The sequence below is a fragment of the Petromyzon marinus genome, chromosome 25 (assembly GCF_048934315.1).
Source record: "Petromyzon marinus isolate PM22_M1 ecotype Great Lakes invasive population chromosome 25, UKy_Petmar_22M1.pri1.0, whole genome shotgun sequence".
Lineage (NCBI taxonomy): Eukaryota > Metazoa > Chordata > Hyperoartia > Petromyzontiformes > Petromyzontidae > Petromyzon > Petromyzon marinus.
Window position 1 is genome coordinate 12,299,999 of NC_133691.1, and position 144,179 is coordinate 12,444,177.

Sequence of the window (144,179 nt, forward strand, 5' to 3'; positions counted from 1 at the left end):
CACGGAGGGAATTTCTAACTCATGGCGGTAAAAGTCGCCCTCGGGTTGGAGTCTGCTTCTGAAACTGCAGAGAGCACGGGGCCTCCACCACGGCACACCACGTCAGGGTCGTCCTCCTCCTAGAGACGTTAGCGCTCTCATGTGCGTGGCCGTGACAAAGCAACATCGTGACGATGATCATCATCGTCGTTGTGACACATTTTGGCTTAGGTGACCCCCCCCCACCCCCTCTTATGTTCGCAGCGAAGTATACCAGTAACGTCTGTAATACAGTGCGCTATTATCCACGGTGCGTGTTCGCAGCATTCGTCGTTAACTATTAAAGGCCAATTATAAGCGACACGTGCACGTGTGCGTGTTGTACAATGGTGGGTGGCCGCCCGAGGCACGTGTCTCCCCCCCCCCCCCGCCTCCCCCGTCCGTGTTGCTATTGTCTCGCGTGCTGGGACTGCCGCTTCCCGCTGCGTCTCCGACGGCGCTAAAAAGCCGCCGCTCAGCTCTGGATCGCCGTCCCAGCGCGGGAGGAGCTCTCCCACCGAGGTCGCGCACAGCAAAGCCGCGGCCGGCGGCTACGCAGCGCCCTCCGGCACGCGCACCCAGCCAGTGGCGCGGGTTCGCGCACCCTGGGCGGTGGCTACGGGCTTGGGGGGGGGGGGGGGGGGAGGGCAGCTGTGGTGGGCGCGCGGGTGCCTCGTGGAGCAGCTGGCACTGTCCGTTTAGCCACGCTGTCGGGAGCCTAGAAATACTTCTAATAATACCCTCGTCCATCCCTCCCCTTCACACGAGCAGAGAGCCGCGCGCTCCGCGAGCCGCGTGCCCCCCCCCCCCCACTCCTCCTTCCCGCAGGCTCTCGTCCCTCTCACTCCCCCCAGCCAGCGCAGTGCCAGCTCCGGTGCCGTCTCGATCACTCGCTCGCTCGCTCCTCCTGCTCCTCCTCCTCCTGCTCCTGCTCCTCGTCATTGTCGCCGCCGCCGCCGCCGCTGCCACCCTTCCAGCCTCGCTTCGCAAGGAGGCGCGCGGCTTCGAGCGCTTCGCAACTCTGCCGAGTGCGCGGCTGCTGCTGCTGCGTGGCGCAGGAGGCGACCACCGCCACCACCACCGCCACCACCGCCACCACCGCCACCACCGCCACCGCCACCACCACCGCCACCACCATCGCCATGCTGCCCAGCGTTTGTGTCCTTCTCGCCGTCGTGGCGGGGCAGGTAACCCCGGAGCGCGCCATCGCCTCGGTCATTCCGCAGCCGTGGATATAAAGCAACGTCAAAGTGTATTATATTATATGTGTGTATGTATATAAACAGTTTGCAGAATACACCGCTGAGTTCCGCTGGGCCCCTCTGGGTTCTTCCGGGTTCCACTGGGTTACGTTGGGTTCCACTGGGTTACGGTGGGTTCCACTGGGTTACGTTGGGTTCCACTGGGTTACGTTGGGTTCCACTGGGTTACGTTGGGTTCCACTGGGTTACGTTGGGTTCCACTGGGTTACGTTGGGTTCCACTGGGTTACGTTGGGTTCCACTGGGTTACGTTGGGTTCCACTGGGTTACGTTGGGTTCCACTGGGTTACGTTGGGTTCCACTGGGTTACGTTGGGTTCCACTGGGTTACGTTGGGTTCCACTGGGTTACGTTGGGTTCCACTGGGTTACGTTGGGTTCCACTGGGTTACGTTGGGTTCCACTGGGTTACGTTGGGTTCCACTGGGTTACGTTGGGTTCCACTGGGTTACGTTGGGTTCCACTGAGTTCCACTGGGTTACGTTGGGTTCCACTGGGTTACGTTGGGTTCCACTGGGTTACGTTGGGTTCCACTGGGTATTATGGGTTCCACTAGGTTACGTTTTGTTCCGCTGGGTTCTACTGGGTTTATTCTGGGTTTCACTTGGTTCTACTGTGTTACGTCGGGTTCCGCTGGGTTCACCTGGGTTCCGCCGGTAATGCCGCTCGTTTCAATCGCAGAGTTCCCCTCCGCTAAGTCGAGTCACCTCAGCCGTGCTCCAACACCGAATCGGTTTCCATGCAGCGGCCACTACTCGCGTCGCGCTGCATGTCTCACGCGCTGTGGTTCCCGTGGCGTGTCGAAGAATAGCCGCCTGTGATTGGGTGCGATCCGTCACGTGATAGCTGTCGACCCCCAACGTAATCGCCGCGTCACAATCGCGGTTACTCGACGCAAGATGAAGGGCGCGCGCTCACGCGTGCCTCTGTTGTGCGACTAAGCACTCCGTGAGGAGTAAACATTTGTTTGCCTGCTATTATCATCATAATCAGCTACGATCGATCCACTGCTGGATGAAACCCTTTTCAAACCACCGCCAATTTTTCTCATAATCTCTCGATGCAACGATCCACTTAGCACCTGCACGTGAGCCGATTTCATCGCTCCGTCTCCTCGGTGGGCGATCGTCTCTCGGACGCGTTCCACTCCTCATTACTCTTTTAATCATGCAGCGCCCCTTAGACTGACGCATCTTCACAAGCGCCTCGCTCGCTTTGCCTGACAGTCTAGAATGACGTCGTTAACGTGCGTACGTTCTCTAATCCACGTGCTCCTCTTTCTGACTCCCAATGCCGTTCCCAGCGAGCATCGCTCCCCTCCCCCCTCCCCCGTGCCTCTTTGCGCTCCTGTCAGTTTGTGGTCCGTATCTCTCGTCATCGACCACGTGTTTTCTGCACGGTAAGGTAAAACACGTGGGTTCCGTTCGCGATGAATGAAAAAAAAAACGACACATTGTAAAAATAAAAGAATAGCACAACAAAACGTCGACTTGACCACGCAGCGTTTTGTGTCCCGCAGCGCGCCGTGACCCCCGTGTGTCGCGTCACGCGTGGTCACTGCGCCTTAAGGGGTGGGTGGACAGCGAAGTTCCCGGTGTCTCTGAGTCACCCCACAAGGGCCGCTCCACGCTGGGTTGAGAGCGGCTCAACTGCCCCCGTCGCTTTGGTCCCGTGAGCAGCCGCGTGGCCCCAAGGTTAAGGCCGCTCAGCGGTTCCCGGAGGCCCCGGGCAGAACGAATCCCATGTGGAGGGGGGGGGGGTGCTCATTCATGCTGGAATCTCGCTGTGAGGCCCTCTGCGAGACTCTCCCCCACCCACCCCCAGCCATTCAGTGCCAATGCTCTGGCCAGTCGCTTGTGGTTGGTTATCGAAATGCGCCTCTGCTTTTGCGTTTTACTTCAGAGGCGCTGCGTGGCGATAAGTTAACTGCCTCACCTCGTACGCAGGAAGTCGTGGGTTTGATTCCGACCCTGACGCCTGCTGTATATTTGGAGTTTGCGTGTCTCTCTCTCTCTCTCTCCGTGGGTTCGCGTGGATTTTTCTCCGGGTCCTCCGATTTTTTCCCCTCAACATTTACAATGAACGTCACGCTATATTAGAGTATTTGGATGCATTAAATATCCACGTGATGATGCCCCGACTTCGTTGAGCTATCATTTGTGATGGCCAGGTCGCTTCTGAAAAAAAAAAAATCTGCGTAGCTCAGTGGGGCCTCACCTGGTAACATTAAAAAAATTGCTTTAATTCCACTCTGTAATTTTTTTAAAAAATCGTCGCCGCATCACGCGATGTGTCACGGTGACAATCCCATGCGGAGTCCACCTCTGTGTCAGATGACGACCCTGGGGGAGATGACCTGGCACCGTTGCGCAGCGCCGTGGATCAGGTTTCAGACTTGCACTCCGCGGTGGCTCAACCTGCTCGGCGCAGAGCGAACACTCTGAGCGAGGCGACGCAGCTGATTATTCGCTACTGACGATAAACGCTTTCGCACGGCAAACATCGCTGAGACGCGTAAATAATTATCGGCGATGGCGGGGGGGGGGGGGGGGGTAGACCAGAGCGGTGAAGTATCGACGCATCCTTCAGCACCGCAGAGGCTCTGCGTGCGTTACACCCCTTGCGCGCGATGGTTACAGCAGCAGCAGCAAAGAGTTCTTCGGGAGGTAGAAGCCAATGTCGAGGTCGGGCTGCTGGCTACGACGAGCGGGCTTCACGTGAGAAAGAGGGAGGGAGTTGGTGTAGTTTTCCATAATTAAGGGTTTTTTTGGGTAAAAATCGCGTAAATATAAATGTGCCATCAACCCACTAGCACCACCACCACACGACACAGCCAATTAGTAAGGTTTGTCACGTACAACAAAACGTGTCAATTAGTGTTGGGGAGTAAACCCACAACATTAAACAATGTGAGTAGTTTTGCTATTCCTCGTCCTCCTCTGTCGCAAGGGCACAGAACTAGACAGACAGAATACTACCGTGGTCGCCCCTACCGAGCATCCGTGAACAAGAGCTTCGAAGCTCATCGGATTTGTCCGGATCAAATGAAGATTCCGATTTTGATTCTGGACGCCGCACCCTTTAGTCGCGCGTGCACGCGCTGAGCGAGCACGCGCACGCGCTCAGCGAGCACGCGCTTACAACCGAGTGGCACTCAAGCCACGGTTTTACCTCGAGATTTTTAAGCGCTGATATTGTGTGTGAGTCAATCCAAAAACAAGCGTTCACATCTGCTCCTGTTGATTTTCTTGTCTTGGGCCATTTGCCAAAACGTTTATATTTAAAAGGGGCATTAAACATTTTAATGAAGCGCCCTACGGTTTAATGGCCCGTGACAGACGAATGCCTTGGCCGCGAACGATGCCGGCGTGCCGCGCGTCGGCCTGCTGCTCACGACGAAGGACTGTCTCGCCGTACGAATGCGGCAACGCTCCCCGTATCCGAATACGCAGCGCCGATCGACGGCTCCTCGCCAGACAACTGTCCCGCTTCGCAAATCACGCCGAGTGAATGTGCCGAAAAAAAAAACAACAACCAAAACCTCACCACGCCCGTCCGTCCCTTTCGCTTCGCCGGTGGCGATGCTTCAACGACCGCGCCGGGGATTCTCGTTTAGAGGTGCGAGTCGACTCACGGGGATGCTCAGGACCGGTTTCAAGTAAATCGTCACCGATGTTCGGTGGCCGTGGGCGGGAATCGAACTCGGGGCCGCCGGGTTCGTAGCGCAGCGCGCGCAACCCCCGCCGGTCCACGCACTCGCACAGCCATCGCCCTGCACCCACTTCGACGTTGCCGATTCGTAGTGAGTTTCCCGTGGGTTGCATCGTCATGTGGGTACAATAAGAAATGCAATAACAACAACAATACGACAATAATAATAATGCCAATTGTTCTACCGCTCCCCCACTTTCTCAATCATCCACCACACGCGCGCGTTCCCGATATTTTGATTCTGATGAAGACGAAATCATTTGATGAGCCGCTGTGCCCCGACCTGGACTGAGGAGGCACGCGACGCAGTGGGATTCGATTCAGTCATTCAAGCGCTCCAAAATCGAAGGCCTAATTAAAACAACAACATACGAGTCACAATAAAAAAACCATTGCCAAACATGGAACGGCGACACCGACACAAGTCGTGACGGAGCCAAACGGAGCGGTCGCCCACGGGGTTGAGTCACTGAGCGGCAGCCGCGGGGCGCGGCGCGTCGGAGGGGGCGACCGAGCAGGAGACAAAACGACCAATGTAGTTTGCATGCACAGCTGCCACGTGGATTATCACATCGCTCCGCCGTGAAGGAAGGCGACAGCTGAGAGAGGCGCTTCATCCAGCAGTGGATTCACCATGGCTGCGGCTGATGATGATGATGATGACGGGAATGGAAATGACGATTACGATTTTTTTTTATCGTACCCGCCAAACATTCGTGAATGGGAATGGCCGAACATCGCCACGCAGAGCACCCCCCCCCCCTCCCACCCCTTTCTGAATCAGAGTCGTGAGACTCAGGAGGCCTTTCGTGAAGGGGTGGATGAAGGGCTGACTCGTCATGATTGTGCACAGCACTAAACATTCATGAGCGTCCGAGTGTAAAACAAACGCATATCCCTGTACGTAAGTGAAAACAATAATAATTTCCACATACCATCAGCCACACGATCCCTTCTGGGAGGGATGATTTATTCCAGCGACTTTGGTCGAAGCAGCAAGGCTGCCAGTTTGATGTGGAGGGGACTGCACCCACCACATCGAACCGGTCAGGCGCCTCGCGCGGTATAGCGAGCGGCTCATACTCGAAAGGTTGAAAGTAAAACAAAAATCCTGGTTAGGGGTTCACTCGGCCCATCGTTCCTCCTGGGTCTATAAAAATTAGCACCACTTTGTGGGGAAAGTCATCAGCAGTTGTCCCGTAGAACAGATTGTAACCCTCCCCATATGTCCACCACAAGCTGAGATCTGTGGACGGGATATTAGAACCGCTGCACTGATCATCTGAGCAGCAGGAGACAACTTTGACCACGACGTCCTCGTGTGAGCAGAAGTTCAGGAGAAGTTTACTTCCCAAGTAAAGTCCATTGAGCTTAGAAGCTCATTCTTAAGTGCCACTCGGCCGCCAGACGCGCCCTGCCCCAAGGACACAGCGCCCCCCCCCCCTACCCCCGAGGGGTGCCACCGCTCCAGAGGTGTTGCTCTGCCCTGGGGACGTACGGACGTGGGACCCCGCTCAGGGTCAAACGGGTGCCACCAGTGGGACTCACGGTTCCACGACGTTGTATTGCACACGTGCGTGCGCGCACTTTGGCTCGCAGCTGCGCCCCCCCAAGGTATAACAAACAAATAAATAAATAAACGAGCGGGTTGGTGAATAAATAACTAAGTAAATAAATAAATAGCTCGATCCAACGGCTCCGGAGCCGCATGCGGCTCTTGAAGGACTGCTTCGTGACCGTTATTCACGTGGCACTGCGGCTCTTTAAACATTGAGTTATTTGACGGAATTCGAACCAAAAAAATTCGCTTCTTGTTATTTGCTTGCCTATCCCCTGGGGGGGGGGGGGTGGGGGGGGTGCCTCTCTCTCTCCTCGCTCGCTCCGCCTCTCGTCGCCCTGTGTCCACCACCGGGCCCGCCGTGTGGACAACCAGAAGCGCCGCCGTTGTTTGACAAGGCCAGGCCGCGTGGTGTCCGGAAAGGTGTCGGTGATGTTGTTGAGCCTTGAGCTGTTGCTTGAAGGTGGACGGTGCTTGGTGGCTGCTGTGTGCGCAGTGAGAGCGAGCGAGCGAGCGAGAGAGAGAGGTGCAGACGACTGCTGCTGATGCAGCTACAGAGAACACCCCGCTCAGCCAGGACGGCGCTCGTCTTGCGTGCAATGAGCAGGCCTGCCAGACGCGCTCTGTAGGACGGCTCTGGCGAGCTCAGTCGTCGTGATGCTCTCTGCCCCCGTCAAACGTCGACGCGTTTCAGCCGCGAGGCTTTTGGTCGACGTCATCGCACGTCAAGCCGCGGCTATTGTAGCAGCAGCAACAGCAGCAGCAGCACGAGACAAGGAGGAGCAGCCGCGGATGACGGAGGCGCGCGGGGGAGCGGGGGGGGGGGGGGTGGCGCGCCGCTGTTTGGCGGCGCATTCCATCACCGCCTCCCCCTCCTCCGCGCGCGGGTAGCACGCGGGGCACGCGCGGGGCAGCGACCGTGGGCAGCTGAATTGCCCTCCCCCTCCTGTTCCCACATTCAATTCCGAGCGCACAAGTGCCGCAATCAATCCTGGAGCTCCTCGCTCAACGTGTGCCGGTGGCAATTCGCCAGCTGGCCAAAGCCGCTTGCACTGGGATCAGCCTCCTTCGCGGTGGCCCTCGTCGGCGGTTTTATTTTGTGAAGAGAAGCAGCGCGCTGTTGTCTCGTTATAGCCGCCACGGTGGCGATAGGCGCTCGAGCGAGCGACTCGCAGTCGGCAGGGTTGCGAGTTCAAATCCTTCGTTGCGGTGGGGTTTGGTGGGGGGGGGGGTGACTCAGCCCATCAACTCTCCGCGGTCGCTAAAATTGATAGCACTTTTTGGGGAAGACAACAGTGGGTGTGCTATGGACAGAGATTCGTCCCCCTCCCCCCACCCGCCACCTTGTTGTTGCGTAAGGACATGCAAGAGCAATGGACGACACCGCGGTCATAGGAAATGTGGAATTCCCACGACTTTTAGGTCAGGGTTGCTAAACCAAAAATAAGACGAGAAAGCAATCGATGAGTATATGGATTGAGGCGAGCGAGAAAGAGGAATGAATGAAATGTCTAAACCATTGTTTATGCGAAACAGCTGATACCCAGGAGCAGCCGGGCTGGGCCGGGGTCGAATTCTCACAGCGCTCGCTGGGAAGAGGAGTGGGGGGGGGCGGAGGAATCCAACCCATAGCGGCCGTCGCCGTACCCCCGAGTAGTTTCCGCTCGACACGTGATCTCCCATGACTGGGGGTGGCAGCAGGGTCCGCCGAGATGATGGCCGTGGTGGATTTTGTATTCGTGCCGTACCCTTGTCGGGAGCGGTGGTGCAGCGGTGAGCGCCCCGCACTACGATCCAAGAGAAATGAGTTCGATTGAGGCTGTACGGGCGATCTTTTTTCTTTGGATGAGGCGTGATTCAGGCGTCCCGTCCACGCAAACGAAATCCTCGTCCGCGTTACCCGTGGCTCGCCATCGCCGCCATGAGCACGGGAAGAGCGAGAGACGGAGTGATTTGCCACTCAAATGAACACTGCAGCATTGGTGCTCACAGACCTGAGTCGGTGGTGGAAATTCCACATTGATATGGGCGGGACCACCCACCGGTGACTCTTCCACAAAGTGATGTGGTATTTTAATGTGTATTGCTGCTGCTGTTGACTCCGGAGGGTCGCTGGGCTGAGTCAAGTCCCGACCAGGATTATTAACTCGCACGACTCCGATCGCGAGCGGCTCGCCCTACCGCCGAGCCACTGGGGCTGCTGACACTCATTCAGTCAGCCAGATATACCGGCTGGCGTGCCGTGGGACTGGATATCTATAAACAAAAAAAGAGCTTCATAGCTCATCAGATTCCTCCAGGATTAAAAGACCCCTCCGAAAGATTCAGATCCTGGCTCGGTGCAAATCCCGTACTAATGTAGAGGCCACTTCTCGATGGCTCGCGTGGCGTTCGCAGTTCGCCCCGCTCATCAGCAGCGCAGCCTCAACGCCCGTGCCCGTATAACGAGCGAGCGAAGGAGTGGCAGCTACCGCAGCCGTGCGGACGTAACGAAATAATGCAAGTATTTTTTTTGGTATGTGACCAGGTATGGCCCACTGAGCTATGTGGCTCTCTCTAAGAAGCCACCTGGCCACAAATGATAGCTCAACGAAGTGGCTTATCACGTGGGAATGTATAGCAGTCAAATATACTCTGAACGACCTCCTGCGTGTCGGGCGAGAGCGTTAACATCTCCTAGCCACCTAAGACGGAACGGTTCCCGGCTCAGCTGTAGGCGATGAGACAAGAGCAGCAGAGGACGTGCGGCTCAGTGGCACGAGCAGCAACTTCTCCCTCCGGGCGTAGGGACTCACAAAGCCATTCGTGGCGGCGGCGGGGGGCGGGGGGCACGCCGTGGCTTTATTATTCGAGGCGTCGTTGGGAATAATTGTGAGCGCTCATAATGAGAATGTGATTGCCTCTCGCTGCTGTGCCCTATTAGCTCACCCATCAGAGGCAATGATTGTTGGCTTCCTTCTTTCACCACTCACACGGTCGTGGATTCCCACACTCGCACCCGACACAATACTCACTCACACCCCACACAATACACACCACACACAGCACCACCACCCCACACAATACACACCAGACACAGCACCACCACCCCACATAATACACCCCCACACAATACACACCACACACAATACACACCACACACAATACACACCACACACAGCACCACCACCCCACACAATACACACCAGACACAGCACCACCACCCCACACAATACACCCCCACACAATACACACCACACACAATACACACCACACACAATACACACCACACACAATACTCACCACACACAATACACACCACACACAATACACACCACACACAATACACACCACACACAATACACACCACACACAATACTCACCACACACAATACACACCACACACAGCACCATCACCCCACACAAGACACACCCCACACAATACACATCCCACACAATACACCCCACACACAGCACCACAACCCCAAACAATACACCCCACACAATACACACCACACACAGCACCACCACCCCACACAATACACACCCCACACATTACACACCCCACAAAATACACATCCCACACAATACACCCCAGACAATACACACCCCACACAATACACACCACACAGAGCATGCTATATTCTTTACACAGCGCCCAATTTAAACTGAAAAGTGATTTTTTTTCAGAGGCGAATAGCACACGCATTTCACACAATACACACGCATATCACACAATACACACGCATATCACACAATACACACGCATATCACACAATACACACGCATATCACACAATACACACACATCACACAATACACACGCATATCACACAATACACACACATATCACACAATACACACGTTGCATAGCACAGACCACACACAATATAACGCACACCCCACAGCCTGCATAATATTTCACACAATAGACTCACACACCACACAACCCACACCACACTCACCACACACACCACACAACCCACACCACACTCACCACACACACCAAACAACCCACACCACACTCACCACACACACCACACAACCCACACCACACTCACCACACACACCACACAACCCACACCACACTCACCACACACACCACACAACCCACACCACACTCTCCACACACACCACACAACCCACACCACACTCACCACACACACACCACACAACCCACACCACACTCACCACACACACCACACACACCACACAACTCACACCACACTCACCACACACACTACACAACCCACACCACACTCACCACACACACCACACAACCCACACCACACTCACCACACAACCCACACCACACTCACCACACACACCACACAACCCACACCACACTCACCACACACACCACACAACCCACACCACACTCACCACACACACCACACAACCCACACCACACTCACCACACACACTACACAACCCACACCACACTCACCACACACACCACACAACCCACACCACACTCACCACACACACCACACTCACCACACTCACCACACACACCACACAACCCACACCACACTCACCACACACACCACACAACCCACACCACACTCACCACACACACCACACAACCCACACCACACTCACCACACACACCACACAACCCACACCACACTCACCACACACACCAAACAACCCACACCACACTCACCACACAACCCACACCACACTCACCACACACACCACACAACCCACACCACACTCACCACACACACCACACACACCACACTCCGCTCGCACCTCATTCCCCGGTTCTCTGTGAGCCCTGCTGGGTCCCGGCCGGCCTAGACACGCGCCACGGTTGTGATTTGTGGCAACATTTATAGACGCGTCTGCTGCCGTTTAACGTTACACTGTTTCCCCTTCTCGTCTCAGTATTTACAATGCGATTATAAACATAACGAACGCGATGGGAGCGACAGCGAGATCGCTCGGTGAGAGAGGCCGATCGGTGTTTGAGACTGAGATCAGTGGGGTGAGCGTCGCTGTGTAAGATCAGTGGGGTGAGCGTCGCTGTGGAACAGTGCACTCAAAGTGGGATATCACGAACGGCTGATTTTTTTATAAGCCAGACCCAGGGTCGTCCATAGAGGGGGGGTGCAGGGCACCCCCCACCCCGACGCCGTGACGTCTACGCGCGGGATCCCCCAAAGCGCGGGGCCTGGGGCCGGTCACCCCGACTCGCTGTACCCCCAAAGGGACGGCTCTGGCCCAGGAGTCTCATACGTCCGGACCCCCAAATTCAATCGTGCTCCCACCACCATCCAACGCCACGAACCCTTCAACTCGCCAGATTTACACAGGTAAACCCTGCCCAGGCTAGTCCTCAACAGGAGCAGCGCCCCAGCCCTTCACTCGGCCCGGTGACTAACGCTGCCTGGCACTGCCTCCTGCAGTTCTGTTAAAACAGACGAAGCAGCGGCGACCCCGCTCACCCCTCCAGCTCCCCATGAAATCGGAGGCATTCGGTTTTAAAATAGTGTCCATCTTGAGTTTCAGCGGTCCGCACGCTCCCTCCACCACTCAGACGCACCGAGCTGGATGATGACCCCCAAGTCTCCGGGGGAGAAGGGGGGTGGAGAGGACACGGCTCTCGGAAGGTTCCTCTGCTGATTTACCGAATTACCGACCCTTTGTTTTCCGTCGCATTCACGCGGAGGCGGGTATAAGCGGGCTCCGCACCTGGTGCGGGGCTGCTCGTGTCCGGGATGAAGACGCCTCGTAAAGACGCCTCGTGAAGAAGTCTCGTGAAGACGCCTCGTCAAGACGAAGAAGAGTCAAGCCTTAAGTCAGCGTGGCCAACCAGAAGCCCTCCTGGCTTGGCCACGCCAGTCGTATGAGAGCGTCAGTGTTAGCGAGGATAGGTCGGTGGTCACCACGCTATGTTAAGAGTTGCCCGTTGTGTTAATAATAAATAGTGTTGCCTCCCAAAGTTCCACTGTGCGCCTGAATTGAACCCACAACTACAACACCACGAGAATTAAACCCCCTACTACAATAGCACGAGAATTGAACCCACTACTACACCACGAGAATTGAACCCACCACTACAACACCACGAGAATTGAACCCACTACTACAACACCACGAGAATTGAACCCACAACTACAATAGCACGAAAATTAAACCCACTACTACAACACCACGAGAATTGAACCCACCACTACAACACCACGAGAATTGAACCCACTACTACAACACCACGAGAATTGAACCCACCACTACAACACCACGAGAATTGAACCCACCACTACAACACCACGAGAATTGAACCCACCACTACAACACCACGAGAATTGAACCCACCACTACAACACCACGAGAATTGAACCCACTACTACAACACCACGAGAATTGAACCCACCACTACAACACCACGAGAATTGAACCCACAACTACAATAGCACGAAAATTGAACCCACTACTACAACACCACGAGAATTGAACCCACCACTACAACACCACGAGAATTGAACCCACTACTACAACACCACGAGAATTGAACCCACCACTACAACACCACGAGAATTGAACCCACCACTACAACACCACGAGAATTGAACCCACCACTACAACACCACGAGAATTGAACCCACCACTACAACACCACGAGAATTGAACCCACTACTACAACACCACGAGAATTGAACCCACCACTACAACACCACGAGAATTGAACCCACAACTACAATAGCACGAGAATTGAACCCACTACAACACCACGAAAATTAAACCCACCACTACAACACCACGAGAATTGAACCCATCACTACAACACCACGATTATTTAACCCACCACTACAACACCACGAGAATTGAACCCACTACAACACCACGAGAATTGAACCCACTACTACAATAGCACGACAATTGAACCCACTACTGCAACGCCACGAGAATTGAACCCACTACAACACCACGAGATTTGAACCCACTACAATAGCACGAGAATTGAACCCACCACTACAACACCACGACAATTGAACCCACTACATCACCACGGGATTTGAACCCACTACAATACCACGATAATTGAACCCACCACTACAACACCACGACAATTGAACCCACTACATCACCACGAGATTTGAACCCACTACAATATCACGAGAATTGAACCCACTACTACATCACCACGAGAAACGTGCAGCCTCCGGGCTCTGGAGACCGCCCGAAGAAGATTCCAGGCACGCGTTGATAATGATGGCGCACAAGTGGAGACTTTTTGATTTTTGTAAGCTATTAACATACATTTGTTATCATGTTACAGTGTATTATCCGTTCTCTTTCTATTAAAAACGATAATCTCATATAATTGCGTTAGAATTTTTTTAAGCACCCTGTATTTTAAAACATTTTTTCTTATTTGACCAGGTAAGGCCCCATTGAGATATATAGCACTTTTTCAAAAGCGACCTGGCCACAAATGATAGCCCCACTAAGTGCCGAATCATCACGTGGAAATGTATAACCGCAGCCAAATATTGCAAACGTATGTTAATTCTGAACGTGCAAGGGGAAAACCGGAAGACTGGGAAAAAAATCCACGCGACCACGGGGATAGTCACGCAAACTCCAAATATACAGCAGGCGTCAGGGTCGGGATCGAACCCACGACCTCCTGTATACCAGGCGAGGGAGTTAACATCTCCTAGCCACCGTGATGATTATGAGAGAGACACGCAAACTCCAAATATACAGCAGGCGTCAGGGTCGGGATCGAACCCACGACCTCCTGTATACCAGGCGAGGGAGTTAACATCTCCTAGCCACCGTGATGATTATGAGAGATACACGCAAACTCCAAATATACAGCAGGCGCCAAGGTCAGGATCTAACCCACGATTTCCTGTAGACCAGGCGAGGGAGTTAACATCTCCTAGCCACCGCGGCGTCCGACTGTGACTCCAGACGAAATGTACTCTGCCCTGCATTCACTCCCTTAGGCTCGGTGATTCTCAACATTGTTGGTACCCTCCCGCCCCCCACCGTGAAAAGCACTGTGTCCCGTGCCCCCCCCCCCCCCACAATTAAGGTTACTAACGCCACAATACACAGATCGGGACAGGTGAGAGCCTGGACAGGTGATAGCCTAAACAGAAGAATGCCTGGACAGATGAGAGCATGAATAGATGAAATCCTGGACAGGTGAGATTCTGAACAGGTGAGAGCCTTGAGCTGTTGCTTGAAGGTGGATGGTGCTTGGTCACTTCTACGTGTGCAGTGGGAGAGAGAAAGAGATGCAGACGACTTTCTCTGGTATCTCCAGTTTTTCCTTCCACATTTAGAATCAACGTCACGCGTTTAGAGTGTTTGCCTGCTATACATTTCCACGCGATAAGCCGCCATTTCATTGAGCTATCATTTGTGATCAGGTCACTTCTGAAAAATAATCTAAGAGCTCAGTGGGTTTTACCTGGTAAAACAAAAACAAATAGTTAATTATTATTTGTATATTTTTTAAGTTATTTGTTTACCTTTCCTATACTTTGCACTCCTATCGTGTTTGTGTACTGTTTGTTGTTGTAAAGTTCTGACCCCGTGCCCCTACTGGACATCTGAGAAAAATATCTTCTTAGCTCATCGGATGTTTCCAGGATAAATGCATATTAATATTCTCAGAATGTGGAGCCCGAGGTGATGCCGAGGATTTTCAAGCGACATGCAAATGGGTAATTCAAAAATAATTCCAATCATAAGAAGAACAATCCATTGCCTGTCACAACAGCACCTCGTTTAGGGGGGCTGCGCACGCTGCTCATGATAACGGCAACATTCATCTCTCGCGTTCCTAACGGTTCGTCTGACCGTAATAAAAAAAAAATCTGATAAAACATTTCATATATTAGGGAGGAAAAGTCGCGCAGATAGACCCGCCACCACCCCCCGACCCCACCATAGTAAAGTGGAATTGCCACCCACTGGCTCAGGGCGGGGATTGGGGGTGGTGGAGGAGGAGGGGGTTGCGGGGTGTGAGGTGGCTGTGGGTTATTGCCCGCGGCGCGCTTTTACAACCTGGAAAGCGCGCGGGTTCAGCAGAAAAAGAGTTACTCCGCCCCTCTACGTGGACGCCCACCTCTCGTGGCGAACAGAGGCCGTTACATTCTGGACGCCCTGTCGCGTTTTGCGGGCGGGCGGGCGGGCGCGTGTTCCGTGTGTGGAACGCAACGCGCAAATGAGCACAGCGTGATCACCACTGGCGGCGGGATCGGAAGCACCCCAAGCGGGGGTCTTTAGCGCTCCGGCGCTTTAGCCCGCATGCGCTTCCTGCCGGAGTTATGGGAAGCGGCGGAATCACGATACCGACAGCAGCTAATGGCTCGTGAGATGGCCGTTAAAGGCGGACGAGTATTGTGCGAGGGAGGGTGGTCGCGGCGGGCGACTGCTGCCACACTCGTGGTTTGTCTCGGAAGTTGCTGACTGATGGGAAGGAGAGATTCGCGGGAGGGTTGGAGATTGCAGGAAAACCGAGGGTAGGGCATAAATATTCTACCGAGTGCGTCTGAAACACAAAAAAAAATGCGCCGCTTTTCTCACGCATTTCCTTTTCTGACAATAAACACACGGAAACGCATAGTCGCCTTAAAATATTAAACGAGATTACATGCATTTTCATGCAACCTAAACTGAACTCGCGACGAAGGCTGGTCGTGGACGTGCGTGCTCTCGGCCCTCCGAGTTCATGCATAGTGGATCGGCGCACAGAGCGAGCTACGGCGTGCTGTGCGCAGCAGCTGGCGAGGTGTCGCCGGAGGGGATCCGGAGGAGGTGACACAAGGCCAGGTAGTGATGGTTGCACCATCGAGAATCTAGAAACATTGCAGCGCGTTCACTCATGCCTTGCTACAGCATCTAAATATAGCAGCACGCGTTCCCTCCAGCTCATGTACCACAGCAGCAGCATCAGCTCAAAGCGAGGTGCAGAGATCTCGCGGACGCCGTGGGATTGCGTCCCCACGGCGCAGGGAGGGTCAGGATGAGAACGCGCGGGCCGTGAAAGTGCGGGGCTGGGTCTGGGGGCTTTAATCTCTGGCAGGGCAATGAGGTTTTTAAAAAAAAATCTTATTGCTATCAGCAAACTAACAACATACCTCACCCCTCTGGTCACTGTCCTTAATCACGTTGGACAAGGTGGGTGCCATGCCACGCACGGTAACCCACACCGAGGAGTGGGTTCCGTACCACGCACGGACACCCACACCCCGCACCACACCGCAGCCGTACGCTGCCAAACGTGCGCCTGTCTCAAATCTGTTCGCTGGGACCGCGCCGAGACCCCAACCCCTGCAGCCCCCCGCCCGCCTGGTGATTCTGCACGCACAGCTGGCCTCCCAGGCCATCGCGACAACAGCTCTCGGCGCAGGCAGTCGCCACGGCTCTTGCAAAGAAGGACACTGGGTCACATCAGCGATAATAATGTTCATAGTAATAATAATAACAACGTGTTAATAACAAGGTGGTGGTGGTGGTGGTGATAACCTAATCTTTATCTTCGTTCAGGATCTCGACATCGGTCGCGAGGAGTCTCTCGCTTACCGATTACGGCTCACTCAGTGGTGAGGACCCTGCGTGAATGTCTCTGCTGAAGGAAAACGCAATCCGTTGCTTGCGCTATTGATCCTCAGAGCATCAGTCGCGGTGCGATTGGTCGTGGTCACTGCAGACAGAACCCAGCGCAGGGCCCCAGTCCAGATGAGGGCGACGCAGAGCGCACTCGAAGCCGGTGCCTCGCCTCTCTCCACATCCCCGTGTGTAGGGGCAGCAGTCAATAGGGCAGCAGTCAATAGGGCAGCAGTCAATAGGGCAGCAGTCAATAGGGCAGCAGTCAATAGGGCAGCAGTCAATAGGGCAGCAGTCAATAGGGCAAATGCCCGGAGGGCCGGTCTGTGGTGGGGAAATTGCAAATGTGATCAGAGTAAAACAAATATATTAATGTTACGTAAAAACATATATTATAATATCTAATATCATATATATATTTCTTTACAAATATTTCCAATATTTTTTTAGCATTTATATGTTTATTGTATAGTATTTTTTGTAATAAAAATAAGTTATTACACCTCCAACGTGTACGCTTCATTGCTTATATAAAAGCTCACAGTTGGCGTGAAGTCCCATATATTCGGCAGCCCCAAAGATTATTCCTCACCGGCCCCTTTGATCTCTGTCGGACCCGGCCCCCCAAAATGAGGATGATCGCACTGCAATTTGGGGGCCGCGTGCTAACAAACGTCTCGGCCGATGTTGTGTTTACTCCCAGTCCGTCACTCAATGGGGAGTTACACAAACAACTTCTCCCTCTCGCGTGTCTCCCCACCTCCCTCCCCTCCCGCCAGGGCTTCGCGCTGAAGGCCGGAGCCTCCGATGAGTGGCTGCAGTCCGGTGTAGATGGGTGGTGGCTGCGCTACTCCCAAGATGTTGTGGTGGCGGCCACGTCGGTGAACGGCGGGGGTCGCGTGAAGAGAGCCTGGGTCATCCCGCCCATCAGCGTCGGCGAGAACCTGCCCCAGCGCAGCCTCCCCAAGTTCCTGGTGCAGGTAGGGGGGTGGAGGGGAAAGGGGCCGGGGGTTCGCTCACGGTTGGCTACGTACGGTGCGAAAGAAGTCCAATGTACACACACACGGACAGGACGCTCACACAGAGACGCCCCTCGCTCAGGGTCCCTTCTGTAGCGCGCTGGCATCACGGCACTGGGCATCACCGTGATACCCCCACGCGAGAGGCGACCTCCCCGTAGCACCACACAGCGCGTATAGCCTGAACAGACTGTTGGGGCAAGTGCTGTTAGCGAGCACCTGTGAAGACCAGCACGGCACACGAGGTGGTAGATGGCCAGCACCACGCCCTTTGCCTCCCTAGTAGCGATCATTTTACACACCGCACCAAGTACTCATTTAAGTTCTGAGTCTATCTAGAGGAGGGCCAGTACCGGTTAAAATAATCGTCACCGGTGGTGGCCGTGAGCGAGAATCGAACCCGGGCGGCCGTGTTCGTAGCGCTCCGACCGCCACACCACCGCTCCCCTACAGCAGCGCACCGAGCACACTGACAAACAGAGGCACGCGTGCTGCTCGTGGAACGCTGAGGTGTCCCAGGGCACCCACAGGGCCGCCGAACGTCACACACACAGAGGCCGGCCGCGAGAAGTCGTCGCTGGGACGGCGAGAAAGCGTTCAGCTCCTGACGCGAGGGCGAGTCCGTAGACTGAGCGCGCTCCGGCTATCCGATCGCGCCGCTCAACCCCGCAACCCCGTTGCGAACGCGGTCTGCAGTGGCGTCGACTCACCCACAGAGTCTGAGCAGCGGCTCCAGCGGCGGCTACAGCAGCAGGCTGTGCGCAGAAGCTTCGCGCGGCTCTCAATTGTGCGAGTCCCTTCCTCACCGCGCTCGCGTCCGCGGCGTGGTGCACGCAGATCAAGTCGGACAAACAGGCGAACACCACCATCATCTACAGCGTCAAGGGCGTGGGCGTCGACCTGCCGCCCACGGGCGTGTTCCGCATCGACAAGGTGTCTGGCAACATCTACCTGGAGAAGCCGCTGGACCGGGAGGAGAGGCCCCAATTCCGCGTAAGTGCAGGGCAGTGCCTCCGGTCCGCACCGGCAGTGTTCCAGCGCACTTCGCACAATCGACGTCACCATCGTCAATCACGGTCATCACACCGTCATCATCACTCGGACCACGCGGCTCTAAACTAAATTATTAAACTAAACAATGTTTATTTTTTTAGTTTTTCCAGGTAAGGCCCCACTGAGCTATGTAGCTCTTTTTTTTTTCAGAAGCAACCTGGCCACAAATGACAGCTCAACCAAGTGGAATATCGCGTGGAAATTTAAAGCAGCCAAATGCCGTAAACGCGTGTTTATAAATGTCGAGGGGAAACCCAGAGGATCCACGGGGAGATAAGACGTACAAACTACAAATATATACAGGTGTCAGGATCGGGATCCAACCGAGAACCTCCTGCATACCAGGCGAGGTCGATCTCCCCACCGTGGCTCAGCAGTAGGGCGAGCGCCTCGCACTGTTAAGAGTTCCATCCTGGTTGGGGGGCTGACTCAGCCCATCATCCGTCCCGGTGGTTTAAAATTAGTACCATCGTGTGGGGAAGGCTGACAGTGGTTGGCTTTTGCATAGACAGATCACCGCGATGGGAATGTGAAATTTCCACGATTGGCTCTCTGCACATTTGAGCAATAAATCACGTTGACATAATCAACAACATGATCAACATAATCATCATCATCATCATCCATGAGAGGGGGTGATGGCGCATGATGCACAGCTAAAGTCCTTGGGGCCTTCGGAGTGTTCGGAGGAGTTTGGACATCGCGCTGCGTTCTCATAGAACAGCAGCAGCAGCTGGGACAGCAGCAGCTGGGACAGCAGCAGCAGCGGCTGGGACAGCAACAGCAGCAGCTGGGACAGCAGCAGCAGCTGGGACAGCAGTAGCTGGGACAGCAGCAGCAGCAGCAGCTGGGACAGCAGCAGCAGCTGGGACAGCAGCAGCAGCTGGGACAGCAGCAGCAGCTGGGACAGCAGCAGCAGCTGGGACAGCAGTAGCTGGGACTGCAGCAGCAGCAGCTGGGACAGCAGAGAGCGCCCCTCCGTGATGAGCGGCTGTGCGTGACGGTGCCGCCCAACGTGACGGCACCGGCCAGTGGCCGTGACTGAATCGGTGCGCCAGGCGCTCGCGGTCATCGGGGGGAGGGGGGGGGTAAATGGGGGGGGGGGCGGTTGGCTTAGAGAGGGTGGAGAGTGTCGCGCCAGACGTGCGGTGATCACCTTCGTGGCAAGGGGGGGGGGGGTGTGGGGGGGGGGCAACCTCCCGTTTTGGTACCTCTATAAACGGGCACCGGCAGAGCCTGTTGCTACGCGGTGCTCCCGAGGGCCCGAATTAGCTGGCGCGTTGATCTCCGTGACTTCGCGCCAGCCCCCACCAAAACACACGCGGCGCGCACCCTTGCAGGGAGACCACCACCACCACAAAACAAGACATAGGTCCTCCGTGTAGCCTTAATCGACTGTCGGGCCAAGTGCTGTGAGCGAGCAGCGCCTGGGAAGGCCGGCACTGTGGCGCACGAGGGGGGTGGGTGGCCAGCACCACGTCCCCGGTGCCGATGTTTACGCATCGCACCGAGTACTCATTTGAGGCTGAGTCGACCTAGGGGAGGAGGCCCAGGACTGGGTGAGATATTCATCAATCGTGTTGGTGGCCGTGAGCGGGAAACGAACGTGGGTCCGCTGGGTTCGTAGCGCAGCGCGCTAACCGCTGCACTACCACTCCCCACACACATATATGTGCTATACAACGGCAAAGATCCCCTGTATAGCCTGAACAGACTGTTGGGGCAAGTGCTGTAATTGAGCAGCACCTATGAAGGCCCGAACGGCACACGAGGGGGGTGGGTGGCCAGCACCACGCCCGGCCGTCTTTGTCTCCCCAGTGGCGATGTTTGCATACCGCACCAGGTACTCATTTAAGGCTGAATCGACCTAGGGGAATCCCAGAACCAGTGCAGATAATCATCAGTGGTGTTGACCCTGAACGAAAATTGAACTCGGGTCACCGGTTTCGTAGTGCAGATCGCTAAAAATATATTAATCGGGCGACGTTTCGGGTAACGGTACCTCCTTCATAGCCCATACACAGAGAGGCAGAGTGGATGAGACACAGTTGGAGACGACCACGTGTTTACACCATGAGGCCCTGATGGAAATTGATATTTTTTTAATCCTGATTACACGGTTTTATTTAAATTGGTATATGAATAGTCATACTATCAACAGCGATTGAGTAACAGACAGACCCTTCAATAATCACAAAGTATCACTGACTCAATAAACTCATTTATATTCACAGGCAAATTATGCAATGTCCCTGGCACTTTGCATTGTGGGAATATTTGTTCTAGTGGGCACAAGTGACGATGATTCACATTCTTGGGCCTAATTACCATTTCAGTAAAAGGCATTTGCCGTAACGTCACCAGTTATATATATAAATGTGTTGTGTGTGTATATTTAATGGCACGCAGTGTTGCTATTGACGAAAGTGTTTTCTTTTATTTTGTTAACTATGCTTGTGCACCACGACCAATGCAGAAGCAGGGGCATCACCAGTTAATGTCGGGGCGCCGCGGTGGCTAGGAGATGTTAACTACCTCGCCTGGTATACAGGAGGCCGTGGGTTCGATCCCGACCTTGACGCCTGCTGCTGTATAATTGGAGTTTGCGTCTCTCTCTCCCCGTGGTCGCGTGGATTTTTCTCCGGGTCCTCCGGTTTTACCCCTCCACATTTATAATCAACGTGAGTTTAGAGTATTTGGCTCATATAAATGTCCACTTTGTTGAGCTATCATTTGTGGCAAGGTCGCTTCTGAAAAAGAGCTATAGAGCTCAGCAGGCCTTAGCTGGTCAAATGAAAACTATCTGGCCTATGAAGAAGGTCGATTGCCCGAAACGTCATCTGTGGAGTGGGCGGCGCGCGGCAGTGATTTACCGAAACTACTGCCGCGGTATTAACCAGGGCCGCCTTTCAGCATTCCAACCGCCCCGTCCTCTGCCAACATTACAGACAGCGCGTTGAGTGTAAGGTCGGGAGGGCTCCAGGTATCTAGCGATGTGCAGCTGCATGTGCAGCAGCAGCAGGTGACGATGATATGGGGACCGGCTCGGTGGGAAGCGGTCTCGTCTAACAGCTCCATCTGTGTCTGCTTCTGCCACCCCCTCGTCTCCCCCTCCTCCACCTCGTCCTTTCCCCCTCGTCTCGTCTCCCTCTCCTCCCTCTCGTCTCCCCCCCCCCTCCTCGTCCTACCCCCCTCGTCTCGCATCGCCTCTCACCTCCCTCTGATGCTCCTCTCGCCACGATGCCCCATTCCCGCGTAGAGAATAACGAAGACAAACACAGTTCGTGTGTGGGTGCAGGCTGTGTGTAGTGCAGTGATAGTGTGTGGGTGCAGGCTGTGTGTAGTGCAGTAACAGTGTGTGGGTGCAGGCTGTGTGTAGTGCTGTGGCAGTGTGTGGGTGCAGGCTGTGTGTAGTGCAGTAACAGTGTATGGGTGCAGGCTGTGTGTAGTGCAGTAACAGTGTGCGTGTGCAGGCTGTGTGTAGTGCAGTAACAGTGTGTGGGTGCAGGCTGTGTGTAGTGCAGTAACAGTGTATGGGTGCAGGCTGTGTGTAGTGCAGCGTGTGCATGCGAGCTGTGTGCGTGTGTGTATAGTGCGCTCATGGTGCGCGTGCGTGTGTCCCCAGATCAAAGCGTACGCGCTGGACGCGGCCGGCAAGTCCGTGGAGGAAGCCGTGGACCTGGACATCATCGTGGTGGACATGAACGACAACCGTCCCGTCTTCAACAGCAGCGTCTTCGTGGGGCACGTCAAGGAGAACTCGGAACCCGGTGACTCCCGCACTCCCACCTCGCCCGTTCCCAACTCGCCCTCTCTCAACTCGCCCGCTCACTCCCATTGCGCTCACTCCCATCGCGCAAACGTACGTGGCACTTAAATGCAAAAGCAGTACAGCAACTAGGACGTCAGCGAGGCGTCTTAAAAATAAAACCCAGAACCAAAGCAATGCAGATGACGAGACGGAGATACGAGCGCTTGGCGTGTGACTCGGGGAGGAGGAATATCCACGAAAGACTTAATTAAACATAAATTAATCCGGAACATTTCGGAATGTTTGCAATAGTTCTATTCCACGCATGGATTTGTGCGCGCGTGGGTGTTCATTCGTCGAGTCGAGCTCGGTCTCGCCTGGTACGGTGGCGAGATGTTAACTACCTCGCCTGGTATGCAAGAGGTTGGAGGTTCGACCCCTCCTCTCACGCCAGCATGTTTGGAGTTTACATTTTCTCCTCGTGGCCGCGTGGATATTTCTCTGGGTCCTCCCGGTGTTTCCACGTGACGATAAGCCACTTCGTCGAGATATCGTTTGTGGCCAGGTCACTTCTGGGAAAAGGATGTACAGCTCAGTGGGCTTTACCTGGTAAAATAAAAATAGTCGTTTAGGTTTAATCGTTTTTTCGGGAACGGAGCGTTACCGCCGCGGCATCTCCGCGATGCGCGAACCCCTCGCGATGTGGCCCAACACGAACCTCCTGGGGTCACGCGATGACGAGTCTCTGGAATGCGCCTGGTTGGTGCGCGAAGCACGTGCGATGCGCGCACCATTCGCCACGCAGCAGCGGCGGCCCGCCGACCCACACACACACAAACACACACACAGACTCATCACGAGTTAAACATAGCAGGGAAGGCCACTGACAGCGCCGTGGGGGGGGGGGGGGCGGGGGGAGGTGAAGGGCTGGCAGGGTGCACGCATCAAGAACAGCAGCCGCGTGGCCAACTGTTCACGAGGCATTTCAATTATCTGTCCGCCGTGAAAGCGCGCAGTCTAACGAGATGCTGCGGGGGTCAAAGACGCAGCTCCCGTTTTAATTTTTGTTCTTTCAAATGAACACATTTCACCGAGATTATCTCTCGGGCCGTTCCATCTCACCAGGGATGTCGACGCAGGTTGAAATATGTTCGAGTCGATTGATTAAGAATGGAAACGGGTGACATTTTGGTGGCCTACCGAGGTGGAGGTGGCTGGGGTTTGGGCCGCGAGGAGCGGGGGGGGGGGTGCCACGTTGGGTCTGCCCACTTGGGATTAGCACCCCCAATTAGCACCCCCAATTAGCACGGTTAGCTACGTACGGTCCGAAATTGATTCAACATGCATACAGTAAAATAGTGGGGAGACAAAGGCGGCCGGGCGCAGCAACGGATGCGTCGCTGCGCCCGTGACGGTGCTCCCCCCCCCCCTCCCTCCGCTGTCCGGCTCGCCGGGCCCGCAGGGGCTCTCGTGATGCGCGTCGGCGCGTTGGACGCGGACGACCCCAACACGGACAACGGCGACCTGCGCTTCTCCATCTTGGACCAGTCCCCGGAGCAGCCCGAAGCCTCCATGTTCAGCATCGACCCCCACACGGGCGACATCCGCACCGTGACCGTCGGCCTCGACCGAGAGGTGAGAGGTCACCGCTCGCGCGAGACCGCGTGGCGATGCGCAAACAGCCAGCGCCGGCACGTGGCGCTGGCTGCCCCACAGACTTCGTGTGCCCTGCCGCCCTTCAGAAGCGCTGCTTCGCGAACAGCGCTTGCTCCCCAAACAGGCTGTGTGTGTGTGTATATGGGGAGTGGCAGTGCAGCGGTTAGCGCGCTGCGCTACGAATCCGGAGTCCCGAGTTCGATTCCCGCTCACGGCCACCAACACCAGTGACGATTATCTTAACCGGTCCTGGGCCTCCTCCACTAGGTCAACTCAGCCTCAAATGAATACTTGGTGCGATGCGTAAACATCAGCACCGGGGCTTGGTGCTGGCCACCCAGCCCTTCGTGTGCCGTGCCGGCCTTCATAGGCGCTGATCGCTAGCAGCGCTTGCCCCAACAGTCTGTTAAGGCTACACGGGGGGATCTTTGTCTGTGCGCGCTTCCGTAACATTTATGCGGTGTCCACGATGCCGCTGAGAACATCATCTCATCGTCCCCACGTATGTCTGTGCGCGCGTTTACTTACACTCATTCACACGCATGGGCACACACACGCTCACTCGCGCACAAACACGCACACTCACCCACACACGCATTTACATACACACACTCACATGATGGCGCACGCATTCACATACATGCACGTGCACTCACAAACATTTACGCTCCCACATTATTACACACACACACGCTCACACGCGCACACGCTCACACACAGGCGGTGGCGAGCTACAACCTGACCCTCCAGGTGTCGGACATGGCTGGGGGTCCCGCGGGCCTGGTGACCACGGCGACGGCCGTCGTCCACGTGGACGACGTCAACGACAACGGCCCTCGGTTCACACAGAGCTCGGTACCACAACGTGGCCTCAGCCTCCTCCCGCTGCTCACTGCACGCACACACAAAGACAAAGATCCTCCGCCCCGTATAGCCTTAGCAGACAGTTGGGGCAAGTGCTGTTAGCGAGCACCTAATAGGAAATCTTATTTAAAGGTATCTCGTTGGTGTTTGAACATCTTAACACCGGTTGTATTGCCAGAAAGGGTACAAGCTCTACCGGCAAAACGGCCCCATGGAGATGTATTATTATTATTATTTATTCACTGAGTCGAATGACTTTTTTTTCAGGAGGGTCCTGTCAGCCGATGGTTCACGACTTGTGTTTATTATTATTATACACGTGGTTGTTTATTATTATACACGTGGAGGAAACCAGAGCACCCTGAGAGAGCCCACGGCTTTGCGCGAGGTGGCAACGCTTCGCCCCCATACAGATGGACGCAGGTGGCGATTAATCCACTTGCAGTACTCGCCATACCCTCTCGGCCAATTAATGGGCGAGTTTACACGTGTGAGGAAACCGGAGGATCCAGAGAAAACCCCACGCGTGCGAGGGGGCAACACTCTACCCCGTACAGACGGAACAGGTGAGCGCCACATCATTACTGTACCGCCGTCTCCTGGCAGAGCCAGGGTAGGGACTCCTCCTCGACGCGCACGTGGAAGGGAGTTTCGCAACGTGTGTGTGTGTGTGAGTGGTCATCCACCAACCCTCGCTGCTGCATCCACAGCGCTGGGTTACAGACGGCCACGTGCAGCAGCGTAGCCACCACCTTCTCAGAACGGTTCCCATTCCTACATACACCACTGTGTTTCTGCAGAGGGGAAGCGGCAGTGAGCGTGGGGTTGCAGGACCAACGGCTTTCGCAGCGGGACTCCAACTCATTGTCAGAGTGAGCAGCGATTGCCGTGTATGGCAGTGAGGAGCTCGCATTTGGCTCTAATTCCAAATGGCTCACATGGCGGAGCCTAAACAGGCTAAGAATGGGTTTCAGCAGATGCAACTCACTCGTGAAATCAACCGAACAATGGTGCTTGTCAGGAGAAACAAACCACGCGGATCATCTCCTGAGATGGCCCGCATCGCCACAATGCACCACTCCTCAATATTTGGCAATGCCATTGCCAGAAGCGGTGGCCTGTGCAAAAATATTGAGAAAAGACCCGTGGAGGTTGGACAGGGAACACGACGAAGAAGATCGTGCGTGTGTGTGTATGTCTGTGTGTATGTCTGTGTGTGTGTATGTCTGCGTGTGTGTGTATGGGAGGAGCGGTGGAGCATCAGTTGGCGCACTGCGCTACGAACCCGGTCACCCGAGTTCGATTCCCGCTCACGGCCAACACCGGTGGCGATAATTTTAACCGGTCCTGGGCCTCCCCTAGGTCGACTCAGCCTCAAATGAGTACCTGGTGCGGTGTGTAAACATCGCCACTCGGGAGACAAAGGCGGCCGGGGCGTGGCGCCGACCACCCACCCCTCTCGCGTGTGACGTGCCGGCCCTTGCCCCAACAGTCTGTTGAGGCTACACGGTGGGGGGATGGGGAATCTTTGTCTGTGTAGTTCATGGCGGTGGTGGGCGAGGGGGACGTGGGGCGCGCCGCGGTGCTCACCGTGCGCGACGAGGACGTCCCCGGCACGCCGGCGTGGCTCGCCCTCTACCGCATCACGGCCGGGGACCCGGGCGGCCTCTTCACCGTGGACACCGACCCCGAGACCAACGCCGGAATTCTCACCATCACTCAGGTGCCGCCACCGCCGCCACCACCACCACCGCCACTACCATCACCAGCACCACCACCACCGCCACCACCACCACCGCCACTACCATCACCAGCACCACCACCACCGCCACCACCACCACCGCCACTACCATCACCAGCACCACCACCACCACTACCGCCACCACCAGAGCCATCACCACCACTACCACCACTACCGCCACCACCGCCACCACCACCACCGCCACTACCATCACCAGCACCACCACCACCGCCACCACCACCACCGCCACTACCATCACCAGCACCACCACCACCACTACCGCCACCACCAGAGCCATCACCACCACTACCACCACTACCGCCACCACCGCCACCACCACCACCGCCACTACCATCACCAGCACCACCACCACCGCCACCACCACCACCACCGCCACTACCATCACCAGCACCACCACCACCGCCACCACCACCACTACCGTCACCACCAGAGCCATCACCACCACTACCACCACTACCGCCACCACCACCGCCATCACCACCACTACCACCACCGCCACTATGAGCTTTGATCCCAGCACGGTTGGCTATGTACTGTGCGAAAGAAGTTCAACATACATACATACATAGAAAATCGTCAATGTGATGATAATTATAAGTTTATTTATTTTTCCAGGAGAGCCACGCTAATGTAGGACTCTTCTTCATGAGGGTCCTGCATTGGGTTTTAATTTTCAGGAAACTGGAGCACTGGAGAAAATCCGCGCAAGCGAGGGGTCAACGCTCTCGCCCTGCACAGATTTAGATTAATTTATTCTAAATTTAGATTTTTCTTCTTTGGTTCTTTCGGTAAAGTCATGTAGAATGAGAATAAAATAATAAATTGATAAAATAAAATAACACAATAATATTCTCACGACGTTTCGGCCACAACACAAGCGGCCTTCATCAGGTGAAGGGACGAGACTCGCCGAAACGTCGTGAGAATATTCTACGTGACTTTACCGAAAGAACCAAAGAAGATGAATCCTTGCAGTCACGAAAGCTTTAAATCGAAATTTATTTAGATTTTGTTTACTTCAGCAGTTGGGCTTTGTTCCACGGACACTCTGCGACGGTGCAGATGTTATACAGAGCTTAGTTACAATCAGTTGGAAACAGGTGGGAGCAGGCGATTAGTTCGTTCTTAGCTGTGCCGACTTTTTCTGGCGAGCATCTCCTTGACGCCCACGGGAAGGGAGTTTCACAGCCCATCCGTGTGTGATCCACCAACCCTCGATGCTGCTTCCACAGCGCTGGGCTAGCACAGGCAGTCGCGTGCAGCAGCGGAGCCACCACCGCCCGGCCAGCGACTTGTCACTATCACAGGCTGAAACGTATTAATTCATTATTCTTGTAGGGCGTGTAGTGTTGTGTGTCTGTGTGTCGCCTTTGTGGTTGGCCAGGATTTTAATACAGCACGGGGGAGACGAGGGAGTAGCCTAACGGGACTTTGGTTCACTCGTGAGACGCATGTTTATCCAGACGTTTGGAAAGTTTGAAATGCACGTTTATGAAGCCAGCTAGAGGAAGGGTTTGGGCCAGCGTGAGTGAAATATAAACAGTCAAATATATCACGAGTCCATCATCGCCAGCAGCATCATCCTCGCCGCTAACAACTCAGCGTTCGTTCATCCGTCCGTCGCTGCGACACCGTTCACGTGGACCCCCCCCCCCCCCGTCTGCGTTGACAGCCGCTGGACTACGAGACGAGCACGCGCTACGTGCTCACGGTGACGGCCGAGAACCAAGCGCCGCTGGAGACGGCCGGTGCCGTCGGGGACCAGGAGGAGGGGGCGGCCGGGGGGGCGTCGGCGGCGACGGTCACCGTCTACGTGCAGGACCGCAACGAGGCGCCTGCCTTCCCCGAGAGCCCGCGCCGCGTGGCGCTCGGGGAGCACACGCGGCGCGGCGACGCCGTCGCGCGCTACGCGGTCACCGACCCCGATCACATCGCCAACCAGAAGATCACGTGAGCGCCCGCGCGCGCACGCGGATGATAGATTCCCCGCCCGACCTTGCCCCATCCACCCCGGCGTAGCCTGTGACAGACTGTCGGGGCCAAGTGCCGGTGGCGAGCAGCGCCTACGAAGGCCGGCACTAATTGGCGTATGAAGGGGATGGATGGTCAGCACTACGTCCCCGGTGCCGATGTTTTCCATACACCGCAACCGCGTACTCATTTGAGGCTGAGTCGACCGAGTGGAGGAGGCCCAGGGACGGTTGAAATAATCGTCACTGGTGTTTTTTGGCCGTGAGCGGGAATCGAACTTGGGTCGCTGGGGTCGTAGTGCAACGCGCTAACCGCTTCACCAAAGACAAAGATCCACCGTATATCCTGAACAGACTGTTGGGGCAAGTGCTGTTAGCGAGCACCTGTGAAGGCCGGCACGGCACACGAGGGAGTGGGTGGCGATGTTTACACACCGCACTAGGTACTCATTTGAGGCTGAGTCGACCTAGGGGAGGCCCAGGACCGGATAGAATAATCGTCACTGGTGTTTGCCGTGAGCGGGAATCATTTAAGGTTGAGTCGACCGAGCGGAGGACCTATTTTATCATGGGTTTTAGAAACCTCTTTTATTGGTCGTGAGCGAGAATCGAATTCGGATCGCCGGTTTCGTGGCACAGTGCGCTGAGCAATGCTCCACCGCTCCCCACGCACACACATGCTCTACATATGCACAAAGTATGTTATACATGGTACACGTACGCACACACACTTTACGCACACACGTACAGAAGCTTCCTGTGACAAAACGTTGGCGGAGAACACATTTCTTAAAATACTCTTTACATAAAAATTTAGTTATGAAAACGCTACATTTTATACGTAGGCTTCCACGACCAATATTGATTCATAATTATATGTGGGTTCAATCATCGCGTAGCTACAATGCCAACGTTCAGCTGTATCCTGGAGGGATGTTGAAAAGCTAGCAACATTGCCCACTTGACCACGTGATTTGATTGGATCTGTCGCTGGGTGGCAGCGATTATAACTGAGCATTGGCATTATTATGATTGTATTAATCCAGGATTGAACTTTTCGTGACTGCAGGAATTACTATGCTAATTGGTTCTTTCAGTAAAGTCACGTATGTAGAAATAAAATTAAATTAAAAGAAATCACGACGTTTCGAACGCAACACAAGCGCTCGTCCTCAGGTGAAAATGGCGTAAACCACACGGCGAGGGAACACACAGAGGGACATCACACACAGAGAGACATCACACACAGAGGGACATCACACACAGAGCACACAGAGAACTAGAAACTGCACGGAGGCAAATACAGCAAGAAGATGGGAGACGCGAACTCAGCAAACCTGAGAAACGTAATGCGATGCAACCCAGTCGCCCAACAACACAGTTCGACACCAAACCTGGTTGACCACGTGTTTCAAAAGACTGCTAAATCTTGTGTTCATCTTCTGGGTTGAACGCACCAACGTAAACAGAGGATAAGGACTCGTGAACAGACACGAGGTACAAGGTAACAGAGATACATGCACAGAGAAGACACAACGTCGTGATGTATTTTCTTTTCTTTCTAACACACGTGACTTTACCGAAATAACCAGTGAGTATTGTTGTATTGTTGTATTATTATTATTGTACCCACATGACGATCCAATTCACAGGAAACTAACTATGAATCGGAAACAGTGAATTCGGTTCAGGGCGATGACTGCTCAAGCGTGTGGACAGACGGGGATGTGCGTGTCGCGGTGAGCGCTCCGCCGCGCTCCGAACCCGGCGACCAGAGTTCGATTCCCGCCCACGGCCAACACCGGTGACGATTATCTGAACCGGTACCTGGGCTTCCCCTAGGTCGACTCAGTCTCAAATGAGTACCTTGTTGTGGTGTATAAAAAAAAAACATCGCCACTGGGGAGATGAATGTGGCCGGGCGTGGTGTTGGCCACCCACCCCTTCGCGCGTGACGTGCAGGCTTTCACAGGCGCTCCTCGCTAACAGCACTTGCCCCAACAGTCTGTTAAGGCTACACGGGGGATCTTTGTTTTTGTTGTCCGCACCGCCCCGACGGCCTGCAGCTACACGGTGGCGTGGGACCCGGCGGGCTGGCTGGACGTGGACGTGGACACGGGCGACATCACCGCCAAGCGGGACCTCGACAAGATGTCGGGATTCCTGGAGGGAGGAGTGTACTCTGCTGTGATCATGGCAGAGGACGATGGTGGGTGGTACACACAAAGACAAAGATGCCCCCCCCCTGTATAGCCTTAACAGACTTTTGGGTCAAGTGCTGTTAGCAAGTATCAGCGCCTATGAAGGCCGGAACGGCACACAAAGTGGTGGGTGGCCAGCACCACGCCCGGCCGCCTTTGTCTCCCCCAGTGGCGATATTTTCCCACCACAAAAGGTACTAATTTTGAGGCTGAGATCGACCTAGGGGTAGCCCAGGACCGGTTCAGATAATTGTCACTGGTGTTGGTGGCCGCGAGCGGGAATCGAGCTCGGATCGCCGGGTTCGTGCGCGGCGCGTCAAGCGCTGCGCTCCAGCTCCGCATACAAAGCTCCCCCGTGTCGCCTTAACAGACTGTTGGGGCAAGTGCTGTTCGCGAGCGCCTCCTCATACATACACACAAAGACAAAGATCGCGTGCTTGTTCTGGTGCTCGCTAAACAGCACTCGCCCAACAGTCTGCTTAGGCTATACGCGGGGTGCCTTTGTACATACATGCATACACACGGAGAGACACGCGCACGCACGATCTAGTTGCGCTAACCCCCCACCTCTCCTCTCCTCCTCCTTCCCCCTGGTGACGCGGCTGCTGCCCCGCGCGCTCTGTCCCCGCGACCCAGGCATCCCGCCGCACACGGCCACGGGCACGCTGCACGTGACGCTGCTGGAGCAGAACGACTTCGCGCCGGCTCTGTCGCCGCTCGCCGGCGCCCTCTGCCACGAGCGGGGCAAGGGCGAGGGGCTGCTGCTGCAGGGCTGGGACGCCGACCTGGCGCCCCAGGCCGCACCTTTCCACTTTGGCTTTCACCCGGACTTCCCCGAGTTCGCCGACAACTTCACCATCACGCCCGTCAACGGTGGGGGGGGGGGGGGGGGGCTACGCCGGGCTTGTGCCACAGCGATACGTAACCGCGAAAGGCAGCGAGGGTTGTGGTAGATGGCACAAATACAACTGAAAAATATTTTTTTTCTCTCTCTCTCTCTCTCTGCCTGATGACGGCCGCTTGTGTCAGCGATCGAAACGTCGTGGGTTTATTTTATTTTGTTTATTTTATTTTTTTATTTCTATCTTCGTGACTTTACCGGAAGAACCAAAGAATATTAATTCCCGGAGTCACGAAAGTTTTAAGTGAAAATGTTACAACTGAAAAAGTTAAACAATTTAATTTGCATTTTACCAGGTAACGCCCACGACTGAGCCACGTAACTCTGTTCTCTCAGAAGCCACCTGGCGCTCACAAATGATAGCCCAACGAAGTAATGGGCTTATCTCGTGGAAAATTATAGCAGTCAAATACTCTAAACGCACGTTGATTCTAACCGTGAAAGGAACAACTGGAGGACTAGGAGAAAAATCCACACGACCACGGGGTAAGGACATGTAAACTCCAAAAATGCATGCGTCAGGGTCGGGATAGAAACCCGCGATCATCCTGTATACCAGGCGAGGTAGTTAACATCTCACCACGGGGGAAGGAGATAGACGCAAACTCCAAAAATATACAGCAGCAGGCATCAGGGTCGGGATCGAACCCACGACCTCCTGTACACCAGGCGAGGTAGTTAACATCTCGCCATCACGATGCCGCCTCCCTGCCCGATGTCTGTCACCGTTTCCTGGCTCGTGCATGCCTCACACGGCAAGTGGATTCATTACCATCTGTACGGGGGATTGAGTGTAATTTCACCTTCCCGCGAACACGTGCAGTTTTCTCCCGGTATTCCGGTTTCCTGTCCACACACGTGCAGCTGTAAGCACTCACGAACAGAGATGGCCAAACGTTCCAAAATAGGGAGACCCGGCGGTAGCGCCACTCGCAGAGGTTCACGGTTCGGTTCCAGCGGCCGCCCTGGTTAATACTGCGGCTGAGAGTATTAACTTTCTTAACAATAATACGCGCTGTCTGAGTAGTATTATTATTCGCAAAAGTTGGCCGTTTTGTGTCGGCGTCACAGTCCATTCAATTAAACAACGAAAAAAACGATCCGCAGACACTGTGCATGTTTATTCTCAATGTGGAGGGAAAAACCGGAGGACCCGGAGAAAAATCCACACGACCAAAAGGGAGAGCATGGAAACTCCACACACACAGCAGGCATCAGGGTCGGGAATGAACCCACGACCTCCTGTATACTAGGCGAGGGAGTTGACATCTCGCGACCGCTGATCCCCTTGTATACATGCAGGACAACTCGCGAAAAAGAGTCATAAGACTGGGCGAGGCTTTCCTGGGTAAACGAGTGGAACGGTGACGATGATCGCGATGATGACGATGATTCGAAGACCACCTTGTGACACCGGTGCTGGATGCCTTTCCACCTCCGTGCGAAAACATTTGCTCATTTTGCGCTGTAATTTTCATGAATGACACTGCATAAAATAATAACATTGTTATTATTACGTAGGAGATGGAGATGTGGCAGAGTGGTTAACGTACTGCAGTGTGAACGCGGGGTCCTGTGGGTGATTGTGTCTGCGTGTTGTGTCTGTGGGTGACTGTGCTGCCTGTCATGGGTGGTTGCGTCTATGGGTGACTGCGTCGTCTCCCCTGACAGGTGGCTGTGCCCGTGGGTGGTTGCGTCTGTGGGTGGCTGCGTCGTCACCCCTGACAGGTGGTTGTGTCTGTGGGTGGTTGCGTCTGTGGGTGGCTGCGTCGTCACCCCTGACAGGTGGTTGTGTCTGTGGGTGGCTGTGCCCGTGGGTGGTTGCGTCTGTGGGTGACTGCGTCGTCACCCCTGACAGGTGGTTGTGTCTGTGGGTGGCTGTGCCCGTGGGTGGCTGTGTCTGTGGGTGGCTGCGTCGTCACCCCTGACAGGTGGTTGTGTCTGTGGGTGGCTGTGCCCGTGGGTGGCTGTGTCTGTGGGTGGCTGCGTCGTCACCCCTGACAGGTGGTTGTGTCTGTGGGTGGTTGCGTCTGTGGGTGGCTGCGTCGTCACCCCTGACAGGTGGTTGTGTCTGTGGGTGGCTGTGCCCGTGGGTGGCTGTGTCTGTGGGTGACTGCGTCGTCACCCCTGACAGGTGGTTGTGTCTGTGGGTGGCTGTGCCCGTGGGTGGCTGTGTCTGTGGGTGGCTGTGCCCGTGGGTGGCCGTGCCATCGCGTCGTGTCCGCACAGGCACCCACGCGCTGCTGCAGCTGCGGGTGGAGCAGGTGAGGGAGGGCGACTACGAGCTGCCGCTCGTCCTCTCCGACTCGGGCTCGCCCGCCCTGGCCAACTCGCCGACACTCAACCTCACCGTGTGCACCTGCGACGCGTTTGGCGACTGCGTGGTCAAGGCCTTCATCGTGGGGGGCCCGGCCATGGGCCTCAGCACCCCCGCGATCCTCGCCATAATTTTCTCCATCATCGCCCTGCTGCGTAAGTTTGCAGCCTCGATTGTTGACAAACAACCTCCACTCAGACCGCCCTGGGGGCTGGGGGGGTTGAAGTGGCGGCCGGGGTGGGGGTGAGACACGGTGGCCCACAGGTAGCCGCAGTCACCCCGCTTGTCGTTGCAGAGGTTCGCGGTTCGAACCCGGCGGGCGTCCCTGGTTAACACTGCACCGTGTGTGTGTGTGTGTGTTAACCGTGCAATACATCACCCTTCACGGTGGTGGGTGTCCAAAGATCGCGTGACGTCTTTCGAAGAGGACTAGGCCACTGTGTGCCGCCTCTACCGTCCAGATTTACTCAGTCGGGAAAAGACTGCAGAGCGTCGTCTCCCCGCTTGCTGTAGAAATTCAGCAGCACCCTGCTGCGGAGGAATCTCGAATCGTAGGCGTAGGCTGCCCTGGGTAACAGTAAAACAGTGAGGCATTTACGAGCCGCTTGTGATTTTATTGTTTTGTTCCGATGACCTCGCCGCATTTTGCGCGTGCCGTGCGCCCACTCCGTGTCACCGCCCCGCGCCCTCCACAGTGCTCGTGCTCTGCATATTCATTGTGGACGGCCTCCGGGACCGGCTGCCCCTGGGCAAGAGCCGTCTCTTCGGAGCGTCGGACGATGACATCCGTGACAACATCCTCAATTACAACGAGCAGGGCGGAGGCGAGGAGGACCAGGTGAGCACGGGGAGGGGTTGGCGACGCACGAGAGGAAGGGAGGCAGCGGAAGAGAGGGGATGAGGGGGGGGGGGGGTCATTGCAAGGTTCACAGGGGGCATTGTCTCTCTTATATCGGGTCGTGAGTGAACAGTCGCGCCCTCTGCACGCGTCATCCCTGAGGGGGAAGGAACCGTGAACCACTCATCGTATGTCTCCGAGCCTCGACCGGCAGACCGCTGCACTTGTGCGAAACTCGGAAGCGCTGACCCTGACCCTGACCCCGACCCTGACCCCGACCCGGCAGGACGCGTTTGACGTGGACCAGCTGCGCAACCCGGACGCGGTGGCCCCCGACGCCCCCATGCCGGGAAAACCGCGGCAGCGCAAGGACACCCCGACCACGGCGCCTCAGCCGCAGTACCCACGCCGGGCGCCCTCCGACCCCTCGGACATGGAGGACTTCATCAACCAGGTGACTCCCAGCCCCCCTCGCCTCCTCCACCGGCTCCCAGTCCAAATCAATCACAAGATCGTCGTCGTCATTATCATCATCATCATCATCACCGTCTTTGAGGTCTTCAAGGACTTCCCCTACCTCCCTCTTCCCTCTCATCTCACTCTACTCCCCTCCACACACTCTCCCACCTCTCATCTCACTCTACTCCTCACCGCGCACTCTCCTACCTCTCATCCCACTCTACTCACCTCCACCTACTCCCCTACCTCTCATCTCACTCTACTCCCCACCACACACTCTCCTACCTCTCATCTCACTCTACTCACCCCCACACACTCTCCTACCTCTCATCTCACTCTACTCCCCTCCACGCACTCTCCTACCTCTCATCCCACTCTACTCACCTCCATGCACTCTCCTACCTCTCATCTCACTCTACTTCTCTCCACACACTCTCCTATCTCTCATCTCACTCTACTCACCTCCACACACTATCCTACCTCTCATCTCACTCTACTCCCCTCCACACACGCTCCCACCTCTCATCTCACTGTACTCACCTCCACGCACTCTCCTATCTCTCATCTCACTCTACTCCCCTCCACACACTCTCCTACCTCTCATCTCACTCTACTCCCCACCACGCACTCTCCTACCTCTCATCTCACTCTACTCCCCTCCACACACTCTCCTACCTCTCATCCAACTCTACTCACCTCCACGCACTCTCCTACCTCTCATCCAACTCTACTCACCTCCACTCACTCTCCTACCTCTCATCTCACTCTACTCCCCTCCACACACTCTCCTACCTCTCATCCAACTCTACTCACCTCCACACACTCTCCTACCTCTCATCTCACTCTACTCCCCACCACGCTCTCCTATCTCTCATCTCACTCTACTCACCTCCATCCACTCTCCTACCTCTCATCTCACTCTACTCCCCTCCACACACTCTCCCACCTCTCATCCCACTCTACTCACCTCCATGCACTCTCCTACCTCTCATCTCACTCTCCTCCCCTCTGTGTAAATCCTCCCAATGGGAGGTTGGTCCTTCTCTGCTGCTAATGTCCCGAGCATGTGGAACCCTGTGCCCCAGACATCAATGCTGCCCGCCTCCCCCGTTTCCTTTTAAGTGCAGGCTCCACACTTATTGCTTCTCCGTGTATTCCCGTGACCGTCGTCTCTCGCGTGTATTTTGACAAAGCGTGCATCTTCCCGCTTTCCCAATTTTTGCGTCTTGTGGTCTGTTGTGCTTTACAAATCTGTAAAACAAAACAAAAAACGAGTTTTGACTAAGGGAGAAATATGTGGTATTGCAGTCAAGATTCAAGTTTTATTTCTTTAACGAACTGAGAGCTTAAGAAAACAGAACAGAGTCTGATGCATGAGTGACCGCGATCACCGAAATTACGTAAACACAAAATATAGCAATGAACCAAATAGAGATCAGGGCGGCAAACTACCAAATATAAATCAGCACAAAAGCCACTGCGTTACAGAAGACAAAAAAACAGTGGACAAGCATGCATCAATTTAGAGTTAATTTATTTTCTTATCACGAAGTTGTAATTGTATAAATTACTTTTGAAAGCCATTCATTACTTTTTAAAATGCCACATTACATTTACATGAACATTAACATGGCTCCCCGGTGATGACTGCCCTTCGTGTATTAACAGACGAGTCACGGCCAGATGGCTCAGCGGTAGAGCGAGCGGCTCGCAGTCATAAGTTTCCGAGTTCAAATCTTGGTCGAGGGGTTGACTCAACCCATCAGCTTTCGGGCACTAATTTGTGGCGAAGCGGACTGTCATTGTCCTAGGGGTCGAATTGCCCAGCACCACAGGAACCACCAGCTCAGCACTGTGGCCCCTGGAGCCCTCAAGACCTCACACTGAACACTCTGTCTGTAATGCTGGCAGAGGACGGGGCGGTGGCACGGTCCGGAGAAAAGAGTAAACGCGTTCAAACTATGAACTATTAAAACTATGGACGTTATTTTTTATTTGACCAGGTAAGGCCCACTGAGCTATATAGCACGTTTTCGGAAACGACCTGGCCACACATGATAGCTCAACGAAGTGGCTTATCAAGTGGACATTTATTGCAGCCAAATATTTCTAAATGTGGAGAGATAAACCGGAGGACCCGGAGAAAAATCCACGCGACCACGGGGAGAGAGAGACACCGCAAACTCCAAATATACAGGAGTCAGGGTCGGAATCGAACCCACGACCTCCTGCATACCAGGCGAGGTAGTTAACATCTCGCGACCGCCGCGCCTGTGAAATGACACCGCCTCGATGCTCAGTCGAGCAGGAGACGCCTTGACGCGGAGGTTTTAACGTCTCCAGAGCCTGGACACGGCAGACAGGGACCCGACGGCGCCCCCCTACGACTCGTACCTCCTCTACGACTACGAGGGAGAGGGCTCCACGGCCGGCTCGCTCAGCTCGCTGCAGTCGTCCTCCACCAACGGGGACCAGGACTACGACCACCTGTCCGACTGGGGGCCTCGCTTCAACAAGCTCGCCGACATGTACTCCGGCGGCCAGGACTGAGCGCGCCTGTGAGCACCCCCCGCTCACGGGGGTGGGGAGGGGGGGCTCACAGCCAACATTTTGACACTAGATAAGGTTTGCTGTCATTACGTCACGTTCATATTGTCGTGAGCTCTTGTTGTCTATCTGCGTGGAGATCGTAAAGGCGCCAGCGATCAGAATATCCCATCGTGACTTCAACTGGGATCACGTGCTCCTGACAATGTGGCCACTCTGCCGAATCTGTCCGTCGTGACGGTTCGCCCAACCGCAGTGCAGATGATCGTTTTCGTGTGTAATTTACCAGCGCTTGCTGCGAGCCACTCCGAATGTCCCTTTTTGCAGTGGTCATTGGCCGTATTGCCATGCCTCACACCGACTCACGACCGCACGCGAACCGGACACAACAGCGCACGTCACACGGAGCCGCAGAGACGCAGCGCGGCAGACGCTCGGCAAAAAATCCTCGGCAGATGCTTCGTTTTACAAGGCGGCCGTCCCGGGCTATCTTACGTGGCTTTTTCTCTTACAGCGTAGTCATTTCCCTCGTTAATGCCAGAGGTGTGGGCATCCAGGAGAGTTGTGCGGCGTGGGTGGCATCACAAGAGGGGAGTACGCCAGGGCCCTAGGGGAGCTTACTCTCACAACGGAAGGGAACACTGTGCCTGACCTGGCGGGCGAGGGTCTCAGGGGGGAGGGGGGCGGGAACCGGGGGGGGGGGACATGTGTGCATCATATTAATTTAGGGTAGAAACTTTTGTATATATATACAGCACATTGCAGTCACGTGTACACTTTGCAAAAGTGTGATCATTTCACCCAACGTGACAATGTGATGCGTGTGAAGTTCACCAAATGCAGTATCCGCCCAGCACCGCATTGCCGTGGGCGCGGAGGCTCCCCGTACTTGCAGTTGTCGTACAACGGTGACATGGCAGTCATATGCGACAGCAGACGGCTACCGTATTAATATTTTACCGGCATGTATTTTCCACTTTAGGACGAACTCTTTAACGCGTAACACGATGCCGGGAGGCGCAGGGCAGCTCAGGACAGCCGCACGTACTTCTTCAAACCGGCAGTCGTGCGGCGCTGTCAGAATATCACTCGTGGCCACATCCACCCCGGTGGTGCCAAGTCCTCAAAGGAGAAAATAAGCTGACAAACAAACCTCGAAAAAGTCGCCAGAAGCCACTCGCTGGAACCTCCAGTCACCAAAGATGTCACTATCACATTTATTATAGTCGACTGATCCGGAAATCGTAGTACTTAGCGGGCTGCTGCGTCCATCCGTTCGTTTTGACATTTTGTCGCGAGAGAAACTCAACAGAGTCTCCGCCACGTGTAGCGGTCAAGTCGCCGAGTTGGCGACGCGGAGCCAGGTACTCGCCGTGGCAACCCGCACGGTTCACCCCTCGTCTTTTTGAGCAGGGAAATTGAGTCTTCAGGTCCATACGGCGTACAGCCGTTTCAATACGGGCAAAAGAAATTGTCTATTTGTTTGTGTTTCTCCCTTGTGATGGGACTTTGTAGGATGAACGTTGAGATTTATAAGGGCACGGGGTAACCAATAAGGTCTGAATTAGTCTTTAATACGGTAGGCGCTGATAAGGGGTTGACAGGTTTGCAGGTAGGTGGCGGCCTAGTTGACATTATAACTTTGTTAAAGTACAGCACTCATGAGATTCGTTTTTCTCCGTTGACATTGTGGCTTGTGAGCATCCTATCATGTTCTTGTGCAACTATAACATGCAAGCATGGGGTTCTCAAAAACTATAATGGAATAACTTTGTTGTCATCTGCTATCATTTTGTGATGGGCCATATACTATATCTGTGATTGGCCATATACTATTATCTGTGCTGGGATATACACTATATATGTGATGGGACATATACTATATCTGTGTTGGGTCATATACTATATCTGTGTTGGGCCATACACTATTATCTGTTGCAGCTTTACCAAAGTAGCTTTACGCTTTATTTCTGTATTATGGATGCACATTAAAATGGCAAAATGTTACAAAAATAACAATAATCACATTGCGTAATGTGTCTCGTCTCCACGATTTAGTTTCTGTCGAGCTTTAGCATTGCATCTCTCTCGTGGAATCCACATCGTATCGGATTGGTGAAATGTCGAATGATTATAATGGCGAGTCGGGTGTGTTTTTTTTTTTGGGCGGGAGCGGGGTCGGCGCTGGAGGAGCAGGCGTCAATCGTTCCGTCTCCCCGGCAGCCGCGGCCCCTCGACACGCTCACCTGCTGCGGGCCTCTGTGATGATGTGACGATTGCTCAATGTGCTTAATAAACGGAGTAGTTTTCCCCTTGTGTCGGCGAGCTCTCACCAACGTATGCGTTACACGGCGTTGTGAAAGTTGATGCACATAGCCATACACAACGGGGCTCCATTTCTCAAAGAATATCTTCCGTAACAAAATACATTTAAATATTTAAAATAAACTACGTTCTATTTAATCAGGTAAGGCCCACTGAGCGATACAGTATAGCTCTTATTTAGAAGCGACCTGGCTATCACAAATGATAGCTCAACGAAATGGCTTATCACGTGGAAATGCATAGCAGACTAATACTCTAAATGCACGTTGATTCTAAATATGGAGGGAAAAACCGGAGGACCCGGAGAAAAAGCCACGCGACCACTGGGAGAACGCGCAAACTCCAAATATACAGGCACCAGGGTCGGGATCGAAGCAGGCGACCTCCTGTATACCAGGCAAGGTAGTTAACATCTCGCTACTGCGGCGCCCCGACTATCTGTTGCAGCTTTACCAAAGTAGCTTCATGCTTTATTTCTGTGTTATGGATGCAAATAAGCAGGCTATTCGCCAACCTTTCATATATGTCCACGCACAAAACAAAGTGTATATATTTTTACACATTCCAGCAACCACACACAGTCTTATGCGAGTACAGATCATCATTTGTTCAACACACAAGCAAAACTCTGAGCCGGTTTCGATATTTCAACGTCTCATCGGCAGACAGGCTACTCGTTTGAACCAATTATGGTGAACTGCCAGATGTTTATAGGTGAGGACCCTTGGTTAAATACGAGTCCCAGTTCGATACCAAACTTTGTCACGCGTGACCCGGGGTCGCTGGCACGTGATTGCAGCCACAGCCTCGAGAGAGGTGTACAGGGACTGCTCTACTTACGAACGAGTTAGGTTCCAGAGGTCTGTTCATAAGTCGATTTGTTCACAAGTCCAACTTTACTCCTGTCGATTCCAGAACATGTTGAACGGCGTGTACACTAAAGACGGGGAATGGCTTTAAAAGTTGTACAATTTCCTGTAGACACCACTGGTTCCTCGCGTTCTGCAGATGTAGACGCCACTGGTTCTTTACGTTCTGCAGATGCCGATGCCACTACCGCCATCTATTGCGCGGCGGTTGAACTTACGATTCTCGATCCGAACAGGCAACTGTTTGTTCGTATCTCTGAAAGTTCGTAAGTCGAATGCTCGTAAGTAAAGGAGTCCCTGCACTGGACGTGTGGTGCCGGGAGCAGAAATCTACTGTACTTGACCATACTTTAGCACGCCGGTCCACGCCGGGTCGGTAGAGGGAGCAACAGCACAATGCTTGATTTTCCTGCTGACAACGGAGTTACCCGTTGTGGCCTTGAGTGCGTCACTGACTGACCCGGTTATGTAGTTACCCGTTGTGGTCTGAGTTATTCGTGGTAGTCACCACCTATGTCGTCATCCCGTACGTTTATGCAGTTACCCTGTTGGGGTGTTAGAATAAACGTGTTGCCTCCCAGTTCAAGTGTGTCTCCGTGGAATCCACTACATATGCACCAGCTGTGCCGCCTACTGTGCCAACTTGCTGTATTTTAGCAGCCCGGCGCTCCGCTCGTTGTTGTGAGCGTCGCTCCTCCGCCCTCCGTTGTTGCTGGAGGGCGACTGCCTCCAACTTCCCAGCAGCGTCCTTCACGAGCCTCCTCCCTAGAGGTCGATCTTGACACCGCTGGTACCAGTCGTGGGAAAGTCCACTCAGCTCCACATCCTCCCGTACGGCATCACTCCATCTCTTCTCCAGCTTATGTTGTGCCCGTTTAGCCCCCTCTATGCGGCAAAACAAGCTGCTTGGGCATGCGGTGGCTGGGCATGCGGGCTACATGACCCAGGCAGCACAGCAGCCTTGCCTGCCGGAAGAGCTCACTGATTGAAATGTGTCCTGATCTTTCAAGGATTTGTGGGCTCCTCACACAATCCAACCTGGTTAAATCCAGGATGGATCGTAGGCATGCCAGCCTGAATGTTTCTAACCGGCGCAGATGTTCCATTAGGGGGGGGTCCACGTTTCACAAGCATAGAGAAGGGAAGGCATGACTGATTCGGAGTAAGACCTCTGCTGTCAAACCGGAGCTGGTCATAAGCACACTGCTCAGGTATGGGAAACTCTCCACAACTGCTTCATAACCAATAGGGAGCTGAGGGGGTGGAGTGTTTGGTGGCACAAAATACCCAGGCAGGTGCTTAGTTTTAGTGGGGCTGATGATGAGACCCCCTCGTAGTGGCACACTCCAGGTTCAGCAGCAGCGCCTCTAACTCCTCCTCGGAGTAAGCAACAATCACCAGGATACGTTCAGAGGCCTCCCGTTGTATCTCTACCAGACGGAAATTCCTCCGGTCCAGCCATCGAAAGCTTCACGAACTACGTGGTCAAATATGGTGTTAAATAATGTGGGAGCGAGAGGACATCTCTGTCGCACCCCAAAGGTGAACAGGGAATGGCTCCGACTCCTGGCCACATAACTTTACCCGGGCCTGCCCACCATAATGAAGGCCCTTAATGATTGTGAGCAGAGTCAGGGACTTCGAAAGCACGAAGAACTGGCCACAGCCCTGGCCTGTTGATAGTATCATAGACCTTGACCAGGTCAATAAAACGATCAATGGCGGGCCTTATACAGACGTCGTAAGCGTGTGTCGCAAATTGGACCGTCGTAAACCGATTGTAATGTGTCCCAAACATTAAGTCACTGACATTTAAAACGCATCAAATCGATACTTAATTAAATAGTATTGTTTCACAAATGTTATGCGCTCAAAAATGAGTATTTTGTCATTTTTCGTAACTTGAGTGTCTTTCATACACTTTACACTCCTATAGTTTTTTTAGCTGTAACTTTCTGAGCTGCAGCTACTGAACATCTGTAAAAAAGAGCTTCAAAGCTCATCGGATTTCTCCGAGATAAATTGAAAAGATATAAAATTTATCACACAGCGGTGACGTTACGCCCACAAGCGTTTCGCATGACGCAATGGAGCGCGCTCCTCGAGGACATGCCGTCATGCGCTCAGCTCTCCGCGTGACGTCACGAGGTCCGCGCGCGCTGCATCGCATTCCAGGGTGCGCGCGTGCGCGCCCTGCTCCCTCACGGCCAATCGCGCGCGCTCTTGCTCAGCGCGGGTCAGTTGCTCCTCCCGCCAATCCTCCTCTCCCCCCCCCCTTCTCGGCCAATCGCGTGGCGCGTTGCTGGTGTCTCGAGACTCGCGCGGAGGCGTCGGTAGAGGAGGCAGTCGGAGCTCGCGAAGTGGGGAGACGCTGAGGAGGAGGAGGAGGCGGCGGCGGCCCACGGGGGGACGATGGCCACGCGCGGCGGAGTGAACGCGAGCGACGCGACGCAGCAGCTGCGCGATCTCCTCAAGCTCGACCGCCAGCCCGAGCAGCGCGGTGAGAGTGGCGGCTGCTGTGTCGGGCGGGCGGGCGGGCGGCCGGCCATGCCCAGCGCTAGGCCTTCCCTGAGGGATGTCGCGGTTCATTCCTGCCGCTGATTTCGCCGCCCGCCCCCCCCCTTGCTGTGGTGTTCACGCGCGCGAGGTTTTAAATAGCGATGCGTGTTGCGCCGCTTCTTGAAAGGCACCCCCGTGTTGCGCGCACGGCGTGCTGCGTCACTCGCTCTTGTGTGTGCGCGCCTGTCGGTGTCTACGTTTGTTGAACTTCTTTCTCACCGCACCTTGCCAACCGCGCTAATCGGAGGTGGTGGAGGCGGGGTGAAGGACAACCAACTAAACACGATAAGCAGTTTTAAAGAAATGCGTTTTCAATCTGGATGATTTGAAAGTAAACAGCTCCAGTGGCTTCCTAATATGGGAAGGAGGAGCGTTCCAGACGTCCCGTGTTTACCGCTGACATGTTAATCTGCTCTGGAGCACATGTGCTGTCGTCAATATGCACTGCTCATACTTATTTTTAATTTGTATAGGCGTTAATGGGCACTGTGCACGTGCATCATCGTCTGTGTGTATTGCCGTCGGTACTTATTGACCGTCCATGCCCCTTCTGGCCGAGATCTCTTTACTAGACGGCTCGCCTCTTATTTCGTCGGCAAGATGCGCCGCCGAATTCTCTCCCGCCTCTGCCCCTTTCACCTGCTTATCGCATCAAAGTGTAACCACCCATTGCGATGTTACAATGTAGTTGATCGTTGGGTAATTTGAAGGCCGCTTGTGTTGTGGCCGAAACGTCGTGATTTTTTTTTACCTACGTGACTTTACCGAATTGAACCAAAGAGCATGGATCCTTGCAGTCGCGAAAGCTTTAAATCTAGAATCGTTGGGTAATTTCTCATACAATTGGTCGCCTTGCTTCATCTGTTCGTGTGTACTGTTGGTGTATACTTTGGTTCGTGTGGGTCCCCTTGACCTGCTAGCAGCCCCTCATTAGCATTGTGCCGGCTTTTTGATGCATACCACCGATTCACCGTCTGACCCCCGCAACAATTAAGCGCGTTTACTTTCACCAAAATGTTTTGCAGATCCGTTGAGCGCGGCTGACCCTGCCGTAGTCTCCTACAATGGGCAGTTGAATGGGATGGCAGCGACAGCCATGAGCGAGGTTCCCGGAGCGGAATCTGCCTGCTCGATGTCCGCGGGCGCAGTGGACGCGGCTGCTGTCTTACCAGGCCCCGCTCCGCACCTCGTTGACTCGCAGCAGATGTAAGTTGTCGTCTTTCTGTCGTTGTGCACGGATTCTCTACCGTCATTCATCTCTGTTCCCAAGCAGGTATTATTACCCTGCTCAATTCAAGAAACGCAATGTGTGTGTGTGTGTGGTGGGGAGCGATAGTGTAGCGGTTAGCGCGCTGCGCTATGAACCTGGCGACCCGGGTTCGATTCCCGCTCACGGCCAACACCAGTGACGATTATCTGAACCGGTCCCGGGCCTCCCCTAGGTCGACTCAGCCTCAAATGAGTACCTGGTGCGGTGTGTAACAAAGGCGGTCGGGCGTGGTGCTGGCCACCCACCCCCTCGTGTACCGTTCCGGCCTTCATAGGTGCTCGCTAACAGCACTTGCCCCTACAGTCTGTTAAGGCTATACGGGGGATCTTTATATATGTGTAACCTTTTACAGCCTTGCCGTTGCTGTTTGTTGCTGAGCACTTGCAATGTTGGGTCTGCGTGCTAGGCAACTGTAAGAAAGGTCTGGGCATTGGTCGTGTTTTTTTGTGGGCACACACGATGACGATGTTACACCAAACCCATTCGGAAAAAACAAATCTGTTGACAAACGATTAAGGGGAAGTAACTTGTAACAAGATTTTACAACACCTCTGCAACTATCGTTAATTGTAAGTGAATGTTGCTAGTCACTGTAATAAGTGCAGTTTATTCACAAGTGCAGTTTCTGTGAGCCCATTTAATTTGATTCACTTGATTGCTAGCCAGTGGTAGCTGTTGGTGTTGCACATTGTGTGCCCGCATAGACTGCCCTGGCTGTATTGGTTGCTTATGAAGTTTTGCTTCTGGCCTTTTCATTTGATAATGCTTGTGCATGAGTCAGTAATGAGTGTTATGAGAAGATAAATTAGAGAATAAATGCAGACCGTGGTGCAGAAATGTGATTGATGCAGCACCATGCGGAACTTTTTGACGATCATGAATTAGTAACCGTTTCATAATATTCCGCAAGGGGTAGAAATCTGCCGTATAACTGAGTTTATGCTCGTAAATGCAAACATTTGAAACTATTTTTATTTAAAATGTTATGGTCTGGAGGTTTATTGTTTTTTTCCCCCTATGGAACGGTCAGCCTGCGTTGCTTTAAAGTTTGTGCGGAGCACTTTAAATATACGATAATTCATGAATAATGAATGATTCGCCTACCATGGAACGTGACACGAAAATAAATATTATCGGAAGTTTTTTTCTCGAGTAAAGCCCATTGAGCTCGAAGCTCCTTTTCAAGGGCGACTTGGACGGCAGACAACATATGTATGTTGAACTTCTTTCGCACCGTACGTGGCCAACTGTGCTCATCGCACTTTGCCCATATTAATGGACAAAGACAGCTCCCTGTATTAAATATGCTTTATTGTGCCATGTGATTAGGCGAGTGTGCAAGGCATGTGTCGATGGCGGGCACGACTTCTGTCTGTGTGTAGCACCCTGACAGGGGATGACAAGGCGGGTGCAGTGCCGGTGAATGCGCGTGAGGTCGTGGTGATTTCCAGCGATGCCTCCAGCCTCTCCAGTCCGTCCTCTGGCAGCAACCAGGTGTGGGCTCCCTGCTGTCAACAGTGATGTCCCTCATTTAACCGCGAAAGCCTCAGTGATGTCGAAAATCAACCGGTGCAGTCGTATGTCATGGTCTTGAGATCCCGTGATCCATCTCACTTGGTGAGATCATTTCTCCTCAGTGTTCATCCTCTTGGGCTTGTTCGTTCCTCTCTGGCTGTCGTTCTATCATCAGTGTCATCCATCTGCAGTATTCCTGCCCAACCAGACTGAATTTTCTTCATGCTCGTTATGACATTTCTCTGATTTAAGATTGTTCTCTGGTCCGTGTGGTCTTTCTGTTTCTCAGTGTTAATCCCAGCATGCATCTGTCTGCTTCTCTGGGAACTTTTTTAGATTTGGTTGCATTTAAGTTGCCACTACACATTCTCATTTTTTTTAAAAAACAGGTTATATACACTGAGTTGACACTTCTTTAGGCACCTTGCTGGCTTACTTTATGCTATGAATTTCAATTCCAATAAAAATGTCTCCAGCTGTCACTCACCTGGATTTATTCAGTGTGCTTTGGTCCTTTTGCAGACCAACTACTCTGCTGTTCTTCTGGAGTCCATGTTGCTGTTAAACATCATTGATTGCATTGGGTGTTCAATCGCTTAAATTTTCATTACTGTTCGGAACGATAGCAAAGTTTAAAATGTCTGGTTATTATTAATATAAACTTATAATTGAAAGTGCGTGCTCCATGCTGCATGTGGCGATGACTTATGTGGGTGTGGCTGTTTGGCTAGGTCAAGATTCAACCAGTGACGCGCTATGACTGGGAGCATCGCTATTACCCTGGGAACATGATTGCTGTCTCCTCCACCTACCTCGCTTACATCATTCCCAGTGAGTCACAAGACCCTTTTTACTCAGTAAACAATATATATTTTTATAAACACATGCATTGATGCATTCTACGAATTTAATGTAAAAAAGCACAATTCATTACCAATCAGGAGAACAGGCTTGCATCACGGGTCACTTAAGCATAATACTTAACACAATAGTAATAATTATTTATTTTTTACACATTTCATTGGCGAAATGGGGTGCCGTGGTAGCTAAGATGTGAACTCCCCCGCCTGGTTTGCAGGAAGTCATGGGTTAGATCCCGACCATGACGCCTGTATATTTGGAGTTTGTATGTTCTCCTTGTGGGTATTTCCGGAGAGAAAAAAATCCACAGGTCGCTTCCGAAAAAGAGCTTACCTGATGAAATAACAATAATTCAGTTTATGGAAGTTACTTTTTTTTCAGCAGCATTAGTTAAATACGAGTGACTTATGGATCGGCATTGGGTTAAGCAAGGCATACTCTCCTGCTGCGATACTGAATGTTGGAACCAATCCAGAGTTTGCTTACGTTAAACCAATCCTACTGAAAAAAAACACCCCCAGAAGACTGTTTGGCCGATAGCATGTGTACAATATCTTCATGTTGTTGGACAGATATGGGAAGGAGGCGATTTGTCTGCTTAATTTTTTTTTTTACTTATGGTCTCCGCAACGGCGCTAATGAATATTTTGAGTTTCTGCGAAAGTTGTGGTTGTGAAAAAACCACGCGGCTCATTCTGACATCAACTGTAATAATTAAATCTTCATGATTCAATAATTTAACACGCCATCTTTAAATAGATACTCTACCAGTGGCTTGGACTTTTTTCACCAAATTTACACAGTTGTGGAGGAAGGTTGTCCGCTCATCTATTTTGCTCATCGCAAATGGAGGAATGGCAAAGCTACACTAACTCTCTCATGCTCTCTCGTTGGCTGGGCAGACCTCATAATTGACATTTAGCTCCTGAAACACATTTCTGCCGTCACGCGCAAGATTAAGATCGCATCACGATTGCGTTTCCCCTGTACGACTCTGCACCCCGTTTCGTGTTTTGGGGCAGAGCCCCAGGCGATGGTGCGGGTGCTGCACGCGCCCACGGCCGAGCGAACCCTCCTGAAGGGCTTCACGGGCGCCGTCACGGACCTCGCCTTCGCCCACCTCGGCTCCAGCCGCCTCGCGTGTGTGGACGAGGCCGGGAACCTCTTTGTGTGGCAGTTCTCACAGGACTCCTGCGGAAAGATAGCGTATCCTTGCTGGCACCGGCCCAGGAAATCGTTCACCTCTTGGTTTTTAATGTTTTTTCAACAGTAAACACTACCTATTCACTAGGAGCCTTAAATGACAGAGGATCTTTGCCTATATACATTTGGCAGTTCACCGGCATTGGTTTAACCGACCCACGAGTATGCTTTTGACGAACCTGAGTGTGCTGACGAGACATTGAATGTTGAAACCGGTCCTGAGTTTGCTTGTGTTGAACCATTGCTGCTGAAATTATGCATTCCCAGAAGGGTCGTACAGCTGATGGAGGTGTGTTTTCTGCTTAGTTATTTTGCTACTTACTCAGAACATGTCGCTGTTATGGTATTGCATCAGTCAATTACATTGCTCGCTCGGCTCACGTATGTTTTCGCAGCCGCTCGTGATCCAAATGCAGTTGTGTGGGTTTGGGCTTCGCGTTGAGCGTTAGTTCCGTCGAGCTTTTACCAATGCACTCCCAACGGGTATCTTCGGGAGCTTGACAATCATCGCTCACCGCGCAGTCCAACCTGGAAAACCGGGCGCGTGGATATCGCCGCTCGCGCCACACTTCACTCTGCCGACGCTCGTTTTCCTGCGTTGGGGTCGGCTCACCGCATCCCGCTGACGTTGTCCCTTAGCTGGCTGTCAGAACGAAGCAGCTGTTACAGGCGATGCGGCCCGTGGGGACGCCGCTGTCGGAGCTGCGCCGTATCCAGTGGTGTCCCTTCATCTACGGGAACAGCGATCGCGAGTCGGAGAGCGACGGCGAGGAGGACGTGGGAAAGATGCTCGCGCTCTTCCACCCCGACAGGGTGAGATCTTCGCGCTCTGTCCGAAGTGTTGTCTCGTGACGTCTTCGAATGAATGTTTCCGACTTGTCAATGTTCTGCTACCCTGGCGCATGCAAGGCAAGAACAAATTTGCTCATTAGGAGCCATTATAACTTTCTCAATGTTATGGTGAACACGATATGTTTTAAGCCTTTCCTCTAAATTCAAGCAACGTGCTCTTTTATTGCAACTTTTATCATGCTGTTTGTCGCTGAACATGCAATGGTGTTTAAAAATATATTAAAAGTTGGCGAACTTACCAGTTTTAACGAAGGTTTTATAAGAATTTTAAAACAATACTGTACAGTTATTGCCCTGTGACAAAGTTGCTTGTACAAAATGGGCTTCAAACGCCTGTAGTGTGCCCATGCTTTGACGAAGCACTCCATGCATTGACCTTTCTCATATTTACAAGAATTTTAAATTGTACATTAGTATTGGTTGATGGGGAAAAGGGATGGGGTTTGAGTGTTGGGGAGGGGAACAGATGGGAAGGAAGGGTGATAAGAGGGAAAGGGAGGGGTGAGGTTAAAGAAGGGGTAGTGGGAGGATGGTTAATGTTTTAAGGACAAGACAGGAAGTCTTAATGTAGGAACGAAAAATAATTAGCCTCTGTACTAGGAATAGCTTCGTCTCTCTGTGTTTTGTGGAAAACCGAGCTATTATTGCTCCTGCAAGATCAACAGTGATACGAATGGACGTCTGCACCGTTTTATATTGCAGACAGTCGATGTAATGCGAGCAAGAGTTTTGGTTGTTAACCAGTTGTTGACAAATATTTTTTTGTTCACAGGCGGAAGCATGGGATCAGGACGTGATCGTCCCTACTTCTGGTCCTTTCAAACCGGTAGCCGTCACCGACATCAAAAATCGCATCACCACTGTGAGAGGGCACGAGGGGGTGAGTGAAAACATTTTCACCACTGCAGCACCAACCGAAAAGTTACATTCGCTTGTTAGGGGCGATCTGTGACATAAACCTGCCCTGCGCTTTTTTGTCGCGTGACAAGTCGTGATGTGGTTGGTGCTCTTGGTGAGCGTGGAGGTGACGGCAACCACCCCCCCACCCCCCCCCCCCCCCCCATGGTTGTATGCGGCCAGGCTGTGAATACGGGCGCCTTGTCTCCTGACGGAGCTATCTTGGCCACCGCCGGCCAAGATGGGCTGGTCAAGTTCTGGCAGATGTACGCAGAGTCTCAGGACACACCCAGGTGCGCACAAGAACGTACGCCCCCCCCCGCCCACCAAGTGCCCTTTCGCCCAGGGAGTTCCATTTCTCATTCGCCCAGATATCAGTCGCCCGCCCTCAACGCATGGGTTAATTAGGGAGCGCGGCTCACTCTGATGCGTTTAAGGTATGAACCTCGTAGATCCCTCAGGTCCTCTGGCACTGGTCTCTTGGTTGTGCCAAAGGCCAGGACCAAAACTTATGGGGAGGCAGCCTTCAGCTACGATGGTCCTCACCTTTGGAAGAGCTTGCCTGAGGATTTGAGGGCATCAGAATCAGTGAATGTTTTTAAACGAAATCTTAAAACATGCATTTTTAGATTGGCTTTTAATTCGGATGCTTTAATTATGCATTTTATTATTTTAGTTCATTATAACGTGATGTTCTTTTATTTATGTATCTTATTGTTTTTTTACATTACGTCAGTCGCTTCATTTAGTTATTTGCACGCGTTTTACGTGTTCGACGGGCGATTGAGATTGTAGTTTATCCCCACTGTCTTTCCTGTACAGCTGTCTCCACAAGTGGGAGCCACACAATGGCATGCCCGTCTCTTGCCTGCTGTTTTGTGACAACTACAAGAGGAAAGAGGGAGGGTACGTCGTGGCAGCATTTCACTTCAACGTTTTTTGCACATTCCATTCAGCGAGATCAAATAAAATGCAGCAGTGCCCCCAGTGCACTGTAGAGGTACTGCTACTTGATAAGACTAGACATGGTTGATATAATGTGTTTAGAAGGATTCAGGAAGAGAGCCTGAGTTATTTCCATACACTCTTCTCTCATGATGATGATGATGCTTGTCATTTTTAGTGAACAGTACTGGCGGTTTGTCTTGACGGGCACCAATCAGAACCAGGAGCTGAAGGTCTGGTGTACCGTGACGTGGACGTGCCTGCAGACGCTACGGTCAGTAACCTTTCTGACCCGAGCGTCCTTTCCCTGTCGTACGGAAACTGACGGTGCTAAGAGTTTGCGCTGTTTTTACAAAGTGCACAGCATTCCTTCTGTTCAATCGGATAATTTTCAATCCTCTAGAACAGTGTTTCTCAAACTTTTGTAGCCCGCGGACCACTCAGCCAATGCAAACTTTTCCGTGGACCACACAGCCCCCCTGCCCCTGGTGACAAAACACATTTACTTTTCTATAAATACCAGTAATACAAAATGATTTATATTATTGTAACATAAAAGAAACATGTAAACGCCGCTATCAGATTTTTTTTAATATGGGGGACATTTTGATATTAGGATCAGGGTAGTTTGCCTAACTTCATTTTTTTATTAAATATCATAAGTAAAACATGTATTCATATCCGAAACAAGAGGTGAATTCTGTGGGAGAGTAAACCCACAGCATTTACAATTCTCCATTTACAATTCTCCAACACCCCGTTGTGCTGAACTAGTAATGAATGTTTTACGTGGCAAACCTTACTAATTAGTAATGACGGATTTAACGACACATTTATATTTAAGCGATTGAACCGCAAAAAAACCTCTATTATGGATGATATTGGTCGTAAAAGCCTAATACGTGTTAAACAAATACTATTTTTTGCCAAATTGTTTTGCCAAATGGAACCGGAAATTTAATGGTGATGCCTTGGATCTCTGTGTTGCAGATTCTCACCAGACTCGGCAATAAAACTGAGCCTTGATATCACCGCCCAGTACTTGGTTCTTTCAGACGTGCAGCGCAAGGTAAGTCCAACACGTGCACAAGCTTTTATAACAATGTGGTAAATTTGACACAATTATGTGGGGTTTTTTTCCATGTTAACAATATTACCGTGGTGTGCAGTGTTAACCCTTTTCCATTCCGAGACATCTGCAGGTTGCAGGGTGTGTCCCGTTCACCGCTGAATCTCGGAACGCACAAACAGTTTCGCGTTAGTTTTATTTAGAGAGGCGTAGCGCTGCTGTTTTTAAAGACATTGTACTCACCGCAGAGAACTGTAGCGACACGACCGCACTCTACGATAGCTGGTGCCAAACTGTGCCACACACCCTCCTGCGTGGCCTAGTGGGAGCCTCGGTACTACATCTTCTGACCTGAAGATTCTCATTCCGTTCCAATAACATATACATACGTAATCGTTATCACGTACGTCCTTGGAATGGAAAAGGGTTAATGTGTTGTTTAGCACGTAAGTTTTCACTGCCACTAGTAATCTATGTGTGGTTACAATGAAACAGTGTTATTTGCTGCTGTTGTTGTTATGCAGGTGCTGTATGTACTCGAGCTAATCCAGAACAAGGATGGACATGCATACTTCAGTTCGCTGGCTGAGTACCTGCTCACGCACCCCATGCTGAGCTTCGGCATCCGGGAAGTGACGCCGCATCGTGCCGGCCGGCAGAGCGAGCACCAGGAAGATGGGGAGGTGGACGCCGCTGGTGTGTGGGTGTGCACTGGTGTGTGTGTGTGTGTGTGGAGTGGTAGTGTAGCGGTGAGCGCGCCTTTGTACGAATCTTGCGACCAGAATTCGATTCCCGCTCACGGCCAACACCAGTGATGATTATCTGAACCGTTCCTGCATCGCCTCCTATAGGTCGGCTTAACCTCAAATTAGTACCTGGTGCGGTGTGTAAATATCGCCACTGGGGAGACAAAGGCGGTTGGGCATGATGCTGGCCACCCGCTCCTTTGTATGCCATGCTGGCGTTTATAGGTGCTCGCTAACAGCACTTGTCCCAACGGTCACTTAAAGTTGTTTGGGGGGGGATCTTATATCGTGGGTTCTTATATCGTGCCTTTATTGTAAGGCACTTCACAACAATTCTAAAATTGTACATAAGATGATAGTGGAAATAGGTTTTACCCTTTTAACTGGCACAAAAACTGACACCTTTATTCAAGGCATCATGTTTGCAATAACCACATCACAAGCAGTCAAAATGCAAACAAAAAAGACAACTCTGATAATAATATGTACTGTCCTTGAATTTGATTGGTCCACACCCAATACGGCTTTTCTTAGAGCCTAGTCTCCATTGGTGTTGAACCAGAAGATGCCAAAAGGCGTACAACTCAAAAACAGCACACTATCAGAGTATTGAGGGCTCGGGGTGAGCATTTATATTATGAGACCTCCTTTGCCAGTAACAAGATATAGAAATAGGTTTTACCCTTTTAACTGGCACAAAAACTGACACCTTTATTCAAGGCATCATGTTTGCAATAACCACAACACAAGCAGTCAAAATGCAAACAAAAAAGACAACTCTGATAATAATATGCACTGTCCTTGAATTTGATTGGTCTACACCCGAGACGGCTTTTCTTAGAGCCTAGTCTCCATTGGTGTTGAACCAGAAGACGCCAAAAGGCGTACAACTCAAAAAAACAGCACACTATCAGAGAATTGAGGGCTCGGGGTGAGCATTTATATTATGAGACCTCCTTTGCCAGTAACAAGATATAGAAATAGGTTTTACCCTTTTAACTGGCACAAAAACTGACACCTTTATTCAAGGCATCATGTTTGCAATAACCACAACACAAGCAGTCAAAATGCAAACAAAAAGACAACTCTGATAATAATATGCACTGTCCTTGAATTTGATTGGTCCACACCCGAGACGGCTTTTCTTAGAGCCTAGTCTCCATTGGTGTTGAACCAGAAGACGCCAAAAGGCGTACAACTCAAAAACAGCACACTATCAGAGTATTGAGGGCTCGGGGTGAGCATTTATATTATGAGACCTCCTTTGCCAGTAACAAGATATAGAAATAGGTTTTACCCTTTTAACTGGCACAAAAACTGACACCTTTATTCAAGGCATCATGTTTGCAATAACCACAACACAAGCAGTCAAAATGCAAACAAAAAAGACAACTCTGATAATATGCACTGTCCTTGAATTTGATTGGTCCACACCCGAGACGGCTTTTCTTAGAGCCTAGTCTCCATTGGTGTTGAACCAGAAGACGCCAAAAGGCGTACAACTCAAAAACAGCACACTATCAGAGTATTGAGGGCTCGGGGTGAGCATTTATATTATGAGACCTCCTTTGCCAGTAACAAGATATAGAAATAGGTTTTACCCTTTTAACTGGCACAAAAACTGACACCTTTATTCAAGGCATCATGTTTGCAATAACCACAACACAAGTAGTCAAAATGCAAACAAAAAAGACAACTCTGATAATAATATGCACTGTCCTTGAATTTGATTGGTCCACACCCGAGACGGCTTTTCTTAGAGCCTAGTCTCCATTGGTGTTGAACCAGAAGACGCCAAAAGGCGTACAACTCAAAAACAGCACACTATCAGAGTATTGAGGGCTCGGGGTGAGCATTTATATTATGAGACCTCCTTTGCCAGTAACAAGATATAGAAATAGGTTTTACCCTTTTAACTGGCACAAAAACTGACACCTTTATTCAAGGAATCATGTTTGCAATAACCACAACACAAGCAGTCAAAATGCAAACAAAAAAGACAACTCTGCTAATAATATGCACTGTCCTTGAATTTGATTGGTCCACACCCGAGACGGCTTTTCTTAGAGCCTAGTCTCCATTGGTGTTGAACCAGAAGACGCCAAAAGGCGTACAACTCAAAAACAGCACACTATCAGAGTATTGCAAACATGATGCCTTGAATAAAGGTGTCAGTTTTTGTGCCAGTTAAAAGGGTAAACCTATTTCTATATCTTGTTACTGGCAAAGGAGGTCTCATAATATAAATGCTCACCCCGAGCCCTCAATACTCTGATAGTGTGCTGTTTTTGAGTTGTACGCCTTTTGGCGTCTTCTGGTTCAACACCAATGGAGACTAGGCTCTAAGAAAAGCCGTCTCGGGTGTGGACCAATCAAATTCAAGGACAGTGCATATTATTATCAGAGTTGTCTTTTTTGTTTGCATTTTGACTGCTTGTGTTGTGGTTATTGCAAACATGATGCCTTGAATAAAGGTGTCAGTTTTTGTGCCAGTTAAAAGGGTAAAACCTATTTCTATATCTTGTTACTGGCAAAGGAGGTCTCATAGTAAAGATGATAGTGGTTAAATTAAAGAGTGGGTCATGAAAAGTGGTGGTGTGGGGGTAGGTCGTACCGACAGCCAGATTCTGGTGGCTACGCTACATGCCTGAAATGCAACACCTTGGAGGCATTGAGGGTTGGTGGTTCACGCACAATCATTAAACTCCCCCTCTCTCCATGGGCGTTGAGTTCACCGTCTCCTGGCTTGCGCAGGGTATGATGGCAAGTGGGTTCATTTCCATCTGTACGTGGATTGAGTGTTGCCACCCCCCATCACCTGTGGGTTTTCTCCAGATACTCCCGCTTCCTTCCTCGTGTATAAACACTCATCAGTGGAGCTGGGCAACATCCCAATATGGGACCACAGAGCTTGACAATTTTTATTCGCGCCGATTACGGCTTCTCCCACTTGTCCGTGGTTTATCGTGCATCTGAAGTACTCTTTGAATCGTTCCTTCTCGCAGAGAGCAAAGCTGTGCCCATTACAAACTCTAAATGACGATGCCTTGGAGCTTTCGCAACCCGGAAAGGACTGTGGCGATGAGAATTTTCGATCCCGCTGAATTTTTGGAGAGGCACCTGACTACAAAACACTGCTTCTTACCTGTTTGTAACGTAATTATCTTTCACATTTTTGTAGAGCGTCATGGGATGGTGCTGCACATATTTGTCTGGTTAGGCATGACACAGTAAGGTGCGGTTTGTCATAAGCAGGTGTATAAGCATCATTCTACTCTGCTACTGAAAATTACAAATAGTGGCACGAGTGGGTTTCAGCGGTCAAAATTATTTACTTGTCCAGCAGAGCCACCCTGAGTCGTATGACTTTCTCAGGAGGGTCCTGCTACATGGGTTTTTTTGTTCTAAGATGTTTGCAGTCAATTAATCAGTCTTTAAAAATGTGGGAGGAAACTGGAGCACCCGGAGAAAACCCACTTGTGCAAAGGGGCAACACGCTATCTCTGTACAGATGGAAACAGATGGCAATTAGTACACTTGTTGTACGGCCCTCTCCTGGTGAGCCTGACCTGTGCGGTGATCCACGGACGCTGGTTGACCTGTAAGATGAATAACTTGTGACAAAGCTGTGCGTTATATCCTCTGCCAGACGGTGTGGAAGATGAGGCAGAGGTCACTGGCGGCGTGCTCATTAAGATCAACTGTGTGCACACAAGGTAACAGTCACAAAGTGTGAACTTATCGTTCTCAAGAAAAAACATTTACAGTGTTGATGAATAACCTAATGTGGTGTTTTATTTATATTCTTTGGGTCTTTCAGTAAAGTCACACAGATAAGTTGAACCTATCTACGTGACTTTACCAAAAGACCCGAAGAATATTAATTCCTGCACGAAAGCTTTAAGTTGATTCTAAATGTTGGAGGGAAAAACCGGAGAAGCCGGAGAAAATATACGCCATGTTTTATTGTTAAGATTTAAATCTGAAGGTTAATGTCAGCCACAGTTGGCATGTGTGTGGACTGCGTGGCTTTTTCACGACCACATCTTTAGCAGATCGGTTGAGTTGGTAGGATGGATTACCTTTTGTGTAGATTATGTTCAACTCATTGACCAACCATAATTGGGGGTATGCTTAGTTGAACTCCAAGATGATTTGCTGTTCTACACACGCTCTTTTGTTTAATTGAAATGTATGTGGTGTGTGTGACTGTTAGAGCGAGGAGTGATAGTGTCGCGCGCCACCCTACGAACACGGCGATCTGGGTTCGATTCCCTCTCGTGGTCAAACAGTGATGATTATCTAAGCCAGTCCTGGGCCTTCCCTAGGTCGACTCGGCCTCACGTTAGTACCTGGTGCGATGTGTAAACATCGCTATTTTGGAGACAAAGGTGGTCAGGCGTGGTGCTGTCCACCCACCCACTCGTGTGCCATGCTGGCCTTCATAGGTGCTTGCGAACAGCACTTGCCCCAACAATCTGTTAAAGGCTACACGGGGGATGTTTGTCTTTGTGTCAGAGCCCTGGAGAATGTGCAGATTCTCTTCTGCCCTCCCTCCACGTCTGGAGCCGCTCCTCCGGCGCTCTCAGTCTCCAGCTCTGCTTCGCATGAAGACATGGGTAGGGCTTGCACCGTCAGTCATTTGGGCACTCACTGTCAAGAGGTCATTGTGGCCAAAGAAAGCCGTTGATGCCACCACACTTCACCAACGCTCAAATACCCTCTGCTAGATCCTACAGCTGCTGCACAGAAAACCTGCAGCGACCTCCAACATCTGCCCTGATATCTCACCATCTGCTCTTCATAGACTCACACAGAGACACATAGACTCGCATACACTCACACATAGAGCCATAGAATTGCACACAGATCCATAGACTCACAGAGAGCCATAGAATCACAGAGAGCTATAGACTCACACGGAGACCCACCATCTGCCCTTTGGCCTTCTCTTCCCCGAGGTCGCTGGACTCGTAGAGACCGCTCCAATTCCTGTCTCAGAAATCGGTCCTTCCATCCCGATAGGTCATATCTACAAAACTCCCCTGCCACGTTCTCTTCCAGACTCCTGCATTGCTTACTCTGTCTTGCCATGGAACCCCAGAAAACTGTCCCTCTAGACACCTCTACTCAGAAACATCTTTCCATTACACAGCAAACAAGAGTGAGGGCCGAGCTTGACTTTTAACGAGCCATTTGTGGTTATCGTTGGCAATGCGTCTTCTGAGCTGCCCGTAACAATGTGAGGAACGCAAGGGCGACCGGCTGAGATTTTGTCCGCGAGTGCTTGGGATTTTTTGCAGTTCTGCGGGACCGGCTCTCGGACATCAGCTCTGACCTTCCCATCGAAGAGAACAGCTCCCAGTCATCCGACTTCCAGCGCACATTTGATGACAACCGCAGGTAAAGTAAGCGAATATAACGACGACGACGACGACGACAACAACAGCGCCACTGAATTGCAGCTTGAAAATAGCGTTTTCTGTTCGCTGCTTTTGTTGTATGATCTGGTACAGTTTTTGAGAAAAAACGATTTTGCTCGTCTGACGTAACGTTATTGTGCTTGTGGCTTCGTTACGTTCACCCGTTAACGTCGGCTGTTCAGAATCAGAATTGTAATTTATCCTGGAGGAATCCGATGAGCTATGAAGCTCTTTTTCGCAGATGTCCTGTAGGGGCGGGTCAGCAAGTTACAGTAACAAACACTACAAAAAACGATAGGAGTGCAAAATAGAGCAAAGGTAAGAAAATCACTAAATGTAATTGAATAGAAATAAATAAAGTCTATACAGTAAAACTTCCTTATTTCGCTATTTGATCAAGCGTAATTGGGGATAATTTGAAACGGCTGCACTTTCGGCATATATTACAGTATTAGCAATTCGCCATGAGCCGTATTGTCGTACCGAATGGTCCAATTTCGGTGCGTTACGACCAAAACAATGACTCAGTCTAGTGGCGGCGCGCGTGGTGAGCGTTAGTGCAGACCTTTTGTTGCTTTTGGACTTTACCTTGTTTATGCAATCTGTGCAAGCCATCCCTCTCAGAAATGTCGTCCACACCTACATCAAGAATTAATAGAAACAGAATGAAGTATAAATCCCTTAGTCTTGGAGACGAATCGAGAGTTTTCACCTGCAGCAGTGCTGGTTACTGATGATAAGTGTTACTTTTTTGTGAAAATAATTTTTGGGAAACAAATTAGGATTTTTTTTTTATTGGGGCAGGAGGCAGTGGGGGGGGGGGTACCATTGTACATAAACCCTTGTCGAATTAACAAGGGTTTACTAGACTTATGCCCTCCCGCACTTCAGATTAGCATGGTTGGCTGCATACAGTGCGAAAGAAGTTAAACATACATTCCTTTCGATTTTTGTAATTGTAACACATCCATCCTTTTGCGGTCCATTATCAGTCATTTTCTTTCAGTCCCATTGAGCCAAGAAGCTCTCTTTCAATGACGACCCGGCCACAACGGATGAGCACGTTACATGGGAAGGGAGGGCTTAAGAGAGGACGGACTGCATAGTGCACGGCTGATAACAACGGTAGCCAGCACGTTACATGGGAAGGGAGGGTTTACAAGATAGCATAAAACAAAAGCAGGGACATTTTATAAACATGACTAAAAAAATTATAAAATAATAATGATCAACCAGAACTATGTACAATGGATATCTAGCGAGCGATTCAAATGTAACATTATGCATGACACAAGTGAGCGCAACTGTCATGGCGTTTATAACGGCACGAAGTAGCATTTGCGTCTCCTATTTTGAATTAAGTTGTTAAAAAAGTGGCGTTTTAAAGCTGCAGTTACAAATGTCTTCGCTGATGGCATTTGCAAGTGTGATAGTAGTAGTCCTCAAGCAATGCCCTCAGCAAATGTACTGTTATTGTCATTTCCATGTGTTCGTTTTCTTGCATCGCTAGCCATATTGTGCATCTTTATTCACCTTATTGTACCGTGCATTTGCGTTCAAGATAACTCGCTTGTGTTAATGCTCCACTTCACTCATTTGTCCATCGAAACCTTATAATACAGGAGGTGTTAACCTGTGCAGACACGACGTAGGGACACCTATTGCAACGGATCCAGTATTGCAGCCATATTTGTGATTTGTAACTTTGATAGTTCTTGTGTTGCCTTGGTGTAGTCTGGGACTTCATCTTCTTTGGTTCTTTCGGTAAAGTCACGTAGAATGAGAATAAAATAATAAATTGATAAAATAAAATAACACAATAAAATTCTCACGACGTTTCGGCCACAACACAAGCGGCCGCGTGACTTTACCGAAAGAACCAAAGAAGATGAATCCTTGCAGTCACGAAAGCTTTAAATCGAAATTTAGTCTGGGACTGTTTTTCTTGTTGTTTTGCTCCGTTGCCCACAGCTTGCATTTGGTGTTGACAAATCAGCAAAAATTGATGTACTTATGCAATTTGTATTTATATACATGTATTGTTTGTCATTGTAACTTTTGCTAAGCCGCCCTTAACTGGACAGCCGTGAAAAAGAGCTTCACAGCTCAGCGGATTCCTCCAGGATCTATAAACAATCTTTATTCCGACGATGGCTTTTTGGGTACAGGGACGACATCCTGGGAAGGGTGGACCTGGGTGGGGGCGCCGCCCTGCTGAGTCCTGGACTCGGAGGCGGCGCGGGAGAGCTCGCCCGCCCCGAGGACTTCATGTCTCCGCTCACGCCGGCGGGGGCCCTGCCCGACGACGCCAAGTTGCAGCTCAAGACCCCCGACGACTTCATGAGCAGCTTGGTCCCCAAGCAGGTGCTGCCCTGGTTCACAATAGCCACCAAACTAGCCACCAACGAGCCCCCGTCGACTCTCTCTGGCTCTGTTGCTTATAGATTAGTTGGCTGTCGTGTGCCTCTGTGGCTACGTTGGCTGACGTCTACTCACTTAACATTGATATACCCGCTTATTTTAATTTTGAATTCCCTTGTGTATCTGGTGCTCCGTGTGAAAGCCACATCTAAAAGCGTTCGTGAAATAAATAGATTAGTTTGGCAAAAAGCACAAAGCCAACTCGAGGCCCAAAACCACATGGAAATGAGTTAGAGTTTTAGCCCTGTGATGATGTAATATTACAAAATTAAAATATTTAAAAAAAAAATACTTGTGGCATAACAAACGTGAGATCAACCAAAAAAATAAAGACTCTATTGGGTTTACCAAGCATGTATTAGAAAGATGATGGGTAGATCTGAATGTTTTCTGTTTTACAATTCCATCAAACGCACTCCTTGTGTTACAGCTGGGGCTTGGCTCTCCAACGGGCAGTGGCAGTTCTCTGACTGCAGTGACGATGATTGGAAGCAATGTGTGAGTAGTGCCTGTCTGCAGCTCTCTCTTGTGGCACACATTTTGTCTAACAGACTTCATGGCACTGGCTGTAGGAGGCGGCTTGATATTTGTAATTTCTTGTGACACGCTGTATCGAAAGTGCTCGCAGTCTAAACTAACGACAACTTTGGGGGATTTTGATTTAAAGCTTTCGTGACTGCAGTAATTCATATTCTTAGTTTTTTCGGTAAAGTCACGTTGAAGGGAAACAACAAAATAATAAAATATATAAAAAACAATAAATATGAACTTTGGGGGAGTTTAACATGTAGGCTTTCGCGACCAATATTCACAATAAAGGTTTTTTGAGGTTAGGACGCGGTGCATCGCTCGGCTGACGTCATCATCCTTGTCTTGCAGCCTTTCTCAGAGCCCCCTCATGTCACCGGTGAGCAGCATGACGCTCACCCCTGGCAGCAGCCTGCACAGCTCTCTCAGCATGCCTCCGGGGGGCCCACACAGCGGGGTGAGTGACGCCGTCGTGGCTTTCTTGTTTTCCCACGCGCCGTCGGCCTCGTCCGCGCGTTGACAGCGTGTGATGATCGCGCTGGCGCGCCGTGTGCCTCTTCCCCCCCCTCGCAGGCCTCTCCCCTCGCCATGGCCGACTTGACCAACGCGTCTCCTCCGCGAGAGCTCCGCTCGCCCGACGTCATCTCCTCGGCCTCGTCCAATTCCACCCTGCCCCAGGTCATCCCCGAGGTGGCGTCCGAAGCTGTGCAGAGGGGCCTGCGGGACTCTGCCGAGCAGGGCGCCCGCCTGGGCTCCCCGCCTGAGCAGAGCGGCCTTCTTGGGCAGGCGGGCAGCCGTTCTCGGTCCCCCGACGCCCCTAGTAGGGGGTCGTTTGGCTCGATGGATGCACCCCCTTTGGATGCCGGACCTCGCCTGGTCTCCCCACTCGGTCAAAGCAGCTTGGGGACCGTCGCTGGCCAGCGTCAGATGCCCGACAACGTGCTCAGGGGCAACTACAGCCTCGGTCGGCATTCTCCATCTGAGGCAGGGGCGCACCTCGCTCCCTTGGCCAGGCAGGCCGCCCCGGGCCAGGTGGTCGGGCCGCAACGGGCAGCCGAGAAGGAGGATCCTCCGCGGCAGCTGTACGGGCAGCAGCAGCAGCAGCAGCAGGAACAGCAGCAGGACGCCGCTTCCACCAGCCCCGCGTGGCCGGCGGCTCCTGACCTCACGCGCGAGACCCGGAGTGGAGTCAAAGTCAGGTAATTCGGCACCGCATCGTCGGAAGGCTCCAGAGTTGAAACGGCCATTCGGCAGGATCTCCCCATATCCACCCACGTACTTTTCCCTCCTACCTCCCAAACGATACGTACGAACACTCAACAAATATCGCATCCGCCCCCACCACCGCCGGTCAAAGTCAAAAGTTGTCATAATGAGCGCAGCGAGCCTTGCGCGTTGCGCGGTGCAACTGTGGGGAAAATAAGACGCGAACCATTCCTCATCGGTGTGACGCCGCCCCGCTGGCCCGGCTGCGGTGGCTCTCGGGCCGCGCTAGAGCTGGCGGATCGTTCGCGGAGGAAACACGGTCGGCTCCACGGTCGGCTCCACGGTCGGCTCCACGGTCGGCTCCACGGTCGGCTCCACGGCCGTTTGTGCTTTTTGTCGCTTCAGCTCGGACGAGGACTTGGCAATGCGCCGGCAGCGAGCGTCGCCATCGCGCGAGCGCCAGCACCTCACGGCGGAGCAGCAGGAGAGTCAGGACGCGAGCTCGGAGCACAGGTGCCTCCGCGCAGACGCCCCGCCAGCTGCCGCGTGTCGCGCTGCCATTTTAATAACGCTTTATTATTCACCGTGAGGGCCAGTCGGTTATTATAATTTATAATAGTTGACTTATTTATCCAGGAGAGCCACGCTGAGTCGTAGGACTCTTTTTTCAGGAGGTTTCTGCTACCTGGGGTTTTTATTTTCAGAAGTTTTCAACCAATTAGTGATGAGTCTTTACCGAGGAAAACATATGCACGTGAGGGTGCAACGCTGTATCCCCATACTGATGGAAACAGATAGTAGGTCCGTACACATTTTGCCTGTATATTTGACGCCTATATATTTGGCGCGTGCATGTTTCTCCGTGGTCGCGTGGATTTTCCTCCAGGTCCTTTGGATTTTCCCTCCACATTTAGAATCAACGTGCGTTCAGGATATTTGGCCACTGTAAATTTCCACATGGTGAGCCACTTCGTTGAGCTATCATAGCCAGGTTGCTTCTGAAAAAGACCTATATAGCTCAGTGGGCCTTGCCTGGTAAAATAAACAAATGTTGCTTTTTCTCTTGGTAAGCACTGTGCTACACGCTTACCGGTCACTTTTCACTCTAGCCTGACCAAAGTGCTGCACAGCTTGCAGTACTTGCTGCTGCAGGTCTAACATGTGTTCAGTATGTGGTGTTTTCTTACTTGTAACATATATTTGTTTAATGTATGGCAGCACCTGTGAGAATCCCCGATATTGGTGCTGTGATGCCTGGACACGGTAGTAAACTCGTGCTGCGCCAAACGCACTGTGGTACTGAGAGCTCTCCTCATCCCGCCGTGCGGTGAGGACGGTAGAAGGTCATCATCGCTAAACATGATGCGCTGCCTGCACCAAGACCTGATGTAGGCAGTGATGAGAAGGAAACTGGCACTGTTTAGACACACATGTAGGATGGATAACATCAGGAAAAATGGAAGGGACCGGAAAGTCGAGGAAGACCGAACAGAATGGCTTGAGGACAAGAGATTTGTGCCAGAAAGATGTACACTACTTGAGCATAATGGCAAAATCCAGAGGAAAGTGGAAACAAATGACAAAATGTGCAGTGGACACCTGAGGGCTATCTGCCCATGGATCGTGATGATGATGATGAAACAAAGTCTTTCCTCTCCCCGTCATCAGTGATCAGGATGAGGAGGTTGCCTTCCTGTCATCGCCCGCGGGCGTTGTGGCCGGCGCGGGGGCGGCCGGCATTGCGGGGCCGCACCGGGGGCCTCCGTCTCAGCCGGGCTTCCGCGACCAGAAAGGCCGCGTGTCCCCTCGCCTGTCTCCAAAGTCGCGACGCAGGGCCACCCGTGAAGAGAGGTGTGCCACCCCAGCTCCTTGAGCAGCGCGATCAAGCAAAGCCATGCACGAGAAACACATTCACTTGAATAGGGCGATGGTCTCCATCTAAAAGTGTATGTTTTGTGTTTTTTTTTTGTACTTTGCAGTGAAAGAGCATCTCATCCATCAGCTTCTGACCAGGTGGGTGCATACATTTCATCGTTTGTTAAGTCGCTGATCGCCTCTTGGCACTGACGCATTGAAAGGTGCGCGCATGCAGTACTCGGGATTAGTCGGTGAGAATCAGCATCTTGACTTATCCTGGAGGAATCCGATGAGCTATGAAGCTCTTTTTCACAGATGTCCATAGGGGGCAGGTAAGAAAGTTGCAATAACAAACAATCCAAAAAAGCGACATGAGCGCAAATTCAGGGCAGAGCGGCCTCCTCTAGGTGCCGGTAGCACCGTTGACACTCGGAGGCCGCATTACAAATGCTTTTTTTCTGGAACGCCCGTGGGTGTAATTCGTCCCCGCCGTGTCTGGTGAGTCCAGGCGAGGGAGGATGGGCAGGCGGCCATGCTGGCGTGCTTCACGACGCTGCAGACCAAGCTGGCGGCCATCTGGAGCCGGCAGGAGGAGATGATTCACGGGATGGAGGCGCGAGAGGAGGCGCTGAACAACGCCCTCTTGAGCCACATGGAGGCCTCGCTGGCCAAGTCTCGAGAGCAGGACCGTATCCTGCGTCGGGGTGCTGCCACGTCACGTCCGCTTCAAGTGCACACCGTTCGTTTAGTCCTCACACAATGAACGTGTAGCCATGCCTCGAGCGTCGATTCATTCTAGCCTGCGTTTGCTTCATCAGGGTGACGGGACCAATGGTCGTGATTCTAATCCTCATGTACGGGAGTTGGGTCGATTGCTAGTTTTTTATGAGCTGGGAGTTGACCCATTTGTTGAAGTGACCCAAGTTTATACACGAGTTTGGGAAGAGAGGCCAGCAGTTGATGAGAATAAGCAGAAAGATATTTTTTTTTTCCTGCAGTGTGATGGGTGGGTGAGTGGGTGGGTGGATCGATGGGTAGTTGAGTCCGTGTTGTTTTGACCTGCGGTATCATGGGTGAGTGGGTGGGTGGACGAGTGGGTGAGTGAGTGGTTTGGAGAATGTGAATGTCGCGGTTAGAGCATTACGCTTTGAACCCGATTCGATTCCCGCTCACGACCAATAACAGGGGCAAATATCTGAACCCATCCCGGGCCTCTCTTCGGTCGACTCGGCCTCAAATAAGTACCTGGTCTGTTGTGTAAATGTCGCTACTGGGGAAACAAAGCCAACCGGGCGTGGTGCTGGCCACCCACTTCCTCCTGTGCCGAGCCAGTCTTCATAGCTGCTCATTAACAGCACTTGCCTCAACAGTCTGTTAAGGCTATATGGGGGATCTTTCAGTGAGTGAGTAATTGAGTGTGCATTGTTTTGATCTGTACTGTGGTAGTTGAATTATTTTTTATTTTACCAGGTAAGGCCCACTGAGCTATTATAGCTCTGTTTCAGAAACGACCTGGCCACAAGTAATAGCTCATCAAAGTGGCTTATGTGGATATTTATAGCAGCCAAATACCCAATGCACATTTCTAAATGTGGAGGGAAAACCCGGAGGATCTGGAGAAAAATCCACACCACCACCGGGAGATAGAACACGCAAACTCCAAATGTACAGCAGGGGTCAGCATCGAATCTACAACCTCCTGCTTACCAGGCGAGGGAGTGAATTGTCGTGCGAAGGCCGGACAGCCCTGCTGGAGAAGTTGCTCCCTTGACGTGTGACCCAGAGACCTGGTTCACCGCAAAGCTGCAGCAGCACGAGGACCGCGAGCGAGCGCTGCAGCAGCAGCTGCAGCACAACCTGACGCAGGCCATGTCCGGCGTGGTGGCAGCCCGCCTCGATAAGGGCATGCGCGACGAAGTCAAGAAGATCTTCCCCCAGGGTGAGCATCGTTCGTCCGCTCGCACGACCTCACGCGCTACTCTTTCCCGCGCTGCCTCGGCACGGCCACGTCTCTGGGCGATGACTGTTCCTGGGCTCTGGGAGCCTGTTGAAGCCAACCAGGGTCTGGTATCGCTTCACGTGTTATTCACGCCCTCGCTGTTGAATGCTCGCTTGGACTTTTTTTAAGGTGTGGGGTGGAGCGATGTGTGATTGGCGGGTAAAAATCCCCCTTTATCTCAGCGATCGCAAAAGCGGTGGAGCCGTTGGCAGCACAGCTGACCAGCACGATGGCAGCCAAGCTGACGGCAGCAGAGGTCTCCACGAGAGACGGCATCGCCAAGATGGTCAAGGCCAAGGTGTGTACCTCCTCTATCCTGATGGGCGCCCTGGTACAATAAAAGCAGACTGTGATGGAATCACCGATCTTGCTGATGTTAGCTAATCGAATAAAGGGGGAATATCACACAACTGAATTTCGATTTAAAGCTTTCGTGACTGCAAGGATTCATCTTTGGTTCTTTTGGTAAAGTCACGTAGAATGAGAATAAAATAATAAATTGATAAAATAAAATAACACAATAATATTCTCACGACGTTTCGGCCACAACACAATGAAGGCCGCTTGTGTTGTGGCCGAAACGTTGTGAGAATATTGTGTTATTTTATTTTATCAATTTATTATTTTATTCTCATTCTACGTGACTTTACCGAAAGAACCAAAGAAGATCACAACTACTTTATCAAAGTATTGCTTGTCAATGAAACGATTGCCAATTATTTATATTGCCAATTATTCTATTGCCCATGAATTGCAGTGAATCGACCGTTTCAAGATCGGTGCCAGATTGACTGAGCTGAATCAATACAAATTAACCTCGATTCACGATCCACAGTACCATATATTGGCAAAGACATGCCCCTTCGGCCAACATCACACCTACTTCCATATATGGGCAAATCTCTCATCAGTGATTTTGTCAGGTGTCTGATATTGTATTATAGCATCAGCAGGTGCACTCACGCTTAAGGGATACAGGAGGGGGGGGGGGCTGTAAAAGCACCACAGTGACTTAAACATGAATCTTTTTGCAGTGAATTTATTGATTTTATTCGTTTACGTGGGAGGGAAATATTCGTCCCTGAGTGGTTTTACTAGAACGGCCCCGTGGCGTTACCGCAGTGAAAAAACAGGAAGTTACAGCAGCGAATAAATCATAACGTATATTTAACTTATTTCGCACCGTACATAGCCAACCGTGCTCATCGGAGCTGCGGACACACAGTTCCAGACACTTTCGAGGAGAACAACATTTGGCCCCTGCACCACTCAAGTAACACTGGCAGCTAACACAGAGATATAGCACAAACTCGCACGTCGGCATATGAATCGTTTGGCGGTAGCCCGGGTCACCGCAAAATATTGGTGGGCCGGGCATAGTTTAAGGTTTTTTTCTGGCAGCGTCGCTGGTACTACCCTGTCTGTCGGAGGGCGACGCTGGGAGCGATGATGATGACGATGTCGATCCCGCCAGCACGACCGTGACCGCCGGCCGTACCAAGACAGCGCCTGGTGCGCCATTGCCTCCAAGTGGTCTCGCTCCCAAAGACAAGGGGGGTGGCCGCCCCCGTAAGAAGCAGAACGTGCTGGGGAATGACCAGACCAGCATCCCGATGTACTTTCAAAACAAGCAATAAACAGCCATTGCCACGCACAAATCCCCAGCAAGCCCCCCTTTTTTATGGGTGTTTTGCGTGTGTTATTTCCATATTTGGCGTGCGTATCGGGCTCAGTGACATCTCCCGTCTTCATAAGCCTTCTGGTTTCGGAGTTATGGAGGTCTTGGCACCCCCAGGTCACGATGGTGACCCGGGTCACCGCCAATCGATTCATATGAGAGATCTTCGATGAAGGAAGGAGTTTAAAATGGTCAGGGAATGAGCTGAAAGCACGAAGCTCGTGAACTTGACTGTGAACACCGCCCTTGTTTTTCCACGCGCGTGACTCTGCCAGGCAATTTCGGATGCGATCGGCAAGGCAGCAGCGGAGTGCCTCCAGGGCCCTATGCAGGTCGCCTTCAGGGAGGCCTTCCAGGGCTCGGCCGCCCCGGTGTTCGACCGCGCCTGCCAGGCCTTAATGCAGCAGATCAACGAAGTGTTCCACCGCGGCACCCATGAATGTCAGTGGCCCTCGTTACACACGCAGACGCACGCACACACGCAGATGCACACACACGCACCCGGACACAAAGACAAGACAAAGGTTCCCCGTATAGGCTTAACGAACTTTTGGGGCAAGTGCTGTTTGCGAGCATCTATGAAGGCCGGCACGGTACACAAAGGGGGTGGGTGGCCAGCACCGTGCCCGGCCGCCTTTGTCTTCCCAGTAGCGATATTTACAGAAGGCTCCAGGTACTCATTTGAGGCGGAGTTGACTAAGGGGAGGCCCGGGACAGGTTCAGATAATCGTCACTGATGTTGGCCATGAGCGGAAATGGAACTCGCGTAGGCACCTATATATACTACCTCTCGCACACACGCGCACGTGCGCTAATTGCGGCATACTGTTTGATTGCCAGAAATGTGCGCATTCTGCATGAATCTATTTCTATTGTGTTAATGTTGAATATCCACACACACAGCCTTTTTATTCCCTGTTGAAATCTGTTTTAATTATAAAACTGGTTCTGTTGCAATAAGTTTAGCCCTTCCACTTGTACCACATCTGCCAGAGTTGCGAATGTATCTGCTATGGGCCTTGAGGTCGCCATCTCCTGGTTAACCATGATATGGCAGTAGAGCAAGTGGGTTTATTTCCATATGAAAATTAAACCATTTTATTTTACCAAGTGAAGCCCACTGAGCCGTTGGCTCTTTTCCAGAGGCAACCTGGCCACACGTGACAGCCCATCAAAGTTGCTTACCATATGTTAGAATTTCAAATAGTCAAATCTAAATACAGTCGACTCGATTAACTGCATTCTGCATAATCTATGCGGTTTACCCATTTTGCGGATTAACCGCACACCTGAGATTTTGACATAAATTAATAACTCATGAATTTTCCCTTAAAGCCAATTTAACAATGTAAAAATAAATTTTGATTTAAAGCTTTCGTGACTGTGAAAACCACAGCAAGAAAAGTTTCTTGCTGTGGTTTTCACAGAAAATTTTCTTGCTGTGGTTTCCACATCTGATGATGATTGCTTGTGTTGCAGGTGAAACGTCGTGAGAATTGTATTGTTTAATATTTTTATTATTTTATTATTTCCCTTCTACGTGACTTTACCGAAAGGTCCAAGAATGAATCTAAAAATAGTTATACATTTTTATTCTTGGAAATGTATAGTGCAAATTACGTGCTTAAAACGTACAAATATGTGCTCTGGTTAATCCGAAATCCATGTGATCGCCTCTACAGTACAGTCGTTGCATATCTATACAACAGTGGGTGGAGTTTGATTGGCATGGCTCTGCTATTCTTTGTTTTGTTAATTGAGAAACCATTTTTTTTGCTTAAACTTAACTTATACCTATAATTGTGGTTCTTGGCATAGAGATCCACGGAAAAGGTTATATTCTTAGATTATCCGCGATTCTGAATTATCCGTAGCCGGCCTCCCCGTCATTAGCGTGGATAATCGAAGTCTACTTTCATGTACAGGGATTGAGTCGGCCCCAATCCCCTGCACTCGTGAGTTCTCCTCCCTGGTTATTCTGTTTTCCTCCCATGCATCATTTAACCGTTCGTTAATAGAATAAAATAAACACCCACTCTAGGACCACAGAGCTTGGGCCTTTGTTGGCACTGGTTTTGGCTATTGTGGAAAGAACAGTGCGCGCGTTGGAAATTCCGCAGACTTTTTTTTTCCAATGTCATTTGAACGACGCTGTACTCGCGTGAAAAAAATATTCTCAAGCGTGAATAATAATTACAGCTTGTATTGAGAACCTTGCCTAAAATCGCAAGGCACTCTACATTAATGATAATGGGCAGGGGTGTTTTGGTGAGAAGTGGCTCAATTAAAATAAGCAACACCTTCTGAGAGAGGAATAATTTTTTGGCGGAAGGATTCGAAGATCCCAACCTAACCGGACTCCCTGACACAACCTTCAGTAGAGCGTTCAACATTCCGGGTACTACAGAAACAAAGGCCCAGAGAGTCCCACAGTCCGGGTACCATGGAAACGAAGGCCCAGAGAGTCCCACAGGACCGGGTTCCACAGAAGCCAAGGTCCGATCGCCGGTGAGCTTCGTTCTTGTTCCTTACAATATGTGCCTGCTCGTTGCCACGGTTTCAGACGTGCAGCAGCTGGAGAGCCACCTGGCGGCGCGGAGGCAGGCGGACCAAGGTGCGTTGGAGGGCATGGGCACTCAGCTGCAGCAGACCCTGATGGCCATGCAGGCCTCCATACAGCAGCTGGCACCAGCGCTGTCTGCCAGCGTGCACACGGATATACAGGCGCAGATGCGTGACGTATCATGCAGGTAGGTGGCTACAGACAAATCAAATAGGTCGGTGCGGTTCACCATGAATTGACAAGTTCGACGATGTTCCCGTGTGTGTGTGTCTTTGTGTTCATTGGTCAACTCAGCCACAAATGAGTACCTGGTGCTGTGTGTAAACATCGCCACTGGGGGAGACAAAGGCGGCCGGTCGTGGTGCTGGCCACTCACTCCCTCGTATGCTGTGCCGGCCTTCATAGGTGCTCGCTAACAGCAATTGGCCCAGATGTCTGTTAAGGCTGTATGGGGGATCTTTTTCTTGTATGTATCTGTACCCCAATCTTTGGCTCATGTGGAATGAATTCTGTGTATTGTCTCCTGTGTGTGCCCCTTTGTGTACCCGTGTGTATACTGAGATAAAGCCTCGTGTAATCTGTGTGTCTCCTGTGCGTGTGCCTACCCATGCGTGTATGCTCCGAAGGTGTGCAAGTAACCCCATATGTGCGTGTACCCGCATGTGTGTAACTGCGGGGAGTGGTAGCGTAGCGGTTAACGCGGTGTGCTATGAACTCGGTGACCCGAGTTCAATTTCCACTCACCGCCAGCACCAGTGACGATTTTCTGAACTGGTCCTGGGCCTCCCATAGGTCGACTCAGCCTCAAATGAGTACCTGGTGCAGTGTGTAAACATCGCCACTGGGGAGACAGTCGGCTGGGCATGGTGTTGGCCACCCGCCCCCTTTAGTGCCATGCCAGCCTTCATAGGTGCTTGCTATAACAGAACTTGCCCCAAAAGTCTGTTACAGGCTATACGGGGATCTTTGTCTATGTGCATGTACCCGTGTGTGTGTGTAACCGTGGGTGTGTGTGCACGTGTAACCGTGTGTGTGCGTGTAACCTTGTGTGTACTGTGTAACCTTGTGTATGTAACCATGCATGTGCATGCACCTGACCCGTGTGTGTGTAGCCGTGTGTGTGTGTGCGCGTGCGGGATGTAACCGTGTGTGTGCGTGCACCAGTGTGCATGCACTAGTGTGTAACCGTGTGTGTGTGTGTGTGCGTGTGTGTGTGCAACTTAGTGTGTGTATGTGTATAACAGCGCGTGTAACCATGTGCGTGCGTGCAGCCTGCAGGAGGGCCTAACGGGGACGGTGCGCCGGGTGGTGCGTGAAGAAATGGCGTTGGCTCTGAAGGAGCAGCACGCGACCGTGACCAACAGCATCATGCAGGCTGTGCGCTCCGCGGCGAGCACGCCCGTGCCGTCCGCGCACCACCCCCCCATCGACTTCCGTGTGCAGCAAGAGCACATCATGCAGCTGCTGCAGCAGGGACAGATTAACCAGGCGTTCCAGCAGGTGAGGACAAGCGACCGACCGGCCACTCCCCGCGACGACGATTTATTTGACGTGCGATTCTCGCCCTCGATGCCAATTTGCAGTGTCGGTAATCTGTGGGAAAGACAAATTTTGATTGGGTCGTAAGTTTCAAGTTCGTTTTTGTGCAACTAGGTGCGAGAATGCAAGACGCGTGGATATATAGTCTAATTTACAAGAGTGACCCGCGTCACCAAAATGACAAGCAATCAAGGAGGAAAAACAATCGCGTTACGGGAGGTTCAAATCGAAAACGGTGCAATAAAAATTGATCGCACAGCACACACTGTGCTTGGGTGTGTGTGAGTAATCAACTCCGACTCAAATAAGCACCTGGTGTGGTGTGTAGTAAACATCGCTACTGAGGAGACAAATGCGACCTGACGTGGTGCTGGCCACCCACCCTCTCTGTGTGCTGTGCTGACCTTCATAGTTGCTCGCTTTACAGCACTTGCCCCAACAGTCGATAAAAGTTATGGCGGGGGAGGAGGGGATCTTGGTACTTTTGTGCGTGCGTGTCGCGCCCTCCCAGGCAGCTCACCCCTGCTGTCTCTCTCCCGCGTTCAGGCTCTGACGGCCGCAGATCTGGAGCTGGTGCTGTTTGTGTGCGAGACGGTGGACCCGGCGCAGGTGTTCATACCTGGGTCGTGCCCCCTCACGCAGCCTGTGCTTCTGTCGCTGGTGCAACAGCTGTCGATGGACCTCGCCGTACACACCAAGACCAAACTCCGGTGGGTGTGCGCTGCCCACCCTCCAACCCCCCCCCCCCCCGACTCCCCCCCCCCCACTCCCCTCCGGCTCTTCGTCCTGTTTCTACGCCTGCCCGTTCGCTGTTGCTACTGCTCTGAAGGGCGCTGCTCTCTACAGTGCTTGTAACGCAGCCTTAGCCGGCGAATGTGCAAACAACGGAGGTTGTGGTGCGGCCTGCAGTGAAGCAGCAAGACTATAGGCCGTGACATACTGAAGTCACGGCCACATTAAAAATATATCACTCGATTCTGCAAAATTCATCATTGCAATTAAGCCTCACACCTCTGTCATCAATTGTTTGCTCTCAGAAAGGTTTAGAAGCAGTATTTTTTCGTGCACGACACTCCGTGTAAGAGGCATACAGTATGCAAAAATAAAGGAGCTGCTTTAACTCGGTAAATAGTAAGACAAAAAATTGCCTGGAAATTACTCGATTGATGAACGCAGCAACCTCACCCTCTATCAGGGCTCCCATGAAAAAGAGTTGACACTCAGTGAAGCGTTCCTAGGCAAACACGCACAACGATAATAATAATAATTCTGATCTCTTTCCGCGTCCAGGTTCCTGGAGGAGGCGGTGATGTCTCTGGACCCCCAGCACTCGATCACGCGCGAGCACTCGGCCACAGTGCTGGTCCCCGTGCAGCAGAAGATGCATGCCTTCCTCGCCGCCGATCAGCGCGGACAGTTCTCCAAGCAGGCGCGCATCCTGCTCATGGCCGTCGGCTCCCTTCTCAACCGCCACTCCTGACCCCCACCCCACTTACCGCCACCCTCCCCGCCCCACTACCCTCACCACCGCCTTCCCCGCCTCGCCACGCCCCGCACACAAACCCAGCTCGCTCACTCCTTTCTTCCCCCTGCAGTCCCACCCGACTGCGGTTAACGAAACGTCGTAGTTCTGCTCACGAGCAAGGTCGGGTTTGGTCAAGTTTGTTTTGTTGAACCCGGGTGAGACCGCGAGAGACCAGGGTAAGAGGTCTCTCTCGCAAGAGTGTCCCGAGCAGTGTCCTGCCGTCCATTACCCAGGGGGTGGCTGCGTCAAGGGGAATGTTTTGTGTGGCTCCGTCTCCAATTTCACGGCTCACCGCCCTGACGTGACGTAAAGATTATTTAGGATTGAGAGAGCACGGCATCACGCGACAACCAAAGGGCTTCCTCAAACTCCGTGGTGGCGAGATGTTTACTCCCTCGTCTGTTATGTAGGAGGTACGTGGGTTCGATCCCGACTTTTGACGCCTGCTGCTGTATATTTGGAGTTTGAATGGCTGTCTCGCCGTGGTCGCGTGGATTTCTCTCCGGGTCCTACAGTTTTATCCCTCCACATTTAGAAACGTGCGTTTCGAGTATTCGGTTGCTATCAATTTCCACGTGATACAAGGGACTTAGTTGAGCTATCATTTGTGGCCAGGTTTCTTCTAAAAAGGAGCTATATAGCTCAGTGGGCCTTACCTGGTGAAATAAAAATAGTTACTCTTTGGTTCTATTCGGTAAAGTCACGTAGGTAAAAAATAAAACAACAAAAATCACGACGTTTCGGCCACAACACAAGTGGCCTTCATCAGGTGAAGGGACCGTACTGTCCAGAGGACAGCGTTAAAGCTTCAAATCTAGAATGAAAATAGTTGAAAATGTTGAGCTACCATAGGCGGACTCGCACGCCCTTGTCTTCACAGCAGCACGCGTTGTTGAGTGTCGCTGATCAACCAGTTTTCCTTTGTTGTGGAAGATGTGAATGTTGTTGATGCCGTTCATGTAGGTGTCTATACAGTGAGGGAAAAAAATGATTTGATCCCCTGCTGATTTTGTACGTTTGCCCACTGACAAAGAAATGATCAGTCTATAATTTTAATGGTAGGTTTATTTGAACAGTGAGAGACAGAATAACAATAAAATCCAGAAAAACGCATGTCAAAAATGTTATAAATTGATTTGCATTTTAATGAAGGAAATAAGTATTTGACCCCTCTGCAAAACATGACTTAGTACTTGGTTCCAAAACCCTTGTTGGCAATCACAGAGGTCAGATGTTTCTTGTAGTTGGCCACCATGTTTGCACACATCTCAGGAGGGATTTTGTCCCACTCCTCTTTGCAGATCTTCTCCAAGTCATTAAGGTTTCGAGGCTGACGTTTGGCAACTCGAACCTTCAGCTCCCTCCATAGATTTTCTATGGGATTAAGGTCTGGAGACTGGCTAGGCCACTCCAGGACATTAATGTGCTTATTCTTGAGCCACTCCTCTGTTGCCTTGGCCGTGTGTTTTGGGTCATTGTCATGCTGGAATACCCATCCACGACCCATTTTCAATGCCCTGGCTGAGGGAAGGAGGTTCTCACCCAAGATTTGACGGTACATGGCCCCGTCCATCGTCCCTTTGATGCGGTGAAGTTGTCCTGTCCCCTTAGAAAAACACCCCCAAAGCATAATGTTTCCACCTCCATGCTTGACGGTGGGGATGGTGTTCTTGGAGTCATAGGCAGCATTCCTCCTCCAAACATGGCGAGTTGAGTTGATGCCAAAGAGGTCCATTTTGGTCTCATCTGACCACAACACTTTCACCCAGTTGTCCTCTGAATCATTCAGATGTTCATTGGCAAACTTCAGACCGTCATGTATATGTGCTTTCTTGGGCAGGGGGACCTTGCAGGCACTGCAGGATTTCAGTCATTCACGGCGTAGTGTGTTACCAATTGTTTTCTTGGTGACTATGGTCCCAGCTGCTTTGAGATCATTGACAAGATCCTCCCGTGTAGTTCTGGGCTGATTCCTCACCGTTATCATGATCATTGCAACTCCACGAGGTGAGATCTTGCATGGTGCCCCAGGCCGAGGGAGATTGACAGTTCTTTTGTGTTTCTTCCATTTAAGAATAATCGCACCAACTTTTGTCACCTCACCAAGCTGCTTGGCAATGGTCTTGTAGCCCATTCCAGCTTTGTGTAGGTCTACAATCTTGTCCCTGACATCCTTGGAGAGCTCTTTGGTCTTGGCCATGGTGCAGAGTTTGGAATCTGATTGATGGATTGCTTCTGTGGACAGGTGTCTTTTATATAGGTAACAAGCTGAGATTAGGAGCACTCCCTTTAAGAGTGTGCTCCTAATCTCAGCTCGTTACCTGTATAAAAGACACCTGGGAGCCAGAAATCTTTCTGATTGGGAGGGGGTCAAATAATTATTTCCCTCATTAAAATGCAAATCAATTTATAACATTTTTGACATGCGATTTTCTGGATTTTTTTGTTATTGTCTCTCACTGTTCAAATAAACCTACCATTATAATTATAGACTGATGATTTCTTTGTCAGTGGGCAAACGTACAACATCAGCAGGGGATCAAATACTTTTTCCCTCACTGTACCTGATGAGGTTACAATCGGGTGGTTACCAGGGGTAAAAAAAGCATTGCCTCGGTTCCATGGAACCCTTAATGTTGAGTTTTTTTTGCCGAAAATGCAGTCGCGTCTGATTGGGAACACCGTTTTAAAAATTGAGCATCTTGCTCTGCTGTGAAAACCGAAGTGCTGGATAGGTCAGCCGACTTGGCAGGATATGTGCATCGCCGCATGTAGGAGCGTTCGGGGGGCGGTCTGCGATCGCTCGCTCGCTCAAAAGTCGAAGCGTCGGGTGGGTGACTTCTAGCGGTAGTCGAGCCAGAGTTACAGGTCCCACCTGCGTCACGTCAAACTACATTCAGACATCCCCTTCCACCCCCCCCCCAGCCTTGAGCTCTCGTTGGCTTTGGCATTTATTTTAGTCTTCGTGGTCAAGTCTTGAGCGTTTTTGAGCGACAGGAAGCCACCCCAGTTTTATACAGTCGCTCACGTACGAGCTGGCGTGTGCTGCATACGTTTCTTGTTTTGTTTTATAAGCTAGTCGCAGTTTGAAAACACGTAGTGCTCTGTTACCACTGATTTTGCGTTTGGGTTCAAATATCTGCACTGTTGTTTTCTTTTATTACGCAAGTAAAGTGTAATCGCGTCAAGGACTGATGTGTGTTCTCGGAAATCCTGAATGAGTCGGTTCCCATAATCCTCTGCCCCTCTCCCACACTCTCCGTTGATCGACCACGACTCTGAACGATTCCACGTTGAGCGGCGCGAGCGGGGAAGCGGCCGGGATGACCAAACACCGGATAATCCTCGGAATGCAACAGCAACAGCAGATGGCGAGGCATTCAGTGAATCCAAATAGATTTGGAGATCGGTTGAGGTATGACCGCGATGTCGTAGCGAGTGGTGGGACGACGGCGTTGAGATCGCTGTGCGGGTCGGCAGAGCCGTCCTTCGGGTGACGGCGAATCGGGGCGATCGCCCCGGCCCCCACGCTTTGGAGCGGGGGGGGGGGGGCGCGTCTGACCGTCACGGTGTCAGATGTAATACTTCTGGTTTAGTTTGAAGTCATTGGGGAGGGGGGACCCACGCGCTGTGATTTGCCCCGGGCCCCATTCCCCCCTGCCCTCCCTATGGACGGCCCTGGGGGTCAAGGTGAGGTGAGGCAGGAGCCGCGCGTGAGATGGGGGGAGTGAAATGAAATCGCGATGGGGGACACAGTCGGGGCCGCGTTGCCCACTGAAAGTAGTTCTGTCAGGGGCCCGACCTGCATCGCTCCGGTCTCCCACTTGTCCCGAGACCTCAGCTGGAGTGGGTGATTGAGCACGTGTGAGTGGTTGAAAACCACGCAGTGGACATGCTTCAGTTGGTCATCACCACGGGGATTCGTCATCCCGGGCTGCGTTAGTTCTAAAATGAAATGTTTTTTTTCGTGATCTCTTGGCGCTTGTACACAAGTGCGTTGGCGCACATAGTACAAAACGCCCAAATAACACTTTCCTGAATATGAAACGATGCGACATTGTGGGCCATGTGGCGTCTTTACCATCTGTGCCCATTCGGTGATGGTGGTAATCGGGCCCAGGAATGCATTCCGACGTGGATCGTGCCTTGTGCTGATAAGAACAAATCTTCCCACAATGCACTGTGCAAACAACTTTCTAATTTTACTTTTAACATAAATTAGTTTATCATTGAGTAGTAAATACTTTTCGATTTAAAGCTTTCGTGACTGCAAGGATTCATCTTCTTTGGTTCTTTCGGTAAAGTCACGTAGAATGAGAATAAAATAATAAATAAATAAAATAACAATAATATTCTCACGACGTTTCGGCCACAATACAAGCGGCCCTCATCAGGTGAAGGGGACGAGACTGTCTGGAGGACAGCGCTATTTTATCAATTTATTATTTTATTCTCATTCTACGTGACTTTACCGAAAGAACCAAAGAAGATAGTAAATACTTCTTGATTATTGAAGGGTTATCTGCTCCGACTGGACATTTGTGGCAAAGTGCTTCATAGTTCAAGGGATTCCTCCGGAATAAATAACGATTCTGATTATATTCAATAGCTATTTGGGCCCAATGGTATATCAAGTGGCACTGTGATATAATAAAAGTGGTCTGTGACGGAATCGCCGATCTTGCAGATGTTAGCGAATCAAATGAAGGGGGCGTGTCACATCATTACTCGATCCATGGATCGATTGGCATAAAATAGACAGCGATTAACTCGCAACTTACGATGAACCCGGTATTTTTGATGTTCTATTACATCCGTTTCTATATTAATGATGACCCATTGGATTATGATTTGAGTTTTCATCTTAAACTTCTTTCAATGAGTGCATACAAGGCAGTGCTATTTTACGTTTGATTCTATATTAATATTGATTGGTGAGGGTATACAAAACAACTTGCGGGGTAAGGGATTTACTCTCCAGAACTTACAGTTCTTGATATGCCTTTTCTTTTTACACAGACCTTTGTGTTAAACTACTGCCGGATGAAGGCCTCACCTTGCCTTTTCTTCCCCCACCCCTCCTAATGCACCATCGGCATCATCAGCCAGGGTCCTCTCCACTGCTGGATGAATGCCTGCCCAAGCCTTCACTAATACATACAGGACCTCAATAACATCCCTAATTAAAGTCACGCAATCCCTTTTGGATCCATGCGCTTTAACCTTAAGCCATGCAAATTCAACCCCGATGAAGTCTGGTGAGCTGAATGGAGTTCACAATAACTTAGAAACACCTTGTGAAGGACCCAACACGCAGAAGATTCCTGGGTTTGATCTTCCACGAAACTCATGGTTTACCCTAAATCGCATCCACTGCACAAACCACGCCAGATGCGCATACACATAATGTGTAAAATTAAAAACCCTCCAGTGTGTGACCGGTCATCCATACAACATGACGAAGCAATGTCCCATCCACAAATACGAGGAGACATCACCGCGATACACTCCGCTGCTTCTGACGCGGTTGTCTGGCTTGACCACCTGAATGTGAAATTGTAGCTGTCGCTCTGCGTCTACATCAGCCATACGAAATGGGTAAATACATAGGCAGCAGCCATGATCTAGCCACTGCTGGCTGATTAGCCATACTTCACCACGACGGTCAATGCACCGGGTTCCACTCACGGCCACCACTGACACCAGTGAGTGGCATTTGACAAAGGAAGCCGGACTGCTGCTCTTCATCACGTGATCTGCAAGTTCACAGAACCACGCGAAACAACACAAAAATCAGTGTATCAGTGGCACCTCCCATAGTCATTATTTTCATCCCGTGTATAATATTCTCCAGTGTCCTAGTTTTCGTTGCATAGGTCTCCACGTGTGTAACCTATATAGCTTAAAGGTTACTTGCAGACCTGTATCTCTACATGTCAGAAAACATAATTTTGCATTCTTTTACAAATATACTCAGGTGGGGTGTTGAAACAAATCCTGGTCCCATTACCACCACATCTTCTCCATCAATCACCTGTAACTCAACAGGTAAAAAAAAACCAGACTGGGTAGCCACAGCAGCCGGCTGCAACGCGCATGGAGCGGCGTCTTGTCGAGACCGGAGAGAGCGGGTAGCAGCGAGGGCCCAGCTCGTGCCTCTACCCTCACTGAGACGACTGCCAGCTGAAGTTCAGTGGAGCAGATGTGCTGTGGAGACATGGATTCGGTCGGTGGACTGCATGTGTGTGTCAGGATTGCATAGGGCCACAGGCGTGAATTAAGTGTTGACTTTACACCTTATGCATGTGGCTTTGCGGTTCTATTTCTCTGGGGTGTGTGGCACCGTTTGAGGTGCTGTTGTTTGCACTTACTGAATGAAGTTTAATACAAAATCTGACACCCACAGAATCAAGTTTAAGATGAAGTAGGACATCAGAATGCAATTGTTTTGTATGTTTAGTGTCAGTGATCCAGAGACGAGGTTTGTAGGAGGCACCTTGATTAAACACGTTCACGGTCTCGTCCACACACTCTCCACAGTCGCTTCGCCTCGCCTGTCTAACACTGACGGCGCTGACCGAGACGGCCAACAACTATCCTGCAGCGCAATATCTAACGGAGACGGCAGCGATGACGAGACAAGTCCAATCCCGGAACCGGCAGCCTCGAGCTCCCGCTCTCGCCTCCTTTTATGCTCCCAGCGTGGCCTGGCCCCGCCCTGGCCACGCCTCCCTTCTCGAACCCACGAGCAGGTTCCAGGAGCCTCCAGACGGGGTCCTCTGTGACCCTTGCCCCAGTTCCTCCGCTCTGCCAACACACACCGTGCACACGCTCACTGGAGTGTGCGCTGTCCACCACAGTTGCCGCTGCTGTCCACCAGCCGGTGCTGTTACACTGCATATATACTCACTGAATTTTAACACAAAATTTGACACTCAGAATCAAGTTAAAAATGAAGTAGGACATCAGAATACACTGAATCGCTATGATAAAATTGTACATTAGCATAACATTGAAAACAGCACTTTGATCGACTACTGTAAAAAGTTACGTAAAAATCGGACATCAATGGCTTTGTTTTGTATCTGTGAACCGTGGAATTAAATTTAAGATAAAATCGTACATTTTCAAGATTGCTGCCCGACCGACTGAATTTGGTGCCAGATCGACTGATTGGAATCGATAAACTAACCGCAATTCACAATCCACAACGACCATATGGGCAAAGACACGCCCCCTCGGCTAACGCCACGGTGGCGAGGAGATGTTAACTACCTCGCCTGGTGTGCAGGAAGTCGTTTCTTATAAGAGCTATGTAGCTCAGTGGGCCTTACCGGGTAAAATTAAAATAGTTTAAGTGCGGTCTCCAACTCTTTTTCATCCACTATCTGGCCTTTTTTTTTTAAGGCGGCAGTGTTATTGTCGAATGTGCTGAGTTTTTTGTTTGTTTGTTACCACTGCCAACGCAGGAGCATCGCCAAAAAATGTCTCACGATTACTCCAGAAGCCTCCTCACTGCAAAGATTTGCGCCGTGGGGGAGTGGGAGAGTGGGGGCGCGGGGGGTGGAGTGGGGGGGGTGTTTGTAAAGGGAGTGGAGGCGCGGGGGGTGGAGTGAGGGGGCGTTTGTAAAGGGTGGGGGGGGGGGGGTGCGTGGGTCGGACGATCATTGGAAGTGATAATGAGTTGCATGTGAGAATGCAGGTGCGGTAGAACGCCTCATTAAGGGTGACAAACCCCCGGCACTAGGTGAGGCTGGAGCGAGTCTCATTGGGCCCAGCGCACACTACAAAACCCCCCGGGGTAGCCTTGTATTTTCATCTTTTTTTCGTACCGTATGTAGCCAATCGTGCTATTCGGAGGTGCGGGAGAAGGGCAGCAGACTAAACACAAAAAGACATTCTAAGGATACGAGTTTTCAATCTAGATGACTTAAAAGTGCATAGCTCTAGTGGCTTCCTAAGGAAGAGCGTTCCAGACGGTCACAGAAGCGCGTCTGAAAGCCCGCGATGCGGTGACCCGTCTTTGTTCGATGGTTTCGCCAAAAACCACTACGAGGATGAGCGGAGTATGCGTGATGTTTTTGCCCAAACAGCTTTAACAGACTGTTGGGGCAAGTGCTGTTAGCGAGCACTTGTGAAGGCCTGCACGGCACACGAGGCTGGCGGTTGACCAACACCCTCTAGCCCAAACACTACATCCTCCATATCTCACGACACGCTACAGCATCGCGCTAACACTGCAAAGACACACACCCCGAAAAGGCTTCACAGGCTGGCCAAGACCGGTTCGCAAGCATCCACGACTGCAGGCATGGCGCATGAGGGGGTTGGTGGCCAGCACCGCGGCCGGCCGCCTTTGTCTCCCAAGTGACCATATTTATTCTGCACTAGGTACACATTTGAGGCTGAGTCGACCGAGGGAAAACCCCGAACTGGTTCAGATAATGGTCACTTGTATTGGCCGTGAGCAGTAATCGAACTGGAGTCGCCGGCTTCACTACTCCCCACCTCCACTGAACGAGCACCGCAACAGCGGTTTACTCAGTGATAGTGACGTTACCATAGCGCTTGTACCAGGCTAGGTGCACTTTGAGGTAACGTCAAATGTCGATGACTCGTTGGAAGCTCACGGGACAGACCCAGACGCTATGGGTTGACTGCGGTGACTGGCAGATGCACCACCTGCTGTCCCTTCTGTGCCGACTTGCAGCTTTGTATCCGGCCGGCGTTCAGCTCGTTGTTGTGAGCGTCGCTTCTCTGCCCTCCGCTTTTGGAGGGCGACTGCTTGCAAATTACCAGTAGCGTCCTTCACGAGCCTCCAACACAGAGGCCGATCTTTGACACCGCTGGTGCCAGTCTTTGGCAAGCCCAATTGGCTCCACTTTTTACCGCGTCAGCCCATTTCTCTCGCCCAGTGTTCTTCATTGGCGGCGCCTAGTGGCCTTTAGTGCGGCCCCTGACAATGCACAAATCTGAAAACACCCCCCCCCCCCCATCGTGCTGCCAGACCCAATGGTTTCAAATGTGTGGCGGCCCTCACACTGATGTCTTGTCGGCAAAAGTGGCCCCCCTCTGAAAATGAGTGAAGAACAATGCTCCGACCCCCTTCTATCCGGCCAAGCAAGCAGCTTGGACATGCGGTGGCTTGGCAGACGGGTGGCATGACCCAGCCAACGCATCATCGCCTGTCCGAGGAGATCACTGATGAGACTTGTCTCCAGATATTTCGAGGATTGTGAGCGCCAAACCCAATCCAGGCTGGTTAAACCCAGGATGGATTAAACCCAGGATGGATTAAACCCAGGCCGGAAGGCCGGCCTAAATGTTTCAAACCGGCGCAGATATTCCTTTCAAGGGCTCTACGTTTCGCAGGCATAGCGAAGGGTGGGTCATACCTCTGGCAATGAAGACCCGGAGCTTCGTACAGAGTGGCAGGCCAGGTAGCTTCCACACAACGTTACACAGCTGATGAAACGACCATGCCGCTCGACTCATTCAGAGGGAGACCTCCACTGCCAAACCTCTGCTGGTCGTAAGCACACACTGCCCATACACGGGAACTCCACCACTGTCCCATCATTCATTGAGAGTGAATGCGGTTGAGAATTTGATTACATAAAATACCCAGGCAGGTGCTTTGTTTTTGTGGGGCTGAAGCCAAGGCCCCATCCCGGTAGGTCGCACGCTCCAGGTCCAGTAGCAGTCTACAACTTCTCAGATTTAGCGGCAATGACCAGATCGTTACCGATAGGGACCCATGCTTGGAGAGATAGAGACGGGCGATGGGTCAGGGGGGAGACGGGCCGAGGGGGGGGGGTGGAGACGGGCCGAGCTGGAGGGGGGGGGGAGACGGGCCGAGGGGGGTGGGGGGTGGAGACGGGCCGAGGTGGGGTGGGGGGTGGAGACGGGCCGAGGTGGGGGGGGGGAGACGCGATCTTGTCACTCGTGGCGCCTCTCCTCCAGCAGGGGGCGTCCAGGTAGCGCTGTTGTGAACGCCACGTCCGGAGAGAGAAATCATCGGCGTCTCCTCGCTCATCTCGATCTCTGTGTGAAGTCAAACTTCCATTTCATTCCCTCGGCCTGTGGTTATTAGGACCAGCGCTGTGCGAGCAGTGTTTGTTTAGAGAAATAAAACCCTCGCGGCCGGCATTGACTTTTCTGAGAGAGCCCCCCTCCCCCTCCCGGGATGCATCCTGGGTGGGGGGGGGGGGCTTGGATCGGCGCGGCAGCTCGGCACAGAATGATCGCACGCACTGCGTCACGCACGTGGCAAAACGAAACGAGGGCGGCTGTGATGGCCACGATGATGACGATGATGATAATGTTTGCGCCGTGGCCAGTTTTGGTTCCGAGGCGCAGATTCCTCCCCGCGCGTTCGTCCGTTGTTCGAGCCGCGTCGTCACAGAAATCTGCGGAAGCGCAACTGTTGCGGTCGGCCGTTGAGTCCCCGCAACGAATCGAAACTATTTTATTGTATCAGGTAAAGCCCACGGAGCTATATAGAGATTTCTCAGAAGCGACCTGACCACAAATGTTAGCTCGACCAAGTGGCTTACGGTGTTGAAATGTATCGCAGCCAACGCGTGATGTCGATGCTTAATGTGTTGGGAAGAACCTGAGGACACAGAGAAAAAAAATCCACGCGACCACGAGGAGAGAGAGAGAGAGACACGCAAACTCAAAATATACAGCGGGCACAGTCAGGGTCGGGGTCGAACACACGAGGTGGTTAACATCTCCTAGCCACCGTGGCGCGCCACCTCCAGCGGAGTTAAATGCCTCGTGGAAAACGGACGATGGTGTCGATGCGTCTGTGTGGTGGTGTGGTGGGGTGGTGGGGTGGTGGCGTGGTGGTGGTGGTGTGGTGGGGTGGTGGTGGTGTGGTGGAATGGTGGGGTGGTGGTGGTGTGGTGGTGTGGTGGTGGGGTGGTGGGGTGGGGTGGTGGTGGTGTGGTGTGTTGGTGTGGTGGTGGTGGTGTGGTGGTGTGGTGGTGTGGGGTGGTGTGGGGTGGTGGTGGTGTGGTGGTGGGGTGGTGGTGTGGTGGTGTGGTGGAAAAGGTGGGGTGGTGGTGGTGTGGTGGTGGGGTGGTGTGGTGGAATGGTGGGGTGGTGGTGGTGTGGTGGTGGGGTGGTGGTGTGGTGGTGTGGTGGAATGGTGGGGTGGTGGTGGTGTGGTGGGGTGGTGGTGGTGGTGGGGTGGGGTGGTGGTGGGGTGGTGGTGGAATGGTGGGGTGGTGGTGGGGTGGTGGTGTGGTGGTGGTGTGGTGGTGGTGTGGTGGGGTGGAATGGTGGTGGGGTGGTGGTAGTGTGGTGGGGTGGTGGTGGGGTGGTGGTGTGGTGGGGTGGTGGTGTGGTGGGGTGGTGGCGGTGTGGTGGGGTGGCGAGGTGGTGGTGTCGCTGTGAAGCCCACTCAGCTGTGGTGTGCTGGCGAGTCGCGTGGACCTCGCGCGACTCGACGTCCTTGTGGGCTGTAGTTGTTTTCTGTTTTACCTCCCCGCGTCTGACCCACCTTGGTTTGGGCAGCTCAACACCGCGGTCGAATTCGCCGCGTGCGGTGCGTGAGCCACGCGATCGCAGTGTGGCACTGCGATCGCGTGGCCATTGGGGAGGGGGGGACAGGCGAGGTGTAGATGGGAGAGGCGCTGAGTTACGAGTTGAGAGAAGCTTCGTCCTTGGTTATGAAGTTCATGATTGTGTTTGTATCCGTGTATGTCTACACACGGCGTGTGTACAGAACCACCACTTAGTGGTGAACGGCGGTTGTTGTTGCTGTTGTAGTGCGCGTATAGCGTAGACGGGGAGCGGTAGTGCGGTGATTAGTGCACTGCCCTACAAGCTCGGCCTAGCCGAGTTCGAATCTCGCTCGCGGCCAGCACCAGTGACGTTTTTACCTGAACCAGCCCTGGATTTCCCCGAAGTCGACTCATCCTCAAATGAGTACCTGGTGCGATGTGCAATCATTCCCTGGTGTGCCGTGCCGACCTTCATCGGTGTTCGCTCGCAGGACTTTCCCCAAGAACCTGTTACGGCTATACGAGAGTCTTTGTCTTTGTGTGTGTGTGTGTGTAAAACCCACCCCTGCACCACTCATCTCGTCCGCACGCGGCCATGATGAGTGGCGTCTGCGTCGAGACGCGCAAGAGCGCACGGTTCAGATTCTCCGCAACGTGACGCACCCCCCACCCCACACCGCCCAGGGAGAGATTCCGCGGATTTCCGTCCTCGTCCTCCTTTGATGAAATCCGTTCACGGGAGTGGGAGGGCTCCGTGCGTGACCCCGCGACTCCCGCACAGAGATTGCGCTATCGCGCTGTGTAAAGCAGCCGCGTGTTTGCACGGCCGATTGCTGCGCTAACCCCTTACCCCCAACCCCTACCCCTGCTCTAACCCCTAACCCCCAACACCAAACGAAACCCCCTCCTGCATCCTCGACCTGTGGCGCCCTCCCTTCCACACCAACCCGTATCGGAACATCACCAGGCCGCTGCGCGACATCTCCGTGGCGATGAGTGAAGAGTGGTTCGCGAGTGGGCGACGTGCGATGATTATGGTTGAAGAGTGATGGCGACTCACCATTGATGGTGATGGGTGACGTGTGATGAGTGACGTGTGATGATGACGGGTGACGTGTGATGGGTGACGTGTGATGGTGATGGGTGACGTGTGATGGGTGACGTGTGATGGTGATGGGTAACGTGTGATGGTGATGGGTGACGTGTGATGGTGATGGGTGACGTGTGATGGTGACGGGTGACGTGTGATGGTGATGGGTGACGTGTGATGGGTGATGTGTGATGATGACGGGTGACGTGTGATGGGTGACGTGTGATGGGTGACGTGTGATGGTGATGGGTAACGTGTGATGGGTGACGTGTGATGGTGATGAGTGACGTGTGATGGTGACGGGTGATGTGTGATGGTGATGGGTAACGTGTGATGGTGACGGGTGACGTGTGATGGTGATGGGTAACGTGTGATGGTAATGGGTGACGTGTGATGATGACGGGTGACGTGTGATGGGTGACGTGTGATGGTAAGGGGTGACGTGTGATGGTGACGGGTGACGTGTGATGGTAAGGGGTGACGTGTGATGGTGATGGGTGACGTGTGATGGTGACGTATGATGGTGACGGGTGACGTGTGATGGTGATGGGTGACGTGTGATGATGACGGGTGACGTGTGATGGTGATGGGTGACGTGTGATGATGATGGGTGACGTGTGATGGTGATGGGTGACGTGTGATGGGTGACGTGTGATGGTGATGGGTGATGGTGATGATGACGGGTGACGTGTGATGGTGATGGGTGACGTGTGATGGGTGACGTGTGATGGTGATGGGTGATGGTGATGGGTGACGTGTGATGATGACGGGTGACGTGTGATGGTAAGGGGTGACGTGTGATGGTGATGGGTGACGTGTGATGGTGACGGGTGACGTGTAATGGTGATGGGTGACGTGTGATGGTGATGAGTGACGTGTGATGGTGATGGGTGACGTGTGATGGTGGTGCCGCACTCTCACACGGGAGGAGGAGACGTGGGTTTGAGTGAAACCGCGCTTCCATGTCGCGATGACGGAGAATTCTGCTCCCCGTGGACGCGAATAGCGCAGAGTGGAATTCGCGTCTCGTCTGCGCCTCCCGGTTCCCTCCGGGGAGGGAGCGAGGTATGGAGGAAGACTGGGGGGGGGGAGGGGGGAGTGGGGAGCGTAGTGGCCTTGAGGACGCAGAGCGGAGTGGTTCCCGTCTCTGCTATCAGCGCGCATCGCCCGCGAGACGCAGCCGGCGAGGAGCTCCCACACAACGCCGATCCCTCGCCGCGTTATTCGCCGCACACAGATCCGCAATTACAGCCGGCCCCGTGTTTACACTGGGGGGCGGGGGGGGGGGGGCACGAGGCATTGTCTCCCGCGCCTCCTCCTTCCCCTCCCCCCGTACCATCGCAACATTCCGCTTCTCCACCATCCGTCGTGCTTTACGGCGTCTGGTATTTATTTGTTTTTGCTAATGTCCCGTCACGTGCTGTTTTACGAGTGTGCCTCTGCGCGCACGCTGTACGTCTTGTTCATTCCCGTGTCTGCCATCACGTTTGCCTCCTGAGATTTGCATTTGCAGAGAACTTGCAATACAACAACACCCACCCACCACCACCACCACCTAATGTCACGTCCGTGCCGCCGTGAGCATCTGCGCTCCCCGTGTGCGAGCAGAATGGGCCGCGCGGCTCACGCGGAGCTGTCGCTGCCTGTCTCTGCGCCGCTATTGTGTGAGCCAGTGCGGCTCCCCGCTCAGCGACGGCTAGCGGCTGAGCCGCAATACCGAGGCCCCCTTGCGCCTGATGGCGAATGTTGCTTTTCGTCGGATGTCTCGGCGCAGGCGTGCCCACGTGTTCTCACACAACAGCGCGCTGCTGCCGCTACTGCTCCATCAAAGGTGCGCGAGACCGCGCGTCGTGTCGGAGCACCGATAGCCGGCGCCCGCTGACACCTGCGTTCGCATCCAGGTGTCAGCCGTGCGCGATGTCACCGGAGAGACGATTCCCGCTTTGATCTCCACGCGAGCGGTGGGGGGAAACCATCGCTCGCGTGGACGAGAGGCAATTGAAAGGGTCTCAGATCGGAGCTCCGTGATGTCCCCTTGCGCGGCGCCCAGAGCACAGCGAGTCGGCCCGCGGCTCGGGTTCCGGTCTCTTCGTTTATCGCCGGGAAACGGGGGGAGGGGGGGGGCGGTGGGGGGTTGATATTTCCTCTTCCGCTCGACTTCGATTACCCCCCCCCCCTGCCGCTCCCTCCCATCCCCCCCCCCCCACCCAGAGACTGACCGCGTCACTCAGCACTCACCCTTCATCTTCAACCCATGCGACTCCTCACGTATCGCCACGGTGGCGAGCTGTTAACTACCTCGCTCGGTATACAGGAGGTCGTGGGTTCGATCCCGATCCCGACCCTGACGCCTGCTGCATTTTTGAGTGTGCGGTGTCTCTCTTCCCGTGGTCGCGTGGATTTTTCGCCGGGTTCCTCCGGTTATTTTCCCTCCACATTTTTAAATCAACGTCACGCGTTTCGAGTATTTGTCTGTGTGCTGTAAATTTCCACGTGACGATGAGCCACTTCGTTGAGCTATCGTTTGTGATCGCTTCCGAAAGGAGCTGCAGAGCGTAGTGGGCCCGACCTGGTCAAATAAAAAAAAAATATTTTAGATTTTATAGCTCCACGCTCCTCTCTCGCACGTGACCTGCGGTGGACCGCGTGGCGAAATTTCAAAACGCGGCCACCCCCTACCCCGTGTCCCCCGCATTGGAGTCGATCCCGACTCCCCAGGAGCCAGCAGCCGGGCAATCCCAGAGCCTTGGTCTTGTTCGGGACATCGACACTCAGGGGAGGGAGGGGGGGGCGGAAGGGTTGGGGGGGGAGGGGCTGAGCGGGGAAGGGAGGGGAGGGAGGCATCAGCAGCACGGAGCGTGCGTGGTGCAGGGGACTTTAAGGCGACGGCTCTGATTGCATCCCAAGCGCATTTTGCCGACCGGGAGTCGCCCTGCGCGGAGAACGACGCCGCCGCTGGCTTCATCAGCGCCGGCGAAGGTCGCACGCAAATGGATTCCTAACTAGGAGCTCGCAGAAAGCTTTCAGGCAGAAATGAAACCGAAAACCCAAAGGCATTCAATGCCCCCCCCCCCCCCCCCCGCCAAGGTTAGCGGCGCCGAGCGAAGTCGGGAGAGGCGATTTAACGCGCTTTGTGTCGCCCTGCACATCGGCGGGCGTGCTCATTGTTGTTGCCGAGGCAGTCGCGGCCATCCGCGCTCCTTCATTCATTCATCCCCCCGCCCCGCACCTTCCCCATGTGCAACGGCGGTTCCTGAGAGTCGCGCATTCCCGGCGTTAATCGCGTTTCACATCGCCAGCGTTAGCACGAGACACGCGTCTCACACACACACACAGGACTCACACACACACACACCTCACACACACACAGGACTCACACACACACACACAGGACTCACACACACACACACAGGACTCACACACACACCTCACACACATACACAGGGCTCACACACACACACACCTCACACACATACACAGGGCTCACACACACACCTCACACACATACACAGGGCTCACACACACACCTCACACACATACACAGGGCTCACACACACACACACAGGACTCACACACACACACAGGACTCACACACACACACACCTCACACACACAGGACTCACACACACACATGACTCACACACACACAAACAGGACTCTCACACACAGGACTCTCACACACACAGGACTCTCACACACACAGGACTCACACACACACACGACTCACACACACAGGACTCACACACATACACAGGGCTCACACACACAGGACTCACACACACACACAGCACTCACACACACAGGACTCACACACAGAGGACGCACACACATACAGGACTCACACACACACAGGACTCACACACACACACACATGACTCACACACACAGGACGCACACACACACATACACAGGGCTCACACACACAGGACTCACACACACAGGACTCACACACACACACACATGACTCACACACACAGGACGCACACACACACATACACAGGGCTCACACACACAGGACTCTCACACACACAGGACTCACACACACAGGACACACACACACACAGGATTCACACAGACATGACTCACACACACACAGGACTCACACACACACAGGACACACACACACACATGACTCACACACACACAGGACTCACACACACACACCTCACACACACACACATGACTCACACACACATGACTCACACAAACACATGACTCACGCACACGCACACACAGGACTCACACACACACACAGGACTCACATACACACACAGGACTCACACACACAGGACTCACACACACACACCTCACACACACACACAGGACTCACACACACACACACCTCACACACACAGGACTCACACACACACATGACTCACACACACACAAACAGGACTCTCACACACAGGACCCTCACACACACAGGACTCTCACACACACAGGACTCACACACACACAGGACTCACACATACACAGGGCTCACACACACACACAGGACTCACACACACAGGACTCACACACACAAAGGACTCACACATACACAGGGCTCACACACACACATGACTCACACACACACACAGGACTCACACATACACAGGGCTCACACACACACACACATGACTCTCACACACACACAGGACTCACACACACAAGACTCACACACACACACAGGACTCACACATACACAGGGCTCACACACACACACATGACTCTCACATACACACAGGACCACACACACAAGACTCACACACACACACACAGGACTCACACACACACACATGACTCTCACACACTCACAAAACTCACACACACATGACTCACACACACAGGACTCACACACACAGGACTCACACACACAGGACTCACACACACACACAGGACTCACACACACACACAGGACTCACACACGCACACACAGGACTCACACACACACACAGGACTCACACACACAGGACTCACACACACAGGACTCACACACACACACACAGGACTCACACACACACACAGGACTCACACACACACACAGGACTCACACACAAATTACTCACACACACTGGACTCACACACACACAAAGACAAAGAACCCCCAACTCACTATTCGGACAAGTGCTGTTAGTGAGCATCTATGAAAGCCAAGACTGCACGCGAGTGGGTGGGTGGCCACCACGCCCGACCGTCTTTGTCTCCACAGTGGCGAAGTTTACACCCCGCACCAGGTACTCCATTGAGGCTGAGTCGACCTCTGGGAGGCCCAAAACCGGTTCAGATAATCGTCACCGGTGTTGGCCGTGAGCGGGAATCGAACTCGGGTAGCCGGTTTCGTATACGCAGCGCGCGAATCACTGCACCATCGCTACCACTAACACAAAGATCCCCCGTGTAGCCTGAACATAGTGTTGGGGCAAGCGCCGTTAGCGAGTAGCATGCCTATGAAGACCACAAGCACACACACACACACAGAGGAGCACGCACAATCGCGAGCAGTATTCGCAAGTCTCGATGTTCACGGCACACTAGGACAAGCGTGTCACGCACACTCAGTGACACGCACACTCACTCGGGTGCACACAGCCCCCGATCCGCCGCTCTCTCTCTCTCTCTCTCGTCCACAATTGCGCTGCCTCTGTGCAGCGCAAGTCCCCGTCCGGGGCCGTGGAGTCCCGAATCCCGAGAGCGCTCCGCGCTCGTCACGACGGCGCCTTATCCTCCGCGCACGCGCCCGCCTGTGTTCGTTTCGCGCGTGCGTGCGTCCCTGTGCGTACATGGCACAAAGTAGTTTTCTCGCGCATTCCATCAGCCGAGCGGCCTGCCGGGAGGAGACGTCATTTCCCCATTGAGTGTTTCATCAGCAGTCAGGCTGCCCGATTGAACCCGTGGTGGTGAACTGCGGGAGGGGGTGGAGGCTGTGGAGAGATGGCGGGGGGGGGCATTTTCACGTGAGGCTCATGAATCATCCGAGCCTCACATCTGCCCTGACCCCTCACCTGTCGTGACCCCCCACTCCTGCCGCGACCCTTAAAGCACAGCTCACCTGTGTCCCTTCTTCACCCCCCCCCCACCACCCCCACCACCCCCACCGTGACCGTGACCCCCTCACTCGCCTAGCGCGAAACACCTGCAGCGCTCCGCCCGCTGCGACCCGCTGTTGGAGGCGATTTGACGGGAGCGGCGTCCCTCGGGGGTGAACCCCGCGACACCCCGCGAAGCGAGAGCCGGGAGGAAGGGCGGGGGGTGGGGGGTGGGGGGGGGCGAGTGGGCTTCACCTGCGACGACTTCTCGTCCAATTACCACCGTGGTTGCCATGGCGACGCGAGTCCGCTGGGGATCAGCACGCAGGCAGTCACGTGGACGCGGCGTGAGCCCGCGCGTTCCGCACGGCGCACCGGCGGTAAGATCAGAGGTCGTGTGATCCCAGTGGCTAGGAGATGTTAACTACCTCTCCTCGTATACAGGAGGTCGTGGGTTTGATCCCGACCCTGACGCCTGCTGTATATTTGAAGTTTGCGTGTCTCTCTCGCGCTCTCTCTCTCCGTGGCCGTGTGGATTTGTCTTAGGGTCCCCCGGTTTTCCCCTCCACATTGAGAAACGTGCGTTTGCAGTATTTGGCTGCTATAAATGTCCAGATGATGAACCACTTCGTTGAGCTATCAGTTGTGGCCAGGTCGCTTCCGAAAGAGAGTTGCATAGCCAAGTGGGCCTTACCTGGTAACATTAAAAAATATATATATAGTTGTAGTGTGGCCGGAAGAGAGCGGGCACGCTTTCTCTTCTTGGCCATGGGATGTGTGCGGGGGGAGAGAGGTCAGGTGGGGGAGCTGGGGGGGGAGCGTGGGGGGGGTGCGGGGGGAGAGAGGTCAGGTGGGTGAGATGGGGGGGGGCGCGTGGGGGGGGGAGCGTGGGGGGGGGTGCGGGGGGGAGCGGGGGGTGCAGTGCTCCACCGCTCCAGCGCGGCTGCGCGATTCGCGGGTGGCCGCCGCCGCCGCCGCGCGCCTCGCTCCGTCGCCAGGCAACGCGGCCCCGCCTCGCGGGGGACCTCTGAGATGAGATCGATGCCACGGGAAACATCGCGCCACGCCGCGGCCCCGGGTTACAGCGCCGGCGGTTTACAGCGCAAACGCGAGACGTGCGGTCCGGCGCCCACACACTTCTGCCTCTGCACTACCCCCTGCACTACCCCCTGCACTACCCCTTGCACTACCCCCCTCCACTACCCCCTGCACGCCCCGCACCTTTGGCCCATGGACGGCGGCCAATTAGGAGCGCGCGTTCCTCGGGCAACCCCTCCCCTGTTTTTCCATCCCCCTGTCCCTCGCTCACCTGTCCTTCCCTCCCTTTTCCCTCCCTTCCCTCTCTCCCTCCCCTGTTTTTCCATCCCCCTGTCCTTCCCTCCCCTGTCCAACCCTCCTCTGTCCATCCCTCCCCTGTCCATCCCTCCCCTGTCCCTCCCTCCCCTGTCCTTCCCTCCCCTGTCCATCCCTCCCCTGTCCCTCCCTCCCCTGTCCATCCCTCCCCTGTCCATCCCTCCCCTGTCCCTCCCTCCCCTGTCCTTCCCTCCCCTGTCCATCCCTCCCCTGTCCTTCCATCCCTCCCCTGTCCGTCCCTCCCTTGTCCATCCCTCCCCTGTCCATCCCTCCCCAGTCGATCCCTCCCCTGTCCTTTCCTCCCCTGTCCATCCCTCCCCTGTCCATCCCTCCCCTGTCCCTCCCTCCCCTGTCCCTCCCTCCCCTGTCCCTCCCTCCCCTGTCCCTCCCTTTCCTGTCCATCCCTCCCCTGTCCTTTCCTCCCCTGTCCATCCCTCCCCTGTCCCTCCCCTGTCCATCCCTCCCCTGTCCCTCCCTCCCCTGTCCATCCCTCCCCTGTCCATCCCTCCCCTGTCCTTCCATCCCCTGTCCCTCCCCTGTCCATCCCTCCCCTGTCCCTCCCTCCCCTGTCCATCCCTCCCCTGTCCATCCCTCCCCTGTCCTTTCCTCCCCTGTCCATCCCTCCCCTGTCCTTCCATCCCCTGTCCCTCCCTCCCCTGTCCATCCCTCCCCTGTCCCTCCCTCCCCTGTCCCTCCCTCCCCTGTCCATCCCTCCCCTGTCCTTTCCTCCCCTGTCCATCCCTCCCCTGTCCTTCCATCCCCTGTCCTTCCATCCCCTGTCCCTCCCTCCCCTGTCCATCCCTCCCCTGTCCATCCCTCCCCTGTCCCTCCCTCCCCTGTCCATTCCTCCTCTGTCCATCCCTCCCCTGTCCCTCCCTCCCCTGTCCTTTCCTCCCCTGTCCCTCCCTCCCCTGTCCATTCCTCCCCTGTCCATCCCTCCCCTGTCCATCCCTCCCCTGTCCTTCCATCCCCTGTCCCTCCCTCCCCTGTCCATCCCTCCCCTGTCCATCCCTCCCCTGTCCCTCCCTCCCCTGTCCATCCCTCCCCTGTCCTTTCCTCCCCTGTCCTTTCCTTCCCTGTCCATCCCTCCCCTGTCCATCCCTCCCCTGTCCCTCCCTCCCCTGTCCCTCCCTCCCCTGTCCTTTCCTCCCCTGTCCTTTCCTCCCCTGTCCATCCCTCCCCTGTCCCTCCCTCCCCTGTCCCTCCCTCCCCTGTCCCTCCCTCCCCTGTCCTTTCCTCCCCTGTCCTTTCCTTCCCTGTCTATCCCTCCCCTGTCCTTTCCTCCCCTGTCTTTCCCTCCCCTGTCTTTCCCTCCCATCTCTCTCCCCGCCGACACCGCGGGGAGCCGGCTTCACCTGAGGGCACCTCTACTCCGTTGTTGATTTCTGTTCCCGGTCGATATTTCCATGACAACTCGCGTCGCTAATGAGTTCATGACGATAATTGCCGCACGGGAGCGGCCGCACTAATCACGGAGATGTCTCTCACATCGCCCTGCGAGATTCGCACGGTGGCGGGAAGGGGACGATTTAGTCGCGGTGGGGCCATCACTCAGGCCCCGCGCTACTCCGAGACGCATTGGATGGAGTTCGATCACCCGATCCTCTCTCAGTCAGCGTTTCTCTCCGGGCCCCCAGAGTCCAGGAGACGCGGGGCAGCGGGCGAGCGGAAATCGCCACTCGAATGCGCTGAGCCAATCGGTGCGTCGACGTTGACCACGAGGGCATAGATCGCCTCCCACTCAAAGCCAGACCCAAGCCTTCTGGGATCGCGCTGCTGCTACTGCTGCTGTCAACGTCAGAGGATATCATCACCCAGATCCGGAAGAACGCCGCTGCTGCTGTGCGAACAGAACGGAACAACGCGGGCGTCCAAAATAAACACCACCTTCGAGACCCAAACATCGCCCCTTCTGGCTTTGTCATTCTCCCTCCTCTTCCTCGAAGACACTGGTGGTGGAGCCATCAACAGTATCGAGAACATCAACAGCAGGCCGATGCAACAACTAAGTCTCCTTCGTAAATGGAAAAATAAATAAAGACATAATCCAGAGCAGTGCCGTTGTGGCCATGCAGCTCAACCTACGGACCGCACAGTAAACCCATAGAGACACACAGAGATACATAGAGACCCATAGAGATACACGGAGACACACAGAGACCCATAGGATATACAAAGATATACATTAGTCAAGCCCACACTCGTGCCATTGCGGCGGTACAACCCAAACTATGAACCATCGAGTAACCCCACTGTGGTCTGCGCTCCAACAGCGACACGAACTCTCTCTGCCGAAGCCCTCTCGCGGTGGCCAACAGCGGAGCTCGCCGTTGGCGTTAGGCTCTGAACGCGCTCTGCGCTGGTGCCATCGCCACGCGCAGGAATGGAAATGACGTCAGAGCCGCAATGTCGCAGAGAGCGGCCCGGGAGGGTGCCAGGAAAACGCGGGAGGTCACCACCGAGACCATCCGCTGATACCACCCAGACCAAGGTCCCATCCACCCCCGTCCCGTCGCCCTTGTAGGCTATTTGGGGGCGATTGCTGCTATCGATCACCGATTAATGTCGACTTGGCGCACGAGTCGGTGGCGTGACAAGCCACGCTCCGACCACCTGTTTCCACGGTCTTCATGTCCACACACTCTATCAAGCTACTCATTTAAGGCTGCGTAGACCTAGGGGAGGCCCGGTACTGGCGTTGGCCGTGAGTGGGAATCGAACTCGGGTCGCCGGGTTCCTAGCGCAGCCCGTTAACCGCTACACCATCGCTCTCCAGAGGGGAGACCCAGCACCACGCACACACTCATACACACCAGCACTATAAAGACAAAAGACAAAGATCCCCCGTATAGCCTTAACAAGTTGTAGGTGAAAGTGCTGTTAGCGCACTACGCACACTCACCCACACCGCAGCACCACATACACACACTCACCCAAACCAGCACCATACTCACCACACTCACCCACACCAGCACTATACTCAACACACTCACTCACACCACCACCATACTCACCACACTCACTCACACCACCACCATACTCCCCACACTCACCCACATCAGCACCACACACACACTCACCCACACCAGCACCACACTCACACACACTCACCCACACACACTCACCACACACACACCCACTCACCCACACCAGCACCATACTCCCACACCCACACACACCAGCACCACACACACACCCACTCACCTACACCAGCACCATACTCACCACACTCACACACACCGCAGCACCACACACACACCCACTCACCCACACCAGCACCATACTCACCACAATCACCCATACCAGCACCACACACACACTCACCCAAACCAGTACCACACTCACACACACTCACCCAAACCAGCACCATACTCACTACACTCACCCACACCAGCACCACACACACACTCACCCAAACTAGCACCACACACACACCCACTCACCCACACCAGCACCATACTCACCACACTCACCCACACCAGCACCACGCACACACTCACCCAAACCAGCACCACACACACACACTCACCCAAACCAGCACCATACTCACCACACTCACCCAAACCAGCACCATACTCACCACACTTACCCACACCAACACCACACTCACACACACTCACCCACACCAGCACCACACTCACACACACTCACCCACACCAGCACCACACTCACACCACACTCACCCAAACCAGCACCACACACACACCCACTCACCCACACCAGCACCACACTCACACACACTCACCCACACCAGCACCACACTCACACACACTCACCCACACCAGCACCACACTCACACACACTCACCCACACCAACACCACACTCACACACACTCACCCACACCAGCACCACACTCACACCACACTCACCCAAACCAGCACCACACACACACCCACTCACCCACACCAGCACCACAATCACACACACTCACCCACACCAGCAGCACACTCACACACACTCACCCACACCAGCACCACACTCACACACACTCACCCACACCAGCACTACACTCACACACACTCACCCACACCAGCACCACACTCACACACACTCACCCACACCAGTACCACACTCACACCACACTCACCCACACGAGCACCACACTCACACACACTCACCCACACCAGCACCACACTCACACCACACTCACCCACACCAGCACCACACTCACACCACACTCACCCACACCAGCACCACACTCACACCACACTCACCCACACCAGCACCACACTCACACCACACTCACCGGGCCCGTCCATGCAGGCGAAAGAGGGCGGTCGCCTTGGGCGCCAAGTGAAGTGGGGCGCCAAATTCGAGGAAACATTTTCAAATAAAACAAATACACATTAAATAACGAAGATGTCATTATTTCAATACCCGTGCGCGTACAGAGGGAATATGAATTTTAATTTATTTCTCAACATTTCTGAGACTGTGTTAATGAAAAAAGATTTACTGCAGAAATAAATACCGTGAATCGGACTGAAATATTGCCGTAGTATCGAGTACAAAATCTATTCTGAAAATGTCGCGTCTCTATTTTATATAATCTCAGAAATATTGGTTGTACAGACGGACCCGCGGACAGACCGAATAATTATGCCTCTGTTTAAAAAAGAAATACGCTTAAACACATTGAACGGAAAATAGCGGCGAAATATTTCCCAATTTACCAAAAAGCTCAGCCCATATCTGCCCTTAGGGTTTGGGGGGCGCCGATTGCAGAGTTCGCCTGAGGGCGCCAGTTGCTGGCAGCTCGTCTAGGGCCGTCCCTGCCAGGACCACACACACACACCCAGCACCACACGCACACCCAGCACCACACACACACCCAGCACCACACACACACACACAGCACCACACACACACACCTAGCACCACACACACACACACAGCACCACACACACCCAGCACCATACACACACACCCAGCATCACACACACACACACACCCAGCACCACACACACACCCAGCACCACACACACACACCCAGCACCACACACACACACAGCATCACACACACACACACCCAGCACCACACACACACACCCAGCACTACACACACACACCCAGCATCACACACACACACACCCAGCACCATACACACACACACACCCAGCACCACACACACCCAGCACCATACACACACACCCAGCATCACACACACACCCAGGAACACACACACACCCAGCACCACACACACACACCCAGCACCACACACACAGCACCACACACACACACGCAGCACCACACACACACACTCAGCACCACACACACACACCCAGCACCACACACACACACAGCACCACACACACACACTCAGAACCACACACACACACCCAGCACCACACACACACACAGCACCACACACACACACCCAGCACCATACACCCACACAGCACCATACACACACACCCAGCCTCACACACACACACAGCACCACACACACACACCCAGCACCATACACCCACACAGCACCACACACACACACACAGCACCACACACACACACAGCTCCATACACACACACCCAGCATCACACACACACACAGCACCATACACACACACCCAGCCTCACACACACACACCCCGCACCACACACACACACAGCACCACATACACACACCCAGCACCACACACACCCAGCATCACACACACACACTCACCCACATCACAGCACCACACACCCAGCACCACACACACACACCACAGCACCACATTCACCCACTGGCCCACACCGCTGGTCACAATCTTCCTCTTTCCGCTTCTTCCCTCGCATTGCTCCACTTTCACTTTCCCCTCCTCCCATCATCGTCTCTCCCCCCCCCCCCCCACGAGCGTTTTACAACAAGAGCCTTGTTGGAGCCCACAAGCGCGTTACACGCCTCTGCAGTATAACTTTGATATTGCTGCGTGTTGCTGGCGCATGACGCTTTCGGCCTTTGGTGCCGCGTGTGCACGGCAACCGGAGGAGCAAGTGCGGGATCAGGCGCAGCGGCGGCTCCTCCGCTCTCGGCTAATAACAAAACACAGTCCGGTGATCAATTTCATATCGCAGCGGTGTCGTCCGCGCAAATCACATCTCTCACAGTCGCTGAGTAGGCATCACCGACCAAGCTTTAGGGTATTTTTGGCTGCTATGCATTTCCACGTGACAAGCGAAACTTCGTTGGGCTATCATTTGTGATTGCCAGGTCGCTTCTGAAAGCAAAAGATATATAGCTCGGTGGGCCTTAGCTGGTAAAATAAAAAAATTTCGTCGTTTCTTTTTGAAGCCGGAAGGCTGCCAGGCGGTCACCCGGCACCAAGCGGGCTTTCAGCCGCTGAGTGTTGTTTATACTGCACGTGGTAGGAAACCGGAGCACCCGGAGAAAACCCACGCGTGCGAGGGGAGAACACTCTATCCCCGTACAGAAGTCCACACTTTTTCTGCACTGCAACCCGCTGGCGAGCCAGGATATGGCACTTCCACGATGTCCACAGGAAGGGAGTCTCACAACATTGTACAATCTGTGTGCGATCCACCAACCCCTGGCCGCTGCCTCCATAGTGCTGGATCAGAGGCAGCCGCGTCCAGCAGCACTGCCGTCACCACCTCCCGGTTGCGCGGCTGAACGCCGAACCGGACGCGTTCCGCCAAATCGGTTTCAGATCGCGAAATCCCTGCCAGGGCCTTTCACCTCGTACCCCCCCCCCCCACTCCTCGACGCCTTCAAACTAGACCGTAAGTATTACGTCTGACACCGTGTCGTCCAAGCCCCCCCCCCCACCCAGAGCACGGAGCCTAGGGCCCTCGCTCCGATTCGCCCGTACCCCCTAGGGACGCGGCGCTGATATCCCCCGCGCGGCGCCGAGCGGACAGAACCCTCAATCGGCGCCCCCACGGTGACGCGGTCGGGGCGGCCATCACCCCGACCGCGCTCCCTCTCCCCTCTCTCTACTGCTGGATGACGCCGCCAGTGATCAAGGCCCCGTCGAGGCTGCTGTCCCGTCCTGCCCTCCTGTGCCGGGTTCGTGAATCCGTTGTTGAGCCGGCTACACGAACTCCACCTCGGCGGGTTTTTTTGTTGTTGTGTTTTTAGTTTCTATGGGACATTTTTACAAATTAAAAAAAATGATGAAAAAATAACAATAGGTTTTACCCTTTCTGGAAAATTATTTTAAAAATAAGAATAGGCGATTATTGCCAGAAAGGGTAAAACCTATGCCTCTTCTTTTTTCGTAATCCAGTCCCAGATGATAATGCGCACAGGGGGATTGTTGGAGTAACTTGAACGTGGCGACTACGACGTCGCCATCGGCGCCTTCTCTACCAGACGAGAGCGTGCAGCCAGCCCCATGCCACTTCCCGGGAAGCCGTTGGTCTCGCGGAGCTCAGCCCCCGGTGCCCTCAACATCACCCTTCGCGTTTCCATCAGCGATGAATCCACGCTCACCCGTCACCTCCCGACGCCTTGATACCCCCGGGGTGGACTCTGTAAGACGGCTCCGTCGGGAGCCACGAGTTGGTCCCCTGGCGCTCGATAGGAGACGCGCACAGTCGTGGCCAAGGATCTGTCACCTGGAGCTGTCACCTGGAGCTGTCACCTGGAGCCGTCACCTGGAGCTGTCACCTGGAGCTGTTACCTGGAGCTGTCACCTGGAGCTGTCACCTGGAGCTGTCACCTGGAGCTGTCACCTCGAGCCGTCACCTGGAGCTGTTACCTGGAGCTGTCACCTGGAGCTGTCACCTGGAGCCGTCACCTGGAGCTGTCACCTGGAGCTGTTACCTGGAGCCGTCACCTGGGGCTGTCACCTGGAGCTGTCACCTGGAGCTGGCACGGGACCGGCACGGGACCGGCACGGGACCGGCACGGGACCGGCTCATTTCGCCGTGAGGGGTTTCAGAACCTCGCACGAGCTCCTCTCGCGCACCCGCCGGAGCGGCGGCAAGCAAAACAAAACCCCAACCCCCGCGGGCGCGACTCCTCGTCGCCTCGCGCACTCGCCCCAAGCGGAGAGCCCTGCATTAGGGTGGACACGGGCGGGCACGCGCAACTCACTTAAGCTCGGGCTGTCGTTTAACTCGGAGTTGAGTGAGCGCGAGGAGGCGCAGTCAAGAGCCCGCGGGTAATTATGGGGGCAATCATCCCGGGCGCGGTGCTAGTTCCGTGGGAACCTCGAAAGCCCTCGTCCATCATGTCTCATTCCGGAGCTCATCAGTGCCCTCCTCCATGCAGCACCCATTCTGTTTGGCCGCATCATCGTCGTCATCATCAATCAGCCAAATATATAAACAATCATCTTCAATAACCTGCTTCCATTCATCCCTTAAACCCTCATTTCCTCTCGCCAGGCCCATCCTGCCACTGCTGCTCACTCCCCCAGCTAGGACCAGACTTACCCCAACCCCTATCACTACCCCAACCCCTATCACTACCCCAACCCCTATCACTACCCCAACCCCAATCACTACCCCAACCCCTATCACTACCCCAACCACTATCACTACCCCAACCCCTATCACTACCCCAACCCCTATCACTACCCCAACCCCTATCACTACCCCAACCCCAATCACTACCCCAACCCCTATCACTACCCCAACCCCTATCACTACCCCAACCCCTATCACTACCCCAACCCCTATCACTACCCCAACCACTATCACTACCCCAACAACTATCATTCCCCCAACACAAATCACTAACCCAACCCCTATCACTACCCCAACCCCTATCACTACCCCATCCCCTATCACTACCACAACCCCTATCACTACCCCAACCACTATCATTCCCCCAACCACTATCACTACCCCAACCCCTATCACTAGCCCAACCCCTATCACTACCCCAACCAATATCACTACCCCAACCCCTATCACTACCCCAACCCCTATCACTACCCCATCCCCTATCACTACCACAACCCCTATCACTAGCCCAACCCCTATCACTACCCCAACCACTATCACTAACCCAACCCCTATCACTACCCCAGCCATTATTACTACCCCAACCACTATTACTACCCCAACCCCTATCAATACCCCTACCCCTGTCACTACCCCAACCACTATCACTACCCCAACCCCTATCACTACCCCAACCTCTATCACTACCCCATCCCCTATCACTACCACAACCCCTATCACTACCCCAACCACTATCACTACCCCAACCCCTATCACTGCCCCAGCCATTATTACTACCCCAACCACTATTACTACCCCAACCCCTATCAATACCCCTGTCACTACCCCAACCACTATCACTACCCCAACCCCTATCACTACCCCAACCACTATTACTACCCCAACCCCTATCACTACCCCAACCCCTATCACTACCCCAACCACTATCACTACACCAACCCCTATCACTACCCCAACCACTATCACTACCCCAACCACTATCACTACCCCAACCCCTATCACGACCCCAACCACTATCACTACCCCAACCCCTATCACTACCCCAACCCCTATCACTACCCCAACCCCTATCACTACCCCAACCACTATCATTACTCCAACCCCTATCACTACCCCAACCCCTATCACTACCCCAACCCCTATCACTACCCCAACCCCTATCACTACCCCAACCCCTATCACTACCCCAACCCCTATCACTACCCCAACCACTATCACTACCCCAACCCCTATCACTACCCCAACCACTATCACTACCCCAACCACTATCACTACCCCAACCCCTATCACTAGCCCAACCCCTATCACTACCCCAACCAATATCACTACCCCAACCCCTATCACTACCCCAACCCCTATCACTACCCCATCCTCTATCACTACCACAACCCCTATCACTACCCCAACCACTACCCCAACCACTATCACTACCCCAACCCCTATCACTACCCCAGCCATTATTACTACCCCAACCACTATTACTACCCCAACCCCTATCAATACCCCTACCCCTGTCACTACCCCAACCACTATCACTACCCCAACCCCTATCACTACCCCAACCCCTATCACTACCCCAACCCCTATCACTACCCCAACCACTATCACTACCCCAACCCCTATCACTACCCCAACCACTATCACTACCCCAACCACTATCACTACCCCAACCCCTATCACTACCCCAACCCCTATCACTACCCCAACCCCTATCATTACCCCAACCCCTATCACGACCCCAACCACTATTACTACCACCAACCCCTATCACTACCCCAATCCCTATCACTACCCCAACCACTATCACTACCCCAACCCCTATCACTACCCCAACCACTTTCACTACCCCAACCACTATCACTACCCCAACCCCTATCACTACCCCAACCCCTATCACTACCCCAACCCCTATCACTACCCCAACCCCTATCACTACCCCTACCCCTATCACTACCCCAACCCCTATCAATACACCAACCCCTATCACTACCCCTACCCCTATCACTACCCCAACCCCTATCAATACACCAACCACTATCACTACCTCAACCCCTATCACTACCCCTACCCAAATCACTACCCCAACCGCTATCACTACCCCAACCCCTATCAATACCCCATCCCCTAAAACTACCCCAACCACTATCACTACCCCAACCCCTATCACTACCCATCCCCTATCACTACCCCAACCCCTATCACTACCCCAACGCCTATCACTACCCCAACCCCTATCACTACCCCAACCACTATTACTACCCCAACCCTTATCACTACCCCAACCCTTATCACTACCCCAACCCCTATCACTACCCCAACCCTTATCACTACCCCAACCCCTATCACTACCCCAACCCCTATCACTACCCCAACCCTTATCACTACTCCAACCACTATCACTACCCCCATCACTACCCCAACCCCTATCACTACCCCAACCCCTATCACTACCCCCATCACCTATCACTACCCCAACCACTATCACTACCCCAACCCCTATCACTACCCCAACCACTATCACTACCCCAACCCCTATCACTACCCCAACCCCTATCACTACCCCAATCCCTATCACTACCCCAACCCCTATCACTACCCCAAGCACTATTACTACCCCAACCACTATCACTACCCCAACCACTACCCAACCCCTTTCACTACCCCAACCCCTATCACTACCCCAACCCCTATCACTTCCCCAACCCCTATCACTACCCCAACCCTTATCACAACCCCGAGCCTAAACCCTCTTTAATCTCTCCCGTCTGCTCTCGCCATATGTACATGTCCACTTTCAATATCAAACCCCACTCTGTATGTGAACCACTTATCATCTCACGCGCATTGTTATAATTGCTGTGAAGCCACTTTGGAATACCGGGGATATACAAATCTACATGCGATGAGGTCATCCATTTGAAGAGGCTTGAGATGGTTAATCCTTCTGGGGCCAATCCGGTCAGAGTGTCCTCCACTCAATAATCGGATTGCGCGTCGTACACGGCAGCGCTCCCGTGACCCTTAACCCGTGCTTGTGTGTTGTTTGTGTGTGAGGATGTCCCGAACATCCTCTACACATTCACTACTGGATAAAGGCCTCCCCAAGTCGCTGCCATCTCTCACATTGCTGCGATGTTAACCATCCAGCAGGCGCCGGTAAGCTGCAGCCGTGTGGTGCCCTGCACCACGTGTGGCTACACAGAGAGTTGGATAAAGTTCAGGGGTTTTTGCTGCGTCTTGAAGATGAAGAAAATTTGGTCCTGTGCCCACGGAACAGCGATCCCAGCAGCTGTTCCAAGCGAGCTGATAAAATGTATGTATGTTGTATGTATGTTGCATGTTATGTGTTGTGGTTCACACAAGGTGTAATTCTGCCCCTCCACAAGCTAACTCAGCTCACCCTAGCTAACCCTAGCTCACCCTAGCTCACCCTAGCTCACTCTAGCTCACTCTAGCTAGCCCTAGCTAAGCCTAGCTCACCCTAACTCACCCTAGCAAACCCTAGCTCACCCTAGCTCACTCTAGCTCACCCTAGCTCAACCTAGCTAACCCTAGCTAACCCTAGTTAACCGTAGCTCACTCACCCTAGCTAGTCTAGCTCACCCTAGCTCACCCTAACTCAACCTAGCTCACCCCAGCTCACTCTAGCTCACCCTAGCTCACCCTAGCTAACCCTAGCTAACCCTAGCTCACTCTAGCTCACTCTAACTCACTCTAACTCACCCTAGCTCACCCGAGCTCATTCTAGCTCACCCTAGCTAACCCTAGCTCACCATAGCTCACTCTAGCTAACCCTAGCTCACTCTAACTCACCCTAGCTAGTGTAGCTCACCCTAGCTCACTCTAACTCACTCTAGCTCAACCCAGCTCACTATAGCTCACCCTAGCTCACCCTAGCTCACCCTAGCTCACTCTAGCTCACTCTAGCTAGCCCTAGCTAAGCCTAGCTCACCCTAACTCACCCTAGCAAACCCTAGCTCACCCTAGCTCACTCTAGCTCACCCTAGCTCAACCTAGCTAACCCTAGCTAACCCTAGTTAACCGTAGCTCACTCACCCTAGCTAGTCTAGCTCACCCTAGCTCACCCTAACTCAAACTAGCTCACCCCAGCTCACTCTAGCTCACTCTAGCTAGCCCTAGCTAAGCCTAGCTCACCCTAACTCACCCTAGCAAACCCTAGCTCACCCTAGCTCACCCTAACTCACCCTAGCTCACCCTAGCTCATCCTAGCTCACCGTAGCTCACCCTAGCTAACCTTAGCTAACCCTAGCTTACTCTAGCTCACCCTAGCTCACCTTAGCTAGTCTAGCTAGTCAAGCTCACCCTAGCTCACCCTAGCTCACCCTAGCTCACTCTAGCTAGTCTAGCTAGTCTAGCTCACCCTAGCTCACCCTAGCTAACCCTAGCTAGTCTAGCTCATCCTAGCTCACCCTAGCTCACTCTAGCTCACCCTAGCTCACCCTAACTCACCCTAACTCACCCTAGCAAGTCTAGCTCACCCTAGCTCACCCCAGCTCACCCTAGCTAACCCTAGATAACCCTAGCTAGTCTAGCTCACCGTAGCTAACCCTAGCTCACTCTAGCTCACCCTAGCTCACCCTAGCTAACCCTAGCTCACCCTAGCTCACTCTAGCTAACCCTAGCTCACCTTAGCTAGTCCAGCTCACCCTAGCTGACTCTAGCTCACCCTAGCTCACTCTAACTCACCCTAGCTCACCCTAGCTAATGCTAGCTCACTCTAGCTAACCCTAGCTCACCCTAACCCATCCTAGCTCACCCCAGCTCACTATAGCTCACCCTAGCTCACCCTAGCTAACCCTAGCTAACCGTAGCTCACCCTAGCTAACTCTAGCTAACCGTAGCTCACTCTTGCTCACTCTAGCTCACCGTAGCTCACCCTAGCTCACCCTAGCTCACTCTAGCTCACCCAAGCTAGTCCAGCTCACCCTAGCTCACTCTAGCTCACTCTAGCTCACCAAAGCTAACTCTAGCTCACCCTAGCTCACCCTAGCTCACTCTAGCTCACCGTAGCTCACCCTTGCTAACCCTAGCTAATCCGAGCTCACTCTAGCTCACCCTAGCTCACCCTAACTCACTCTAGCTAGCCCTAGCTAACCCGAACTCACCCTCACTCACCCTAGCTCACCATAGCTCACTCTAGCTAGTCTAGCTCACCCTAGCTCACCCTATCTCACCCTAGGTCACCCTAGCTAGTCTAGCTCAGCTTAGATAACCCTAGCTAGTCTAGCTCACCCTAGTGCTCCCTAGCTCACTCTAGCTCACCCTAGCTCTCCCTAGCTCACCCTAGAAAGTGTAGCTCACCGTAGCTCACCCTAGCTCACCCTAGCTAGTCTAGCTCACCCTAGCTCACCCTAACTCAACCTAGCTCACCTTAGCTCATCCTAGCTCACCCTAGCTCATCCTAGCTCACCCTAGCTAACGCTAGCTCACTCTAGCTCACCCTAGCTCACCCTAGCTCACGCTAGCTAGTCTCTCTCACCCTAGCTCACCCTAGCTCACTCTAGCTCACCCTAGCTCACCCTAGCTCACTCTAGCTCACCCTAGCTCACCCTAGCTCACTCTAGCTCACCCTAGCTCACCCTAGCTCACCCAAGCTCACTCTAGCTAAACCTAGCTCACCCTAGCTAAGCCTAGCTCACTCTAGCTCACCCTAGCTCACTCTAGCTCACCATAGCTCACTCTAGCTAACCCTAGCTCACCCGAGCTCACCCTAGCTAGTCCAGCTCACCCTAGCTCACCCTAACTCAACCTAGCTCACCCTAGCTAATCCTAGCTAGTCTAGCTCACCCTAGCTCACCCTAGCTCACTCTAGCTGACCCTAGCTCACCCTAGCTAGTCTAGCTCACCCTAGCTCATCCTAACTCACCCTAGTTCACCCTAGCTAACCGTAGCTCACTCTAGCTCACCCTAGCTAGTCTGGCTCACCCTAGCTCACACTAGCTCACTATAGATCACCCTAGCTCACCCTAGCTAACCCTAGCTCACCCTAGCTCACTCTAGCTCACTCTAGCTCACTCTAGCTAACCCTAGCTCACCTTAGCTAGTCCTGCTCACCCTAGCTCACTCTAGCTCAGTCTAGCTCACCCTAGCTCACTCTAGCTCACCCTAGCTCACCCTAGCTAATCTAGCTCACCCTAACTCACCCTAACTCACCCTAGCTCACCCTAGCTCATCTTAGCTCACCGTAGCTCACCCTAGCTAACCCTAGCTAACCCTAGCTTACTCTAGCTCACCCTAGCGCACCCTAGCTCACCCTAGCTAGTCTAGCTAGTCTAGCTCACCCTAGCTCACCCTAGCTCACCCTAGCTAGTCTAGCTAGTCTAGCTCACCCTAGCTCACCCTAGCTAACCCTAGCTAGTCTAGCTCACCCTAGCTCACCCTAGCTCACTCTAGCTCACCCTAGCTCACCCTAACTCACCCTAGCTCACTCTAGCAAGTCTAGCTCACCCTAGCTCACCCCAGCTCACCCTAACTAATATAGCTCACCCTAGCTCACGCTAACTCACCATAGCTCACCCTAGCTCATCTTAGCTCACCGTAGCTCACCCTAGCTAACCCTAGCTAACCCTAGCTTACTCTAGCTCACCCTAGCGCACCCTAGCTCACCCTAGCTAGTCTAGCTAGTCTAGCTCACCCTAGCTCACCCTAGCTCACCCTAGCTAGTCTAGCTGGTCTAGCTCACCCTAGCACACCCTAGCTAACCCTAGCTAGTCTAGCTCACCCTAGCTCACCCTAGCTCACTCTAGCTCACCCTAGCTCACCCTAACTCACCCTAGCTCACTCTAGCAAGTCTAGCTCACCCTAGCTCACCCCAGCTCACCCTAACTAATCTAGCTCACCCTAGCTCACGCTAACTCACCCTAGCTCACCCTAACTCATCCTAGCTCACCGTAGCTCACCCTAGCTAACATTAGCTAGTCTAGCTCACGGTAGCTAACCCTAGCTCACTCTAGCTCACCCTAGATCACCCTAGCTAACCCTAGCTCAAACTAGCTCATGTTAGCTCATTCTAGCTCACCCTAGCTCACACTTGCTCACCCTAGGTCACCCTAGCTCACTTTAGCTAACCCTAGCTCACCCTAGCTCACCCTTGCTGACTGTAACTCACCCTAGCTCACCCTAGCTAATCCTAGCTTACCCAAGCTCAGCCAACTCACTCTAGCTAGCCCTAGCTAACCCTAGCTCAGCCTAGCTCACGCTAGCTCACCCTAGCTCACCCTAGCTAACTCTAGCCAACCCTAGCTCACTCTAGCTCACTCTAGCTCACTCTAGCTCACCCTAGCTAACCCTAGCTAACCCTAGCTCACTCTTGCTCACTCTAGCTCACCGTACCTCATCCTAGCTATTCCTAGCTCACCCAAGCTCAGCCTAACTCAATCTAGCTAGCCGTAGCTAATCCTAGCTCAGCCTAGCTCACTCTAGCTCACCCTAACTCAACCCAGCTCACCCTAGCTCATCCTAACTCACCCTAGCTCACCCTAGCTAACCGTAGCTCACTCTAGCTCACGCTAGCTCACCCTAGCTAGTCTAGCTCATCCAAGCTCACCCTAGCTCACTCTAGCTCACCCTAGCTCACCCTAGCTAACCCTAGCTCACCCTAGCTCAGTCTAGCCCACTCTAGCTCACTCTAGCTAACCCTGGCTCACCTTAGCTAGTCCAGCTCACCCTACCTCACTCTAGCTCAGTCTAGCTCACCCTAGCACACTCTAGCTCACCCTAGCTCACCCTAACTCACCATAGCTCACCCTAGCTCATCTTAGCTCACCGTAGCTCACCCTAGCTAACCCTAGCTAACCCTAGCTTACTCTAGCTCACCCTAGCTCACGCTAGCTCACCCTAGCTAGTCTAGCTAGTCTAGCTCACCCTAGCTCACCCTAGTTCACTCTAGCTAGTCTAGCTAGTCTAGCTCACCCTTGCTCACCCTAGCTAGTCTAGCTCACCCTAGCTCACCCTAGCTCACTCTAGCTCACCCTAGCAAACCCTAACTCACCCTAGCTCACCCTAGCAAGTCTAGCTCACCCTAGCTCACCCCAGCTCACCCTAGCTAATCTAGCTCACCCTAGCTCATGCTAACTCACCCTAGCTCACCCTAGCTCATCCTAGCTCACCGTAGCTCACCCTAGCTAACCCTAGCTAGTCTAGCTCACCGTAGCTAACCCTAGCTCACTCTAGCTCACCCTAGATCACCCTAGCTAACCCTAGCTCACCCTAGCTCACTCTAGCAAGTCTAGCTCACCCTAGCTCACCCCAGCTCACCCTAACTAATCTAGCTCACCCTAGCTCACGCTAACTCACCCTAGCTCACCCTAGCTCATCCTAGCTCACCGTAGCTCACCCTAGCTAACATTAGCTAGTCTAGCTCACGGTAGCTAACCCTAGCTCACTCTAGCTCACCCTAGATCACCCTAGCTAACCCTAGCTCAAACTAGCTCATCTTAGCTCATTCTAGCTCACCCTAGCTCACACTTGCTCACCCTAGGTCACCCTAGCTCACTTTAGCTAACCCTAGCTCACCCTAGCTCACCCTTGCTGACTGTAACTCACCCTAGCTCACCCTAGCTAATCCTAGCTTACCCAAGCTCAGCCTAACTCACTCTAGCTAGCCCTAGCTAACCCTAGCTCAGCCTAGCTCACGCTAGCTCACCCTAGCTCACCCTAGCTAACCCTAGCCAACCCTAGCTCACTCTAGCTCACTCTAGCTCACTGTAGCTCACCCTAGCTAACCCTAGCTAACCCTAGCTCACTCTTGCTCACTCTTGCTCACTCTAGCTCACCGTACCTCATCCTAGCTATTCCTAGCTCACCCAAGCTCAGCCTAACTCAATCTAGCTAGCCGTAGCTAATCCTAGCTCAGCCTAGCTCACTCTAGCTCACCCTAACTCAACCCAGCTCACCCTAGCTCATCCTAACTCACCCTAGCTCACCCTAGCTAACCGTAGCTCACTCTAGCTCACTCTAGCTCACCCTAGCTAGTCTAGCTCATCCAAGCTCACCCTAGCTCACTCTAGCTCACCCTAGCTCACCCTAGCTAACCCTAGCTCACCCTAGCTCAGTCTAGCTCACTCTAGCTCACTCTAGCTAACCCTGGCTCACCTTAGCTAGTCCAGCTCACCCTACCTCACTCTAGCTCAGTCTAGCTCACCCTAGCTCACTCTAGCTCACCCTAGCTCACCCTAACTCACCATAGCTCACCCTAGCTCATCTTAGCTCACCGTAGCTCACCCTAGCTAACCCTAGCTCACCCTAGCTCACTCTAGCTAACCCTAGCTCACCTTAGCTAGTCCAGCTCACCCTAGCTGACTCTAGCTCACCCTAGCTCACTCTAACTCACCCTAGCTCACCCTAGCTAATGCTAGCTCACTCTAGCTAACCCTAGCTCACCCTAACCCATCCTAGCTCACCCCAGCTCACTATAGCTCACCCTAGCTCACCCTAGCTAACCCTAGCTAACCGTAGCTCACCCTAGCTAACTCTAGCTAACCGTAGCTCACTCTTGCTCACTCTAGCTCACCGTAGCTCACCCTAGCTCACCCTAGCTCACTCTAGCTCACCCAAGCTAGTCCAGCTCACCCTAGCTCACTCTAGCTCACTCTAGCTCACCAAAGCTAACTCTAGCTCACCCTAGCTCACCCTAGCTCACTCTAGCTCACCGTAGCTCACCCTTGCTAACCCTAGCTAATCCGAGCTCACTCTAGCTCACCCTAGCTCACCCTAACTCACTCTAGCTAGCCCTAGCTAACCCGAACTCACCCTCACTCACCCTAGCTCACCATAGCTCACTCTAGCTAGTCTAGCTCACCCTAGCTCACCCTATCTCACCCTAGGTCACCCTAGCTAGTCTAGCTCAGCCTAGATAACCCTAGCTAGTCTAGCTCACCCTAGTGCTCCCTAGCTCACTCTAGCTCACCCTAGCTCTCCCTAGCTCACCCTAGAAAGTGTAGCTCACCGTAGCTCACCCTAGCTCACCCTAGCTAGTCTAGCTCACCCTAGCTCACCCTAACTCAACCTAGCTCACCTTAGCTCATCCTAGCTCACCCTAGCTCATCCTAGCTCACCTTAGCTAACGCTAGCTCACTCTAGCTCACCCTAGCTCACCCTAGCTCACGCTAGCTAGTCTCTCTCACCCTAGCTCACCCTAGCTCACTCTAGCTCACCCTAGCTCACCCTAGCTCACTCTAGCTCACCCTAGCTCACCCTAGCTCACTCTAGCTCACCCTAGCTCACCCTAGCTCACCCAAGCTCACTCTAGCTAAACCTAGCTCACCCTAGCTAAGCCTAGCTCACTCTAGCTCACCCTAGCTCACTCTAGCTCACCATAGCTCACTCTAGCTAACCCTAGCTCACCCGAGCTCACCCTAGCTAGTCCAGCTCACCCTAGCTCACCCTAACTCAACCTAGCTCACCCTAGCTAATCCTAGCTAGTCTAGCTCACCCTAGCTCACCCTAGCTCACTCTAGCTGACCCTAGCTCACCCTAGCTAGTCTAGCTCACCCTAGCTCATCCTAACTCACCCTAGTTCACCCTAGCTAACCGTAGCTCACTCTAGCTCACCCTAGCTAGTCTGGCTCACCCTAGCTCACACTAGCTCACTATAGATCACCCTAGCTCACCCTAGCTAACCCTAGCTCACCCTAGCTCACTCTAGCTCACTCTAGCTCACTCTAGCTAACCCTAGCTCACCTTAGCTAGTCCTGCTCACCCTAGCTCACTCTAGCTCAGTCTAGCTCACCCTAGCTCACTCTAGCTCACCCTAGCTCACCCTAGCTAATCTAGCTCACCCTAACTCACCCTAACTCACCCTAGCTCACCCTAGCTCATCTTAGCTCACCGTAGCTCACCCTAGCTAACCCTAGCTAACCCTAGCTTACTCTAGCTCACCCTAGCGCACCCTAGCTCACCCTAGCTAGTCTAGCTAGTCTAGCTCACCCTAGCTCACCCTAGCTCACCCTAGCTAGTCTAGCTAGTCTAGCTCACCCTAGCTCACCCTAGCTAACCCTAGCTAGTCTAGCTCACCCTAGCTCACCCTAGCTCACTCTAGCTCACCCTAGCTCACCCTAACTCACCCTAGCTCACTCTAGCAAGTCTAGCTCACCCTAGCTCACCCCAGCTCACCCTAACTAATATAGCTCACCCTAGCTCACGCTAACTCACCATAGCTCACCCTAGCTCATCTTAGCTCACCGTAGCTCACCCTAGCTAACCCTAGCTAACCCTAGCTTACTCTAGCTCACCCTAGCGCACCCTAGCTCACCCTAGCTAGTCTAGCTAGTCTAGCTCACCCTAGCTCACCCTAGCTCACCCTAGCTAGTCTAGCTGGTCTAGCTCACCCTAGCACACCCTAGCTAACCCTAGCTAGTCTAGCTCACCCTAGCTCACCCTAGCTCACTCTAGCTCACCCTAGCTCACCCTAACTCACCCTAGCTCACTCTAGCAAGTCTAGCTCACCCTAGCTCACCCCAGCTCACCCTAACTAATCTAGCTCACCCTAGCTCACGCTAACTCACCCTAGCTCACCCTAACTCATCCTAGCTCACCGTAGCTCACCCTAGCTAACATTAGCTAGTCTAGCTCACGGTAGCTAACCCTAGCTCACTCTAGCTCACCCTAGATCACCCTAGCTAACCCTAGCTCAAACTAGCTCATGTTAGCTCATTCTAGCTCACCCTAGCTCACACTTGCTCACCCTAGGTCACCCTAGCTCACTTTAGCTAACCCTAGCTCACCCTAGCTCACCCTTGCTGACTGTAACTCACCCTAGCTCACCCTAGCTAATCCTAGCTTACCCAAGCTCAGCCAACTCACTCTAGCTAGCCCTAGCTAACCCTAGCTCAGCCTAGCTCACGCTAGCTCACCCTAGCTCACCCTAGCTAACTCTAGCCAACCCTAGCTCACTCTAGCTCACTCTAGCTCACTCTAGCTCACCCTAGCTAACCCTAGCTAACCCTAGCTCACTCTTGCTCACTCTAGCTCACCGTACCTCATCCTAGCTATTCCTAGCTCACCCAAGCTCAGCCTAACTCAATCTAGCTAGCCGTAGCTAATCCTAGCTCAGCCTAGCTCACTCTAGCTCACCCTAACTCAACCCAGCTCACCCTAGCTCATCCTAACTCACCCTAGCTCACCCTAGCTAACCGTAGCTCACTCTAGCTCACGCTAGCTCACCCTAGCTAGTCTAGCTCATCCAAGCTCACCCTAGCTCACTCTAGCTCACCCTAGCTCACCCTAGCTAACCCTAGCTCACCCTAGCTCAGTCTAGCCCACTCTAGCTCACTCTAGCTAACCCTGGCTCACCTTAGCTAGTCCAGCTCACCCTACCTCACTCTAGCTCAGTCTAGCTCACCCTAGCACACTCTAGCTCACCCTAGCTCACCCTAACTCACCATAGCTCACCCTAGCTCATCTTAGCTCACCGTAGCTCACCCTAGCTAACCCTAGCTAACCCTAGCTTACTCTAGCTCACCCTAGCTCACGCTAGCTCACCCTAGCTAGTCTAGCTAGTCTAGCTCACCCTAGCTCACCCTAGTTCACTCTAGCTAGTCTAGCTAGTCTAGCTCACCCTTGCTCACCCTAGCTAGTCTAGCTCACCCTAGCTCACCCTAGCTCACTCTAGCTCACCCTAGCAAACCCTAACTCACCCTAGCTCACCCTAGCAAGTCTAGCTCACCCTAGCTCACCCCAGCTCACCCTAGCTAATCTAGCTCACCCTAGCTCATGCTAACTCACCCTAGCTCACCCTAGCTCATCCTAGCTCACCGTAGCTCACCCTAGCTAACCCTAGCTAGTCTAGCTCACCGTAGCTAACCCTAGCTCACTCTAGCTCACCCTAGATCACCCTAGCTAACCCTAGCTCACCCTAGCTCACTCTAGCAAGTCTAGCTCACCCTAGCTCACCCCAGCTCACCCTAACTAATCTAGCTCACCCTAGCTCACGCTAACTCACCCTAGCTCACCCTAGCTCATCCTAGCTCACCGTAGCTCACCCTAGCTAACATTAGCTAGTCTAGCTCACGGTAGCTAACCCTAGCTCACTCTAGCTCACCCTAGATCACCCTAGCTAACCCTAGCTCAAACTAGCTCATCTTAGCTCATTCTAGCTCACCCTAGCTCACACTTGCTCACCCTAGGTCACCCTAGCTCACTTTAGCTAACCCTAGCTCACCCTAGCTCACCCTTGCTGACTGTAACTCACCCTAGCTCACCCTAGCTAATCCTAGCTTACCCAAGCTCAGCCTAACTCACTCTAGCTAGCCCTAGCTAACCGTAGCTCAGCCTAGCTCACGCTAGCTCACCCTAGCTCACCCTAGCTAACCCTAGCCAACCCTAGCTCACTCTAGCTCACTCTAGCTCACTGTAGCTCACCCTAGCTAACCCTAGCTAACCCTAGCTCACTCTTGCTCACTCTTGCTCACTCTAGCTCACCGTACCTCATCCTAGCTATTCCTAGCTCACCCAAGCTCAGCCTAACTCAATCTAGCTAGCCGTAGCTAATCCTAGCTCAGCCTAGCTCACTCTAGCTCACCCTAACTCAACCCAGCTCACCCTAGCTCATCCTAACTCACCCTAGCTCACCCTAGCTAACCGTAGCTCACTCTAGCTCACTCTAGCTCACCCTAGCTAGTCTAGCTCATCCAAGCTCACCCTAGCTCACTCTAGCTCACCCTAGCTCACCCTAGCTAACCCTAGCTCACCCTAGCTCAGTCTAGCTCACTCTAGCTCACTCTAGCTAACCCTGGCTCACCTTAGCTAGTCCAGCTCACCCTACCTCACTCTAGCTCAGTCTAGCTCACCCTAGCTCACTCTAGCTCACCCTAGCTCACCCTAACTCACCATAGCTCACCCTAGCTCATCTTAGCTCACCGTAGCTCACCCTAGCTAACCCTAGCTAACCCTAGCTTACTCTAGCTCACCCTAGCTCACGCTAGCTCACCCTAGCTAGTCTAGCTAGTCTAGCTCACCCTAGCTCACCCTAGTTCACTCTAGCTAGTCTAGCTAGTCTAGCTCACCCTTGCTCACCCTAGCTAGTCTAGCTCACCCTAGCTCACCCTAGCTCACTCTAGCTCACCCTAGCAAACCCTAACTCACCCTAGCTCACCCTAGCAAGTCTAGCTCACCCTAGCTCACCCCAGCTCACCCTAGCTAATCTAGCTCACCCTAGCTCATGCTAACTCACCCTAGCTCACCCTAGCTCATCCTAGCTCACCGTAGCTCACCCTAGCTAACCCTAGCTAGTCTAGCTCACCGTAGCTAACCCTAGCTCACTCTAGCTCACCCTAGATCACCCTAGCTAACCCTAGCTCACCCTAGCTCACTATAGCTAACCCTAGCTCACCTTAGCTAGTCCAGCTCACCCTAGCTCACTCTAGCTCAAGCTAGCTCATTCTAGCTCAACCTAGCTCACTCTTGCTCACCCTAGCTCACCCTAGCTCACTTTAGCTAACCCTAGCTCACCCAAGCTCACCCTTGCTCATTGTAACTCACCCTAGCTCACCCTAGCTAATCCTAGCTTACCCAAGCTCAGCCTAACTCACTCTAGCTAGCCCTAGCTAACCCTAGCTCAGCCTAGCTCACGCTAGCTCACCCTAGCTCACTCTAGCTAACCCGAGCTCACCCTAACTCACCCTAGCTCACCCAAGCTCACTATAGCTCACCCTAGCCACCATAGCTAACCCTAGCCAACCCTAGCTCACTCTAGCTCACTCTAGCTCACCGTTACTCACCCTAGCTAACCCTAGCTAACCCTAGCTTACTCTTGCTCACTCTAGCTCACCGTAGCTCACCCTAGCTAATCCTAGCTCACCCAAGCTCAGACTAATGCACTCTAGCTAGCCGTAACTTATCCTCGCTCAGCCTAGCTCACGCTAGCTCACCCTAGATCATTCTAGCTAACCCGAGCCCACCCTAACTCACCCAAGTTCACCCCAGCTCACTCTAGCTCACTCTAGCTCAAACAAGCTAGTCCAGCTCATCCTAGCTCACTCTAGCTCACCCTAGCTCACCCTAGCTCACTCTAGCTCAGTGTAGCCCACCCTAGCTCACTCTAGCTCACTCTAGCTCACCCTAGCTCATGCTAACTCACTCTAGCTAGCCCTAGCTAACCCGAACTCACCCTAGCTCACTCTAGCTAACCCTAGCTCACCCTAACTCAGCCTAGCTCACTCTAGCTCACTCTAGCTAATCCTAGCTCACCTTAGCTAGTCCAGCTCACCCTAGCTCACTCTAGCTCACTCTAGCTCACCCTAGCTCAATCTAGCTCACCCTAGCTCACCCTAGCTCACCCTAGCTAATCTAGCTCACCCTAGCTCACCCTAGCTCATCCTAGCTCACCTTAGCTCACCCTAGCTAAGCCTAGCTAACCCTTGCTTACTCTAGCTCACCCTAGCTCACCCTAGCTCACCCTAGCTAGTCTAGCTAGTCTAGCTCACCCTAGCTCACCCTAGCTCAATCTAGCTAGTCTAGCTAGTCTAGCTCACCCTAGCTCACCCTAGCTCACCCTAGCTAACCCTAGCTAGTGTAGCTCCCCCTAGCTCACCCTAGCTGACTCTAGCTCACCTTAGCTCACCCTAATTCACCCTAGCTCACCCTAGCAAGTCTAGCTCACCCTAGCTCACCCCAGCTCACCCTAGCTAATCTAGCTCACCCTAGCTCACCCTAACTCACCCTAGCTCACCCTAGCTCATCCTAGCTCACTGTAACTCACGCTAGCTAATCCTAGCTCACCCAAGCTCAGCCTAACTCACTCTAGCTAGCCCTAGCTAATCCTAGCTCAGCCTAGCTCACGCTAGCTCACCCTAGCTCACTCTAGCTAACCCGAGCTCACCCTAACTCACCCTAGCTCACCACAGCTCACTCTAGCTCACTCTAGCTCAAACAAGCTAGTCCAGCTCACCCTAGCTCACTCTAGCTCACCCTAGCTCACCATAGCTCACTCTAGCTCACTGTAGCCCACCCTAGCTCATTCTAGCTCACTCTAGCTAGCCCTAGCTAACCCGAACTCACCCTCACTCAGGCTATCTCACCCTAGCTCAAACTAGCTAGTCTAGCTCACCCTAGCTCACTCTAGCTGACCCTAGCTCACGCTAGCTAACCCTAGCTCACCCTAGCTCACTCTAGCTAACCCTAGCTCACCCTAACTCAGCCTAGCTCACTCTAGCTCACTCTAGCGAATCCTAGCTCACCTTAGCTAGTCCAGCTCACCCTAGCTCACTCTAGCTCACTCTAGCTCACCCTAGCTCAATCTAGCTCACCCTAGCTCACCCTAGCTCACCCTAGCTAATCTAGCTCACCCTAGCTCACCCTATCTAAACCTAGCTAACCCTAGCTTACTCTAGCTCACCCTAGCTCACCCTAGCTCACCCTAGCTAGTCTAGCTAGTCTAGCTCACCCTAGCTCACTCTAGATCACTCTAGCTAGTCTAGCTAGTCTAGCTCACCCTAGCTCACCCTTAGTCACCCTAGCTCACCCTAGCAAGTCTAGCTCACCCTAGCTCACCCCAGCTCACCCTAACTAATCTAGCTCACCCTAGCTCACCCTAACTCACCCTAGCTCACCCTAGCTCATCCTAGCTCACCGTAGCTCACCCTAGCTAACCCTAACTAGTCTAGCTCACCGTACCTAACCCTACCTCACCTTAGCTAACCCTAGCTCACCCTAGCTAACCCTAGCTCACCCTAGCTCACTCTATCTCAACCTAGCTCATCCAAGCTAACCCTATCTAGCCTAGCTCACACTAGCTCACTCTAGCTCACGCTAGCTCACGCTAGCTCACCCTAGCTCACACTAGCTAGTCTAGCTCAACCTAGCTCACCATATCTCACCCTAGCTCACCCTAGCTTGTCTAGCTAGTCTAGGTCACTCTAGCTCACCCTAGCTCACGCTAGCTCACCCTAGCTCACGCTAGCTCACTCCAGCTCACCCTAGCTCACCCTAGCTCAACCTGGCTCACTCCAGCTAACCATAGCTCACCCTAGCTCACCCTAGCTAACCTTAGCTCACGCTAACTCATCCTAACTCACCCTAGCTCACCCTAGCTAACCCTACCTCACACTAGCTCACACTAGCTTACCCTAGCTCACTCTAGCTAACCCTAGCTCAACCTAGCTCACGATAGCTCACCCTAGCTAACCCTAGCTCACCCTAGCTCACCCTAGCTAACCCTAGCTCACCATAGCTCACCCTAGCTCACCCTAGCTAACCCTATCTAGCCTATCTCACTCTAGCTCACGCTAGCTCACCCTAGCTCACCCTAGCTAACCCTAGCTCACCCTAGATAACCCTAGCTCACCCTAGCTCAGCGTAGCTAACCCTATCTAGCCTATCTCACCCTAGCTAACCCTAGCTCACCCTAGCTCAACCTAGCTAACCCTAGCTCACCTAGATTACCCTAGCTCACCCTAGCTCAGCCTAGCTCACCCTAGCTCACCCTAGCTAACCCTAGCTCACCCTAGCTCACCCTAGCTAACCCTACCTCACACTAGCTCGCCCTAGCTCACCCTAGCTCACGCTAGCTCAGCCTAGCTAACCATATCTTGCCTAGCTCATCCTAGCTCACCAAAGCTAACCCTAGCTCACCCTAGCTCAGTCTAGCTCACCCTAGCTCACCCTAGCTTACCCTAACTCACTCTAGCTAGCCCTAACTAACCCTAACTCATCCTCACTCACCCTAGCTCACCCTAGCTCACCCTAGCTCACCCTAGCTCACCTTAGCTAACCCTTGCTCACCATAGCTTACCCTAGCTAACCATAGCTCACTCTAACTCACCCTAGCTAGTCTAGCTCAACCTAGCTCACAATATATCACCCTAGCTCACCCGTACTATTCTAGCTAGTCTAGCTCACCCTAGCTCACCCTAGCTCACCCTAGCTAACCCTAGCTAACTCTAGCTCACCCTAGCTCACGCTAGCTACTCTAGCGCACCCTAATTCACCCTAGCCTACTCTAGCTCATCCTAGGTCACCCTAACTCAACCTAGCTCACCCTAGCAAGTCTAGCTCACCCTAGCTCATCCCAGCTCACCCTAGCTAATCTAGCTCACCCTAGCTCACCCTAACTCACCCTAGCTCACCCTAGCTCATCCTAGTTCACCGTAGCTCACCCTAGCTAACCCTAGCTAGTCTAGCTCACCGTAGCTAACCCTAGCTCACCTTAGCAAACCCTAGCTCACCCTAGCTAACCCTAGCTCACCCTAGCTCAGCCTAGCTAACCCTAGCTCACCCTAGCTCACCCTAGCTCACTCTAGCTCACGCTAGCTCACCCTAGCTCACCCTAGCTAGTCTAGCTCAACCTAGCTCACCATATCTCACCCTAGCTCACCCTAGCTAGTCTAGCTAGTCTAGCTCACTCTAGCTCACCCTATCTCACGCTAGCTCACCCTAGCTCACGCTATCTCACTCTAGCTCACCCTAGCTCACCCGAGCTCAACCTAGCTCACTCTAGCTAACCCTAGCTCACCCTAGCTCACCCTAGCTCACACTAGCTTACCCTAGCACACCCTAGCTCACCTAGCTAACCCTAGTTCACGTTAACTCACCCTAACTCACCCTAGCTAACCCTACCTCACACTAGCTCACCCTAACTTACCCTAGCTCACTCTAGCTAACCTTAGCTCAACCTAGCTCACTATAGCTCACCCTAGCTAATCCTAGATCACCCTAGCTCACCCTAGCTAACCCTAGCTCACCATAGCTCACCCTAGCTCACCCTAGCTAACCCTATCTAGCCTCTCTCACTCTAGCTCATGCTAGCTCACCCTAGCTCACCCTAGCTAACCCTAGCTCACCCTAGATAACCCTAGCTCGCCCTAGCTCAGCCTAGCTAACCCTGTCTAGCCTATCTCACCCTAGCTAACCCTAGCTCACCCTAACTCAATCTAGCTAACTCTACCTCACCCTCGATAGCCATAGCTCACCCTAGCTCAGCCTAGCTCACCCTAGCTCACCCTAGCTAACCCTAGCTCACCCTAGCTCACCCTAGCTAACCGTACCTCACGCTAGCTCGCCCTAGCTCACCCTAGCTCACCCTAGCTCAGCCTAGCTCACCCTAGCTCATCTAAGCTAACCCTAGCTCAACCTAGCTAACCCTATCTCGCCTAGCTCACCCTAGCTCGCCATAGCTAACCATAGCTCACCCTAGCTCAGTCTAGCTCACACTAGCTCACCATAGCTCACCCTAACTCACTCTAGCTAGCCCTAGCTCACCCTAGCTCACCCTAGCTAACCATAGCTCACTCTAACTCACCCTAGCTAGTCTAGCTCAACCTAGCTAACCCTAGCTCACTCTAGCTCACCCTAGCTCACCCTAGCTAACCATAGCTCACCCTAGCTCACGCTAGCTCACCCTAGCTCACGCTAGCTCACTCTAGCTCACCCTAGCTCACCCGAGCTCAACCTAGCTCACTCTAGCTAACCCTAGCTCACCCTAGCTCACCGTAGCTCAGACTAGCTTACCCTAGCACACCCTAGCTCACCCTAGCTAACCCTAGCTAACCGTACCTCACGCTAGCTCGCCCTAGCTCACCCTAGCTCACCCTAGCTCAGCCTAGCTCACCCTGGCTCACCTAAGCTAACCCTAGCTCACCCTAGCTATCCCTATCTCGCCTAGCTCACCCTAGCTCACCATAGCTAACCATAGCTCACCCTAGCTCAGTCTAGCTCACACTAGCTCACCCTAGCTCACCCTAGCTAACCATAGCTCACTCTAACTCACCCTAGCTAGTCTAGCTCAATCTAGATCACAATATATCACCCTAGCTCACCCGTACTATTCTAGCTAGTCTAGCTCACCCTAGCTCACCCTAGCTCACCCTAGCTAACCCTAGCTAACTCTAGCTCACCCTAGCTCACGCTAGCTACTCTAGCGCACCTTAATTCACCCTAGCCTACTCTAGCTCAACCTAGCTCACCCTAGCTCACCCTAGCTAGACTAGCTAGTCTAGCTCACCCTAGCTCACCCTAGCTCACTCTAGCTAGTCTAGCTAGTCTAGCTCACACTAGCTCACCCTAGCTCACCCTAGCTAACCCTAGCTAGTTTAGCTCACCCTAGCTCATCCTAGCTGACTCTATCTCATCCTAGGTCACCCTAACTCAACCCAGCTCACCCTAGCAAGTCTAGCTCAACCTAGCTCATCCCAGCTCACCCTAGCTAATCTAGCTCACCCTAGCTCACCCTAACTCACCCTAGCTCACCCTAGCTCATCCTAGTTCACCGTAGCTAACCCTAGCTAACCCTAGCTAGTCTAGCTCACCGTAGCTAACCCTAGCTCACCTTAGCAAACCCTAGCTCACCCTAGCTAACCCTAGCTCACCCTAGCTCAGCCTAGCTAACCCTAGCTCACCCTAGCTCACCCTAGCTCACTCTAGCTCACGCTAGCTCACCCTAGCTCACCCTAGCTAGTCTAGCTCAACCTAGCTCACCATATCTCACCCTAGCTCACCCTAGCTAGTCTAACTAGTCTAGCTCACTCTAGCTCACCCTATCTCACGCTAGCTCACCCTAGCTCACGCTATCTCACTCTAGCTCACCCTAGCTCACCCGAGCTCAACCTAGCTCACTCTAGCTAACCCTAGCTCACCCTAGCTCACCCTAGCTCACACTAGCTTACCCTAGCACACCCTAGCTCACCTAGCTAACCCTAGTTCACGTTAACTCACCCTAACTCACCCTAGCTAACCCTACCTCACACTAGCTCACCCTAACTTACCCTAGCTCACTCTAGCTAACCTTAGCTCAACCTAGCTCACTATAGCTCACCCTAGCTAACCCTAGATCACCCTAGCTCACCCTAGCTAACCCTAGCTCACCATAGCTCACCCTAGCTCACCCTAGCTAACCCTATCTAGCCTCTCTCACTCTAGCTCATGCTAGCTCACCCTAGCTCACCCTAGCTAACCCTAGCTCACCCTAGATAACCCTAGCTCGCCCTAGCTCAGCCTAGCTAACCCTGTCTAGCCTATCTCACCCTAGCTAACCCTAGCTCACCCTAGCTCAATCTAGCTAACCCTACCTCACCCTCGATAACCCTAGCTCACCCTAGCTCAGCCTAGCTCACCCTAGCTCACCCTAGCTAACCCTAGCTCACCCTAGCTCACCCTAGCTAACCGTACCTCACGCTAGCTCGCCCTAGCTCACCCTAGCTCACCCTAGCTCAGCCTAGCTCACCCTAGCTCATCTAAGCTAACCCTAGCTCAACCTAGCTAACCCTATCTCGCCTAGCTCACCCTAGCTCGCCATAGCTAACCATAGCTCACCCTAGCTCAGTCTAGCTCACACTAGCTCACCATAGCTCACCCTAACTCACTCTAGCTAGCCCTAGCTCACCCTAGCTCACCCTAGCTAACCATAGCTCACCCTAGCTCACGCTAGCTCACCCTAGCTCACGCTAGCTCACTCTAGCTCACCCTAGCTCAGCCTAGCTCACCCTAGCTCACCCTAGCTAACCCTAGCTCACCCTAGCTCACCCTAGCTAACCCTACCTCACACTAGCTCGCCCTAGCTCACCCTAGCTCACGCTAGCTCAGCCTAGCTAACCATATCTCGCCTAGCTCATGCTAGCTCACCAAAGCTAACCCTAGCTCACCCTAGCTCAGTCTAGCTCACCCTAGCTCACCCTAGCTTACCCTAACTCACTCTAGCTAGCCCTAGCTAACCCTAACTCATCCTCACTCACCCTAGCTCACCCTAGCTCACCCTAGCTCACCCTAGCTCACCTTAGCTAACCCTAGCTCACCATAGCTTACCCTAGCTAACCATAGCTCACTCTAACTCACCCTAGCTAGTCTAGCTCAACCTAGCTCACAATATATCACCCTAGCTCACCCGTACTATTCTAGCTAGTCTAGCTCACCCTAGCTCACCCTAGCTCACCCTAGCTCACCCTAGCTAACCCTAGCTAACTCTAGGTCACCCTAGCTCACGCTAGCTACTCTAGCGCACCCTAATTCACCCTAGCCTACTCTAGCTCAACCTAGCTCACCCTAGCTCACCCTAGCTAGTCTAGCTAGTCTAGCTCACCCTAGCTCACCCTAGCTCACTCTAGCTAGTCTAGCTAGTCTAGCTCACACTAGCTCACCCTAGCTCACCCTAGCTAACCCTAGCTAGTTTAGCTCACCCTAGCTCATCCTAGCTGACTCTATCTCATCCTAGGTCACCCTAACTCAACCTAGCTCACCCTAGCAAGTCTAGCTCACCCTAGCTCATCCCAGCTCACCCTAGCTAATCTAGCTCACCCTAGCTCACCCTAACTCACCCTAGCTCACCCTAGCTCATCCTAGTTCACCGTAGCTCACCCTAGCTAACCCTAGCTAGTCTAGCTCACCGTAGCTAACCCTAGCTCACCTTAGCAAACCCTAGCTCACCCTAGCTAACCCTAGCTCACCCTAGCTCAGCCTAGCTAACCCTAGCTCACCCTAGCTCACCCTAGCTCACTCTAGCTCACGCTAGCTCACCCTAGCTAGTCTAGCTCAACCTAGCTCACCATATCTCACCCTAGCTCACGCTAGCTCACCCTAGCTCACGCTATCTCACTCTAGCTCACCCTAGCTCACCCGAGCTCAACCTAGCTCACTCTAGCTAACCCTAGCTCACCCTAGCTCACCCTAGCTCACACTAGCTTACCCTAGCACACCCTAGCTCACCTAGCTAACCCTAGTTCACGTTAACTCACCCTAACTCACCCTAGCTAACCCTACCTCACACTAGCTCACCCTAACTTACCCTAGCTCACTCTAGCTAACCTTAGCTCAACCTAGCTCACTATAGCTCACCCTAGCTAACCCTAGATCACCCTAGCTCACCCTAGCTAACCCTAGCTCACCATAGCTCACCCTAGCTCACCCTAGCTAACCCTATCTAGCCTCTCTCACTCTAGCTCATGCTAGCTCACCCTAGCTCACCCTAGCTAACCCTAGCTCACCCTAGATAACCCTAGCTCGCCCTAGCTCAGCCTAGCTAACCCTGTCTAGCCTATCTCACCCTAGCTAACCCTAGCTCACCCTAACTCAATCTAGCTAACCCTACCTCACCCTCGATAACCCTAGCTCACTCTAGCTCAGCCTAGCTCACCCTAGCTCACCCTAGCTAACCCTAGCTCACCCTAGCTCACCCTAGCTAACCGTACCTCACGCTAGCTCGCCCTAGCTCACCCTAGCTCACCCTAGCTCAGCCTAGCTCACCCTAGCTCATCTAAGCTAACCCTAGCTCAACCTAGCTAACCCTATCTCGCCTAGCTCACCCTAGCTCGCCATAGCTAACCATAGCTCACCCTAGCTCAGTCTAGCTCACCCTAGCTCACGCTAGCTACTCTAGCGCAACTTAATTCACCCTAGCCTACTCTAGCTCAACCTAGCTCACCCTAGCTCACCCTAGCTAGACTAGCTAGTCTAGCTCACCCTAGCTCACCCTAGCTCACTCTAGCTAGTCTAGCTAGTCTAGCTCACACTAGCTCACCCTAGCTCACCCTAGCTAACCCTAGCTAGTTTAGCTCACCCTAGCTCATCCTAGCTGACTCTATCTCATCCTAGGTCACCCTAACTCAACCTAGCTCACCCTAGCAAGTCTAGCTCACCCTAGCTCATCCCAGCTCACCCTAGCTAATCTAGCTCACCCTAGCTCACCCTAACTCACCCTAGCTCACCCTAGCTCATCCTAGTTCACCGTAGCTCACCCTAGCTAACCCTAGCTAGTCTAGCTCACCATAGCTAACCCTAGCTCACCTTAGCAAACCCTAGCTCACCCTAGCTAACCCTAGCTCACCCTAGCTCAGCCTAGCTAACCCTAGCTCACCCTAGCTCACCCTAGCTCACTCTAGCTCACGCTAGCTCACCCTAGCTCACCCTAGCTAGTCTAGCTCAACCTAGCTCACCATATCTCACCCTAGCTCACCCTAGCTAGTCTAGCTAGTCTAGCTCACTCTAGCTCACCCTATCTCACGCTAGCTCACCCTAGCTCACGCTATCTCACTCTAGCTCACCCTAGCTCACCCGAGCTCAACCTAGCTCACTCTAGCTAACCCTAGCTCACCCTAACTCACCCTAGCTCACACTAGCTTACCCTAGCACACCCTAGCTCACCTAGCTAACCCTAGTTCACGTTAACTCACCCTAACTCACCCTAGCTAACCCTACCCCACACTAGCTCACCCTAACTTACCCTAGCTAACTCTAGCTAACCTTAGCTCAACCTAGCTCACTATAGCTCACCCTAGCTAACCCTAGATCACCCTAGCTCACCCTAGCTAACCCTAGCTCACCATAGTTCACCCTAGCTCACCCTAGCTAACCCTATCTAGCCTCTCTTACTCTAGCTCATGCTAGCTCACCCTAGCTCACCCTAGCTAACCCTAGCTCACCCTAGATAACCCTAGCTCGCCCTAGCTCAGCCTAGCTAACCCTGTCTAGCCTATCTCACCCTAGCTAACCCTAGCTCACCCTAGCTCAATCTAGCTAACCCTACCTCACCCTCGATAACCCTAGCTCACCCTAGCTCAGCCTAGCTCACCCTAGCTCACCCTAGCTAACCCTAGCTCACCCTAGCTCACCCTAGCTAACCGTACCTCACGCTAGCTCGCCCTAGCTCACCCTAGCTCACCCTAGCTCAGCCTAGCTCACCCTAGCTCATCTAAGCTAACCCTAGCTCAACCTAGCTAACCCTATCTCGCCTAGCTCACCCTAGCTCGCCATAGCTAACCATAGCTCACCCTAGCTCAGTCTAGCTCACACTAGCTCACCATAGCTCACCCTAACTCACTCTAGCTAGCCCTAGCTCACCCTAGCTCACCCTAGCTAACCATAGCTCACTCTAACTCACCCTAGCTAGTCTAGCTCAACCTAGCTAACCCTAGCTCACTCTAGCTCACCCTAGCTCACCCTAGCTAACCATAGCTCACCCTAGCTCACGCTAGCTCACCCTAGCTCACGCTAGCTCACTCTAGCTCACCCTAGCTCAGCCTAGCTCACCCTAGCTCACCCTAGCTAACCCTAGCTCACCCTAGCTCACCCTAGCTAACCCTACCTCACACTAGCTCGCCCTAGCTCACCCTAGCTCACGCTAGCTCAGCCTAGCTAACCATATCTCGCCTAGCTCATCCTAGCTCACCAAAGCTAACCCTAGCTCACCCTAGCTCAGTCTAGCTCACCCTAGCTCACCCTAGCTTACCCTAACTCACTCTAGCTAGCCCTAGCTAACCCTAACTCATCCTCACTCACCCTAGCTCACCCTAGCTCACCCTAGCTCACCCTAGCTCACCTTAGCTAACCCTAGCTCACCATAGCTTACCCTAGCTAACCATAGCTCACTCTAACTCACCCTAGCTAGTCTAGCTCAACCTAGCTCACAATATATCACCCTAGCTCACGCTAGCTCACCCTAGCTCACGCTATCTCACTCTAGCTCACCCTAGCTCACCCGAGCTCAACCTAGCTCACTCTAGCTAACCCTAGCTCACCCTAGCTCACCCTAGCTCACACTAGCTTACCCTAGCACACCCTAGCTCACCTAGCTAACCCTAGTTCACGTTAACTCACCCTAACTCACCCTAGCTAACCCTACCTCACACTAGCTCACCCTAACTTACCCTAGCTCACTCTAGCTAACCTTAGCTCAACCTAGCTCACTATAGCTCACCCTAGCTAACCCTAGATCACCCTAGCTCATCCTAGCTAACCCTAGCTCACCATAGCTCACCCTAGCTCACCCTAGCTAACCCTATCTAGCCTCTCTCACTCTAGCTCATGCTAGCTCACCCTAGCTCACCCTAGCTAACCCTAGCTCACCCTAGATAACCCTAGCTCGCCCTAGCTCAGCCTAGCTAACCCTGTCTAGCCTATCTCACCCTAGCTAACCCTAGCTCACCCTAACTCAATCTAGCTAACCCTACCTCACCCTCGATAACCCTAGCTCACTCTAGCTCAGCCTAGCTCACCCTAGCTCACCCTAGCTAACCCTAGCTCACCCTAGCTCACCCTAGCTAACCGTACCTCACGCTAGCTCGCCCTAGCTCACCCTAGCTCACCCTAGCTCAGCCTAGCTCACCCTAGCTCATCTAAGCTAACCCTAGCTCAACCTAGCTAACCCTATCTCGCCTAGCTCACCCTAGCTCGCCATAGCTAACCATAGCTCACCCTAGCTCAGTCTAGCTCACCCTAGCTCACGCTAGCTACTCTAGCGCAACTTAATTCACCCTAGCCTACTCTAGCTCAACCTAGCTCACCCTAGCTCACCCTAGCTAGACTAGCTAGTCTAGCTCACCCTAGCTCACCCTAGCTCACTCTAGCTAGTCTAGCTAGTCTAGCTCACACTAGCTCACCCTAGCTCACCCTAGCTAACCCTAGCTAGTTTAGCTCACCCTAGCTCATCCTAGCTGACTCTATCTCATCCTAGGTCACCCTAACTCAACCTAGCTCACCCTAGCAAGTCTAGCTCACCCTAGCTCATCCCAGCTCACCCTAGCTAATCTAGCTCACCCTAGCTCACCCTAACTCACCCTAGCTCACCCTAGCTCATCCTAGTTCACCGTAGCTCACCCTAGCTAACCCTAGCTAGTCTAGCTCACCATAGCTAACCCTAGCTCACCTTAGCAAACCCTAGCTCACCCTAGCTAACCCTAGCTCACCCTAGCTCAGCCTAGCTAACCCTAGCTCACCCTAGCTCACCCTAGCTCACTCTAGCTCACGCTAGCTCACCCTAGCTCACCCTAGCTAGTCTAGCTCAACCTAGCTCACCATATCTCACCCTAGCTCACCCTAGCTAGTCTAGCTAGTCTAGCTCACTCTAGCTCACCCTATCTCACGCTAGCTCACCCTAGCTCACGCTATCTCACTCTAGCTCACCCTAGCTCACCCGAGCTCAACCTAGCTCACTCTAGCTAACCCTAGCTCACCCTAACTCACCCTAGCTCACACTAGCTTACCCTAGCACACCCTAGCTCACCTAGCTAACCCTAGTTCACGTTAACTCACCCTAACTCACCCTAGCTAACCCTACCCCACACTAGCTCACCCTAACTTACCCTAGCTAACTCTAGCTAACCTTAGCTCAACCTAGCTCACTATAGCTCACCCTAGCTAACCCTAGATCACCCTAGCTCACCCTAGCTAACCCTAGCTCACCATAGCTCACCCTAGCTCACCCTAGCTAACCCTATCTAGCCTCTCTTACTCTAGCTCATGCTAGCTCACCCTAGCTCACCCTAGCTAACCCTAGCTCACCCTAGATAACCCTAGCTCGCCCTAGCTCAGCCTAGCTAACCCTGTCTAGCCTATCTCACCCTAGCTAACCCTAGCTCACCCTAGCTCAATCTAGCTAACCCTACCTCACCCTCGATAACCCTAGCTCACCCTAGCTCAGCCTGGCTCACCCTAGCTCACCCTAGCTAACCCTAGCTCACCCTAGCTCACCCTAGCTAACCGTACCTCACGCTAGCTCGCCCTAGCTCACCCTAGCTCACCCTAGCTCAGCCTAGCTCACCCTAGCTCATCTAAGCTAACCCTAGCTCAACCTAGCTAACCCTATCTCGCCTAGCTCACCCTAGCTCGCCATAGCTAACCATAGCTCACCCTAGCTCAGTCTAGCTCACACTAGCTCACCATAGCTCACCCTAACTCACTCTAGCTAGCCCTAGCTCACCCTAGCTCACCCTAGCTAACCATAGCTCACTCTAACTCACCCTAGCTAGTCTAGCTCAACCTAGCTAACCCTAGCTCACTCTAGCTCACCCTAGCTCACCCTAGCTAACCATAGCTCACCCTAGCTCACGCTAGCTCACCCTAGCTCACGCTAGCTCACTCTAGCTCACCCTAGCTCAGCCTAGCTCACCCTAGCTCACCCTAGCTAACCCTAGCTCACCCTAGCTCACCCTAGCTAACCCTACCTCACACTAGCTCGCCCTAGCTCACCCTAGCTCACGCTAGCTCAGCCTAGCTAACCATATCTCGCCTAGCTCATCCTAGCTCACCAAAGCTAACCCTAGCTCACCCTAGCTCAGTCTAGCTCACCCTAGCTCACCCTAGCTTACCCTAACTCACTCTAGCTAGCCCTAGCTAACCCTAACTCATCCTCACTCACCCTAGATCACCCTAGCTCACCCTAGCTCACCCTAGCTCACCTTAGCTAACCCTAGCTCACCATAGCTTACCCTAGCTAACCATAGCTCACTCTAACTCACCCTAGCTAGTCTAGCTCAACCTAGCTCACAATATATCACCCTAGCTCACCCGTACTATTCTAGCTAGTCTAGCTCACCCTAGCTCACCCTAGCTAACCCTAGCTAACTCTAGCTCACCCTAGCTCACGCTAGCTACTCTAGCGCACCCTAATTCACCCTAGCCTACTCTAGCTCAACCTAGCTCACCCTAGCTCACCCTAGCTAGTCTAGCTAGTCTAGCTCACCCTAGCTCACCCTAGCTCACTCTAGCTAGTCTAGCTAGTCTAGCTCACACTAGCTCACCCTAGCTCACCCTAGCTAACCCTAGCTAGTTTAGCTCACCCTAGCTCATCCTAGCTGACTCTATCTCATCCTAGGTCACCCTAACTCAACCTAGCTCACCCTAGCAAGTCTAGCTCACCCTAGCTCATCCCAGCTCACCCTAGCTAATCTAGCTCACCCTAGCTCACCCTAACTCACCCTAGCTCACCCTAGCTCATCCTAGTTCACCGTAGCTCACCCTAGCTAACCCTAGCTAGTCTAGCTCACCGTAGCTAACCCTAGCTCACCTTAGCAAACCCTAGCTCACCCTAGCTAACCCTAGCTCACCCTAGCTCAGCCTAGCTAACCCTAGCTCACCCTAGCTCACCCTAGCTCACTCTAGCTCACGCTAGCTCACCCTAGCTCACCCTAGCTAGTCTAGCTCAACCTAGCTCACCATATCTCACCCTAGCTCACCCTAGCTAGTCTAGCTAGTCTAGCTCACTCTAGCTCACCCTATCTCACGCTAGCTCACCCTAGCTCACGCTATCTCACTCTAGCTCACCCTAGCTCACCCGAGCTCAACCTAGCTCACTCTAGCTAACCCTAGCTCACCTTAGCTCACCCTAGCTCACACTAGCTTACCCTAGCACACCCTAGCTCACCTAGCTAACCCTAGTTCACGTTAACTCACCCTAACTCACCCTAGCTAACCCTACCTCACACTAGCTCACCCTAACTTACCCTAGCTCACTCTAGCTAACCTTAGCTCAACCTAGCTCACTATAGCTCACCCTAGCTAACCCTAGATCACCCTAGCTCACCCTAGCTAACCCTAGCTCACCATAGCTCACCCTAGCTCACCCTAGCTAACCCTATCTAGCCTCTCTCACTCTAGCTCATGCTAGCTCACCCTAGCTCACCCTAGCTAACCCTAGCTCACCCTAGATAACCCTAGCTCGCCCTAGCTCAGCCTAGCTAACCCTGTCTAGCCTATCTCACCCTAGCTAACCCTAGCTCACCCTAACTCAATCTAGCTAACCCTACCTCACCCTCGATAACCCTAGCTCACTCTAGCTCAGCCTAGCTCACCCTAGCTCACCCTAGCTAACCCTAGCTCACCCTAGCTCACCCTAGCTAACCGTACCTCACGCTAGCTCGCCCTAGCTCACCCTAGCTCACCCTAGCTCAGCCTAGCTCACCCTAGCTCATCTAAGCTAACCCTAGCTCAACCTAGCTAACCCTATCTCGCCTAGCTCACCCTAACTCACTCTAGCTAGCCCTAGCTCACCCTAGCTCACCCTAGCTAACCATAGTTCACTCTAACTCACCCTAGCTAGTCTAGCTCAACCTAGCTAACCCTAGCTCACTCTAGCTCACCCTAGCTCACCCTAGCTAACCATAGCTCACCCTAGCTCACGCTAGCTCACCCTAGCTCACGCTAGCTCACTCTAGCTCACCCTAGCTCACCCGAGCTCAACCTAGCTCACTCTAGCTAACCCTAGCTCACCCTAGCTCACCCTAGCTCACACTAGCTTACCCTAGCACACCCTAGCTCACCCTAGCTAACCCTAGCTCACCCTAGCTCACCCTAGCTAACCGTACCTCACGCTAGCTCGCCCTAGCTCACCCTAGCTCACCCTAGCTCAGCCTAGCTCACCCTAGCTCACCTAAGCTAACCCTAGCTCACCCTAGCTATCCCTATCTCGCCTAGCTCACCCTAGCTCACCATAGCTAACCATAGCTCACCCTAGCTCAGTCTAGCTCACACTAGCTCACCCTAGCTCACCCTAGCTAACCATAGCTCACTCTAACTCACCCTAGCTAGTCTAGCTCAACCTAGCTCACAATATATCACCCTAGCTCACCCGTACTATTCTAGCTAGTCTAGCTCACCCTAGCTCACCCTAGCTCACCCTAGCTAACCCTAGCTAACTCTAGCTCACCCTAGCTCACGCTAGCTACTCTAGCGCACCCTAATTCACCCTAGCCTACTCTAGCTCAACCTAGCTCACCCTAGCTCACCCTAGCTAGTCTAGCTAGTCTAGCTCACCCTAGCTCACTCTAGCTAGTCTAGCTAGTCTAGCTCACACTAGCTCACCCTAGCTCACCCTAGCTAACCCTAGCTAGTTTAGCTCACCCTAGCTCATCCTAGCTGACTCTATCTCATCCTAGGTCACCCTAACTCAACCTAGCTCACCCTAGCAAGTCTAGCTCACCCTAGCTCATCCCAGCTCACCCTAGCTAATCTAGCTCACCCTAGCTCACCGTAACTCACCCTAGCTCACCCTAGCTCATCCTAGTTCACCGTAGCTCACCCTAGCTAACCCTAGCTAGTCTAGCTCACCGTAGCTAACCCTAGCTCACCTTAGCAAACCCTAGCTCACCCTAGCTAACCCTAGCTCACCCTAGCTCAGCCTAGCTAACCCTAGCTCACCCTAGCTCACCCTAGCTCACTCTAGCTCACGCTAGCTCACCCTAGCTCACCCTAGCTAGTCTAGCTCAACCTAGCTCACCATATCTCACCCTAGCTCACCCTAGCTAGTCTAGCTAGTCTAGCTCACTCTAGCTCACCCTATCTCACGCTAGCTCACACTAGCTCACACTATCTCACTCTAGCTCACCCTAGCTCACCCGAGCTCAACCTAGCTCACTCTAGCTAACCCTAGCTCACCCTAGCTCACCCTAGCTCACACTAGCTTACCCTAGCACACCCTAGGTCACCTAGCTAACCCTAGTTCACGTTAACTCACCCTAACTCACCCTAGCTAACCCTACCTCACACTAGCTCACCCTAACTTTCCCTAGCTCACTCTAGCTAACCTTAGCTCAACCTAGCTCACTATAGCTCACCCTAGCTATCCCTAGATCACCCTAGCTCACCCTAGCTAACCCTAGCTCACCATAGCTCACCCTAGCTCACCCTAGCTAACCCTATCTAGCCTCTCTCACTCTAGCTCATGCTAGCTCACCCTAGCTCACCCTAGCTAACCCTAGCTCACCCTAGATAACCCTAGCTCGCCCTAGATCAGCCTAGCTAACCCTGTCTAGCCTATCTCACCCTAGCTAACCCTAGCTCACCCTAGCTCAATCTAGCTAACCCTACCTCACCCTCGATAACCCTAGCTCAACCTAGCTCAGCCTAGCTCACCCTAGCTCACCCTAGCTAACCCTAGCTCACCCTAGCTCACCCTAGCTAACCGTACCTCACGCTAGCTCGCCCTAGCTCACCCTAGCTCACCCTAGCTCAGCCTAGCTCACCCTAGCTCATCTAAGCTAACCCTAGCTCAACCTAGCTAACCCTATCTCGCCTAGCTCACCCTAGCTCGACATAGCTAACCATAGCTCACCCTAGCTCAGTCTAGCTCACACTAGCTCACCATAGCTCACCCTAACTCACTCTAGCTAGCCCTAGCTCACCCTAGCTCACCCTAGCTAACCATAGCTCACTCTAACTCACCCTAGCTAGTCTAGCTCAACCTAGCTAACCCTAGCTCACTCTAGCTCACCCTAGCTCACCCTAGCTAACCATAGCTCACCCTAGCTAACGCTAGCTCACCCTAGCTCACGCTAGCTCACTCTAGCTCACCCTAGCTCACCCGAGCTCAACCTAGCTCACTCTAGCTAACCTTAGCTCACCCTAGCTCACCCTAGCTCACACTAGCTTACCCTAGCACACCCTAGCTCACCCTAGCTAACCCTAGCTCACCCTAGCTCACCCTAGCTAACCGTACCTCACGCTAGCTCGCCCTAGCTCACCCTAGCTCACCCTAGCTCAGCCTAGCTCACCCTAGCTCACCTAAGCTAACCCTAGCTCACCCTAGCTATCCCTATCTCGCCTAGCTCACCCTAGCTCACCATAGCTAACCATAGCTCACCCTAGCTCAGTCTAGCTCACACTAGCTCACCCTAGCTAACCCTAGCTCACCCTAGCTAACCATAGCTCACTCTAACTCACCCTAGCTAGTCTAGCTCAACCTAGCTCACAATATCTCACCCTCGCTCACCCTAGCTAGTCTAGCTAGTCTAGCTCACCCTAGCTCACCCTAGCTAACCCTAGCTAACTCTAGCTCACCCTAGCTCACGCTAGCTAGTCTAGCTCACCCTAACTCACCCCAGCCTACTCTAGCTCACCCTAGCTCACGCTAGCTAACCCTAGCTCACACTAGCTCACCCTTGCTCACCCTAGCTCACTCTAGCTAACCCTAGCTAACCCTAGCTCACCGTAGCTCACACTAGCTTACCCTAGCACACCCTAGCTCACCCTAGCTAACCCTAGCTCACGCTAACTCACCCTAACTCACCCTAGCTAACCCTACCTCACACTAGCTCACCCTAACTTACCATATCTCACTCTAGCTAACCCTAGCTCAACCTAGCTCACTATAGCTCACCCTAGCTAACCCTAGCTCACCCTAGCTCACCCTAGCTAACCCTAGCTCACCATAGCTCACCCTAGCTCACCCTAGCTAACCCTATCTAGCCTATCTCACTCTAGCTCACGCTAGCTCACCTTAGCTCACCCTAGCTAACCCTAGCTCAACCTAGATAACCCTAGCTCGCCCTAGCTCAGCCTAGCTAACCCTGTCTAGCCTATCTCACCCTAGCTAACCCTAGCTCACCCTAGCTCAACCTAGCTAACCCTACCTCACCCTAGATAACCCTAGCTCACCCTAGCTCAGCCTAGCTCACCCTAGCTCACCCTAGCTAACCCTAGCTCACCCTAGCTCACCCTAGCTAACCGTACCTCACGCTAGTTCGCCCTAGCTCACCCTAGCTCACCCTAGCTCAGCCTAGCTCACCCTAGCTCACCTAAGCTAACCCTAGCTCACCCTAGCTAACCCTATCTCGCCTAGCTCACCCTAGCTCACCATAGCTAACCATAGCTCACTTTAGCTCAGTCTAGCTCACACTAGCTCACCCTAGCTCACCCTAACTCACTCTAGCTAGCCCTAGCTAACCCTAACTTACGCTCACTCTCCCTAGCTCACCCTAGCTCACCCTAGCTCAACCTAGCTCACAATATCTCACCCTCGCACACCCTAGCTAGTCTAGCTAGTCTAGCTCACCCTAGCTCACCCGAGCTAACCCTAGCTAACTCTAGCTCACCCTAGCTCACACTAGCTAGTCCAGCTCACCCTCACTCACCCTAGCCTACTCTAGCTCACCCTAGCTCACCTTAGCTCACTCTAGCTCACCCTAGCTAACCCTAGCTAACCCTAGCTCACCCTTGCTCACCCTAGCTCACTTTAGCTAACCCTAGCTCACCCTAGCTCAATCTAGCTAACCCTACCTCACCCTCGATAACCCTAGCTCACCCTAGCTCAGCCTAGCTCACCCTAGCTCACCCTAGCTAACCCTAGCTCACCCTAGCTCACCCTAGATAACCGTACCTCACGCTAGCTCGCCCTAGCTCACCCTAGCTCACCCTAGCTCAGCCTAGCTCACCCTAGCTCATCTAAGCTAACCCTAGCTCAACCTAGCTAACCCTATCTCGCCTAGCTCACCCTAGCTCGCCATAGCTAACCATAGCTCACCCTAGCTCAGTCTAGCTCACACTAGCTCACCATAGCTCACCCTAACTCACTCTAGCTAGCCCTAGCTCACCCTAGCTCACCCTAGCTAACCATAGCTCACTCTAACTCACCCTAGCTAGTCTAGCTCAACCTAGCTAACCCTAGCTCACTCTAGCTCACCCTAGCTCACCTTGGCTAACCATAGCTCACCCTAGCTCACGCTAGCTCACCCTAGCTCACGCTAGCTCACTCTAGCTCACCCTAGCTCACCCGAGCTCAACCTAGCTCACTCTAGCTAACCCTAGCTCACCCTAGCTCACCCTAGCTCACACTAGCTTACCCTAGCACACCCTAGCTCACCCTAGCTAACCCTAGCTCACCCTAGCTCACCCTAGCTAACCGTACCTCACGCTAGCTCGCCCTAGCTCACCCTAGCTCACGCTAGCTCAGCCTAGCTCACCCTAGCTCACCTAAGCTAACCCTAGCTCACCCTAGCTATCCCTATCTCGCCTAGCTCACCCTAGCTCACCATAGCTAACCATAGCTCACCCTAGCTCAGTCTAGCTCACACTAGCTCACCCTAGCTCACCCTAACTCACTCTAGCTAGCCCTAGCTAACCCTAACTTACCCTCACTCACCCTAGCTCACCCTAGCTCACCCTAGCTAACCCTAGCTCACCCTAGCTAACCATAGCTCACTCTAACTCACCCTAGCTAGTCTAGTTCATCCTGGTTCACAATATCTCACCCTCGCTCACCCTAGCTAGTCTAGCTAGTCTAGCTCACCCTAGCTCACCCTAGCTAACCCTAGCTAACTCTAGCTCACCCTAGCTCACCCTAGCTCACTCTAGCTTACCCTAGCTAACCCTAGCTAACCCTAGCTCACCCTTGCTCACCCTAGCTCACTCTAGCTAACCCTAGCTAACCCTAGCTCACCATAGCTCACACTAGCTTACCCTAGCCCACCCTAGCTCAGCCTAGCTCACCCTAGCTAACCCTACCTCACACTAGCTTACCCTAGCACACCCTAGCTCACCCTAGCTAACCCTAGCTCACGCTAACTCACCCTAACTCACCCTAGCTAACCCTACCTCACACTAGCTCACCCTAACTTACCATAGCTCACTCTAGCTAACCCTAGCTCAACCTAGCTCACTATAGCTCACCCTAGCTAACCCTAGCTCACCCTAGCTCACCCTAGCTAACCCTAGCTCACCATAGCTCACCCTAGCTCACCCTAGCTAACCCTATCTAGCCTATCTCACTCTAGCTCACGCTAGCTCACCCTAGCTCACCCTAGCTAACCCTAGCTCAATCTAGATAACCCTAGCTCGCCCTAGCTCAGCCTAGCTAACCCTGTCTAGCCTATCTCACCCTAGCTAACCCTAGCTCACCCTAGCTCAACCTAGCTAACCCTACCTCACCCTAGATAACCCTAGCTCACCCTAGCTCAGCCTAGCTCACCCTAGCTCACCCTAGCTAACCCTAGCTCACCCTAGCTCACCCTAGCTAACCGTACCTCACGCTAGCTCGCCCTAGCTCACCCTAGCTCACCCTAGCTCAGCCTAGCTCACCCTAGCTCACCTAAGCTAACCCTAGCTCACCCTAGCTAACCCTATCTCGCCTAGCTCACCCTAGCTCACCATAGCTAACCATAGCTCACTTTAGCTCAGTCTAGCTCACACTAGCTCACCCTAGCTCACCCTAACTCACTCTAGCTAGCCCTAGCTAACCCTAACTTACCCTCACTCACCCTAGCTCACCCTAGCTCACCCTAGCTCACCCTAGCTAACCATAGCTCACTTTAACTCACCCTAGCTAGTCTAGCTCAACCTAGCTCACAATATCTCACCCTCGCACACCCTAGCTAGTCTAGCTAGTCTAGCTCACCCTAGCTCACCCGAGCTAACCCTAGCTAACTCTAGCTCACCCTAGCTCACACTAGCTAGTCCAGCTCACCCTCACTCACCCTAGCCTACTCTAGCTCACCCTAGCTCACCTTAGCTCACTCTAGCTCACCCTAGCTAACCCTAGCTAACCCTAGCTCACCCTTGCTCACCCTAGCTCACTCTAGCTAACCCTAGCTAACCCTAGCTCACCGTAGCTCAGACTAGCTTACCCTAGCCCACCCTAGCTCACCCTAGCTAACCCTACCTCACACTAGCTCACCCTAGCTTACCCTAGCTCACCCTAGCTAACCCTAGCTCACCCTAGATCACGATAGCTCAACCTAGCTCACGCTAGCTCACTGTAGCTACCCCTATCTAGCCTATCTCACTCTAGCTCATGCTAGCTCACCCTAGCTCACCCTAGCTAAGCCTGGCTCACCCTAGCTCACCATACCTCACTCTAGCTCACCCTAGCTCACCCTAGCTCAGCCTTGCTCACCCTAGCTCACCCCCAGCTAACCGTAGCTCACTCTAGCTCTCCCTAACTCTCCCTAGTTCACCCTAACTCACTCTAACTCACCTTCGCTCGCCCTAGCTCACCCTAGCTCACCCTAGCTTACACTAGCTCAGCCTAGCTCACCCTAGCTCGCCCTAGCTCACCCTAGCTCGCCCTAGCTCACCCTACCTCATCCTAGCTCACCCTAGCTAGTCAAGCTAGTCTAGCTCACCCAAGCTCACCCTAGCTAACCCCTAGCTCACCCTAGCTCACCCTAACTCACCGTAGCTAACCCTAGCTCACTATAGCTCACCCTAGCTCACCCTAGCTAACGCTAGCTCACCCTAGCTCACGCTAGCTCACCCTAGCTCACGCTAGCTCACTCTAGCTCACCCTAGCTCACCCGAGCTCAAACTAGCTCACTCTAGCTCACTCTAGCTCACACTAGCTTACCCTAGCACACCCTAGCTCACGCTAGCTAAACCTAGCTCACGCTAACTCACCCTAACTCACCCTAGCTAACCCTACCTCACACTAGCTAACCCTATCTAGCCTATCTCACTCTAGCTAACGCTAGCTCACCCTAGCTCACCCTAGCTAACCCTAGCTCACCCTAGATAACCCTGGCTCACCCTAGCTCAGCCTAGCTCACCCTAGCTCACCCTAGCTAACCCTAGCTCACCCTAGCTCACCCTAGCTAACCCTACCTCACGCTAGCTCGCCCTAGCTCACCCTAGCTCACCCTATCTCGCCTAGCTCACCCTAGCTCACCTAAGCTAACCCTAGCTCACCCTAGCTAACCCTATCTCGCCTAGCTCACCCTAGCTCACCATAGCTAACCATAGCTCACCCTAGCTCAGTCTAGCTCACACTAGCTCACCCTAGCTCACCCTAACTCTCTCTAGCTAGCCCTAGGTAACCAGAACTTACACTCACTCACCCTAGCTCACCCTAGCTCACCCTAGCTCACCCTAGCTAACCCTAGCTCACCCTAGCTCACCCTAGCTAACCATAGCTCACTCTAACTCACCCTAGCTAGTCTAGCTCAACCTAGCTCACTATATCTCACCCTCGCTCACCCTAGCTAGTCTAGCTAGTCTAGCTCACCATAGCTCACCCTAGCTAACCCTAGCTAACTCTAGCTCACCCTAGCTCACGCTAGCTAGTCTAGCTCACCCTAACTCACCTTAGCCTACTCTAGCTAACCCTAGCTCACCCTAGCTCACTCTAGCTCACCCTAGCTATCCCTAGCTAACCCTAGCTCACCCTTGCTCACCCTAGCTCACTCTAGCTAACCCTAGCTCACCGTAGCTCACACTAGCTTACCCTAGCCCACCCTAGCTCACCCTAGCTCACCCTAGCTAACCCTACCTCACACTAGCTCACCCTAGCTTACCCGAGCTCACCCTAGCTAACCCTAGCTCACCCTAGATCACGATAGCTCACCCTAGATCACCCTAGCTCACTGTAGCTAACCCTATCTAGCCTATCTCACTCTAGCTCATGCTAGCTCACCCTAGCTCACCCTAGCTAACGCTGGCTCACCCTAGCTCACCCTACCTCACTCTAGCTCACCCTAGCTCACCCTAGATAACCCTAGCTCTCCCTAGCTCAGCCTAGCTCACCCTAGCTCACCCTAGCTAACCGTAGCTCACTCTAGCTCACCCTAACTCTCCCTAGTTTACACTAGCTCAGCCTAGCTCACCCTAGCTAGCCCTAGCTCACTCTAGCTCACCCTAGCTCACCCTAGCTAACCCTAGCTCACCCTAGCTCACCCTAGCTCAGTCTAGCTAACCCTAGCTCACCCTAACTCACCATAGCTCACCATTGCTCACCCTAGCTCACCCTAGCTCACCCTAGCTAACTCTAGCTCACCCTATCTCACGCTAGCTAGTCTAGCTCACCCTAACTCACTCTAGCTCACTCTAGCTCACCCTAGCTCACCATAGCTCACTCTAGCTCACCATAGCTAACCCTAGCTCACCTTAGCTCACCCTAGCTCACTCTAGCTAACCATAGCTCACCCTAACACACCCTAACTCACACTAGCTTACCCTAGCCCACCCTAGGTCACCCTAGCTCACCCTAGCTAACCCTAGCTCACCCTAGCTAACCATAGCTCACACTAGCTCACCCTAGCTTACCCTAGCTCACCCTAGCTAACCCTAGCTCACACTAGCTCATGATAGCTCACTCTAGCTAACCCTATCTAGCCTATCTCACTCTAGCTCATTCTAGCTCACCCTAGCTCACCCTACCTCACTCTAGCTCCCCCTATCTCACCCTAGCTAGCCCTAGCTCACCCTAGCTAACCCTAGCTCACCCTAGCTCAGTCTAGCTCACCCTATCTCACCCTAGCTAACCCTAGCTCACTCTAGCTCACCCTAGCTCACCCTAACTCTCCCTAGTTCACCCTAGCTCACTCTAACTCACCCTAGCTCGCCCTAGCTCACCCTAGCTCACCCTAGTTCACACTAGCTTACCCTAGCTCACCATAGCTAATCCTAGCTCAGCCTAGCTCACCCTAGCTCACCCTAGCTCACCCTAGCTAAACCTACCTCACCCTAGCTCGCCCTAGCTCACTCTAGCTCACCGTAGCTCACCCTAGCTCAGCCTAGCTCACCCTAGCTCACTCTAGCTAACCGTAGCTTATTATAGCAAATCCTATCTAGCCTAGCTCACTCTAGCTCACACTAGCTCACCCTAGCTCACCCTAGCTCACTCGGGCTAACCCTAGCTCACCCTAGTTTACCCTAGCTCACCCAAGCTCACTCTAACTGACCCTAGCTCACCCTAGCTAACCCTAGCTAACCCTAGCTCACCCTAGCTCAGCCTAGCTCACCCTAGCTAACCCTAGCTCACCCTAGCTCACCCTATCTCACATTAGCTCACCCTAGCTAGTCTAGCTCACCCTAGTTAACCCTAGCTAACCCTAGATCACCCTAGCTTTTCCTAGCTCACTCTAGCTCACTCTAGCTAACCATAGCTCACCCTAATCCACCCTAGCTCACTCTAGCTCACCCTAGCTCACTCTAGGTAACCCTAGCTCACTCTAGCTGACCCTAGCTGACTCTAGCTAACCCTAGCTAACCGTAGTTCACCCTAGCTCACCCTAGCTAGTCTAGCTCACCCTAGCTCACCCTAACACAACCTAGCTCACCCTCACTCCCCCTAGCTCACCCTAGCTCACCCTAGCTCACTCTAGCTCACCCAAGCTCACAATAGCTAATCCTAGCTCACCCTATCTCACCCTAGCTAAACCTAGCTCACTCTAGCTGACCCTAGCTGACTCTAGCTAACCATAGCTAACCGTAGCTCACACTAGTTCACCCCAGCTAGTCTATCTCACCCTAGCTCACCCTATCTCACACTAGCTAGTCTAGCTCACCCTAGCTCACCCTAACTCACCCTAGCTCACCCTCACTCCCCTTAGCTCACCCTAGCTCACCCTAGCTCACTCTAGCTCACCCTAGCTAAAACTAGCTCACTCTAACTCACTCTAGCTAGTCTAGCTCACCCTACCTCACCCTAGCTAGTCTAGCTAGTCTAGCTCACTCTAGCTCACTCTAGCTCACCCTAGCTCACTCTAGCTCACCATAGCTCACTCTAGCTCACCCTAGCTAACTTTAGCTAACCCTAGCTCACTCTAGCTTGTCTAGCTCACCCTAACTCACCCTAGCTCACTCTAGCTCACTCTAGCTCACCCTAGCTCACTCTAGCTCACTCTAGCTAACCCTAGCTCACCCTAACTCACCCTAGCTCACCCTAGCTAACCCTTGCTCACCCTAACTCACCCTAGCTCACCCTAGCTCACTCTAGCTGACCCTAGCTGACTCTAGCTAACCCCAGCTCACCCTAGCTAACCCTAGCTCACCCTAGCTCACCCTAGCTAACCTTCGAACACCCTAGCTTACCCTAACTCACCCTAGCTCACCCTAGCTAGTCTTGCTCACCCTAGCTCACCCTAGCTCACTCTAGCTAGCCCTAGCTCACCCTAGCTCACCCTAGCTCACCCTAGCTAACCCTAGCTCACCCTAGCTCACGCTAGCTAGTCTAGCTCACCCTAACTCACCCCAGCTCACTTTAGCTCACCCTAGCTCACTCTAGCTCACTCTAGCTCACCCTAGCTCACCCTAACTCACACTAGCGTACCCTAGCCCACCCTAGCTCACCCTAGCTAACCCTACCTCACACTAGCTCACCCTAGCTTACCCTAGCTCACCCTAGCTAACCCTAGCTCACACTAGCTCACGATAGCTCACCCTAGCTAACCCTAGCTCACCCTAGTTCACCCTAGCTCACCCAAGCTCAATCTAACTCACCCTAGCTCACCCTAGCTAACCCTAGCTAACCCTAGCTCACCCTAGCTCAGCATAGCTCACCCTAGCTAACCCTAGTTCACCCTAGCTCACCCTATCTCACATTAGCTCAACCTAGCCAGTCTAGCTCACCCTAGCTAACCCTAGCTAACCCTAGCTCACCCTAGCTCTTCCTAGCTCACTCTAGCTCACTCTAGCTAAACCTAGCTCACCCTATCTCACCCTAGCTCACTCTAGCTCACCCTAGCTCACTCTAGCTCACCCTAGCTCACTCTAGCTCACTCTAGCTAAGCCTAGCTCACTCTAGCTGACCCTAGCTGACTCTAGCTAACCATAGCTAACCGTAGCTCACACTAGTTCACCCCAGCTAGTCTATCTCACCCTAGCTCACCCTATCTCACACTAGCTAGTCTAGCTCACCCTAGCTCACCCTAACTCACCCTAGCTCACCTTCACTCCCCTTAGCTCACCCTAGCTCACCCTAGCTCACTCTAGCTAACCCTAGCTAAAACTAGCTCACTCTAACTCACCCTAGCTAGTGTAGCTCACCCTACCTCACCCTAGCTAGTCTAGCTCACCCTAGCTCACTCTAGCTCACCCTAGCTCACTCTAGCTCACCATAGCTCACTCTAGCTCACCCTAGCTAACTCTAGCTAACCCTAGCTCACTCTACCTTGTCTAGCTCACCCTAGCTCACTCTAGCTAACCCTAGCTCACCCTAACTCACCCTAGCTCACCCTAGCTCACTCTAGCTCACCCTAGCTCACGCTAGCTAGTCTAGCTCACCCTAACTCACCCTAGCCTACTCTAGCTCACCCTAACTCACCCTAGCTCACTCTAGCTCACACTAGCTAACCCTAGCTAACCCTAGCTCACC

General features: G+C 53.0%; 2 protein-coding genes across 3 annotated transcripts; both read left to right on the forward strand.

Annotated features, from left to right (window-relative positions):
* The first annotated feature begins 659 nt into the window (after nucleotides 1–659).
* On the forward strand, nucleotides 660–40,747 carry LOC116945729 (cadherin-15-like). Its single transcript, XM_032960233.2, has 14 exons — nucleotides 660–1,205; nucleotides 17,879–18,079; nucleotides 18,956–19,111; nucleotides 22,797–22,941; nucleotides 24,385–24,557; nucleotides 25,299–25,433; nucleotides 26,983–27,165; nucleotides 28,877–29,154; nucleotides 31,241–31,383; nucleotides 32,012–32,248; nucleotides 34,506–34,748; nucleotides 35,289–35,431; nucleotides 35,718–35,885; nucleotides 38,234–40,747. The coding sequence occupies exons 1-14, from the start codon at nucleotides 1,161–1,163 to the stop codon at nucleotides 38,438–38,440; spliced, it is 2,457 nt and encodes an 818-aa protein (XP_032816124.2). The 5' UTR covers nucleotides 660–1,160; the 3' UTR covers nucleotides 38,441–40,747.
* A 3,152-nt stretch (nucleotides 40,748–43,899) lies between these two features.
* On the forward strand, nucleotides 43,900–77,478 carry LOC116945726 (enhancer of mRNA-decapping protein 4). 2 transcript variants are annotated; one of them, XM_076069566.1, is made up of 30 exons: nucleotides 43,900–44,131; nucleotides 45,216–45,396; nucleotides 46,843–46,954; nucleotides 47,707–47,806; nucleotides 48,859–49,042; nucleotides 49,690–49,852; nucleotides 50,664–50,771; nucleotides 50,972–51,081; nucleotides 51,611–51,694; nucleotides 51,912–52,007; nucleotides 52,724–52,802; nucleotides 53,327–53,516; nucleotides 57,198–57,264; nucleotides 58,067–58,167; nucleotides 58,852–58,951; nucleotides 61,140–61,335; nucleotides 61,823–61,890; nucleotides 62,272–62,377; nucleotides 62,494–63,119; nucleotides 63,532–63,639; nucleotides 64,795–64,977; nucleotides 65,106–65,139; nucleotides 65,492–65,672; nucleotides 66,767–66,922; nucleotides 67,165–67,280; nucleotides 68,936–69,101; nucleotides 71,224–71,410; nucleotides 72,495–72,723; nucleotides 73,309–73,472; nucleotides 74,053–77,478. In XM_076069566.1, the coding sequence occupies exons 1-30, from the start codon at nucleotides 44,044–44,046 to the stop codon at nucleotides 74,240–74,242; spliced, it is 4,473 nt and encodes a 1,490-aa protein (XP_075925681.1). In that variant the 5' UTR covers nucleotides 43,900–44,043; the 3' UTR covers nucleotides 74,243–77,478. The 2 variants fall into 2 exon arrangements, with proteins under 2 accessions (XP_075925681.1, XP_032816120.2); XM_032960229.2 differs by having other exon boundaries at nucleotides 43,901–44,131; nucleotides 53,327–53,498.
* Nucleotides 77,479–144,179: the final 66,701 nt, after the last annotated feature.

Coding starts and splice junctions, on each gene's coding strand:
- LOC116945729 (XM_032960233.2), top strand. CDS start 1,161: ATGCTGCCCAGCGTTTGTGTCCTTCTCGCCGTCGTGGCGGGGCAG. Junction 24,558..25,298: donor CCGTCGGCCTCGACCGAGAG/GTGAGAGGTCAC, acceptor GCTCACACACAG/GCGGTGGCGAGCTACAACCT. Junction 32,249..34,505: donor CACCATCACGCCCGTCAACG/GTGGGGGGGGGG, acceptor GTGTCCGCACAG/GCACCCACGCGCTGCTGCAG.
- LOC116945726 (XM_076069566.1), top strand. CDS start 44,044: ATGGCCACGCGCGGCGGAGTGAACGCGAGCGACGCGACGCAGCAGCTG. Junction 46,955..47,706: donor CGTCCTCTGGCAGCAACCAG/GTGTGGGCTCCC, acceptor CTGTTTGGCTAG/GTCAAGATTCAACCAGTGAC. Junction 49,853..50,663: donor CGCTCTTCCACCCCGACAGG/GTGAGATCTTCG, acceptor TTTTGTTCACAG/GCGGAAGCATGGGATCAGGA.